We start from the raw sequence: 117,940 nt of genomic DNA, 5'->3' as shown, positions 1-117,940 counted from the left end.
ACTTAAATTGGCGGAATTGTTTGGTACTTCAATACCTAATTTTTGCAACACCTTTTAAACTTTTTCGAATCATATGCAGTGGAAACGAAGCTCATCGGCAATAGGTTGAAAGGCTGAAGGCTGAAGGATATAGTTTATCAAAGAAGTGATTCGGGCTCCATTACAGTCTTAGCTTAAGCAAAAGATTTGACTCAATTCTCACTCTTTAAACCTTAAATAACCAAGAAAATCTGAACGGAATTTACATCTATCAAAAAATGAAAGAGTCAATATCACTTTAATGTCAAATATTGTCAGTGTCGTATAAAGGGAAATCCAAAACATGATTTGTGTCCTAACGTAAAGATTTTAGGGTTTCTAAGAATTTTTGAGTGCTTATACAACTCCTCCATAAAATAGTCATGTGTCATTAAATTAAACAGCAAAAAATTTAAAAAATAGATTTCTAAAAGCAGTTTTAGGTTCAAATCCTAAATTGCTATCACAAACAGTTTAATGTTTTTAACCTAATCCTTTTTGTTAATTTTTTTTCTGTCGATGTTCCGTTGCTACAATTTTAAACAAATTCTGCAAGATTTTGTATGGAAAACAAGCCAGAAGAATACAACGCCTTCCTTGTCAAAATTCGTAAACGTTACGCAAAGAAACGAATTTCTAGACCCACCCCCTTCCCCCCTCGTTACAAAATGTACATCGAAAAATAAAATTTAGTTTAGTCTGTTACAAAATCGTAGACTCCCTAAAAAGCGAACGTAATAAGTGAACGGCCCCAAGGGGGCTTCGAACAAAAATCATAAATATCCTCTAAATTTTTTAGAATTGCATATTTTTAATGATGCCCGAAATAACGACTCTGGTTACCCCTTATATGCTACACAACAGCACAATATCTCTAAAATCACAGCACCACCCCAACTTCCATATGATATTCTACAAATAAACCCTAATAAACCCGCTAACTTTTCATCATCATGAGAAATTTCCTCACCACAAATTAACTCCCGCACCGCATCTCAATAAAATATTCAGAAGAAAAAATTTTAAAACCAAATTCAATAAAAATACATTCAACTTCATCATACAGTATCAATTAAATTAATTCCACACAATAACCATAAATCGATTTTCAGCAATGCCAAAAATTTTCCATGAGTTTTCACACAATTTACACTAAAGATCATTATTCATACACTACTGATGCCTTAAAAAAGAGAAAGAGAGACAGAACGAGACTTGTGAAAATTTAATGAACATGTGACGATAATACATTAACATTATAGATAGTGTGCAAAATTTTCAATATCAATTCACAGCAAGTAGCAAGCAACAACAACAAATAAAAATGCCAGAGTATCTAGAACAAAACAAAAATTGAATTTGGGACGAGGAAAAGACAATGATGATATGGAGAAATCAATGAAATATCAATGCATGACTGGTTGGTTGGTATTGTACTAAATTATACATACTCATACATCCTCAAGCTCATATATCGAGTATGTAGAGTGGAGTTGATTTTTTTTTTAGAAAAAAGCATTCTAATGTGACATGTTTATTGGAATGAACATAATTTAAATTGAAAAAAAATCAAGGAATAGAAAAGAATATTTTTATATTCAACAAGATCACAACAGAACGATTTCCATTTATTAAGGAAGAAGAAGGAAAAAGTCTTAAAAAATGTAAACAAATTTCGCATGCAGTGAGAAAAGGGGAAAGAAAAGTCATTCACAGATACTTTAGTTGAGAACTTTGGTTATTTCTTATTTTCTTGAGTCAATTGTGTGCTAGAGGAAATGCTTGTTGTCTTTAAAATGGTCATTTGTCATTGGATTAAAGAGACAAGAAATTTAGAAGAATAGATTTAATAAAGCAGTTTGAGGTTCAAATCCTAAATTGCTGTGGCTCATTAATGTTTTGTTCAGTATTTTTTTGCTATTTTTTGATATCGCTGTTTCGTTGCTGCAATTTTGAACAAATTTAGCAAGAACTAGTATGAAAGACAGGCCCGAAGGGTACTAAGGGCTTATCCTAGCTGACATGCTACACATTTGACCGTTATCGACAAATTCAAACTGTACAAACTAAGCTAATCTCTCTTCTCTTATATGTGAGGAACTGATTAACACATTTTGATCTTTTTGTTCAGGTCGTCCCTCTTAAGACCAGTGATGTCTAAACTGTGTGCCACGGCACATTACTGTGCTATTGAATTTATTAGGAAATATCATGAATCGTATGTTAAGTACAGTTTCGGATGGGACTTAGTCTAAATATTCCATGAATCATATGCTGTGTGCGATTTTGGTCGAGGCTTATCAAAATATGTCATGGTTTAAAAAATTTTGGACAACACTGCTCCAAGCCAATTTACTTCTATAAGAATCAACTCTCCAACATCAACCAAATGTTACTGCTAACTTGTTTCCAATTTCATTCCCAACTTGTTTCTTTCTTGCTCTCATAGTTCAAAAAGTTGAATAACAGAACTGCATAATGCTTAAAATTAGCAATCTCGAAAAACGATTTCCTCGTTCTGAGAGTTCATTAAATATTCAAGAATATTTTTCCATTGATTTTTTTCTCATCTTTCCCTTCCTTAGTTCCTTTGTCGAGAGCAAAGAAAAATTCTTTTCTTTACTTGTGAAAATCTGTGCATGTTATAGATGTAAATCCCTTAGTAAAAATTATTATACCCAAAAGACCATTGCACATGAAAAATTTTCCTTTATTTCTTTTTCGAGTGAAAAGAATCAAGAAGTTGTAAGTTAAGGGGATGCTGTAAGGGAATGTTTGGTAGTTACGTGATGCTAGTCCCCTCCTCCGTCTCAATGATTTGGACTTGATGTAATAAACTGAAGGTCTGCCCTACAACCCGGGCAGGGCCTGCGGCTCTTGACTGAACCCTACTTAACTCCTCTTCCTCTCTACCTCTTCTCATAAGAGTAACCTCACTTACAAATATCCCCATAGAGTTCCTTCTCACAAATAGAAATATTTTTTGTGCTTTATGCAGTTTGTATGGACGAGGAATTCTTAATGTGTCGAAAGTGGAAACATGAAAATCTCTTGTTATCATGCTGATGAGATTTTTCTAAGCCTTTTAGGCAATTTCTTGTAGTTTTTTGACATCGGTGTTGGGTATTTTAGGAGATTAAATGAGGGGATGTTGAAATATTCATTAACTTATTACATTTTTGTTGGGGATAGTTTGAGGACGAAGAAGATGTTATTGGTGTTGAGTTTGATGATAGGATTTATAATTTTAGGGTAAGTCATCCGGATTCCTTCATTCTCATAGATGCACACTTAAAGAGTCAGTATTAACGTTGTTGCTTATCATATTTCCTATCAAAAGCACAGTCGTGAATGGACAAAATTACGTCATAATTAGTAAGCATGTCAATGTCTAAATCTAAAGGATTTGTGTCCATTCGTTAGTTACTTTAGGAAAGGCAGCAAATTTTGCTTTTAACTAGGCACTATGAACTATGAATTTGGATTAGTCGGTATTTTTGTCCATGCTTAGACACGACTAGGTTTAGGTCAGTGGTAACATTTTCAGTGACACGGCACAGTTTCCCGAAAGAAAAATATGAAGAAGGCTCCACTACAGAGTTTTAAATTCTTCGCTAAAGGCGGCCATAAGGCTGACAAATATAGGCGGTTTTCAATTGGTGTTAATAAGCAAAATTTGGAAGAACATGTAAAACTCCAAAACGGAGCCTCCGGTCGCTCGGGTTTAAATTTTTCTAAACAAATCTGCTAGTTTCAAAAAAACTTCAACTTTTAAATTTATAGAAAAAAAGGTCGTGGCACATCTGGGGTTTTCCAAGCCACATCAGTGTGCCGCAACACACAGGTTGCCCTTGACTGAGTTCAAATGATGCCTTGACACCTTTTTAATAAGCATCAATCTAACAAATCTGTTCAAAATGATCTTATTAATTACAAAAAAATTGAAAATTAATTAAATCTACAGCAATAATCTAATTCTCACTTCAAATTTCTATAACAATCATCCCTAAACCCCCTCAAAGCATCCACAAAAAAGCAAGCAAAGTCCCCACCAATTTTAAAGCAACTTTGTAATGAATTTAATTAATTTTCATGCTGAAATCATGAATTTTTCAAAACCTAGAAAACTCCATTCAGCATTTGCGGCAAAAAAAGAAAGAAAGGCAAGGGCAATGCCGCGGTGAATACTCACAAGAGATTTAATTTTCATGTTCGCAAATCTTTCAGGCGTGAAATTTCCTCCCCGAAAAAACTCTCAAGTCAACCATTATTTTTTAATGTACCACGCTCGGTTGAAGCATAAGAGTGAGACAATGAAACTTTAATTTTTTTAACTTTACAGCATTTTTTTGACTGTGCATTCCTTTTACAGAAAACACTTATCTTTGAGAATATGCTGTGCCAACTTATTGTCATATCGTAAATTTTATATGAGGCTTGAATCGTATCCTCGTGGTGGTGAATGGGATGAAGGCAAGGTTAGCGTAAAATAACAATAACGAGCATCTGTAGCAGATTATTTTTTGTGTCACCTCTTTTTTTTTCAGACCAAACGGTAATGGCTGGATGTGGAAAATTCACACAAACTCCCACACAATCACTACAAATTACTACATCATATGGTTTTATTGTTTCACATTCACTTGAAATGATAAAGTTTTAGTCGTGCTATGGCACAAAAAAAAAAATGTTTTTGTTCATTCCTGTCTGAACTTTTTTATTTCATTTGTTAGTTTTTGACTTTTGTGAAATCTGTCGTACTTTTTGTTGTTTTGTCGAGACAAGTTTGAGCTGATAATTGTTTAGGATAATTTGATGGAATTAACATTCCTTAGGATTATTTTGGGGAATTCTTATGACTTAGTATGTATTGAATAGCCAATATAGGCCAGGCTGATGTGACTATGACTTGGTACCGTATTTGGTTTGAATTTGTCATTATTATGGAGTTCCATAAGGAAGGTGTGGGATTTGGGATCGTTAAACCGACTTGTGCTATTTGGACGAACTCTTTGGACAAATTGGCTGTATTTTTTGAAAGTTAGTTCTATTCACACTGACGACACATTTTATTGAAACTTGATTCTTTCCTAGTTCTTCCCTAAAATATCCCAAAGATTTGAACTTATGCAATAAAATATTGGGATTTCTTTTCAAATTTGGTATAATTCTACCATCTAAAGGATCTAAAGTAAAGTTTTCCTTGACAGTAGCGTGACGACTGTTTTTGGTCCATTTTTATGACGAAAAGAAATTTTACCGAATTATGATTCTCGAGTTTAATAATCCAAAAAAGCCAAGCTTCTCATAATGCAAATTCACTGAGAGTTTCCTATGCCAAGGACAAGACTCTCCGTATTTGGTCTAGAGAATTTGTCGATACTTCAGAAAATTCTAATATGCAAATTAGAAACGTGTAAAGCTCAAAATCGACTCGAAATATATATATAGAGACGAGTCAACTTGACTCGACTTTTCAATACAAAGTTCGAGTCTACTTTGAGATTTGGAAATCGTGCAAGTGAACAATTAATTTCATTGACCACAGCATTGAAAAGATAGTGTCATGTAGTCACTTACTTATCCCATTTAAGTAATTCAATTTTCTATAATGACCGAAAATGTTGTACAATTGCTTCGACAGGCCACCTTACATTAAACCTTTTACTTCTATTATTTAAACCAAAATTGATATAAAAACTCACAATCTGTCATCCTTTCATCCCTATTTCATTAAACGTCTGTCAAATAAATTTTTAAAAATAGTAAAAAAATCACTTTAACAATTTTTGTTCATGAGCTTCAACTTATCTCCTGTCTGTAAAATGCTTTCATTCATACAGCACATAACAATGCGTATTCATGATATTCTCATTCATGTAAAGAAGATAATGCAACAATGATACCAACACAATGCATTTCTTTATTGTTTCACGTGAAAAGGAACGAATGTGGGGATTTTTTTTTTTTTTTTGAACAATAAAGCAAGTCTAGTGGGATCATGATACTAATTTTTTACTGCATTCTACCTAGATTTTGATTGAAAAAAAGAATGGAAGCCTGAATGGGGAAAATTTGTTTTATTGAAAATACAATAATAATCCACATGCATGAGCCGCAATTTATGCAAATAAATAACAAAATGGAACTTTTTAAAACCACAATCTGTCAATTAAAGCTCTATTTTCATTTCATGATTATTTTTATGGCTGTTAATAGGGCATTACAATTGAATTATATCCCAACTACTATGCAGCTAAATACGATGGTTTTTGTATCATTAGCAATAATGGGAATTGATTAAATATTCATGTAATTGAATAGTTGCAGCTTACGAGTAGAATAATTTTCAACAAGTTGCAATTTGTCGATTTTTATTGCAGATTTTCGAGTTGAAAAATTGGTCTTTAATTAAATGATACAGCATATAGCTATTTTTGATATTATTTAGAGCTAGTCACGCATAATTGGAATCGTGCATGTGACAAACATTGAGCTTTTTGAGATATATCACTAAAATGTGAATTGTGAATTTGATTTTGATGAATGAGAAAATTAAAGATTTAAATTTGGAAAATATGAATTGATTTAGGCTGCCTTACTGATGAATTTATGAACTTTACAAATTCACCTACAAATTCAATCTTAAATCGCTTTAAACATCTGAGAATTGACTCTAAATTTGAATCTTAATAATCTCGATGTTACAGTCAGAAATTGGGCATATGATACACAGTTGGCACTTTGGAGAATCAGCTCAGTGATTAACAACCTGTATGCGGCACATCAAAAGAAATCGCATTTGTGTCAAATGGTAGCTAATTGTCAAATTTGGCTGTTTTGCCAAGTGGCTGTCACATTTCAATATGTATCGATTGGGTAAGGATTGATCAGATCTTCAGTATATTTCAATACCCGAATTGCGACACAAATGTAAAAGGTTCCGTCAGGGAGTTTTTAATTCTTGGTCATGAATAAATTCAATTTGTATGGACAGCAAAGTAAGTAACCCATGTAACGCTCTTAAAGAATATCAATGTAATACACATGGACCATTTTGGTTACGTGGGAAGTTTTGAAAACCCTACTCAAAATTGTTTTTCTACATAAATGTCATTCATAGAAATGAAAAATATGAATTGAATGCCCACACGTCACACAAAGCTTTATGTTACCCAAGTTATTAAATCTTAAATTCCAGTCAATTTAATAAACCAATTTTATGCAATATGAATGAGTTACTCACGCAACGACATCGTCAGTCACAGACGAAATTTGACACCAAATCTGTGAATTTATGTCACACAGAAAGTTACTCAATTATATTATTTGATAATTCGATGATTTAATCTCACACATGACAATGAAATTATTTATTAATTATGGGATCAAGTTACGATAATTTGAATTTAATTTTGGATATTACTATTTAGGTATTTACTGGGAATTCACTTCAATAAAATTCACAAAACTGGCAATGAAAAATGAAAATTTCAATGAAAACTAGATTGAAATAATTTAAACAAAATTTGAAAATTCGTTATTATTGCCGATCAGGAAGCTATGCAATTTAATAAAATACCCAAAAACTCAATGCAAATTCATAAATTTTCTAAAAATTTCAACTCTTATCATATCCGAATCTCCATAAAATTAATTTCCTTTTTCAGTCACAAAACAATAAATTAATTCACAAAAATTACCACACACAAAAAAGTATCTAGTCACTAAATAAATTCATCCTAATTCCACTCTAAAGCACTGCAAAAATTCTCATAAATTTTATTTCAACTCGATTTTATGATAATGCAATGACTGCATAGTCTTTCCACTTCATAACATTATAATTGTATCACAATATTGTACAGTGGCATTGAAATCAGACGAGAGAGAAAATCTGAATGCAGAGTGGAAAGGGAAACTGGAAAAACTTTTATCACACTTTTCATTGTTTATGAAAAAACAGAAACAAAAAAAAAATTATTTTTCACACTTTTCATTCCCTACGAATTGCATATTTGCACAATTGTGTACAATTAAATTTTAGAGCTTTATAGTGGTTTTTAAACTGTACATTGTGCATTGTTGGAAAAGATAACAAACCCAATTAATTTTGTTATATATTATTATTTTTTTTGTTGCACACACACAATTATACCTAACAATTTGTACAATGACCATAGGTCATGAAGAGAGAGTAACAATTTGCATAAATTTGTAGGCTATAGAATGACTAGTCGGGGTCATTTCACTTTCGAAGTTAAGGATACATAAAGTATTTAAAAGGAGAGCGTGTAAATGTGCAATAAATTTTTACTTTGCGTCGAAAAGTTTTGTATTACTGCTGTTTCTTTAAGTGCTTGAGATTGCCTTTGTGGAGATTTTGAAAGAATTTGCAGTTAAAAGGAAGATTTGAAGGCTAATGTTGCCTTTTGTCTTAATATTGTCAAGAGGAAACACTTCTCAATGTGTGAACTGCGAGCTACTCAAATGAAGATGGCTTCGCCATGGAGCTTAAGACTCAATGTACTATTAGTAGCCAAAAATAGGCAGCTTCAATTTAGTGTTAATAAAACAGCTTAATCCCATCCTTAAAAGCTCTGTGTCATTTGGGGACTGAGAATTTGTATAAACTATGAGACAGTGAACGAAAAAGAATCAAATGGAAAGTCTTTGGTTGTAATTTAAGCTCTACTAAGAATGCAGTTACAGTAAGTAAGTACTGGAGTCTAAATTGGACAATTTAACAAAAAGATCATGTTAAAAATCTCAATTTAATAAATCGAATTCAAAATGATTTCAAAAATCTAAAAAAGCACATTTAATCAGAATTCAATCACCAAGCATCTAATGCACTCAAAACTTTTCAATAAAATCACTTTTAGATCACAATAATCAGTAAATTTAATTAAATACATACTTTGAAATATTTTTGTTATTCTTTCACACACAAAGTAAACAAAAGGGACTCAAACTACGATTGTTAAGATCAATGAATATGATTTGAATTCTACAAGTCCGTTGTTTTATAAGATTGTAAACTAGTAAGTTTTGGATAGAAAAAAGTTGTTTAAATTGTTTTTATGGATCACGAAATAGCAAGTCTGAATCACAGCAACACTAAGAAGATCAACCAATGAGTAAAAGCCACACTTAATTAAATTTACTTAAACATTCAATCTCCAGGAATGTTCAATCAAAAGAAATTTCCACAAGGAAAAAGTAATTTTACAAAAAAAAAACAAAATATTCCCTCCAACAAAAAGCCACAAAGGCAATTGAAATTTTATGCTCATGCTGTTGCATAATTTAATTCCATAGCATTTAATTTTTCAGCTTTTTCAGTGGTAAACAATTGTGAAAAATAAAAATTCACTCATTTGAGCATAACATTGCATTCAATTTTCATGGATTACGGGGTTGGAGAGCGAGTAAAAAAAGGAATTACAAAAGCAGATGAAATGAATTGAAAGGAACAAAACCATCCATTTGATAGCAACAAACACTTTAAAATTTAAATATTTGATGATATTCATCCACTCATAAACGTGCGAAAACAGCGTTTAATTTTAATGAAAAATTTAATTTTCATCAGGAACATGTGAGCATAATATCATGTATACATATATGGAACCTACATTGCTGAGTAGAGCACACACTAAATAATTTGGTCGAGATTTATGTTAATAACGAATTGTTTGTCCGGCTATGCTTGCTGTTGATTTTAATTAAATATTTTTATATATTTTTTTTTTCACATATTAATCCAAACATACAGCAATTCCTGAATATAATCACACTACAAACACATAATTCAATTCAAATTTATTTTTTTATGTTTTGCGGTTTAAATTTTCCAGCGGCACTATCATCACGATCCGAGATTTGTTATTATTAATTTCATTTCCATTATTTTCATTCTGCTCTTTTTTTCAATTCACACAATTGGAACCTGACAATAATATCAAAAATTATTTTGTAAACACAAGTCAGGCAAGGCTTGATAATTTTTTTTATATTTTTCCTTAATTGTTTTACGATCGTTTATTGAAACAACACACTCCGTAGCTCAATCAATGAACAACTAACAATGCAGTTTTCATTTATTCCGAAAGGCTATATTTTTTTTCCCATCTTCATATCCATCCACAACACAAACTCCATGGCACGAATGAATTTCCGAATTTCCCCTTCGTGTGCTGCTTTTCGAAAATCCTTACTTGCTGTTCACGACCGTACAAGAAGAATGAAAATGAGCAAAAACTTCTTCTTTTTCTTCATACTACGTTCTCGAGAGATGAATCTTTATGGAACTTTTTTTACTGCTTCTTTTGTGAATTGCGAGGAACAGAAACAGAAAAAAACGACGAGAACTGTGAGAAGGCGTTTACATAAAGCATTTTTCAATTTTTTTTTTCTTTCTTCCTCTTATAAGTTATGTTGGTGCTTGAAAAAATTCTCATATTTTAGTGCAAAGGCAAGCTTAACTGCTATGCATTAATCATTCATATTGAGAAGCTTCTCTTTTATGCTTTCTCCATTCAAAAGCAATCAATTGATTTTTCGGGGAAATGGAATGTACACCGAGGGGGTCAGTGGATTGTTGTAGAATATTTTGGGCAAGCTTTATCGGCTTTTAGCATGCATCAATAGTACAAGAAAGAATTATTACTGGGTTTGTGGTACGAAGTTAGGAGAGATCAGTTTTTGGAAGGAATCGAACTTATGTCCTCAATAAAGGGCGTTCAAATGTATATCATGTTCTCATATTAATCATCCGGATATTAAATGGATGCATCCATAGAGCCCATATTATCCTCTGTAATCTTCCTTGTACAGTTTAGTTTCGAATAAAGCAGGTTGTAAGCCTACTATGCCTAACTTGTTTGTGGGGCTGACACCTTATAGGCGAGGAATTTGAATAAGCTTTTAATCTATTCTATATATTGAAAACAGGAAGGACCACGGGAAGGTGAAACACTTGATGTTTGGTCAGCCATCTAATCTGATCGACAGCCTACTCCACTTCCTGATCTGCGTATCCTTTTACCTCGAATCTTCAGACTCTCAGATGCTCCAACGATTTGACAGTGTTGCATACTTTACTTGATGTCTTTGAGTATGATGATGATGCAAACAATTCAATCTTTTGCTAAATCAGCTTTTATTCTAAGTTTCCACCTCAATGTTACACGATGTCAGAATGATGAATAACATGTAGTATCGATAGCGTTGTGCTGAGTTTTCCTTACAGACAATAAATATACTTACTTACTTACTTCGCTGGCCGTGCAGATCAAGTGTGATCCATGACGTCCCTCAATCGGCTCCTGAAGCTGGCTCTATCGCTTGCCAATTAAACACTAAGTACACTCATTTAAATAAGCATGCTCATAAGAATACTCAATCAATAACGTTGAGCATGCTCAATTTTGTGAGTATATTCATCAGCATCTTCCTTGTCTGTTATGGTTTGTATTTTAAACTGGTTCAAACTGACCTTGAAGTGGTCTGACTCAGGGTTCCTTTTCTGTGTTACTTGTCCAGCTACTTTTATAAAGCACATCCACCTCAAGTTACTATTCCCCTATAAAATATTCTCAAAATAATTCCCCAAAAATTCATATCAGCCATCAAGTTTAAATTTTCCAAAAATTCTCAGTTCATCAACTAGGTCATAGATTGAATAAATGTTGAATAGGCAAAAAGCAGCTGTTGTCTTCAAAGCAAATAACAACAACTTTTAATTCCCAAAAGTATTGTGACTACGATAATGCACAGACACACTCACAAGATGTAAAAGGGAACGTAGATGTATGTCAATGTCAAGGAATTATGTAATTTATGGATTATTTACGCTTCCTAGACTCTCTGAGTGACATTAAATTTACAAAACTTTAAAGAGAAGGCGAATGGAAAGTTTTTGTTTTGTTGACTTTATTGGGAAATGAAAATTTTGTGTGTCGTTTTGTTTAAAAAGGAAATAAAATCGATAAGTCAAAGGGAAGAAGATAAAAGCCCAAAATAGATGAGAATCTAACAAAAGCGGGATGTCTGAAGGAAGTTATTGTAGATAAGAGTAAAAGTTTTGTTGAAATAATCGATGATTTGAATAAGAATTGAACGGAATAATTTTGGATTTTATGTATACAAGGCCGCTTGGGGTTTGGATTTCATTTTTGTTAGTTCCTCAGTTATATCCAGAAGAATTTAAGAATCAGAAGAAATAAGAATTTTTTACAGATACGACTCATACAAAATTAATGTCTTTTCTTTGAGCTCTATTCTAGCTTGATCAAAAGACATACAATTGCATTTTTGGCACTAGTTCTAGCCGAAAAAGTACTACATCTGTACTTATATTTTCAGCAGTTATATATCGGGTTAGCTTATTACATGTTCCGGCAAGTTTATAATGATGATGATGATGATAATGATTATACCATTTTAATGCTGCGTGAAATCTAGAGCATTTACTAAACTTCTGAATTAATAGTTAAGTCGCTTTTAATTCGAAAACACGATTATTAAGAAACAGCTGGATTTAGATAATTCTGTTGTCTGACAGAGGTAGAGAAGAATCTGGGGTATTGACTCAAATAATAATAGAGTCAAATCGGAGACAGTAAAGCCTCTGTGGTCGGGTGGTTAAACCAGAGCTTGAAGTCGACTCGAAATTTGAATGGAAAAGTCTACTCAAGTCGACTCGGCTCGGGTTTAACTAAAGATCGTATATCTTTACCACTCTATTGTTAGCACGTGGATTCAATTCTCCTCAGAAACTGACCTCTCAATTCATTTGTAGAGTGGTGTCGATACAACAAGGATTTGCAAAATTCTGCCTTTGATTTTACCTGTGACAATGTTCATTCATACCTTAATTTGACTTAGATACTCTGTCATAGCCACTTATATTAACAGTCCTGCTCAAAAATTAATAATTCCCGAAAAAAAAAAACTTTTCCTACTTGTTCCTTGACTTTAAAGTAAATATTGGCATTCCTTCATACATCCATTAAATTCAAGCATTTAAAACTTTCATGTCTATCAATTTTCAAACTCACACCATTAAAAGAAAATCTATTTCAATTGATAGTGACATAGTTTGTCGATCCACAAATAAAAAAATACTTTTTTTGTCACGATTCCTTCTTTTTGGAAATGAAAAAAAAAAAAAACAGCACAGAAAAAGGAAATTCATACTAAGGACTTTCCAACTTCAAGTGATGTTCTCGTCTCTCTTTTCCTTCTTTTTTTGCTGAATTTAAAAAAAAAATATTCTTTCATCACTTTGTAAACATTTCAACACATAAAGTGGATGGAGCAAGAGATGGTTGAGATCTACAAAAAAAAGGAAAAAAAAAAGTTTTGTTTGAAATAACTTTTCATGATGGAAGTAATTTCTGTAGCACTTTTTCATTTTACATTTAGTGTATAGGAATGAAGGAACGAATCTAATTAATCTAATTTAACAGAAGCAAAATTCAATTAGAAATAGCTCTTTATAGGTAGGTGACATGTACATATAATGGTTATTTTACACAAAATATACTAGTGGGGAAAACCAATAAAAAGGAATAAGATTGAAACTTACTAGATACGATAGAGAATGTTAATTTAATTTACACTTTTTCAGGTTTAGAGAATCAAAAGCACTTATAAAAGAAAAAGTCTAATTATGAAGAGGACATACATACAGAGGAGATTATCTTTTTCGTATTTCTGTAACAAGAAAGGTACGGTCGGTACACGAGCTTATAAAAATATTTGAATATTTATTCTCGGTCTCTTTTCCTTATTTTTTAGCAATTGATTGTAGAAATAGAGGGGGATTTGAAGCATTTTGGGATGAACTGTATTAAATTGATGTACATAATGTGACGAAGTGTGTAAGTAGATGTCGCCTAAAACTAGCTTAAGGCTGGATACCGCTTGGCAATTCCCAATTCCAAGTGCAACACTGTATCTATCAACAGCTTCCTTCCATTAGTTCTTAAGTCTTTTGTGTGACTTTTACCATCCACAATGTCAGATTTAAAGACCATTCTTAAAGGAGCTTTCACAGGTCTTCTAATAACATGCCTTTTGATTGCCATCAAAAGTTGATCAGCAAAACGAACGAAGTCTACTTTTGTCTTTGTTATGTAATACTTAACATCATTGTGGGTCTAGTCGGTTTTAAGAAGTGTTTATCTTGGAACTGGCAACAAGTTGGCATAAAGGTCCTCACACGGATTTGTATTTCATGTAATCTTGTTGTCATTTGAGTAGAGTCGAAAAAAACTCACTAAAATCAACTAAACTGTTAAACTCTAAGTGAAAAATACACATCGATGTCTTTATGCTGACTTCAGCCAAGGTGTACCCTAGTCAAGAATGAACTTCATTCAGTTTCGCATGTTGCAGGTATTTTGCAATACTACTAAGGAACTTAGTATAGCGTTCAATTCATATATTCAACAAAACATCTGCTAAATGTTGGTGTTTGAAACCAGGTCACTCGCTACACCACAAAAAAGGCGCTCCAACCAGCACATTTCCCACAAAATCACCAAACACACATCCTTCCTCGCGATAATAAATTTAAAATTCCACTGAATTTATAAACATCTCTGACTTGATATAAAAAAAAAACTAGAAATAAATACACAGCAAGCGGGGAGGAAAAAGAAGTCAAACCCGAAAAGACTTAAAGCCCGACTGTGTTATTTGTCAAGTTGTCTACAAATATTTCCGCTCTCTGTGTAAAATTTACGTTCCCATGCTTTACTCGAGCGAGAGTAGCAAAAATGAAAAAAAAAAAAGTGGAATTTGAAAGCTTTTTATCAGCACTGTCGCAAAATATAAAAACGAAGAATTTTTACCGCATTAAAGTCGAGCGAATTTGCTGTTGAACTTTTTTATTTTTTAATATTGTTGCAGCAAAAAGTGCGGGTTTTGTAAAGTAATAAATCTATCATTGTACAGTTAATATGCACACAATACTAGATAGTGTGTGGACGATTACTGCAAAATACTTTTCTCTTAACGATACAAAAACCGGAGTGGATTAGGGGGAGAGATGCAGTAGTGGTGGATTTTGAAGGAAAATTACAGGGGGGTTCCATATTGTGGAATTATTGAAATTTAGTTTTCATAGATGAAAATTTGGAAAACTTTACAAAAATTACCACTTATCATTTTTTGTCAAATTTTGATGAAGAAAAATAAATTCCAAAAATTTTAAATATGAGTCCCCCTTCAAAAATTTACAAAATTGTCCAATTCTACCTATCTGAATTGAAATTAAGCTTACTTTGATAAGAATTTTACAATAAAGAATAATTTGAAATTTTGCAAATTTTGATCAAGAAAGAAAAATTTAAAAAAAATCATTATGAGACCCCCCTTAAAAAAAATTCACAAAATTCCTCCAGTTTCACCAACCATACTTACCCCCTTAAAACAAACTATTTAGGTTGAAGCATTCCCCATGTCATTTAATTTAATATGAAAATATGTATGTGTAGTTTTAGTCACCCCAAAAACAACAATAGTGTGTACAGCAACTAGCATGAATACTATACAAAAGGATACAAAATTTGAAGCAATAAGAGAAGCACACAAAAAAAATATTTAAAATGAACTTCAAATTGGGGTTGAATAAATAAATGTCTTGCTTGTTTGTTTATTTAGGCAGAAAAACCGCTTATGGATCTTACACTTTTGTGTCTATGGCATGTAATAAGTCTTTATTTCCTTTCATATAAACTTCAGAATTTTTTTTTATGCTTCATAAGATTTATGTCTTGAGGAAAAAAAATGCTTGAAATTTTCTGTTATTTTAATAAATTTTCTAATTCATCGAGGGAAGCAACGGAAGGGTTGTGAGTGACTTGCTGTTTTTTGATGGATTTTCATTAATTGAAATGTTTCAAGAAGAATTATTGGATGAGGAATTAGTTGTTTATTTAATTTAATCAATGATTGTGGATTATTGTGAGTTGGGAATCAAGGAATGGATTTGGAATGTAGGAATCTAATGATCTGATCCAGAAATACCCGTTCATTTTCCGAACAACACAACGTGTTTTCTTGGACACCACTACATCGCTGTTTTAAGGATAAGACGCAAAGTTCTCCTGACAACATCGTGACTGCTCATTTCTACCCATTCTTACGGCTACAAATGCAGTTCGTCGTATTGTGCAGCTCGGGATTTATCAAAAAGGGATATCAAAACATTACGTACTGTTCTTAGTGAATCCTGACTTCAGTTATACGATTGAGTCAAACTCTTTACCTATACCTATCTCTCTACTGTTAAGCTTTAACTCCTACAACAAATGAACTTATCTTTTAACATTTACGGAATATTAAGCGCTACATATATCACTACAAAACTATTGAAGTTAAACCTTCGAATCGGCAATTTTGTAGGTATCCAATCATTCAGCGAATTTAGCTTCTATTCACACTTTATAAATAGCACCAATATACAAAATATGTAAAACCATAAGAAGTGATTCATAAATAATGTCCAACTTTTAAAGAATGCATCCGATTTGAAAAATGTCGTTCCTTAATGGAAGTGATTTAAGAGTAACATCTAAGAAGCTCTTTTGGGTATGATGCATTATGAAGGGTCTTGGAAAAAGACGAAAAATTCAATTTCAGACTAAGATTACATTGTTCACAATAAAGAGTCACTTTAGCCTGCTTTCAGTAACAGCAAGTGATGACGATGCTAAAGACACATCACTACAAGATCCAAGAAATGATTGTTTAACAAGGAAGGATTCACAAAAACTATGCACTCAATAGACATACAGTTATTAGTGGGATCAAAACTATTCTCTTGATAACATTATTGCTTATAGCTTACAAACGGAATCTAAGAACCATATGCACAAAAATTAGAATCGGCACTTAAATCCAAAAATGGATATAACTCTGTAGTGGAACTTTTTTGAAAAATTTTTTTTTGGCTTATTTTACTGGGTATGGGTTGCACAAAAAACAGCAAAGTTTCAAATTTTTTGGTGCTGTTATGTTGGAGTTACATTTTGACTTCCAGAACGTCAAAAATTGCATCTTTAAATGCTCATATCTCAGTGCAGAAACCTTCACAAAATTTTTAAAAGTTGTTTTCTTGTTTTCACAAATTAGCACAAAAAACCCATATATAGTGTTTCACTAAACTCGTTAGGTCAACGTTCTACTTGATGGACACATCGACCATTAAGTTCTAAGAAAGACTCAAAAATGACCTACTTGCTGATGCTACATAATATCCAATCAACCCCCAATCAGCCATCTATAAGCCATCCATACAGCATACATAGTCACCATTATATAAAGCAGCATTTCCTTCACAACATCCACAGCTGCACTACAAGATTTCTCATTTCATCTTTATTGAACTTTTTAATTAAAATTGAAAATCCAAATAACAGCAGCAACTTTTGATGAGACTTGATTAAATCGCGCACACTTGAGGCTTTGATAATTTTTTTCTGCTTTTCCCGTCCTCATCCCCAACCATTCAAGTTTAATTAAATGTGACTTTTACGTTATTGGCATTTATGACTGTGCAAAAAGATTATAATGAAATTGTCACTTGCGATGATATTGTGAAATTGATCTCGACGAGATGAAAAGTTTCATTTTTGTAGTGTTCAGTCTCTGATTTATTGATACGCTTCCAATTGGAACTTTTGCAAACTATTCATCCTCGGTCTCTCGCTCTCATGAGAAAAGAAACTTAAAAAAAATGTTTAGCTGTTCTTTATTTGTTCGTTCTTTTTTTTTCATCATTGGCAACGGCTTGGTTCTTTGGCTACACATGCTAGACATGTCGAGATACATCACGCTTGAAAAACATCACGTATTAATGTGTACTCAACTATTTTTCTTTCCTATGTGATGAGGAATTGATGCAGGGATTAGAATTACTGAGAATGGCTTACTTTTGAGGTGTTTTACTGGATGTTTGAGGTTATGTGTTGGGAGTTTGTGGACAAACTTGATTGTTTTGAAGAATTTTGTAAACAACCTTTAATGTTTTTGACGATTGTTGCAGGATGTTTTGGACAAAATTGAATGTTTTTGACCACTTTTGCAGGATGTTGTAGACAAAATTGATTGCTTTTGACGATTGTTGCAGGATGTTGTTGACAAATTGATTGTTTTTGACGAATGTTGCATTAAATTGTAAACAAAATTAAATATTTTTGACGATATTGCAGGATGTTGTAGACAAAATTGATTGTTTTTGATGATTGTTGCAGGATGTTGCAAACAAAATTGAATGTTTTTGACGACTTTTGCAGGATATTGCAAACAAAATTGATTGTTTTTGACGATTGTTGCAGGATGTTGTAGACAAAAATGATTGTTTTAGACATAAATATAAAATCCAAAGAACCACGCTGCTTGCTATACCTTAAATAACATTTACTAGCTCTCTCCATCCCTGAGCATTGCCACCTCTTTCACAGCATCCAAATAAAAATTTCTCACATTCAACTTTGTTTAATTTCCTCATTCTCAATACAGTCTTGACACATTCCACAAAACGCAGAAGGATGATACGAGGGAGGCACTTTAGAAAATTGAGTTCTTATCTCCTTCTAAGTGCAACTATGTACATTACCGACCATATAATGAAAATTTGTGAGAAGAAATTGCATTTTTTTTTTTTCATCATCTTTTCATGTATTTTAATTTAACGAGAAAATTAAGCTAGTGAGGAAATGGAAGGAATAAGGCCACGATGGTGCAATAAAATATATATTACACATTGTAGCCTCAGATTTCATAAATCATTTCATTAAGTTCCAGCTGTTGAAAGGGGTAAAAAAGTACTGTAATAAAAATTTAATAATTTTCTTCATTTTATGAGGAATGGATGGCGAAAGCAGCAAGAAAAGAATTGCTATTCAACATCTATGTTGCACTATAATTAAAAAAAATTATTTCACCATGCATACCTTTGGTACTCTCTGTACGTTCATGTAATAAATTAAATTTATATAAAAATAATATTAAAAATTTTAATATTTTATTATTTTTGTAAAGCAGGTCTAATAACTGAAATTAAATATATAGGAATGATTAATGCAATTTTTGAGACTAGTGTTACTGAGATGTTGCATTAATCTGTGTCACATTCTCAGGTACAGGTCTTTATTTCAAATTGTATTGTGGTTTCTTGCTTACTACAATTTGCAGCTTCAATTCCTCAACACGACCTTATATTCTGTTGCGTTTCTGAGCCTACTTAAGACAGTAAGTAAGATTCAGCGTAAGATCTCACTAAAAGTATCAAACGATCATGAAGAATTATGACCAAAACAAGGGGTGCAACTAAAAAGCCCTGAACACGTCCCTGATTAAACTCCATCCAATATTACTTCTTAATGAGGCTTAAACACTTGATCTAAAAATCAAACAATTTTCTATTGATTGTCTAAGGCAGTGATGAACAGCCATCTTTGTGCCACATTACACTTCAGCTCCAGACAAATTTCCAGACATATAATATCAATCAATGTCTCGCGACAAACATGTGGCCCCTACTAATATAAGTGACCTTTATTTTATTACGTAATGTTTGAAGGGGAAAGGGTTGGATTTTAGATTTTTTTGCTACAAATGGTTAAAGGATAGAGACTCAAAAGAGTCTGTTTTAACATTGCATAATAAGTAAGTGGCCTTAAACTTAACATTCCTACCATGCATTCAATAAACATAATTTAAAACAATATTTGTGCATAAAAAGTTCACTCAAAAGCAATTTATAGTCATGTAATATCAAAACATGTAGCCCAAAAAATGACATTTCAATTTAAATTTTAACAAAAATTTTACAAATCGAATTGAAAAGTTCAAACAAAATTCATGTTAAATAATCAAAAATCCCCAAGCATGTAAAAAGTCTTAAATTCTATCAAAAACACAAGTCCTGTAAAGTCTGAGATTTTAAATTGTCGACAATCTCCAATGCATAAAAGGCAGAGAGCATAAATTCCTTTTTAGTAACAACCATTCACAAATAAAATGTCGTCAGACAAAAGCTACAATAAGAATAGCAAATTTATGGATTTTAATTTCAACATATTTTTTTTTTTTTTTGGTTCTCAAGAAAATCTACAAAAAGCCTGCCTGAAAATGGCAATCGACATTGAGCTTCTTTTAACGACTACCACGACTGAATGTAAATTTTTCGGTTTCATTCCATGTGCTTGGTGTGTCGACGACTAAAGTCAAAGACATACACGCTCTTTTTTTATTATTTCTTCTCTTTCCATCTTACTTCCTCCAACTCAAATGACATTTTCATTCGTAAGCAATTGCAATAAAATAACAATAAAACTGTTGAAACTGTTAAATAAAACATAAATTGTTCTTATTCCCCAATTTACATTGTGTCGCTCCAACTCGAAATTGTTTTTTTTTTTGTGCTTCTTTTTCTCCTGCCCTTATGTTACCCAATTCTATAACGAGAGTGAGTGAGGATTTAGTGAGTAAATAAGAAGAGACGAAAAGTTCCAAACAATTACACAGTTACGATCCCAAGTCACTGATACTTGAGCTGATTTTTTTGTGGAGTGTGATGCGGATTTTCCAGTCAAAAATCATTCATCGAGTCTTGAATTCGAATGTCTTTAGATGTAAGCTTTAAATTGTCAGGATTGGATCGATAGATAACATTGAATATTGGTTAGGTTAAAATTGAGGTTAAGGTATCCCTAGCAGGCAAAGAGCGAACTCACAAGAGCTCATCCTTGACTTGAGCAAGCTGTCATGCAGAGGAAGCTCTTGATAGGATCCTCATTGTCTGTAAGGATATGGAATTTTGTTTCAAGTAGGGTCTGGTTGATGTTAAATTATGTCATCTGACTTCACTTTTAATGCCTTCTTTGAACTGTAATGATCTGACTGAAGTTTAATCAATACTTTAATCCTTAGCCACAGTAGAATTGTTCTAATTTATTCAGGTATCAGCCCTTCCAAATGACTACCATTCATAGTCAACAACATGGCAGACATTGCCTGGATAGCACAAATTGATTTAAAGTTCTGCTTCTAAAAGACAAAGAGCATGTTCTCGAGAGCTTTCTCTGCTTAAGTTGAGCATGCTAATAAGCGTTACTCTCAGCTTGCTCTGCTCTTGCTAGGAAGCACCATGTAAGAGTAATAGCGGATAATTACTGGTGTTGGATTTCGAATCAATTTACCAATTTGTGGTTTTATAGCTGAAAGTGCAGTTGAAAACACGGCCAGATGTAGTTAGAGGTGGTAGGGTATGGATATCTCTGTTTGGAATGAATCTGGAATGTAGAGATGATGAAGTTGACGCTAAAAATCCTAAATTTTTGGACAAACTTATTCAATTTACTAAGGTTTTCCGAGTCAAAAATCTCGACCTCTCTACACAATCCACTCCCATTTTAAAATTGCGCTCCAAACCCTTCAAAAACATGCAAAAAATCTTTTTTATCTCGATTTATTTTATTTTCATTTCTCACTCGATATTCTTGTTTCAAGTTGTTATAAAACGATACGTATTGTGTAAAAAAGAAGAATAGCATGAGAATTGGAGAGGAAAAAAAAGAGAAATCGATTTGGGGAAGATAATAAAAACGATTGATATTTACGAATTTCCTGCCATCGCAAACAAATCGCTATGTTACACAATTTCACAATCCACCCTCAATAATCAAAGATGATCATAAATAACTTCCCTACTTATTGTTTTTATTTTCATTCCTCTCCCCCTTTACTTTAAGGCACGACGATTGACATTCGATTGATTGTTAAGCAACTGAATGGCATTCAATAAATCCACGATTTTAGATAAAGTCAGTGGTTTAAAAAAAAATATTTATTATTGATAAGGAAAGTTTTGTGAACTTGAAAAATGATTTCTAATCCATGGCATGAACCAGTTCAGAATTCATCAATTTTCTCGCTTCTTTCCAATCTCATCAATGAGATCAAATGGAATTTTCTTTTCATCAACAATAATTTTATCTTCATATTCCATACACACATTATATCCTGCATTAAATTGTATCACGAATCAATTTCTCGGTTCTCCTTTCATTTCGACAAGCAGCACAGCATATAAGGAAGAAAATATCATAAAAGAAGTTTTGTTTTATTTATGCTTTTCCAAAAAAAAAATCACTTGATTTTTCATTCCACGTATAATTTGAAATGGATATACATGAGAAATGAATCTAGACAATAACTTAAGTGTAGTCAAATAAAAAGGAAGGAAGGAAAGAGGTGAGGAATAACATTTTTGTGAGGTTTTCCTGTGATTTCAATTGAATTCTTAGCCGTTAGAAATCAAAACTTTTCATCAAGTGGAAAATGAAAATGAGAGAATTTTTCACGTAGAATTCTAATTATTTTGTTTCCATGCGACTGACGTTTGATGTTGCAAGACTAGTGAATGGGAAAAGAATGGATAAGTTCTTGCAGAGTTGAAATATTCTTGACTATTCCACAACAAAATTCAGCAAAAATTGAGTTGAAATCACCAAAAATTGAATTAAACTCATCTACAATGGAACTAAATTCAACAAATACCAAGCTTACCAAAACTGAATTAGTATACAAAATTTGAACTTAATTCACAAAATTTAGAATGAACTCACCAAAATTTGAGTTATTCTTACCAAAAATTGAATTAAACTTACCAAAAGTGAACAAAAATTTAACTAAACTTACCCAAACTGAATTAAACTCAACAAAACTTGTATTAAACTCACCAAAACTGAACTAAAATCACCAAAGCTGAAATAAATTCATCAAAAAACTAAATAAACTTACTAAAATTGAATTAAACTCACCAAAACTGAACTAAATTCGCGAAAAACTTAAACTAAACTCACTCTCAAGTAAACTAAACTCACCAAAAATGAACTTATCTCAAAAAAATTGAACTAAACTCACCAAAAATTGAGCACATCTTACCAAAACTGAACTAAACTCACCTAAAATTCAGTTAAACTCACCAAAAATTAATCTAAACTAACTTAAAATTCAGTTAAACTCACCAAAAATGAACTAAATTTGCAAAAAAATGATAAAATCATTTCAAAAACCATCATTTCTTTTGTTTAAAGTCAAATTTAAAGTATTGAACTCATCAATGCATTCAAGATCCTCTCCAGAACATCAACCCTGAGATTCAAAAAAGAGATTTCAAGTTGAAAGGAAAAGGAAAAACTTTTTTCATCATTTTTTATAATATTTAAATTCCATCAAGAAAAGTTTTTCAAGATATTTTGTGCTACTTCATCCCCCCTCCTTAGCTCTACGCAATGAAACAAATCACGAATGAAATTTTTTCTATCCATGAAAATCTTTAAAGTTGATTCAATAGCTGCAAAGAATAGAAAAAAGTTAGACATAGAATATCTTAATCCAATAGTGACTGAAAATTTCATTTCTATTTGATCAACAACAACCTCAATAAATATTACAATAGATTTAATCGAAAACAACTAAGTAAATATTTGAGCAAGGAATTCACAAAGCCAAATAATCGGATATAAAAAAGGCACCTCAATTACCCCGATCTCTATCAAATCAATTATATACGAATCACGGGGGAACACGAAACATAATCATTTATGCGTTTTTGATTAACTTCAAATAACAGAATAGAAGAAGCAGCAAGACATACACAAAATAAAAAAATTGTATTTGGTCGATAAAATGTGAATAGACATTGCTCTTCATTTTTCATGTGAACTTTTATTCATTTCAACATCGATAGATAGATATCAACATATTTGAGGGGTGCTATAATATTTGATAACCTATTGTCTCATCAAAACCTTTTTTTTCCAATATTCAGCCATTTATACATTTTGTTGGTGATTTTATGAATAAACAATTTTTTTATTATATACTGTAAATGTCTCCCCTCATACTTCTCACACTGCACCTACCTACGCCCCGAAAATCAAACAATTTTTATTTTGTTACCTTCCAATGTTCTCTTGTTTACGGTTCATCATGCGTGCATGATAGTAATAAAATTGAGAATTCCTCTAGTTTGTGTGTTGTTTTGTACACGCTTTTATTTACAATACCACTCTAGTCCCATGAAGTGTGCTTCAAACTTTGTTAGCTCGAATTTCTGAAAGTTGCTGTGATTTTATTGCTGCTTTGTTTTGATCAAGGGTCAGACACTCCAAAAGTACAGTACTGTACTTACTGTACTTGTTGAATTTATATGAAAGTACAGTAAGTACAGTACAATACTTACAATACTTACTGTACTTGTATGGAAAGTACAGTAAGTACAGTACTGTACCTACTGTACTTACTGTACTTGTATGAAAAGTACAGTAAGTATTGTACTGTACTTACAATACTTGTATTATTGTTTTTAAAGTAAAAAAGTGATAAAAATTATTAAATTTCACTAATTTTAAAGGAAATTTAATAGAAAATAATGTTTTTCAAAGTTTTTCACCTTTATATACTAATTTACATTTTTAAGAATTTTCCAAATTAAATTCATCAAATTGAGACAAAATTTGGTTTTTTTGAGAGACTTTGCAACCGAAATATGAAAATGGAATCCAAATTCGGCTTTTCCTAGTGATTTTTCATCCCAAATAAGAAAATCGAGGCCAAATTCGGCTTTTCCGAGTGATTTTTCATCCCAAATAAGAAAATCGAAGCCAAATTCGGCTTTTTTGAGTGATTTTTTATCCCAAATATGAAAATCCAGACCAAATTCGGCTTTTCCGAGTGATTTTTCACTCTAAATATAAAATTTGAGGCCAAATCAGGCTTTTCAGAACGATTTTTCATTTCAAATAAGAAAATTCAGGTCAAAATAAGAAGAATTAAATTAAATTCGGATTTGTAGTAGTTATTTTTACATTATTATAAGAAAACTAAGGCAAAAAATTACAATTTTAAGATTTTTAACATTAATTTCACATATTTCACAAGAGAATTTAACAAAATAATCCTTCGAATATTTTCCATATAAGTACAGTAAGTACAGTAAAATATTTACTGTACTTATATAAAAGTACAGTAAGTACAGTACAATACTTACAATACTTACTGTACTTGTATGAAAGTACAGTAAGTACAGTACTGTACCTACTGTACTTACTGTACTTGTATGAAAAGTACAGTAAGTACAGTAAGTACAGTACTGTACATACTGTACTTGTATGAAAAGTACAGTAAGTACAGTAAGTACAGTACTGTACCACTGGAGTGTCTGACCCTTGGTTTTGATTGATGTGATTATTTGTAAATCAGAGTTTAGTGAATGATAGTCCAAAGAAAATTCTAAAGCAAGTTGTTTGGCATGTATACCGCTTCATTAGAGACCTACTTAAGGTAATGCTTGGATAATGCAAATAATTTTGGCTTTTTGATGCCTTTAGAAGACGATTCTAACCTGGCATGTAGAAAGGGGTTACATTTGCATGACCCATGGTATAATATCCAGTTTTCTTTGTATAAGTTGATTTCGGTGGAAATTGTCGGTTGTAAACAATAACATCCCTAGCCTGATTGTGAACAGACCATTCTTCGGATGAGGTGCATTAAATAGGATTTTGCTCTATCCTTTAACGCACTTATCTCTGCACATAGATCGGTTGCCAACGGTAAAATTAGCGGTATCAGAAGATACCCCGTGAAGGTTTGTCATTTAGTCAGCTTTCAGGTACGTCTGATCAGGTCAGACTTCGGCTTCCCCAATCAACCCAGGTATATCAATATTAACCCAGGTACATCAATGGAATGTGTCTAACCACAATTTTTGTGGGCTCGAACCCAAAAATCTAACTAGGTTTTCTCTGAGAAACGAACCCTGGTCGTTATGGAAGATTGGCTAACACTATAATTAATACACTACTTTTGCTTTTTTTACTGCTAAAGTTGGCAGTTGCATTAATAAAAGGTTCTTAAACACTAGTTTAAGGTTTAAAAAGGAGGTATTTTTGTAGCTAATCGTTAATGTCATGACATATGTCATGATGTGTCTTATGAAAGCGATGCGTTTTAAAAGTGGAGACTGTCCTGACCAGTTCATTGTAATCAAATGTTTCCTAAAGCAATATCTTGACAACCTCGTAAATTTTCAATCAAAACACCTAATTCAAGCTTGATTCAAGCTTTCACTCCCAAGTATCCCCCCAAAAATTCAAAATAATGCGCTTAATCTCCAAAAAACCTCAAAAATCTTCAAACTTCCTTTTCTATATCAAAAGCTTGTTCATACCGAAATCGAAAAAAAAAATCTATGAATCGTATCACTTTAGTAGATTTTCGATTCTTATTCAGTATTTACTTTATTTCCGAAATTTATTCTCATTTCCCTCCTCACAGTGAAGGGATCTGTAATAAGTAAATTGAGCCCATGACATGATATCGAAATAAAAAAAGAGAATTACGAAAAAAGGCACTACGTTATAACTTTCATGAAATAAAAAAAAAAGCAGGCAGGAAGAAGAAGAAGTAAATCGGAAAATAAAGTTTTCTACTTAAATTTACTGAATCCGTAAATAGATCCTGTGAAGGGGTTTTTCGAAATGATAAATAGTTTTATTTATTAGCACACTAAAAAGTTTTATCATTTTGTGGGGTCGATAGCTTTTTATTTTGTGTACGAGTTCAAGTATCAGTCGCGACTTGCTGTTGAACTCTCTTTCTGAAGCCTTTCACCGATTCCCATCCACTTTATCGCTTCGATTTTGGAATTTATTTGAAAAAGTTTTATTGCTGCTTCCTTTTCTACTTAACTGTACTATCTGGTTCAATTAAAAAAATATCTCTGTAAAGTGCATGATATCGTGCAAGTAGTGCACTTCTTTTTCAATCCACACGAAATACATTTGAACTTAAAAAATTGTTTTCTACAAAAACTATGAAACAAGTATGATATGTCATTGGAAATGAGGAACTAAGTTAGTCGTCAGGTTCTGAGTGTAATTTTTCACGATTTTTCAAAGTTAGACAGGTAATTAGTAAGATACTGTTAGTTTACGATTGCTCGAAGTCGACTTGGATTTCACATGACGATCACGAAATACGAACAGACTTAACTGCATATATTTCATATGCTCATCAAGCTCTGTAGGTTATAACTTAGCAGTTTTCTGGTCTATTGTACTTCAATGCCTAATCAAGTCAAAAAACTAGGAACAAACTTATTTGGACAATGTTCTGTCTGGTTTTTCTGTCGTCTTGGAAGAAAATTACCATTCCAAGACCGTGTTAGTCATAACTTATATGCCAGGAGCTGATTTATTGGGTAAACCTTAGCCGAAATATAGGTTATGTGTCTTAAATGTCCAAAAAATTTGTTCTAGTCCTAAACGTTAACACTATAGGTTTTTTTGAATCATTTCAGAATTTTTGTGTAGGTGTTAATCTTTAGTATAGCAGTTTGAGTTTAACAGTTTGACCAATTAGTGTATAGTGTTTCTCAAAAACAGTTTAAAGGCTTTAAAAAGACTAGCGTTTTGTAGACAATTCAGGAAGGTTTCTAGAATAAGCACCTCAAAATGATTCTGGGTATGTCGTTGCATATACTAGTGCGTGCATAACAATTATTGATAAAATCCGGCAATAGGCTTGTGTAGACCAGATTTCGACGTAAAACTGGCAATATATAGGCAAGATTAGGCAAGATTCCGCATGGATTAATCCCTGAGCCGCATTTATTTGCTATTTCACAACCAACTACTAATCATAATTATCCATAATAACCAACAGACAAACCAACCTTCATTATCTCTCACAAATTACAGCTCCACAAAAAAAAAAAAATATTCATCATGTATCGAAACCGCTTTAGATGTCGTGTTGAAAAAAAGTACTTCATTTCATGTTTGAACAATTATGTGATGTGGTTGTTATAAAGGAATGAAAAAAAAAAATAGTTCCATTATCATTAACTTTTATCATTTATAGTGGAAGTAAATTTCACAACTTAAAAGTGATTTAGAGGGATTTTTCACGCAATTCACTTTAAGGGATAAAAGTTAATGAGGGTTGAAATTTACAGCACAGCACATAACATGCGTTCTAAGGAATTTCAGTGTGAAATAACATTTTAAAATTTTTTCTATATTGAAAAGCTTATTTTTTTATTCAGTCATAATTACTTAATGAAATGCAAATTATTGTTCGCAAAAAAAACAATCAAACATTTAATTAAGCAGACTTAATTTCAATTATCAGGCAATTATGTGTATAAAATGGTATTAAATAATAAATGGAATGAAAAAAAAATAATTCTTTTTTTTTATTACTTGTTGAATACGACTGTGGCATGAAAATGAATGAAAATATTTCCGGTGCTTTCCACAGCTCCTTTCACTCAATTTTTTTTTTTTTGTTGCTATCGGCAGCAGGAACAAAATTAAAAGCTCATTTAATATTATAAAACGACTATTGTCGACTGAAATGAATGGAATAAAAGAATATAAAAAATTTAAATATTTTTTCTGTACCTAGTCACACAAACAAAAAAAAATATAGGAGAGGAAAGATGACGTGAAGAAGCAGAGAATAAAAATTCATGAGGAAAGCGATGCGCTTAAATATTCACTAAGGGATATTTAGCTGGTTTTTGTTTGTGGTAAGGTGAACATGATGTGCTTCAATAATGGCTGGAATTTATACAGCTATACAGAATAGCTTTATGCAGAATTGTTAACCTCAAAATCTGAATCTTCTGTAGCTGCCTTGGCAGTACACATCATTCAAGCAGACCTGACCTTTGAAACGACATTAGTCATATATTTTGGTATTTTAATCCAAATGTTTCATTTACTAGTGAACTGACTATACTCCTAGATATACTTTTTCTCTGCATTTGTCGAGTGGCACACGTTGAAAAAAGAGTCCAAATGAGGTATTTTAACAGCATCTTATCAACTTGGTACCAATTCCTTTCTCATTCGACAATTCACCAACATGACGCTATTATGGAACTAAATTTCATCACTTGTACTTTCTGCTGATCTAACTCAAGAGCTAAGTATCTAAGATGAGGTCACGTAGGTAAGTGAAGAACTTATGTATGGATAACTGTCCATAGTTATAATATTTGAGCTGTTTGGAACAGATTGTACTAGTGTTGTACTGGAAATTGTCTAGAATTGTAATAGAGCTAACATTAAGCAACTTATATGAGAGTTATTGATCAAGCCAACGGTAGAGCCAGTTTAAGACACTATCTGAAAGAGGTCATTGATTACTGATGATCTTGAAGGCAAGTACTGTAAGTATAACAATTGAGCTACATGGAATATGAGGTATTTCCCAAGTATTTCCAAAAAAACCTACTAAGAACGCATAAAATTCAACTGCGCTTCCACCTCCACCCGCAATCAAAATTCCATTCCACCCTTACTTTTCCTTCTTACTCATTCATTCATAGAGCATGCCACATGTGAAAACATAAAATGTTGAGGTGCTTAAATACAAACATACGAAAATGTTGAATAAAATTTAATTAAATTTCAAATGTCGAAGACAATAACATAAAGAAGGATTTTTTACTTATATTATTCACATATTTTTTTTTCTTCCATCCATGCATGTATGTTCATTGTCGCACAAAATGAGTTGAAGTGGAAAATAAAGAAATTATTTGATAGAATTTACTTTTATATTGCACTAAATTTTGAAATTTTAATTTTCTTACGAAAGAATTTATGGATGGAAAGGAAGGAAAATTACTTAATTGCAATGTTTATGTACTTTTTTGTCTATATTCCGTGGGTGCTTTGGGATTTTATAGTATTCGTTGTTTGTATGCTTGGTATGGAGGGCTTAAGGATTGGCGTGCCTGAAATTTTAGAACAGGAAGTCTCAGCTTTTCTTGATTTAGATCACTCAATTGCTATCATATTATTGTTAATTATTCTATGTGCTTAACATGTGTATTTGTTCAATGAGTATTTTCCCCAAAAAGTACAAATGGATAACTTCCTGCATCAGGACGGCATGACTCTGATTTGATGCCGGATTTGGCTTAAATTGGGTCATGCCGGTCTAATGCTGGTTTTGGATCAATTAGCCGACTTGTGCTGTTTTAGGACAATGCATCAGTAGTATTCGTACTTTCTGGATGTACACATGAAGTCCTGCGGATGTAGACTTTTCCATACGGTTCCATACTAAACTCAAGTTAATTTCAAGCTCTGATTAATAGTTTACGATATGAAGTGGATCAAAGCATCGATCAACAACAGTATTGATGTGGTTAGAGTGCAGGGCAGTCAATCTTAACGATCGAATTCAAATCTCAGGGAAACTCTAGTAATTCTGAATGATTTTAACCAAATCTGACACTATGCTCGAGCCATGCCGGCCTAATGTTAGATTTTAGATTGATTACCCAATGTGTGCTATTCGGATAATCATCACGATCATATCTCTGTGGATTTAACTCTATTCTCCCAAGTAAAATTGCAAAGCAGCACAACACTAACTGCTTGATTATAAAATACCAATAAAAAATTCCTAATGTGCACCCAAGACTAGTTTAAATACAAAAGGTCTCATAGCAAATATTAAAATCAATTGTTGTCTCTGTTTACTTTGCCTTCATTCCTTACAAAAAATATAAAAAAATGTAAAAAAGTAGAAGAAAAAGGAACAGAAAAATCAATAAAAGGAAAAGAAGGAATTTGACTCACTGTAAAATTCATTAAATTATTCCCTTTGAGTTAAGTAAAGAACAAAATTCTTCTGCAGTTCCTCTAAGAAAGAAAGAAAAAGTTTTCATATCTCCTCATCTCGAGTTCACGAGGAGCATTCAAAAACCCAGTCATGACTTGATTAGATTTTCTCAATTTTTATTCTCCTTTTTTTCACTTTCACTTTTTTTTTTATTTTATCGAGCTAAAATTTCCATTTTTTTCATCCACCCTCTTCCTTACATTCATGCCTTGTTGTTTGTAACGAGCATAATTTTGACTGCATGAAGCACATAATTTTCATCTCATTGGCAAGAAGAATGGAGAGAAGAGATGTGTGAACAAGTATAATGTTATCATATTTTTGTTCGACACTTTACAAGTAGAATAATTTTCCTTTTTTTTTTTTCTCTTTCTTCACTTTCCCGCCCTCATCGTGTCTTATTATTATTGTATTTAATGCCAAGATGATTGCAATGTTGAGGTACAATGGTATGAGAAGTAAGTAAAATTGAATGGGATGAAAGTTGAGCAGATATTTAATAATACAAATATTTAATACGACTTTTATATGCTCATACTGTGTGAATGAATTTCTTAAGCGGATTTGTGGATGTTTGTTTGGGTTTTGGATGTTATGTCGGTCTGTCTGTCTGTTAAGTGCCAATATTTTATTAAAAATCATTTGGATTTTATAGATAATTCTCTAATGCAATTCTAAATATTGAAATTTGAGCACTGGGTCAGGAAACGGTTGATCTACATTACTTCTAGAATGGGCATTCTGTAGTATGGCTCCTTGCAATCTCAAGATGAGTTATTTCTGAAATTATTCAGTTTTGGAAACAAAGCTATGTCAGGGCGTATGGAGATATGGAGAAACTTTTTGAAGAGGGATGAGGGATGAGGGGGAAGACGTTTGGTCTCAGAGCTACCTCTTTGTACCTTAATCATCATGGCCCATTTCTTGGTAAAAATCCAAACTTTTTAATATTTGATGTGTCGCTAAACTTGTCCTAATACATTTGAGATCGCGTCAGTAGTAAAAAGCGGATCATAGTTTGAGTAGGACCGTCCTCGATTAAACCTTAAACAAGAGTGAATTATTGGCCACTGGAATAAATTCTGAACCATATTTTCTCAAATACAAAATTGGTGTCGATTTCATGTTTTACTTTGAACCAAATTTCTAGTGGTCCATTTAATAAGAGTCTCTTCCCTCTCTTACGAATGTAAGCATATCGGGGTTAGAAACTTTCTTGAAAATTGCTAAAAAATGCGTTCCAAATCCACAATCAGCATGTTCTCGATACAAAGTCTTCTTTATCCTCGACAATTTAACTTCTTCTTTTCTTATTCATTTACTTAACTTGTATTCATTGTAGAATAAACAGCTTCTAGTACCATCATCAAATAAAATATGAAGAAACAATAAACTTTTTTACGCGCTACTCGACAAGAGCTCTTTATTAAAGCACTTTTCTAGCTGTCTCTCATATTCCTTAATTTATTTATTCTTCTTCTTGTTAAGTCATATAAATTAGTAGATTTTATTATGTAGATGAAGGAAAAGAGAATATTAGAGGTTTCAATCCCGGGATCCCGCATCCCGGGATCCCGGGATCCCGGACGTCTTTCCGGTCCCGAAATCCCGGGATTGGAGAAGCTTCAATCCCGGGATTACGGGATTGAGAATTCATTTGATGTTGATACAAAAACTTCAAGTTTAAAGTCTAAAATTTTAAAAAAATTAAGAACCACACGTTTGAAAATCATGTCTAATAATTTAATATAGTAATTTCATCCACAATTTTTGAAGTTAAAGTTAGAAATGAGGCTTTACAGTATCAAATAACAAAAATTGTTTGAAACTTTTTTTAAAAATTCATATTAAATTTTTAATATTTTGAAAGGTCAGAAATTAAATTTATTTGTTTGTAATTTCTTAAAATTTGTTAAGGCGTACCAAAGATCTCAAAATTTAGCCAAATTCTGTGTTAATTATACCCCCGGGGAATCCCGGAAAATCCCGAGATCCCGAAATTTCTATTCCCGATCCCAAAAATCTATCGAAATTGGGATTTTGAGAAAGCATGATATTGACATCTTGATTTCGGCTTTGAAATCACAAATCTTGGCAATTTTTTGTCATTAATTTGTTTTGTTAACTATTTAGAACACATTTTTGTGTACTGGAAATGATTTTTTTCATCCTCAAAATTTCTAATAAAACTATTAGTATTACATTTGCACTGGAATTCGACTAAAACTTGATATTTTTTTCATCATCCAATCCCGGGATTAATCCCGGGATCCCGGGATTGAGATTTCAAATCCCGTAATCCCGGGATTGAGATTTTGTCCCGGGATTGAAACCCCTAGAGAATATGAAATGTTAAATGGGAGGAAAAAAAAATTGTGTGAAGCATAAAAAAATATCTTTTAAGGAATTGATTAAGATTTTTTATTAAGAATTAAAATGTTGAGGATTTTAATGAATTTTTGTTTGACTTTTGTTGCTATTTGATGGTGGGTGTAAAGATTTATTGAGAATTTTTGAACTGTCTTGCCACAAAATATTAAATTTGACATGAAAATTGGATAGTGGATGCTTAAATTAAGTGCTAAAATCTAAGTATGATCGCAATCCCTTGTAAAGTCGTTGCTTGTTAGCCGTAAAATGTAGATTTTCAATGACATTGAGACATAATTGGTCAATGTGAATATAATGTTCCATGGACTCAGCTTTATGAGCTGCAGGAACTGCGATTAACAATCATTTGTACACACTTTTTAAACTTTCAGTTTATAATAGAATCCGGAACCACTTACAAGATCTAGATATTGCCAGAACACGAGTATATCAAAAGACCTGATGTAAAAGGCAATGCACTGAATTAAAATTTGTGTGTTCAAGATTTCGCAAGGAAAATCATGCAGATAGCAGTATATCGTTGAGGACTTTCTAGGAATGGAAATACATTATGTGCTAAAGACCTCAAAAACTGCACCCAACACATGAACAAGACTTCTTAACTAAAACGATGAAATGGAAAAAGAGTTTCGAAAAAAAGACAAATAATTAATGGATTGGAGATGTATAGAAAAGGACTTAAAGTCCTCAACATTCCGAATTTGCAGCAGAAGTTCACAAAGGATAGAACCGGCGCATTCGCTACATCCAGGACGTTTCGTGATAAAAATCCTGGTTTCGGTACTTAATGAAGTCCTGGAATCCAGGGAATTTTTGTACGTAAGTCCAGCACTCTGCCATTTAGACTACTGATATCATTTCACCGCTTCCAGTCCATCTGTCAAAAATCCCAATAAAAACTATATTCCCATTTTAATCAATCCTAAATTCTAATATTCCAATTCCTAATATTCCAACTTTCACACATAAATATCCTAAACTACCTTTACTTCCTCATAAAAATAAATATATTATAGAAAAGTAATTTAAAACTCCCATTTATAAATTGATGTATGACATTACAGGAATGACTTTTGAGTTCCATTCATAACTAATAATGATATACATGAAGCAGAAATTTATCCTTTACCTTGTTCACTTAATACGACGCTAGTTTAGCAAGAGACATGCACAAAAAAAAAGAACTAACTTAAGGAAAATTACAGAAAATTTTCTTTATTTTTTTCATTCATAAACATAAAGAATTTTGTTATTTAAGTAAAGAAAAAGACAAACAAAGTTTCAATCTACTTCTTATTTTTATTCTACCGTATAATAAATGTCTATATGAAGAAATTTGTCACAACTTAAGTCATTTGACATAAAGTATGGGAATGAAAAAAAAAAAAACAATTTTGTAAAGTAATAAAGAAAAACTTCGTCTTAAGAGCGGAATTTTGCTTATTGATTTTGAAAGTTAATAAAATTACATGAAAATTGTCTTCTTTACCCTCCATAAATCAAGCATACTTTACATCTACCGTACATAATTGATTCCAATAAAAGGAAAATGAAGAGGAACAAAAAAATACAAACTTAAACAGGCAATTTTTCTTACTTCATAAAGTTAAACGACACTTTTTTGTCTCTTCGAAAAAAAAGGAAGGAAAATATGCTACTAAGAAAGGGATTATTAATGCCAGGTTCATAAGGAAAGGAAATTATGTCCTTGTGGTGACTATTCTTCATATTTTTTGTTATTATTCTTCTATTTTCAAGTGTTTAAGGCAGGAATTTCTATGAGGTGACAAGCAAAGTAACAAGTTATGTACTAGATCATGAGATGGAACTAGATGAATGAATATTTAGCAGTAAGAAGTTGGCACCTGTACCAAACAGAAATTGAATTCATTATTTACGACTTTTAGTCACTTGTTCTTATCACTAAACTATTAAAAGTGGGTTCAAAACAGAGTTGCAAAACAGGCAAAAACCGTACAATTTATTGGTAATTTGTATGGTTTTTCTTCCAAAACTGTACAAATAATCATGAATTTGTACGGATTTTGCCTGTCACAGGCACTTGTTTTGCAACTCTGGATCAAAGCTTGACGGAATGCCAACTTAAACTAATAATCTGCTCTAAAAAGCATCTTTGACTTTGTCGATCTTAATGATAAATACCTTAATTATCATGGGAGATCAGGAAAGCCAAAGTCTGATTCCGATTCTGGTCGCAGTCATTTGTAAACCTCTTCGTGATATTCCCTGATTCTGTTAAATATACCACTGGCGTCCAACCTAAGTGCCGGATTAAATACGTTAAAGGATAGAGTAAATGACTCTCCAAAGCACCTAGCCTGAAGGGTGGCAGCCCATAATCAATCAAAAAAGTCAACTAACATTTGCTTCTCCATACAAACTACAAATCGGGTGATAACTCTTCAATCTAAAGCCAAACCTATTCCTTACTCACTTGATTACAACACTACCTGCACAGATCAATTGTGATCCAAGTCTTCCCTCAGATGTCGCCTGAAACTGAACCTATCGTTAACTACCGTTTGACAATTTCCTTTTCCGTAATGTTCCTCATGCCCATCAATAAAAACCCCCCAAAATCTCCACAAGAACTCCAATTTTGATTCATTTATGAGAAAAAAAAAGAAATTTCCCAAGCACCTTTCCATCTACACACACCATGTTTTTTATGGATGATGATATAATTCCAAGTTGGCAATCAATAATTTATATCCATGCTGCTTAATCTACTGTATAAGTGTTCATGAATCATTTACAGATAAAATATATAGCTACAGTAAGCAGGAAAAGGAAAAAAATATGATTATTATCATTGTGATACTTTTGTGTATTTTTTCGCACAATATTTTAATCTAAAATTAATTTTTATGGGCTACAATATCTTCAGCCGAATGAATTTCACTTGTTTTTATTACACGATATAAATAACCGACTGTCTTCTTTTGAAAATTCATCTCTTTTGTTTTTTTTGTTGCTATTGTGTTGTGTAGGAGGTGTGGAACGATTACTATAGGACCCATCGACAAAAAGAATCGCTATACATCTTTAGGCATACATGCAGCTACAACAACAAAAAAAAGGAAAAAATATGTGCGGCAACATAATTTAAAATTAAAAATTTATTGTATGCCATTCTCGCTTTGCATTCCTTTTCGATTATCTTTTTTTTTTTTTTTTGTTGTTGCTGTATACTTTTTGGCCTTCTCAAAAAATACCATAATGTCAACATTCCATGAGATGGAATTTGGATGAAGCCAAGTTAGACAATTTATGGAGAAAAAAATGCTGTACGTACGTCAAATGACCAGGTTGGGTCGTATGCTGTACTGGAGGTTTTTTGTTTCTTTGGAAAATGAGATTTGATGAATTTTTATAGGCATTTTTTTGTAAATTGTTATGTAATGGACATTATTAGTTGGATGTAGAGTGGAATTTTTACTATAAGAAGCTCTTAAGGATTGTTTAGGAATGATTTCTCAAGTAAAGAAGTGCTTTTAGACACAATCATTGGAGGTCTTTCCAATTTTTGAACGTTTTGAATAGAACTCCTGCATGGTCACTCATTTAAAGATAAATATCTAGACTAGATCCCCTAACATGCAAAAAATATTATCTCAAGAGCTTGCTCACCTTATATGGACGTTACTCTTCTTTTGACAGCATGCTCTTTACCTGCTACATGATCCGCTATACATCTGTCATGAACCCGAGTATACAAAGAGCGTGCTCAGTTTTGTGAGCACGCTTCTGAGCATGCTCAAATTCATCGTTTTACGTGCTCACCATAGCATGCTCAACTGAGCACGCTCATGAGCACACTCTGAATGTGCTCTCGAAAAATAAAAATTTTTTTTGAGCGTGCTCAGGTGAGCACGTTCACCTGAGCATGCTCATGAGCATACTCAAAATCAAAATTTTGATGTGCTCACCTGAGCACACTATTGAGCATGCTCTTGAGCACATCTTAAGCATGCTCATGCAAAATGACATTTTAAATATTAGCATGCTCATCTGAGCATACTCTTGAGCATGCTCCTGAGCATATCTTGAGCATGCTCGTGTATTATGCCACATTTTATTTTAACATGCTCACCTGAGCACATCGATGAGCATGCTCTTGAGCACATTCTGAGCACAACGTGGAATTGCGGTTTGTGAAATTTCAGCATGCTCACCTGAGCACGTCGTTGAGCATGCTCAAGAGCACATCCTGAGCACAACGAGAAAATGTGGTTTATGAAAATTCAGCAAGCTCACCTGAGCACATCGTTGAGCATGCTCAAGAGCACACTCTGAGCACAACGAGGAAATGTGATTTATGAAATTTCAGCGTGCTCACCTGAGCACATCGTTGAGCATGCTCAAGAGCACACTCTGAGCACAACGAGGAAATGTGATTTATGAAATTTCAGCGTGCTCACCTGAGCACATCGTTGAGCATGCTCAAGAGCACACTCTGAGCACAACAAGAAAATGTTGTTTATGAAAATTCAGCATGCTCACCTGAGCACATCGTTGAGCATGCTCAAGAGCACACTCTGAGCACAACGAGGAAATGTGATTTATGAAATTTCAGCGTGCTCACCTGAGCACATCGTTGAGCATGCTCAAGAGCACACTGAGCACAACAAGAAAATGTGGTTTATGAAATTTCAGCATGCTCACCTGAGCACATCGTTGAGAATGCTCAAGAGCACACTCTGAGCACAACGTGGAAATGTGGAAAATCTTGGAAAAATCTATGAAAATTATTCACCTGAAAATACAGTGAAACACCGAAAAAAATAACCAAAAAACTCTTAAAATTAATCAGTAAAAAACATAACATTTATATATGGTTTTTGCCATACATAAATTATTAGGTAAAATACAGCGGTGGCGTAATGGTTAAGGCGATGGTCTCATATAGCAACGAAGCGGTCTCAGGTTCGAATCCAGGTGAAAGCGAAATTTTCTAACTTTGGTTTTTTCAGATTATTAATTAAAATAGGATTTATTACAATAACATTTTCTAATAGTACTAATATTATAGGATTAAAAAAGTGCATTCTCTCTCTCTCTCCCCTAAGTGAAATTAATTAATTTTTTTTAAATTTTGCATATTTATGCATGCTTAGTGAGCACGCTCTAGAGCATACTCTTGAGTATGCTCATTGAGCATGCTCCTAAGTATGCTCTGAGCATGCTCAACTTTATGTCACATGACACTTTTCAAAAAATGTCTCATGTCACACCACATTCTAGAGCATGCTCAGAAGCGTAAAGTAGTGACATCAGGTTTTGTATGAAAGAGCATGCTCACACTAGCGTGCTCAGCGAAAATTTGAGCATGCTCTTAGCGTGCTCTTTGTACACTCGGGGAATTCATTAAGAACAAGTATATTCAGAAACATTGTAGGCACTTAATACTTTTCCTGTGCCACTGCTAAAATAATCCAGTATGAGCAAAGCTTGAAATAAAGGTGCTCGCTAAAAGCCTGTCGTTGAAAAAGAATCATATTTGCATTCACGGATTTGATAGGATTTGAACCTATAGTTTCACAGAAATGTATTCTTTTGATTTAATTCCATAGCAGCTTAGTCATTAATTAGATACAATTAATACAAACTAACCTATCAGTCAATTAGCATACTCATCAAAATGAAACACAGTCAATATCAAAGAGCATGCATACTTTGTGAGTATACTCATGAGCATATCACTTTTCTGTTCGGGCTAGCTGAATTTCGATAATTTTAACATTTGCTCAAAATCTACAAAATACAGTCTAATTCAACAAGACAGATATTTACACCCTCTAAACCCCAATTTCTCAAACATAACTGAGTTAGACATCCAGCAACAAAACATTCCCTCCTTGAGAACATGCACTCAAGTCAAAGAACTTCCCAAGTTTTAAAACTTACAAAATAAACATTAAATTTAATTATTGATTATTCAACTTCTCCAAAATTCAACCTTTAACAAGACATTAATGCTATTTGACATGACTTCTAAATAAAATCATCCTTTTTTTCATATCCCCACTCTTCTTTTATTACTAACCGTTCTTCTAGACAGTACCCTTAACAAAAAATATAATATTAAATTTTATAGGATTTGAATGTAAAAAAAAAATATATTTCATAAAAGTATTTTTTTCAAATGAATGAAATTCGACATACATCAAATATCAAAACTTTTTTTTCTCTATACTTCTTATCGCTCCTTTCTTTGCATGAAAAATTACTTTTAGATATTTTTTTCTCATTCTTATATTATATTTATCAAAAAGAGAAAGAGATGTAAAAAGGAGCATAGAAAGGTAAATGCCTTTATGAGTAATATTCTAAAGCTAATATTTTTGGCATTCATATATCAAAGGGAAACAAAAGTGATATGTGTACTGTAAATGTATAGATTTCTTATCCATTTCTTAAAAGTTTCTTTTTTTTTTACTTGTATAAAACACATTTAAATATGAGCTCGAAAGTTTACGTTTATCAATACATGAATGTATGTTGTTTTATCAATTTTGTCAAATTAAAGAATGCTGTGCTGGAAGTCGACACGAATTTTGTAAGGAAAAGTCGGCTAAAGCCAGGACTCATGTCAATATTAAATGAGAGTCGAATTCGAGGTCTGAATTAAAACTTATTATTAAAGAAGTTTCTTAGTGATTTTTGACTCAATTTAAAGCTTTTTAATCAATTTTGTCTTAAACAATCTTAAAATTTCTTTACTTCTAATCTGAATTCTTGTTAATGATCCGATTTTTTCGAAATAACATAAAATTGTTTTAAAACAATCAAATTCGACCAAAAACATTGAAATTTGGCCAAAAGCATCCATTTAATTTGAAACAAAAAACATTCAAACTTGCTTAAAGAACATCTTAATTAATTTATGAACATTAAATTTCTTCCAAGAAACAATCAAAGTTGACCAAAAAAGCATCTGAATTTATGCTAAGCATGCAAATTAGTTTAAAAATCAATCAAATTTGTCTCAAAACATCTAAATTAATTTTAAAGCCTTAAATTTCTCATAAAAACAATGAAAGTTACTCAAAAAGCATTGAGTTTATATATTAAACATTCAAATTAAATCAAAATACAATGAAATTTGTCCAAAAACATTCAAATTATTGTAAAATCATTCAAATTAGTCCAAAAACATTCAAAATCTTTTAAAAGAGTCAAAAAGCATTCGAAATTGTTGTAAAATCATCCAAATTGATCAAAAAACAATCAATTTTGTCAAAAAACATTAAACATTTGAATTCGAGTGTAAGCATCAGAAACAATTCTAAAACATCACTTTTTGTCCATAAGCATTCGAAATCACCCAAAAATCTAATTCTCCCAAAAGACTTCAAATTTCTCCCAAATCTTTAAATTCATTCATGCATCTCTTGACTAACATCTCACATCGCAATCAAAATAAACACTTAATATCTATTTTATATCCCACTAGCTTAACATCATAACGAAGAACTTCAACAAGAAGTTTTATGACAAAATTATTATAAGAATGTCAAAAAAAATTCTTTTTTTTAGCTCCCCAAACTATCGCATGTGACAATAAATTAATGAGTTCTCAAAAAAGATAGCAAACATCAACTTATAATTTCTTCACGAGATGACATTTCTTCGTTCATTCAATTTTCTCAGTACCCCCCAAAAAAAGAAGCTGGGAATGAGAGATGAATGAGATTAATTGCTTTTCATACGAAAATTTCTCATTTTGAGACACTCCACACATCATCTAGTGTGTGTAATTATGTGCTTCTATTTATCTAAGCATCACTCTATATGCTATAAAAATAAGAAGAAATGAGAATGGAAAAAGAGGGAAAAAATGATTTTCTGACTTTTGCCTGCGGGCTGTGAGAAATAACAATAAATTTTGTAGAAAAAAATAGAAGGGATGATGAGTTTGTTTTGTATGGAGTGCAAAGGCAGCCGAAAAAGAGCATGTATGGCAATTTTTATGAGTGTTCTTGGGTTGTTTTTAGAGGATAATGAGCATTAATTGATACTTTGTCTAGTTGGATGACTGATGAGTTTTGGATACGTTTAACTAAATCGAGATATGTAACTGCGTGTTTAAACAGCACAGCGTGTTCACTAGGGAACTATTACGTCATAATATTAGCAATACCTCGCAAAGTTGCCATGAAGTCATCATCATTACTGATTTCGATTCACTTCTACAGCGAACAATGTAGATCACCGCATTGAACTACTGGAGGTTATACAATTAAACAATTGAATGACCTGGTCTATTAATTAGGATGGCAGTTCTTCAGGCTCTTCGATTAGTGTAGGCACACATTTCGTCACTGTAAACTTTCTTCATTGTCGTTGTTATTATTAAACTGAATTATTGATCTTCTATGTAATTTTGCGAACAATTTGATTAAATATTATAATTTATTCAATAAAACCCATGGTTACTTTGATAGAAATTTAATGATCTGGAGATGATTTGGTAAAAAATTCGGAAAAAATTTGTAAAACTCTAAGGACACATAATTCAAAACTGATTAACCAAACTCATTGGAGGACCACCTGTGTACTGCGGCACACAAGTGTGTCACCAAATGTTAGAAATGCCATGAACTATATGTCGCGTGTGGTTTTAGTCTAGGTGTGCCACGAAGAATAAAAGATTGCCCACTATTGACCCTAACCTTCAGATTTTGCCTCTGTTTTAATAGCCCTTCCACTTTAATTGTTCAATGTCACTTCACAATGACCTAATACTAAAAAAAATACTTTAAATACCCAAAAAAGCGCTTTATACCCCAAAAATCTACTCAAACTTCCCTAAATCCTTAATGTTCCCCCCTTATCTCCACATATAAATGACTGACAATAGGAATGTGACAAAATGAAGAAACAAAGAACAATTAACGTTACCTAAATGATGACAATTAATTGACATTTAACATAACTATTACACAAACCATTTTGTTTTAATATTTCTTTGTTGACAAAAGACAATAAATCTTTATGAGCGTCAGTCTACGTGCTGGATGGAGGGAATTTATTGTACTACAAAACGACGACATTCATCACACAGACGTCAAACCGTCTTCAATTTCAATTTGAATTTTGATTGATGAAAAATTTTCTCATAAAAATTTAGTTCCATTTTTCCACCTCCACATTTGAAGGTGGAGTTAATGGATATTTTATGCATATAAAACCACGCTCACTCAATTAACCCCTTAAATACAATTAATAATTTTTATCGCTATTTCCATTACACATTTTATAGCGAAACGTTTTATGATGTTTTTAAAAAAAAAGAAGCTTAATTCAATTGGAAGTATGTTAATGGAAAACAATTAAAATTGATTTAAGCTTTGTAATGCTGAATTTATTCAATTTAAGGAGGGAATTTTGTGATTGTGTGTCGAGCTTATTTAAGCGCATTTACTTGGATTATTGAGCTTTTGAGTATTGATTGTGCTTGAGATTATGGTGTCATAGTAACATGGGATCTGATGTATCGAGCTATACGTCCGAACAGACAAGGAGCATGATTAGGCATGAATAGGTACGTTGTATTGATATACCCTGGGTCCAGATGCAACGTGCAGAGTTGGGGAAAGCAACACGTCCATTGGAAAAAAACACTCATCACGCTTATTGCCTATAAGTCATGTAGGCGAATCTGCAATTGCAAGAGTTAACTTCTGTGGACAAGTGGTTAGACAGCAGAAAGGATATCTGAAACACTCTCTTTTATAAGAAAGTGAATTCGATTACGACCAGAGCTCGAGTGGACAACAATACGTTATAACTAGTTGATAGCAGTCTAATGTCCAGTTGATGACTAGTTCTAGCGTATTTTAGTTCACTCGGGGATTTGAATGCCTCAATCAGTAAAAGGGTGTTGTGGATATGACCAGGATATGACAATAATCTACATTTGCACAATAAATACGACATTATAGAGATACCAGTTGCTTACTTGCTGGTCGAACAGATCAATTGTTATCCATAAGATCCTTTGAATTTCGTCTGAATCTGGCTCTGTTGCTAGCTTCCACTGGCCAATTTACAATGCCAAGTGCAACACTATCATTATTAACAGCATTCTTTGGCCGTCCAAAAGCTCTTTAACCATCTAGAAGAAGAAATGTAACCGATAATGCCTTTTTTTGTGCGAGATATTCAACACGATTCATCTCCTCATCCAAAATCATTAACAAGTACCATGAAAATTTATGCTACAAATTTAAATATAGCACAATTCATGTAAAGTAAATGTTCATAATGAGAAACTATTTAAAATATTTTTTTTTTTTACATCAAGTTTAAATGGCTGATGGGTTTAGAAATTGCCTCCCTCACCTCATCCACACGACATTGCCTGCTTTTATTATCTCATCCAGTCAAGCTAACCAGCACTATGTTATTCCGTCTCTCACACACATTAACATTCAATATGTATATAGTGTATGTTGCGGTTTTTTCAAAGGGCTGAAAAAAAAATTAATTACAAATAACATTTTAATGGCTTGGCTTGGTGAGCATGAAAATTTATTTTATGGCAGCAAAAAAAAATTTTTTTTTTCATTTGAGATAAAAAAAAATTACAAAAGTCCTCGTATTATTGATCGAGGGACTTAAGCGCATTTTTGTCCCAGCGATCAGTAATTGATTAATAAGTCACTTCTAGATCTATGAAACGAGATCGAGTAGGATCCAGGTCACTTCCAAACCCACAAAACAAGATCCAGTAGGATCCAGGTCACTTCCAGATCAACAAAGCAAGATCCAGTAGGATCCATGTCACTTCCATATAATTTAACGGATTTTTATAATTTATAAAACCACATAACCGTTATGACAAATTTAAATTTTGTATACTGTTAAAAATTTTTGGAACATTGAAAAACACTGTAAAACAACGAAAAAACGTGTTTTTGTTGTTATGAAAATGAAAAATTGTTAATTATAGTATTTATGCTTTGATTTGAAACTTTTAAATGCCCGGCGCCGCAATAACTTTATGGAACTGATCTTTTAAAACCATTCCGAGCTCTCTACGATGTCTAGTTAAAAAGTTTTTAGCGTCAGCCGAACGAACGAACGAACGAACGAACGAACGAACGAACGAACGAACATAGTGTCTTATTAAGCTACCTTTTTGAAAAAAATTTCAAAAATGCGCTAAAAAGGGATGAAAAGCGGAAGAAGAGAGGGAAAAAGAGCTTTTATAATTTTTTTATTGTTTCATATAGAAACTTTATGTTAATTTAAATTTTTCTTATGTAGCATAAAAGCATTTTTAGCGTCTTTTTGCGAAGATAAATTCACTTTTATGGTGACCTTTGAGATTGGCTGACTGAGTGGAAAATTAATTCTGTTAGAAGTTTGATATTAGACTGATTTGGATAGCTGGAATAGCTTTATCTTATTTTTGCCACTTTTTTGAAGCTGTTGACATGTTTTTTGTGCTTATAAACTGTTTAATCAATACAAAGAGTGCAATTAAGATTTCAGGTGAGAAGTCGTTCAGTAAGAATTCAGTTTATTTCATTCCAGTTTATTGTATTATGGATAATAGAATTTAAATATCAAAATGCTTCATAAAAGGTGATTTGGATCGCTGAAATAGTTTTATCTTATTTATGCCACTTTTTTGATGCTGTTAGCATGCTTTTTGTGCTTAGAAACTCTTTAATCAATGGAAAAAATGCAATTAAAGACTTGGGGTGAGAAGTCGTTCAGTGAGAATTCAGTTCATTTCATTCCAGTTCAATTTTTAGTGAATAATAATTTTCAAATATCAAAAAACCGTTGGAATAATATTAACTGAATGCGTGAAAACTTAATTCTGTGAAACGTGTTAGACTGAATTGGATAGCTGTAACAGTTTTATTATATTTTTGCTACTTTTTTGATACTGTAAGCAAGGTTTTTGTGCTTATTAACTCTTTATTCGTTGCAAAAAATTCAATTAAAAATATGAAGTGAGAAGTTCTTCAGTAAAAATTGAGTTCATTTCATTTCAGTTCAGTTTTTTATGAATAGTAATTTTCAAATATCAAAAAGCCGTTAAAATAATATTTATGAATTTAAAGTACTAACTAAATTCAAAACCTTACTTTAATTACCCCTTCTAGAGCCATTTTCTGTTCATCACCCAATTGAAGAGGATATGAACATCCAAAATTGATTCTAATGAACCCTCATTGCAGTAATTTTTCGATTCGATAGACTAATAAAATTAGACTTCTATGTGTATATCTCATACATAGCATAGAATCTACTCCTACTATACATTAAATGATGTGTCGAAAATCCGATTTATTTCTGTGTTTCGTTTCTAAAAAAAAAGTAGAAAAAGGAAAGCAAGGAACAAAAAAAATTCAAATGAAGCAAGCATATCGCAATGAAAAACGGAAATCAATCGCAAATCAACATATAAAAAAAGTGCTCTTTGATATACAAAGCAAATCCATGTACATATATGTGTACATATGATGTTTGAGTATCATGATTTATAAACTCAACAACGCATATAGACAAAATCGATAAGCATCCCGATATATGTTTGTGTATTTATTTGGCAATGAGTACTTCAGCATGTGTATAAATATTGCGGATTTTTATTTATCATCGTTGGAGGTTACACACATCCGTCACTCATTAAGCTTTTGATGAATTTTAGGGTAAATATTGAAAAATGTGTCAAAAATAATAAGTTGAATTTTTAACGGTCAAAATAAATTTGAATTGGTTTTGTCAATTTGAGTTAATATTTCAAACTTATAAAAACCGTTAAATTATTTGTACAATCGAACCTTCAATTCTCTATGAATTTTTAACGGTCAAAATAAATTTTAATTGGTTTTGTAAATTTGAATTCTTAATTTAAATTTATAAAAACCGTTAAAATTGAACCGCCAATCCACTATGTATTCAATTTTAATCAATAATAAAAATAGTATAAATAAAATCAGTGGTAGTATATTAAATGATTAAATAAATTCATATTAAGCGATATTATTCATCACCAAAAATAAAATTACATAAATATAGATCACGTAAAGGTTATGCATCCTTTTAACACAGTTTTACATAGCGTTTTTTGTGCAGCATGCTGCATTATGTTGATGAAAAACTCATGATATATATATTTTTTTATGAATTTTTTTAACCCCCCTTTACCCTGCAATATTCCCATGAATAGATGGATCCGTATTATTCCTAATATGCAAATCCACTCCTATGGCAATCGTGAAGCAAATACTTTTTTTATTTTGTAAAGCAAACATTTTTTTTTGTTGTTGTATATGCCAGACTTTTACATTATGTGTGTGCCGTATCGTTATTGTGAGTTTTATGCTGGCATGCATTCATATGCTATATGGATACACCGATTTTTTTTTTCACCGCCACGCACTCGACTCGTTTTCATTTACTTTCTCTCTTCATCATTGAAATTTTTTTATTCTGCTATGAATTTTTTTGTTTGTTGGTTAAGTTAAGTGCTGTTGGCGTCACTTTGGGAAGTCAAAGTAAAATTCGGATATTTTGTAACGGATTTCAATTATTTGAATTCTAAAATTTAGTAAATTTTTGAAAATAATCATTTTGAAGTCCATAATTTTGCAAACAGTTGAAAATTAAATTTTTGAAAACTTTTCAAATTCAAAATTTTTGAAAATTGTTGAAATTCAAATTTTTGAAAACTGTTGAAATTCAAATTTTTGAAAATTGTTGAAATTCAAATTTTTGAAGAATGTCAAAATTCAAATTTTTGAAAACTGTTGAAATTCAAATTTTTGAAGAATGTCAAAATTCAAATTTTTGAAAACGGTTGAAATTCAAATTTTTGAAAACCGTTAAAATTCTAGTTTTTGACTACCGTTGAAATTCAAAATTTTGAAAACCCATTTTAATTCAAAATTTTAGAAACTTGAAATTCAATTTTTTTGAAAGCCGTTATTGAATGCGCCTTAAAATGTCATCATCTCCCTTTACTTCTCGAGCATTATCCTCTGTAATCAACTCGCTGATACCGTGTGTACATTTTTATTTATTTGACTTTAGAATGATGGTTTGTTTGTCCTGTGGCCTTGTACAGTTGTCATGAAAAATTAGAGTTAAAAAAAAAAAAAAAAAAAAAAACATTTTCCGTGTTCCTGAATTTCATCATGCTTTAAATTTACAAATTGTTGCAAATTTATTCATAGATTGAAACTCGATCGAATGTTAAAAAATTTCAATTTTGATTGCCTGAAAACAATTTTGTTAATTTTATTGAACGGATATTGAATGTTAATTTCTAATAAATGTCTGTTATTGTAAATTACTCAACATTACAGCATAAATTTGAATATTTTGAATAATTGTAAAGAAGATACGAGGAATGGAATTCATGAAAAATATTTTCTTTTGCACTATTCATCATTCTGGGTTGATTCTCACAGCACAACATTTTAAAATAGCGCCAAAAATTACATTTAACATTGCTGACACTTACTGCAGGCAGTTGATGTCGGGAGATACTTCACAATATAATAGAACTAGCATTGTTGCCTTACAATCATGACAGACATTTTTTCAGAAACATAACCTCAAAATTATTAACATAACCTCAAAATTCTCAACTTAACCTCAAAAAAATAATTTTTAACAACACAAGCACCCTAACAGACAAATATCCATAATTATACAACCAACATAATAAAATGAAAAAGAAGAAGAAGGGAAAAAGTATTAAATAACTTGCTGTCATGATGGGAAGCACAAACTCTCCCTCCGCCAACATAACAAAAGCATATTTTCTATGTTTAAAACAATAAAAGAGTCTGAACAGCAGCATAAACAATTTTCATGCGATGCAATTAAATTTGTCACCATACGCTAAAGCTTTGCTTACTAAATTTCTCCCTAGACGGACACAAAAAATCACATTTTTATAGCTGGGATGTAATTGTGTAATGTAAATCGCAAGGAATTCATGTTTTAAACTTGAAAAATTCTTCTTTGAGAGTTATTTTTGGCGGATGAGAAATTTAATTAAAGAACAAAGACGAGTTTGAAAGTTTGTTGAGTGACACGATCGTAGAATGCTTTGAATTTTGATCAATTTTTTGTTAAAATTAGTTTTGAAAATTTTGAATAATTTAACGGATATCTGAAATTTAAATTGTCAGTGAGCCAAAATTTTCAAAAAATTTGAATTTTCCGTTAAAAGTCAGTTGCTGAAAACTATGAACAAACCTAAAATCATCCAGTTATTAAGAATCTAATCAAAAATAACAAAAAAACTCCATCAAAAACTGCAAAAGTACGTTTTACCCCCAAAAAAACAACACAACCAACTTGTATGCTCATACGCAGCTTCCTCAAAAAGACACAAAAACAGAGAGATGAGAATCGTTTATTAAAAATTCTTGACTCGGTAAGTTAGAAAAGTTACAAAATATCATAAAAGTCACGTTCATGAGTAAATATATAAACAAAAAAGTTATAGTACAATGGCATACTGCTATCTGTAAAGAGGAAAACACAAAAGTGTCAAAAAGGATGAAACGAAGAGCTTCATTAAAGCTTTAGTGCTTTTAGAATTGAGTACAACCAACAATTAAAGCTCTTTATTTTGTCCAGACAATTGTGCCTTTTCTTTCTTCTTCTCCTTACAATACATTTATTCCATTAACCCCATCACCTGACCTTTCTTCATTATTTTTTATACAGACACTCTTGGTCTTCTTCCACATGCTGAGACAATTGTCAACATTATATAGCATTGACTTAATGACTCGAATGGCCATTTTGGAATTTAAAGAGAAAATTGCTTTTTATTGTGAGTGACTGGAAGCTTTTACTTGCCCAGGTTGTGGAAATGGTTTTATTTTTAGTAGAGATGTGACAAAAATTAATTAAGCAATCTTTGAACTATCATTTTTGTGTGATTTTGCATGATTTAATGATGAGATTTGGACGATTGAGATTGGAATTGATTTGCTCAGTGATAAATTGTAGTTTAGCATGCGGTTTGGTCAATAAATCAGTGAATTAAGCTCAATTTTTAGTGTTGAACTTTCCAGGTGGACAAAAATAATCGCAATTTTAGTAGAAATATGAAAAAAAAAACTATTTTTGTGTGATTTTGCATGATTTAATGATAAGATTTGGATAATTGACATTGGAAATGCTTTGCTCATTGATAAACTATAGTTTAACATGCGGTTTGGTCAATAAATTAGTGAATTAAACTTAATTTTAATTGTTGAACTTTCCAGGTGGACAAAAAAATTTGTAAAAATTCTGTTTTCTGTGGAATTTCAAAAATATCCTAAACCCTGAACATTTCAAATCTTAAGTTTTAATTCCTAAAAATTAACATTTTGATGCATCTGCAAATGATTTTACCTTTTAATTTTCATCAAGTTTATCAACAAAACTTTCTCTTCTTACTTATATCCAACTCCAGGAAAAACTTCATCATTTGTACATATTCATTTTCATCAGTTACAATTGCCTTGATTTCATTTCATTTCTCCCATTCTATCAACAATTACGGGTATACAATCAGAAGATAATATGAATAAACTTCCACTTTCCTGTGCTGATGTTTTGAAAGTTTTCATAGCATCTTGTGTAAATTTTGATGAAATAAATAATAAAATGGAAAATGCATGCATGAAGTTGATCTTGAAGTGCTGTAACGACTATGATGATGATGATGATGATGATGTGGATGAATTGAATTGAGGAAATGTGTCTTTTCATTTATGGATTATGTCACTTGCCATTAAATTGCATACAAATATAGAAAAGACAAGAGCAGAATTGACTTGAGGGCATTTTGTCAAGTTTTATTAATTGGAGAAGTTTTTGATGGGAAATTAAAAGATGGAACTGGATCTTGATTTAATTACACCTGACAATCCTAACCTACAAAATCCAGCATGCCAAAGAACATCCACAGCTCTCAAAAATGACAATGAGTTACTTGAAATGACAAATTTTCTAAAGTTCTGAAGTGATCCTCAAGTCAAGTGCTCTCATGATTCTCAAATGAATAATCTCACTCCCTTGATTCCAGTTCCATTTATGAGAAATTTACGTAAATATTCAGAATATTCTAGGACAATAATTTTCCATCCTCCCTATATGCCTTACCATTTGATACTAATGTCGAACAATCTAAAATCAAAAGTTCTTCTTATTCGAAAATGCTGTTCCTTTATCGCGCACACTCGTGTCAAGCTTATCATCAATTCGTTGATTTTTCTATCCCCACTCATGTGATAATTGATTTCGAAAATTGAGTGAGATGTGAGTAGGGATAGATAAGAAAAAGGGAGGAAAGATGATGCATGTGAGGACGTTTAAGATATGTGTGAAGATCTTGCTACTCGTAGTATTGTAAACTATTAAGTTTGAGGTCAAAAAACGCTCGATGAACTTTTAGCCTTCAAAATCGAACTTTTTTTGAGATTTTGAAACATTTTAGAGGTTATGTTACAAAATCAAATAACATGTTCTTATTTGATATACCAAGATGGTCTTAGTTGTTAGTTAAACCAGATATCAGACCTAATATAATAGATTAGTCTAGTTCCGTCTAGTTTTGTGTCAAATTGCGTAAACATTAATTTTAATTATTTTTTCAAAATTTTAATTTTTTAAAGTATCAAATTTAATTTAATCACTAAAACACTAAATTTTATCTAATTTTAATCCCATTTAATTAAATGAATTCAAATCAAGAACTTATTCTTCAAAAAGCAACGCTTTATTTCCAACGGTTTTTTAAAATTCAAATCCACAATTCAAAACTGTTCAGAAAATCAAAACAAGTTCATTTCAGTTCAGTTCTCTAACATTTTTAATGAATAAAAGTTACATTAAGTGATTTATTAAGCCAAACGCACAATAAATTAGATAAATATTTAGTGCCTAACTTTAGCAAGCTATCAGATTGCTAAAATAATTTAAATTTTGCACAAGTCTCAACGAAAACGTGGAAATTTTCGGAAAATTCAACATTCTTATAAGAAAATTGCTTAAAATTATAATTATCAATATCAAAGCATAAATATCAACATAGGAAATGTCTAGTTTCGTTAAGCTGAAGAAGGAAAACGTACCAGAAATCGCTGGCATAAAAACATCCATAAGAAATTATCAAATATGCTCATCTGGAAGTGATTCCTTTGATTTTGTGATTGGCGGAGGAATTGAGTTGAACTCATTAATTCTGATAGGTAGGATATGAATTAATACATGTGTTTTCTCAGATTTAATATGTTTATTTCATAGGAGAGGACAAATTTGGAAGATACTCTGATGTTCTCTTGAAACTGTTTCTTGCTGACGGTTTTCATCATAAGCACCAAATTTATTTAGTAGCGCTAGATGAGGATCCCATGAAAATCGTAAGTCTGACTTATTTTAATACTTCCAGCAGCAATTGATATAATTTTTGCATGCAAAAATGTGAATTTGAAGATTCTGCAACTGCATTGCATGCTTGCACTAAACCTGCAATGAAGAAACTGATTGTAATCAATATCAAATCATTTTAGATGAAGGACATCCCAATGCCACATGAGAATCAGAGACAAGCTCAAGCAGAGACATCAAGTAATGATTTAAGAATAGCATTTAGGTATCAAGACCTTCCAAAAATCGATTCCGTTCAGAGAGGACATCAAATTGGAGTGACTTATGATTTAAACAAGAAATATCCGAAGGAAGTAATAGAAAATTATGAAAATATCAAATTTTTCACATTTAAAGATCTTCAACAACAATTTCCAAGAAGTGCTTTTGAATGCGTGATTGAGGACCTACACAAAGTTGTTCAAGAAAATCCAAGCAATTTACTCAGAATTTGCATAAGTTCTGTCGGATCTCCATTGTGGTATTCAGATGATTTTAGTACACAATTGCTCAAATTTCTCGCACAACTTAAGTCCATCACTCGATACAATAATGTTGTTTGTTACATGACGATGCCTTTACACCTTATCAATCAAATTGATGAAACATTAATCTTTAGAATAAGAAGACTCGTTGATTTAAACATAAATCTAGAATCATTCAATAATATTGAGAAGCAAACAAATGCCGTGTTTAAGCAATATCATGGATTATTGCATATTAAGAAGCTCCAAACAATAGCCGCCTTACAGTCTCACAAGCCTGAAGCATTTGATTTAGCATTCAAACTTAAATCGCATCGATTTGTCATTGAGAAGCTTCATTTACCACCCGAATTACAGGAAAATGAGTCAAATGAAATTTCTATGAGCTGTTCTTCAAGCAGCGGAAATAAATCATTGGATTTTTGAGATGAAAGTAAAAATATAAATAAAGAAGAAATTGTTTTGTACACAATTGGAAGTCAACATCTGATTTTTTTCGGTACTGTGCATGTCTGTTATGTCTGTGCTTTTATGTTGAGGTATTTATGTTGTATGCAGACATCCAGAACAGTTATTCAAGTCGGTTACCAATGGGATTCATGAAGATTGAGGATATAACTTAAGGACTAGAATGTCACATGGAATCATTAAGGATTAACATCAATTTAAACAAATCTGCGCTCATTTCCAATAAGAATCAAGTAATTTTCGCCCGGACAGACATGCTCAATTGGAAAGCTTCCACATCACTTCCAATAAGTTTTTCAATCGGAGACTTTTTATTTTCAATGAAGTCTCATAAGAAAACAGAAGTATCATTTGAAAAAATTTAATTAAAAAAAGTTGACGGAAGTTATTGTGTAAAAATTTTATTCCATGTTAGACATTAATAGATATTAGATAGATTCATGTATATAAAAAAGTGTAACAATCACAATTAGTTGTATTAAAAAGTGACAAGAAATTTTTTTCTCATTGGAAAAAAAAAGTCAAAAAAAAAAAAGAATCAAGTTATATATGTGAGATATAAGCAGTAGAGGAAAAAGATGGCAAATCCTCGAAAATTTTCGGAAAAAATAGCGCTATTAAATCAAAAGGAAGCGGAAGGAAATGCCGAATTTGAGCGTATTATGCGTGAAGTATCAGAAGTGTCATCAAAGGTAGAACCTTCATTATCTAATTTTTGTGCTATTTTAAATTAAGGAACAGAAGAAAAAAAAAAGTATGAAAAAAAATCCCTCGAATTTCTAATCCAGAAATATATACGAAGAATGAAGAGAGGAGAAAAAAAAAAATATAAATTCCCATCTGAGATCCGAGAATTTGCGTTGTAGCGAAACTGACATTTGTGTATGAAAACAAATTCTCGTCTTTTGTGTATATGAACATGCAGCTATAATCAATATTATTTATTAAATCAGCTAATATGCGTGAAGAATTAATGCAGAACAAGATAGGATTGAGGCACACAAAAAAAAAAAAAAAGAACTGAATTTTCTTACTGTATGAAAAATTTCTCTCGTGTATGAGAGGCAGGCAGGCACACACAAAAAAAAGAAAGAAATGCAATTCGGAAAGCTTGTGTATTTTAATTTTAAGCGCAGCAGCAACAGTAGCACAAAAAAATTTTCATTTTCCTATTAAAATTCCAATTGGAAATGGAAATTGTGCTGTGTGCTGTGCTGTATATACTGTGTGTGACATAAAAATGAGGACAATAATTATTCTAATCAGGAGGATTTTGAGAGATGAGAAATAAAAGTGACGCTATTAAAATACGTAATTTTTTAATCACTGCGGCTCGCATACTTCCATATCGTTTTTTTTTTTTGTGCTTGCTAAGTTGTCTTGATAACATACATACACGTATAAATGCGAGCGAAAAAAGAAAATGTCTTATCAATATCACCAAAAAAAAATAATGTATATGTGCTCCCTTTCGTTGAATTGCAACAATTATATCCAAAAGGTATATCCACATATATAAAAAAAAAATGTGCGGAACAGCAACAAGTAAAAAGAATCTCGTTCTGTTTACTTTCTAACGTTTCTATACAATTCATATTATTATTATTCGGGAGAGAAGAAAATAAAGAATAAGAACTTATTTCTTCTTTCCTTCCAACTTATTTATACACGCGCCTTAGGTTGTGTACATTTATAAATTTTTGAAATGTGTACAAAATATTTATTTTATTTTTTTTTTCGGTATTGGAAACGCGCTAGCAATTTTTGTTTTTTGTCAACTTTATTAGAATTTTCGAGAACTTTTTTTAAAGTGGATTCGCGGGAATTTTTCATATGGTGGGTGGTAGTGCGGAGGACATACTTAACTATTCTGATCTAATAAGACAGTGTTGAGCAAACTTTGTGCCGCGACATGAATATCTTGAAGTTCAGTGCTCGAAGTCAACTTTTCTATACAAAATCGGAGTCAACTTTGAGCTCTGATGAACAGCATGTCGTATGCGGTTTCGGTCGCGACTCACTTCTATCGGTATCTCATGGCTTGGTCGGAGCACAAAATAATTTGGACAATACTGTAAACAAAACAGGTAGTAACACCATGCTATCCTAATACAGAATGACTAGACTTTCGTGATACTTGCTTACTTACTTCGCTGGTCTTAAAGATCTGTCGTGATTCATGACCTCTGATAGGAGTCACCTGAAGCTGGCTCTATCGCTGGCAATTTTTGATACCATCCACAGTAGCATCTCTATCGACTTTCGTGATACGGCACATAAAAGCGGGTTCCCTTTTCTGTTATGGAAATAAGAAGTACGGGATGTAGCTTATAGAAATCAATTTCAATAGATTTTGAAAGGGTCAGACCGCTGGCCACATCAGTGTCCGAAGAAGTGCATTTAGTTATGTCTAGCAAAAAACATAAGAATCACTACACTTTACGGTTAGAAGTTTACAATTCTTCATACCAACATGCCACTGACAAATTAAGTAACGGATTAGCTAACCAACTACTCTCAAAATCTTCAAGATATCCAAAAATAAGGTAGACTCATGATAACACTAGAATTACTGACATATACTTCAGCTGCGATACAAATGGATTCATTTTTACGCGTAAGGAACGTCTGGAGCTTTCGAAACCTTCTGTAAATATAAGTTCCAATGAGTTCACATATACAGCGAGAAGAATAAAAAGTCAAACAAGTTCATTCTAAAAAGGCTTTTATGACGTTACAAATGACGTTCTTTTGAAGATGATTAAGAAGTAAAAGGTTCTGGCAAGTGAAAGTCTTTGATATTATACGAAAAAGAGGAGTAACTAATGTTCTCACTTACGTACTTCGCTGGTCATTAAGATAAATTGTTATCTACGACTTCCTTCAGATGGCGGCTAAAGTTGGTTATGTCGCTGGCTTCCTTCAGCTAATTACAACAGTGCTTGATTTACTTGGTGCATATTAAGACCTTAAATGTTCTTTTCTAGCACATGGATGCTTCAAATTGATATGGTAAATGACATGATAATGATAATAACATGACATGATAATCAGGCATAATTATGGACTGAGTACTCGACTGAACAATCCCTCCGATTGAACCAAGAAACCTTATAAGAGTCCATATCGTTGACCATTCTGCCACTGCTTCAAAATCTTCAAACCCTCACATCCAATTCTAAGCAGCAAATCCAAATCTTACATAACACCATAAAAACCATATCCTCATGCCCTTGCCCAGACTAAAACTGTCACGGAATTAAACCATTTAAACATTAAATTTTCTAATAAAACCTTATCTTATCGATCAATCTTGCATTGCAATCAGTTCGTGTGCATTAAATGTGAAAGTTTAATTTTATTACCAACTGCACCGTCCACTTTCATTAGTTTAACATTATGGGCAATAAATCTTTTCAAGAAGTCGATAGAAGGTTTAAAACCGGACAAATTTGCATTAATAATTTGTTTCTAATGGTCATATGCGTTGGTCAGATGACGTTCTTGTTGTGTGAGGGGATTTTATGCTGTTTTGGTTCAAGAACCTTAATTAAGTATCTTAAAGCAATATAAGCGATTGAAGCGGCGCATTTCCCTAACAGACAACGAGCAAGTCTTCATATTACAGAAATACCACTCAGGTTCCTAAAAGCGGTATCCTGGCCTGTTAGAGCTTCTATGCAAGCACATGTATTTCGGTCAAAAGACTATTGTTGATGCTTGAGTTCAGCTACATACCTTGCATTATTTACTTCCTCGGTACATGCTCGGTACAGACCATAGAAAGCATTTTATGAGTCACGACATCCCTAAAAACAACATTAAATCCCTTCCTATTCAAATCCCAACAATTAGCTAAGTTTAGACCCAAAATAAGCCTCAAAAGTCTTTAATATAGAGCACACTATCAACATCTTCATGAGTACTTAACCGACACAGCTAGATAAGCAAAAGAACAATGATTATGGCAGTTAATCTAGGCTCAACTATCATCAATTATAAGCTTGCAAAAATAAAGCTTCCACAAATTCTCTTTGATGAGTTCAGGTAGATATTTTATCTCTGGAGTGACTCATACTCCACACTTATGAGTTTGCAACTTTTTGTGAATGACATCCACGCGATAATTTTTTTGAGGATGTCCATTTGATGTCAATAAGTTATTATGATAAAAATTCTTTCATTTCTGGGATTTTTCAGTCTTAGTCACAAATGTCATTTACAATTAATTACAGGACGTTAGCATCAACTTCATTTATAGTATCCAAACTCCCCAAAATTACTTTCTTTCTGGAAAATCCAACGACAATGCGTCTACATCTTCTCTATATCTTTAAAAAAACAAGAAATGAAATGCGGATAAAAAAAGAAGCAACAACTTCGCGCGCTTAGGAACATCATTACATCTTCATATTCTCTTTTTTGTGTGTTTGAGGAACACAACTCACACATCCATTTTGATGTAGAACGTATCAGCTCCGACAAAAAAGACACAACACAACGTAAAAAAAAATTGATAAATAATTAATGAGAGAAGTAAGTAAATAGAGGCAGCATTGCAGAATAATTAAACGTCATGCTTAATTGTTAACTTTTTATTTCATTTTGTTCTCACTGTCCTTTACGGATGAGACTTACTTACATTCAACATTCTGAGACAAAAAGGTATAACACATAAATCACGTCCGAGAATGAAATTTTAATGAAGTTTTTGTGGCACAAGAATTTTATTGTAAGGACTTCATTCGTTTCTTTTGTGTCCTATTAATGAATAAAAAGCTTGAGAAAGAAAAGTCTAGAAAAAAAAAGATGATGATCTGACTTGACACCAATGGCACATCAATTTTTCATCATTTAATAACAATTTTAATGACTAAGTTGAGAAGCTTTCAACATTATGTAATTATTAGGACGTAACTTATAGTTTTCATTAAGTGTCCATTCTGTGTAGTATTAGATATTCTTACAAACTGGACTAGAATTGATTAATGCAGATCACGGAGATTCATATCATATTCCTTGATACTCTCTATAAGCCAAATGTCTTCAAGCTGTTGAGTGTCTCTGTGGATTAATCGACAAGACGTTTGACTCATATTGAGTTTGATAACTCGAAAGTCTTCGGTTCGAATCCTGCCATTTCCAAGTTGAATTTTTTCAAAAGTTTAGAAATTTCAACTGCTTAATGTACAAAAGCAAGACAAAACTGGATCATTAGCCAACTTTGAATTAAGGAACGGGTCAGAACTTGAAGTACAGCATAAAAAATCGAATTCAAATCTACTAGATTACCGTACGAAGGCAGTCAATGTTGACAGAACTTAGCTGAAAGTATCACGGAATACCAGTTGAAGATCCAAATGAGAGCCTAAATTTACACTCATAAATTGATAAGCATTGAACTACCTTAACATCAAACTACATACACATGTTCGGCTATCATTAGCAAGATTCGAATCTAAGGGCGTCCGTACCTAAAAATTGAAAATGTATGCGACATTACTCTTGAACTCCTAATTTAAAAGTTTGATAACCCGCGTTAATGCTAGATAAGATTCCAACTACACACCTGCATTTAGCTGCTGCCATACTTAACGAGCCACTATTCTAGTCCAGATGTATAAGAAATGAAATATTTACACAGCCCACCATTACATTGTATTTAATACAAAATATTTCATTAGAAAGGATCATTTGTATTAACAAGTAAAGACGATTGAAGTACACACAACACACCGTGTGTCGATTGTACTGAGTCATTCTCATATTCTTTGGAACAAAATGAACAACAAAGAACAGCACAGAGTCGAGAAGAATTAAAAATTCTTATTGATTCTCATAATTTTCTAGCACTTAAATGCCACACATTTATAATTAAGCAACTAACAACATTCATCATATTAAGGAGAATACGATTGTGGTAGTCTCGAGTATATATCTGTTTGAAGTTGTGCTTTGTTCAGGTGTTATAAACAGTTCCTCAATAAGCACAATTCGCGTTCTGGCTGTAGCATGTCTCATCTTCATTGCCTTTAAGATTCTTTTTGTGTTTTTGTTAGTTCCACAAAGAATCGAACACAAAATATTGAGAGAAGCAATCAATATCAATTATTAGGCTTTTTTATGTCTCTACGATGTTGCTCATAGCAAGCAGCACACATTTATGCGGAATGTGTGGAGAGAAAAAAAATGAGAAGACCTTGAAACTGTATCAATATATGTTAGAGTACCCAAAAACAGAATAATAATAATTATACATGAAATTTTTTTTATCGCTATTGTCTGTATATTATTCACGTGTTTGTTATTAGCTAGAATTATTGTGCCAGAGGAGTGAAAATTTCATTAGTTGACTGCGCATGTTTTGACATATTTACTTAAAATTCCACAATTTAAACAGTCGATGTTAAATGAAAAAATTTCAAAAGCTTCCGATTGTTTAGTGTCGGAAATTTTTCAATTAATTTTCGTGATATGATTTTTTTTTGTGACTAATTACCAGTGCCTTTTCTAATGACTTTTTTTGGTTGATTTCACGAAACTTTATACTGCCTTGTCTTATAGTCATGAACAATTTCAATAAGACAATATATTATTCTAAAAGCTATGAAAGCTCGACTTCTTGATCCTGCACCTGACATTTATGAGATATAGAAGCTTAAACATGATCTTACCCGAGCAGCACACTCAGCTGGCAAAATTAACACTGTGTTGCCATTTTAACGATAAGATACAAAGCTGCTATATTATCACAATAACAGCTGATTTCAGCCCAATTTCTATGACTAAAAAATGCAGTTCGTCGTCCTGTGCTGCTCGGGTTAGCTTCTTAAATGTTTCGTCGATCATTAACATGTCTTAAAATCAATTCGAATACTGCTCTAGGCATCATATTGTACAACTCAAATTTGAACATGAGGTTGCAAAAGGTCAGATGATACATGTTCGTTAAAGGAAGAACTTAATGTCTAAAAATTGTAAACTTCTGAATATATTAGTCAATTCTTGGAGATATTAAAACATACAGTTTTAATAATTCACAATATGTTAATCTATCGACAGTTCTTAACATCCTCAACGGCTATATAATCTTATTAGTAGTCAAACGGAAACTCAAGAAGATTCGTACGTATCGTAGCTCCTGGCTAACAGCTAACCTTTCAAAAAACTACTCATCTGTTACAATTCTCTGAATTATCCATCAATCTACCAAATTACTGATTGCTTCCTAGAATTACACAATAGCAGACATACTTGAAGATATAAAATTTTTCACTCAAAGCAGTCGCATCCAGTTTGCAATACTCAAAGATATAAACAATTGAAGTCGTAAAAAAATCCACAATTTTTCGCGAGGGAATTTCTTAAGACGTATCGATTCCATGAAAAAACAGAACTGCCAATACAATCATCCATCGTAGAAAAAGAACATTGACAGTCGAAAAATATCATTTTTCATCCATTGTGTCAGGACGTTTATCGATTATTTTATTTTTTTTCATGAGTCTACTTTAAGATTCGTAACATGAAATTTGTTGAGGTTGGTTAAGCGTCATTTAAGTCCAAATGGAACTAGACCTTTCTTATGGGATCAGAATAGTTGAATTATGTGAAATCCATTGTTCTGCACGAAAGGATTATAACGCAAAAATTAAGAAAATTAATGAAACCGGTTTCGTGACAAGAACCTGCGAATTATGTTCCGAGCAGCATATAACCTCAAAAGTGATGTTTGGTTGTTTACTGTTTTGAGGTTAAGGAATGGATTGTTGATCAATAAATCATTATGAGTCGGTCTTTCAGGGTGAATGAGTGCACATACCCTTTCGATATGCAGGGTAGAGTTCAATCTAAGGTGCTAATTGACACTCTAATGCAGTGGTGAACAACCTGTGTGCCGCGACACTATAGTTAAAAATTGTTGGTAATGTCATGAATCGTATCCCGTGTGATATTTTGGTCATGGCTTACCACCAAGGTGTGCCATGAAAAATAAAGTTTGTCCACAACTACTCTAATGTATACTTAAGTAAACCCTATGTATATTGAGCCAGATTGATCCAAAAGCACCATGGACATCCTGAGAAACCGACCACCATTCACAGCTCGGGAACATGCTCTTCTCTCAAATTATTATAGTATTTTATTCCGTCTTTAACTGCTCATTGGATGAGACAATAATTCTCACAAGTGTGTTGTTCTTTAGAAGCAATATGTTTGACTGTATGTACGTTAAAAAAAACAACAAAAATGTATATCTTTTTATAGGTGTCACAAGCGCCGCGTAACACGAATTTGATAGCAACAACTTCTGCATTTATTTCGCGATCATTGCCAAATGTTAATGCGCCAATTAATAACGCAAACAATTCAAACAATATTGATAATAAGGTTAATATACTCAGTAGATATATATATACTTTTTTGCAATAGTTTCAATATTTTTTTTTTTACATTTTCTTTATTCCTAATCCATTTGCATTAGTTAACCCCAAAAAAGCATATATTCTTTATTGACGGAGATAATTTACTCTATTTTATTGCGTTTTGTTTATGTCTGTGTGTTTGTAGTTCTTTTTCTCACTTAATGATTCCTATTAAAACAGTCTTTAAATGCAACATATACATCATCGACTTGTGATTTATTCTTGCTTACTTATATCCTTCAGCATGATTTAAATTAATTGTAATTACTTCTTCATTTAATATTATTGATGTTGGGCTGGAATGGGAAATGAATTTTTACTTCTGGTCTTCAGTCTCAATGACATGCAGAATGGCTGTTGTTTATGACTGTAGCCAATTGACATATGTGTCGAATTCTGTTTTAAATATATATACTAATTCTCACTTCTGTTCCTCTAATTCTGATTTTAAAATTTCTTACCGATGACAACATCAAGTCACCGATAGTAAATTTTCGCATCTTTAATTGGAAGTTCCAACAATTTATTACGGAATTTCAAAGCATATCCACTGCAATAATCTTTGATATTCGATGACTAATATTGCATCATCGGATAGAACATTTCCAAAAGTATTGGAATATTCAGACCAGTTTTATGTATATTTTATTTAAAAACATCTTCAAGACCTCTTAATATTCAAGGTTGAAGCATCTAAAGCTCAAATGAATATCAACAAAGATAAAATTAACATCAAATCTAGCTGTAAATATCACATTATTTTTGTAGGTGAAGTATCCATAGATACCTTAATACATAAATATCTGCAGTTAAGTCTTCTTTTACTGTTACTAATGCTTCCTTGTTAGGTAAATTATGGCAAATAAAGGCTATGGTACTTGATCATTATTTACTGAATATTCAATTGCCTTTAAACTACTGTTTTTACTGACCTAACCTGTTTAAAGCAGGTATAACGTAAAATGAATTGGGATCAATATCGTGAAATTAAGTTTTGTCATCTACATGATTTTCAAGCTGATTCTATATAAGGTTTCTTGAGACCGAGACAAAAACATCGGGAAATCCTCTGTAGTCTGAGTTCCCGACTCGATCATTGAAGAATTAGTCCGAGCCGAGACTTCGGGAAGCCCAAATTATGTCACGATTGTTGAATAATCCAGTACATACCCCTAACCTATAGGGTTTCCGAAGTCGACAAATTCTCGAGACCAAGACTACCCGGGAATTCGGCATCGGTGACCCTTACTTACCACAAAGGATATACTTAATAGAATATTGCATATGCATATTGGGTTTGCCTAGAGCAAATCAAAACTGCGATTGATGATCTGTTGTACCATTTCAACACCTCTATAGAGTATCTATGTCCTTGATGAAACCAATGATTTCCTATCCTAGCAGGAACAGATACTGCTTTTAAAGCATATTCTAGCCATGAAGCAAATTCTTTGCGTGTTAGGACTAATACCCACCAAGAAACTGTACTAAGGTCTAGACAAGTATCGAACTCAGATAAAGATTACATTATGCATCCCCAAGTAGCACAATATTTTTGTTAGAACCCTCGTATATCCCTAGTGTTAATTGCATAATATCAAAATACGTGAGTTGCACTTGATAGAATCTCGTCTATCTATTTGCAAGCAATTTGTAAGTCACACGGTAACAAATCTTTGCATTCAAAATTTGCTACTTTTGAATATTTTTGTTAACTAATTCTCACATTAACACGTTCTGCTTTAAATATTAAATTAATTCAAACTAAAAAAAGAAAACATTCTTGAGGAACCGTGCATTCTAACGAGATTAAAATCTTCCATTGAAGCATGAATATTTTATCATATTTTTGAAAACGAGCTAGCGATAGCTGCGAACGTGCAATTTGAATTTATCAGAACCTACCTCAAGTGCTGAAAAGTTTTGAATAAGGTGTTTCGTAAAGACATCTGTGGGTGTTAAAGATACAATGTCGGTGTAATATTTCATCAGTAGATGATATTTTGCGATGTGTAAATCAGAATCTAAAAGTTTCGGTGCTCATTCAAGAAGATAAAGCACAAATCTTTGTGGATTAGTTTGAGTATTAAAAGTTGATGATCCTTTTGATGAATATTAGTTCTGTTTATGTTCCGATTAAGTCCATTTGTTGAATAAACAGAATGAAAAAGTAGAGGAAGAAGAATAAATCACAGTCATTAGAATGTAGTTATGGATATATATATAACCCGAATGACACAAATCGGTTAATCGACCCATAATCTTGTTCCAGGACGACGTGACTCTGACTTAATGTCGAATTTGACTTCAATCCGTCAAGACACCATGTCAGAGTGATTCCGGCTTGATATATGATTTTGATCCATAATCCAACACCCAACCAGCATGAGTCTGGCATGGTGCCGGATTCTATTTAAATACGACACCTTGCCAGAGTTACGGAGGCTTGGATTTGGACTTCGATACAAAATTTAACCAAAATTCAATACCAAGTCGGCATGACTGACTTGATGCTGGTTTTGATTTACTTTTGGCGCACTGACAGAGCCTTACCGGTTTGGTACTGCGATCGAAGGATATTTCTATCCAAAATTCAAGCACTGTCTCTAGTATGGTGCTGGATTTAAATTGAATTATTTGTCTAGTCTTAGCATTCAATGTGCCTTCTCATGACCATACTCAATGTATATAATTGAGCATGCTCCTTGTCTGTTCGGGAAGTCAAAGTCACGTCAACCTGTGACCGGATTTTCGATCAATTAACAGATTTGTACTATTCGGGTAACCCCACACATTAATGGACTTGAAATAAATACAACAAAAAAAAACACCGAAACACAATAAAATGTCGATTATCATGCGGCACGTGCAAAGAGTGAGATTTGCGAATAGAGCAATAAAAGCGAAATGAAAAAAGAAAATAATTCTTTTTTTTGTAAGGAGAAATGCACACTATTAGCACAAATTATTTCCAAAGATAACAAAAGAGACATATTTTCATTCTCAGATGTGTAAGCATCAATGAGAGAATGGCGCATAATGTGTACACATTATTGCACGGTCGCAAAAAAAAAAGTATATAACTAGAGTTGATGTTTTGTTGTACTTTTTTTTGTCTATTTATAAGTCCATACTTAACATCGAAAGTAGTGTGATGCCGCCCAAAAAAATATAAATAGACAGTAACACAACTCACCCATTGCGCGCCTCTTTTTTTCTCTCTTAATAATTATCATTTTGAAAATTTGTTGTTTTTCACACACATTTTTACATTAAACATTAAACTTTATGTTTCTAATGATGATGTAGGCTATTTACAACGCATTCTGGTACTATGCCTGAGTGACACAAATGAAGAAGGCTCTGTCACGGAGCTTTAAAGGCTCCCTTAAACCTTTCTTATTAATTCCAAGTGGAAGTCGCCACCGTTTAACGTCCATATGCGTAGTTACTTACTTCGCTGGTCGTACAGATCCACTGTGATCCATGGCCTCCCTCAGTTCAGCTTCATAATTAGCTGAATTTTAAACATTTTTAAATGATCCAAATGCGTCAATTTTTTTACTAGACACAATGAGAGAGATAAGATTAGTTTTGCGGTCTATTTAGACTGTATATTGTTCTCTGCTTTTATGACTCTTTCTATGTGACATTTTATTCCACAAAAATATATATCCAGTGAGTCATAAGTCTTTATTTGCACACGAACTTCTTATCAAAAATCCTAAGATAATTGCTGAATTTTTTGTTATCTTAATTATTAAGATTACAGCTGGTGACATCTGGTTCGTGTATTACTTCAAAATACTGATGTACCTACACAGCAGAGAAAATATAAAATCATGACCTTGAAACAAAAAAACAGAGAAAAAATCTTAACAAAGATTACAGAACATAATGGCTTCATTGTGATGTTTTCTTGTAATCATTTCCATTTGTTTGATTGAATTCTGTTGGAATTGACAATGAGATCTGAAATTGTTATGAATTTCTCACTTTAGATTTGATTTCTGTTGTAATTTGTAGAATATGAAAGCTTTTCTAAGTTCTGAATTGAGGTTTCGATATAAATTGCCACAATTCCTTCGCGAGGGTTCATTTCGGCATTTCCAAAAACTCTATTTTAAGGGATCTTCTGTCAGTTTCTTGTGTCTGATCCCTTTGCATCCTTTCTGACTTAACTGTTCTATAAGTTCATGACAATTCATAAATTTAACTGACTGATTTCAAGAGTAATTGATTCATGACATAGCATAAATCCAGAGATGTGTCAAAAAATATTCCAGACAATATACCTTAACCTTTAGGTAGAGATGAGGCTTTCGTTCCTTATGTTCTTAATGAAGCAATCAGAGCTCGAAATCGAAGTCTTGATCTTGGCAAATTCTTGAAACCTAAACTCCAAAGGAATTTCTGATCTCTTGATAAATCCCGAGATCAAGAAATCTCGACCATTAAAGGAGCATGGACCTCCAAGTTCTTGAGTGACTAGAAACAACGAAAAAGCACTCGAGTATTCGACCAGACTTGTTTGACCCTGGGATCGAACCCGGGACGTTAGAGTCAGTTAGCCGACACTCTAACCACAACGCCATTGAAGCCTTTTTCGCTGCCTATGTCTCTCCCTAGAATTAACCTTAAAAAGAGTCCATTTAGATAAAATGCAAGCCACGTTTCAATGCAATAGAAGCTATATCTTATTCCTCGAAAACAACAAGTTAAGGTAAATTCCTAAACCAAATCAAGTCAATAAACTACAATTATGCGTATTGATTCTCAAAACAAAACTAGATCCAGTAGCAATTTGAACTCAATCTTAATCAATCAGTATAAAGCTATATCAAAATCATCATCATCAACATTGTTCTTCAATGAGAATCACACATCCACAAAAACATGTTGAGTCATTGGTTAATGATGACTTGCTATACTTACATAATACTAATCATAAACGTACATCCAATAAAACAAGAAAAATAAAACTTTATTTATTGCGAGCATTTTAAGTCAAAATTTCCATGAATTAATGAATCGTCATCCCTAGCTGAGTAAAGTAAGCAAGCAATTCTCGTTGTAAGAATTGAAAAAATATTTATTCTTCAATATGTGCTTCACTTATATACTAACAAAACGTGAACTGATAAGAAAAACAACGACCTATGTTTGTGTCAATTCTGTTTTCTTTTCTTTTTTTTTCGTGAATAAATAAATGAGTAAGGGAGATGAGAAAAACAAACGACTTTGCCCACATTTCATTGAAAGTATGAGGGCACACTAAAAATGACAAAAACAATTAAATGATCAATTTTTGTGTTGTTCTTCTTTCTGATTTTATTTCTCTATTTGTCCCTTTCCCCGATCGGCGCATGGTATTCATGGCATTCTATTGACTTCCTTATGGCGTCCAATTGGGAATTTTAATATTAAATGTCATAAAAATTGCCAATTGGATTGCAAGTAGCCCCATCTGGCTGCCAAGTAGCCACTATCTGGCTGTCAAATAGCCACAATCTGGCTGCCAATTAGCCGTTATATGGTTGCCAAGTAACCGTCATATGGCTGTCAATTAGCCACTATTTGGCTGCCAAATATCCGCCATATGGCTGACAAGTAGCCATAATCTGGCTGACATATGGCTGCCAAATAGTCGCCATTAGGCTGCCTAGTAGTCACAATCTGACTGCCAAATAGCCGCAATCTGGCTGCCAAATGGTCGTCATCCGGATGCCGAATAGCCGTCATCTGGTTGTCAAATAGCCACCATCTGGCATCCAAGTAGCCGCCAAGTAGCTGTCATCTGGCTGCCAAACTGCGACCATATGGCTTAAAAGTAATCGCAATCTGGCTACTAAGTAGTCGCCATCTGGTTTCAATCTGGCTGCCAAGTAGCCGTCATTTGGTTGCTAAATAGTCGTCATCTGGCTGTCAAGTAGTCGCCATTTGATTGTGATCAGGCTATCAAATATCCGCTATCTGGCTGTCAATTAGCCATAATCTGACTGAAATATGGCTGTTAAATAGCCACCATCTGGCTGACATATATCAAAAATCTAGTTGACATATGGCTGTCATGTAGCAAAAATCTGGCTGACATATGGCTGCCAAGTAGCTACCATCTGGCAGCCAAAGAGCCGCCATCTGGTTGCCAAAGATAACATGTGTTGATCGGGAATTCCACTAAAATTCATTCGTAAAATAGTTTCTTTTTGTGGACGTTTTAATTAAGTAGAATAATAATAAGTAGAGGAATGCAAATTAATTATTTTGATTTTTTTGTTTTCTGCATCAAACTTAATAAATATTTTCATACTTATTTTGTATTTGGTAGACATAGACTATATAGTATAAAAACTCGTGTGTATGTATTAATTCAGTAAACATTGAAGTAGGAACGAAATATGTGTCTTAATTTACACCTGCAATTTTTTTGGAATTTAATTATTTAACGCTATTATTTTGGGGATTCCCAAAATCTGATAACTTTTGACTGAATGGCTATTAATCTCAATTTAGTCGCATTGCTAGTCTTGATAACTAAATAATGTTGCGTAGCTAACTAACTTGTGTGAGATAAGAACTTAAGGTTTATGAACAATCTACTCGAGAGGCACAAATGAGGTCAAGCAGATTTTAAGGCTCGACTAAAGCTCTACTTCTCTCTATTTGGAAGAGCTTTGGTGGAGCCTTCTTCATTTGTGTCGCTCAGACTCTTTATATGCAACTGAACTCGATGTAGACTCAATTCCAAAACTTGAGTCAACTTCGAGCTCTGCTTACTATAAAAATATCAATTATTGACTACTATTTAGTTCAAGAAGACAAAATTCCTTGACATTAGGCTGATAATTTATTGTGCCTTGATACGAGCTAAAACTTGACGAAGGTTATAGAATTTAGTCGGTATATCAAGGTCATACTTCTCTGATAATCAAGAAAACACAATATATATGTCGACAATAATGATTTTATGTACACAAAGCTGAATCAGCAGTCGCCAATATATTCCCGAGCGGCACAGATGAAGGAGGGTTTGTCATGAAGGTTTTATAGATTTTCGTCAAACTACTTTTGTTATCAACAAATGTAACAGACAATGAGCATGTTATCGGAATCTTGGTAGTCCTATATACACTAGATCAACATGCTCACGAACGTCTCTCTGTTCTTTAAACCACGCTCTTTGCCTGCTAAGAAATTTCAGTGTGGCTTCCATATGGCTACCAAATTTGTGTCGCACGTGATTCTCTAGAACAAAGGACTTCATGCTGTTTTATTATTAGAACTGTTGTGAAAAATCAGCTATGATTCCTGCATAGCTTCCTAAGGCTTGTCGATGTGTTTACGGCAAGAAGTAAGGTATCCTCATCCTCAACTGTTTGCTCAAAATTGTTATTGTACAAGTATTTTATGGAAACGAAGCTTTAGCTATTTCAAACTTAGACCGACGTACTTCACAAATTCCTGTTTACCATTACAGCAACTTCAACCAAAAATTCATTAGAAATCCAACAAACCAGAACTAAAAGTCGATTCTAGTAAACTCAAACAGTGTCAACTGTTCTACATAAATTGATATCAATCTCTTCCAAATAGATTACTTAAAGTATATTTCTAATCACTTAATGACTTTATGTATTTCCTGTGAAATTCTTCCTTCGGGCTTTTGCCTCATAAATCAGTAAGCTTTTAAAATTCAAGACATGTCCAAATGACAAATATAGAATTTTTTTCCACGAATCAATTACCTTCATGGATATCAAGTGCTTACGGTATAATGACTAATTTTTACTTTTTGCGTTTCCTATATACCCGAATATTCATCCAAACGTAATTTATTGACCTTAAAAAGGAACACAAAAATTCATATATGAATGATTACTTGTGAGGACTGTAAACAGCGAATCAATTAAGCTTCATTATGGATGAAGGAATATTGTAGCTTCATTAGTGCTCAGCATAGAATTTTAAATGTCATAGCTGATTCATTTTAAAGCTTTATTGGAAATTCCCCAAAAATGTCAACTTTCACTTCCCCAATTTCACTGTCAAAACCAGAATGTAAATACTCTGGAAATTTCCATATTTAAAAAAAAAATGTCAATCCAACAGACATGTTCAAATTTTCTAAATCATTGATAAATTTCACAGTAAGCAATACTACGAAGTAAACCTGAATTAGTAAACAGTCTTACATTCACAGCTTTAAAACGCGCCAAAATGAATCACAGACCGTAATATTATTTATTTTTATATTGTAGACTTTTTTTTGTAGACTTTACGTCCACGAGCTTTTTATAGAACGAATCACTTAATTATTCATGTTATTTCCTTGAGACCTAATGTGTAACAAATCATGAGAACAAAATGTCAAACTTAAAAAGCAACAACAAAAAAATTTTTTCACTGCCAATCCCACATCATTTCACATTTGAATGAACACGGCAAAGAAGCTTTCACGCAGTTGGAAGAGGAAGAAGCTCAAACACATGTAAATCATATGGGCAAACAAAATCCATTGAGAAGTTGTTTTATTTACACATTTAATTGTGTACTTGAAATCTAGAAGAAGTCGCCTGTTCATGACAAATTACAATATTTCGTTTCGCTTACATGTATTGGAACTGACTCATGGTTTTTCTTCATGTAATCCATTAAGTGCTCTAGCTATTCTTTTGTTGTACTGATGTGATAATTGATTTTTTTTTCTTTCTTTTTTGGGTAATTAGTAATTTGTCATACAAACTATGGGGCACTGTGGCATGTCCAACAGCAATAATTATCAAGTTCTGTTGATTCCTTTCAACTTTCGAGTCTAAGATTTCCTCACAACTTCCCTATGTATCAAAGTCCTTCAGGCACACACGTGATACATTTCCAAATAAACTTTATAAGCACAACGTTTTGGGAATGTTTGTTGCCGCCAAAACTTTGAAGTTGCAAACCCAAAAAGTTTGTCTGCCTACATAGCGCATTAAAATTGAACTTTACGAACTAAAATAAGTTTTTATTTCCATTCTTTTAAAAATGTCAATTTTATGAAACTTCCTTTCTACATTTAAGCTTCATAATTTGAGTGGACTTTAATGCTTACTGTTGTCTAATTCTGTTTAGAGTTTGCTTTTTCTGAACTTACAGAAATAAATCTGATTTCTTTTTTGGAAGGATGATTATGGATGCATTAATCGGCTACCCCGATCGGCACATATTGAAATGTTGGCACCACGTCGATTAGGTAGCATCGTACACACTAAGAATCAAGGGACAGGCAATTGTTAAATTTGGTTGTTTCCGTCTAGTGGCTACCACTTGATGATAACTAAGAGTACTTCCGCTTCGTCCTGAAATAGTAAAACTTCAATAATTGCCGATCTGATCTATTCCCGAAAGGGATAGGACGTGGACAAGGAGAGAAATCGTGTCTTCAGGCAGACGCGACTCTGTAATGAATTCGGATTAGGAAAACAGACCTTAGATCACTGTCATTCGTCCTTGCCACGCCATGTGTCTTTCTAGGTTGTACAAATCAGTCTACAATATTCCTATTCTTCTGATGCTAACAATGCCCAATCAGCCTACCTAACATGCAGCCTTAAAGCACCTAAAATTACCGCTTTTCTTTTTTCTCCACGAACACAACATGTCTGGATTAATATCCTCTTCACTAAAAACTACCTATTCGTGTCTTTATCTTATAACCTATCTAATATCCATGACATTATATCCAATTGTGAAGGTTAAAGTGCAAAATGATGGAAGATAACAAAGGATGAAATCAAAAGGATATGCCAAAGAGCACGAATGGATGATTAAGCTCTTCATTAGATTTGAATTAAGATTGATTTAATGGATATAAAGAGCTAATTAACTAGACTTTCACAGACTTACCTTAATGTGCAGACCTTGCAAGTGGTTCGGATCCCACAATAAACTGTAGGTCTAAAGGATATGATACAACGGATTGTTAATAGCAGTGCATCCAGCTCATAAGGCTGAGCCCTTAAAGCAATCCTCAATTTCAATACATCAAAAGTACGACAATAATTAAGGTTGATCTAAAAGTCAATATGGATGTCCTTGAATAATACTATAAACTTTACCTTAAAACTGTTTGGATGATTAGGTTAATTTTATGATAATTCTATGCTTTTTGACATTAAGTGGGTGTGAATACTTTTCATTAATGAAGTATATCCCATCACTGCTTATAATACGTGGATTCCAATTCCACCTGGAGCCATTTTATGACTTTTTAATCCATTCATGCATGAATGGAAGAGTCTAGACATGAATATTAAGTTATTCTGGGATGAAAACTAATTCTCAAATGCAGCAACATTTAAGGCTTAAAATCTATATTAATGCATGCTTAATAATAAATTCGTTCCTTTTGATGTTTTTGTCTTTCTTTCTCGCAACATTTCCTCTGAACCCAATTTTTTATACTTTTTTTTGTCAATTAAAGAAAATTGCAAAGCTGAATAGAACATAACGTTATCTAAAAAAAAGGCACTAAGCTAATTAATAGGTTGAAGCAATGCGACATGACTTTATTTCTTCTTGTAGATATTTTTATATATATTTTCTTGTAATTTAATTATCTGAGTAGAAAAATGAAAAAATAGACATAAGAAGAGATTGAGAGACGTAAAGGATCATAAAATAAAGTATAGAAATTTGATTATTCCTTCCAATTTTTTTAAAGAATGACGAACCAAATACAACAACTTTGGCCGGATTGCTGTCGTCAGGATATTCAAGCGATATTACCAAAAATGCTAATGCTGAAAATAAAGTGACGAGAGAATCGAGGGGTAAAATTAAGTCTTTGTTGGATAATTTATGCTCATCAACAATGTATCGAATGTCTTTTTTTAGGACGAAGTGTAGGCGGCGGACCAATGAGATCGCGAAGAAATATTGACACATCACCTTATGGTAGTAACAATAATGCTTACTTAAGTCCACCACAAGAGTCGAGTTGGAGGAGAACATCATCAGATTCAGCCATTCATCAGAGCTTAACACAAGCTCAAGTATGTGCCTTCACATTAATTTTTGTCATACTATGTCCTCACATCCTCAATCTTTATAGGAAATTCACAATAATGTTCAATCATTAATGTTAAGTCCGCGCGCTCAGAAACGACTATCAAGTAGTCAAAGTAACAGCATGAAGAATCTTCATCATCAGCATCAAAATAATTCAATGAACCAGCAACATAGTCATAGTCAGCAAAACATGCAACAGACAACATTATTAGCGCAACAGACACTTATGCAACAACAACAAAATATTCCCCAACAGCATTTGGTGATGAATAATTTACAACAGGACATGAAGTCAAGATCAGTCTCAAGATTACCTGGGATTCCGTAAGTTTATGACCACTTATTTTTAGTTCCACTTTACTAGATTGATATGGGAATTTGTTATTCTCAGAATATATCCATCACAAAATGATGAGTTACTCCAGATACCTGTTGGAAGTTCGACAGGGTCTCTTCCGGATCTTACGTTAGTGCATTTTCAACAATCACCTCTCTCAAATCCACTTGATCCACATGAACTGATAGCTGTAACAGTAAGCATTTAATTTAATTAAATCACATCCAGAATTAGCATTAATTTATTAATCCATTAGAATCAATCGTACTCAATGGGGAGCACAAATCAAACGACCACGAATCATTTACCAAGTATGACACATCATCATCAGCAGCAGCAGCAACAACAACAACAGCAACAACATCAAATGTACTCACAACAAATGGGAAATAATCTCGATCAATTCAGCCCGAAGCATTTTAGTAACAATAAGGGCTCAACTAGTCAGGTACGGATTCCAGCTTACTGATTGGTAAAGATACTGATTTGATATTCTGTCTTGAAAATAGGGTTTACTAATCCAGCAACAACAAGGAGCCAATAATAACCAAAATTTTGCTCAACAGCAACAACAGCAATCAAGTCCAATACCAATAGATAATACCAGTCAGCAACAGCAATCACCGTTACATTATTACACAAATTCAATACCCCAAGAGAAAATGATGAGTTATCGTAACAATGCCGCGTCGCCGGGTAACTTGTCGTTATCACAAGGGAATTTATCGAAGGTATGCGTAGTTGAGGTAGTTTTGTTGCTTAGTTCCCTGTCCATGCTCACTTAACTAATTGATTATATTCTCCAAAAAGCAGCAAAATAGTTACCGAAGTAGTCCAAACAGTCGACCAAGTCCGGGAAGTAGTCCCATCAACCATATACCTGACTTATCAAATTCAAGTGCACCATGTAGTCCGTCGCCACAAATGACCGGAAATAATGGGTAAGAACATGATGGGTAGTGATTGTCAAATTTTAATTGTTTGATATCCCAAAAATTACGATTGCTCAACAGACAATTTGACAGTTTTTCAACAGCTGACACATTTTATCTTAATCCAACAATTCAGCAACATTTTGAACAGTTCTCATTAGTAAGTATACAATGCCGACCTTACCTACGTGTGCTAAATGTGTCCAAACTTAACATAAAACAAGTAATAACCACAAAAAGTATACAGAATTTTTTATAATAGAATTCGCAAATTACAAAATATCATTCCATTAATTCCTTTATATTTTTTATTATCATCAGTCATTAATTATCAAAAATCGCAAAGTTAATTATATCGATATAATTATTGTGTATAGCCCACCAATACGTCTGCGAATTAAAGTATAATTATGTTGTCCAAAAAACATAACATTTTTTGTGCTATTCATACATATATTATTATCTTTTATCTTTTCTGTGCATTATTAGTGCCTTATGAAGGTGGAAACATCGATCATCGTACATATTTTATGTTGTATAAATGTAAATTCTCACTTCATTGCGTTTATTGTGTTGACTGTATCCGCGAGTAGATTTATTTCCTCTCGTTATTTTTGCACCCCATCATAATACAATTTTTTAATATAAATATATTAAACCATCGGTTTCGCGTACGCAGATTATATCCTTTTTACATTTTTAAAGTTCAGCGGCGAACCGCGTAAACTGTTTATTCCTCCTTGATTCTCTCTTTTTCTCGCTATCGAAACGTGAAATTGTATTTTTCTTCTCTTCTTTTTTTTCAATTTTCCTGATGCTCACAATAAAGGATTGGACGTCGCTTGTACAAAGTTTGGTCGATTCGGGTTGTACAATATCCGCAGAAGTAAAGGTTCGCCATCTTTTACAAACAAAAAACTCAAAAAAAGAATTTCTTGCATTTTTTTTCTTCTACTTTTTTTATGAACATATTTTTTTTGTAAAAACAATATTTCCTTTATTCTTGTTCTTTGATATGCGAGTCTTTAGTTTTGCTCTTAGTTGGTAGATATTTTTGACTCTTTTTATGGTTTTTTTGATAATTTCAAAATTATGGGAAAATTTGATACGGCAAAAAGCTTTTCTGAGTGTGCTTTTGAACTTTCAAAATGGTATTCCGGTGAAGTTACCTTTGTTTTTCTTAATTTTCAACTTTAAATCAGCCTTTTGGCTATTTTAACCAATTTTTATCAATATTTTATCTAAAAGCAATTGACATTGGAATTCAATGTAAACAAAACTGTCAAAAACTGTAAAAAAAATCATTTCTTAAATTTTTAAAAACCAGTAAAAGTTCAAAATGTCAAAAACCGTTAAAAATCATTTTGAAAGTTCAAAACATCAAAATTCAATGGAAACCAATTGTTTAATAAGTTTACAATGTTTTAAGACAAAAAAGAATTGACTAAAAACTAAGAATTGATATTTTCTAGCTTTTATCTACGCTGGTGATCGGTAAAATAATTAAAAAAACATGAATGCTATGTCACAAAAATAAAAAAAAATCCAATATAAATTTTTATGTAGCTTTTTTCTCGTTTAGTGCACATTTCTCAGTTTCATTTCATTTAGTGCTCATTATTATTTGTTTTTTTGTTTTATTCCTTGTTTGCTTTTGGACTTGATTTGCAATTTTCTATCCTTTATTGCCAATAAAATTCAATTCTCATTTTTAAGCAAGCTTTGACTATTTTCATTTTTATTCTCTCATTTATTCCATATATTTGGTGTTATTTTGCTTCCGTTTGAATGTATTGTCAACAACAGATGTATGTGCTTAAGAAACAGAAGAGAATTCACTTTCATTGAGAAGCCAAGCATGCATCTGTTGTTGACAGGTTTTTAAGAAGAATAAAAAAATATTCCAAGCGACAAACAATTTTTATGTCTGTAAAGAGAAAAAAAAGCGACTAATTAATGTGAATCACGTGTTTATAACACGTGCACCTTCTCTTCTCTTTTCCTACTTTCTTCCATGCACGCACACTTGTTTACTATGTGATTTTTTTCGCAAACTGAAGGTCGATAGCCCGCTGAATGATTACAACAACTCTACAAATGATCAAACTTATACCCAGGTATGTAATTTATGCTTTTATCACTATTATTGTGGATAGCAGTGGATAGAATGTTGGATTAAAATGATTTTCTACTTATGGATTGTTTACAATTTGGTTTTGGCGCCAAATATTGAATAATAAATTGTAATTCACTTTATACTCTGAATAACTATTATTTAATTACTCTAAATTTAATTAAGAGTCAGACAATAGTCAGCTTCAAACACAGTAACACTTAAGGATTAATTAATTTACCTAAAATTTAAATAAATCTTAAAAAATCAATGAATAAATGAGAATTTCTAAAAACACGGGGTGAAAAACTGAGAAAGGGTAAATCAACTGTGAAAGGGGAAATCAACTAGCTTAACTTGCTCAAATAACTAATTCAAATATAAAAAATTCGTTGATATTTCATATAATAATGCATGATTGAGAGAATTAATAATAAAGAGCATATTAAGCCATTCACTCTCGAGAAAGAAAATCAGACAAATTACATTCTATCCATTCACAAATCACTTCCTACCTTTTTCAATAACATTACTAATGAGCTCTTATTATCGTAATTTCCTTACAGTTAAATGATAGCTATAATGGAATTATCAACGATAGCCCGAATCGGACCAATCAATCGCCAACGAATGCATCTCGACCGAATTCACGACCAAACAATATGAATCAACAGACATCAAATAACAATAGCAATCGACAGTCAAGTAATAATGGTGGATCAAGTCCTCATAGTCCATTAGGAAGTGACACAATGCTATCTGGTAACAATTATGATACATTAAGAGGAATTATATTAGGATCATCATCACCATTAGATGGTGGATTATCAAATGGAATCAATAATAATAGTGGTGTCAATGATATTATGTTAGGTGGTCTAGGTAGTGATTCAAGTTCAAAATTAATATCGTCAAGTAGTCCAGCCCTCCAAAATTCTCTCATGATGACATCGTCACCATCACATCAAATCACACAAACAACGACTGCCATACCAGAAATTGTTTTCTCAGGTATGAAATTAAATTTTTTTTATATATATTTAGACATAAATTAGAGTCTATTCCATCATCTGATGTATGAAATTACTTTTACTAATTAGATTATTCATCCGGATCTGTATGCGATTTGCTGAATGTAGACAATTTTTTGGAATTGGGTATGAATACAACAGAGTTACAGATGTTTGAGAATGCCAATATTATAGATCCAACGATAGAAGAAAACTTCAGACGTGATTTGTATTAAGTGTGTATAAAAAAAAAACCAAGTTTTACAGTAAGACGAATGGAAGTGAGTCATAATGTGTATAATGAAGACGTTAATAAGGTGATCCTTATAAAACAAAAAATCTACATAAAATTTACAAGGATTCTTATGTGCAACAAACTTAATGGTTCAAAAACAAAATGATAAATTTTTTTAGAATTCTTAGATAAAAAAATCCGACCGAGTGGACAGACACAATTGTGCGTTAATTAAAACAAAAAAAATGAATATTTGCAAATATTTTTGTAAGTTGAGGAAAAATTGCATTTATTTCACATGAAATTCGAAGATTTTTTATTACAAAAAAAAGTATATATGAATTATAATTATGAACATTTCGGGTCAATTACAGAGGCCAAAAAATTCCGGCATTAAAAAATAAATCGAAATTTACTATGACACAAGAAAGAAACAAGGAAAGGATAAAAATGTTCTCGTAAATGAACTTTTGGAGTGTATTTTTTGGATTGGAAGCTTAAGTGAGGTTATGTTGTGATATTTTTTAGGATTTTAAACTACCTTAAAAGTAAAGCTTGAAGTTGACTCGTATTTTGTATGGAAAAGGGGACATAGACGACTCGACTCCATTTAAAATTTGAGTCGACTTGGAGCTCTGATTGAAAGTAGGCTATGCTTCTCTTTTACCTAAAAGTCGGAACATGTGACAGCCAAATGACTTCTATTTGATTGTATCTTCAAGTTAAATCAGAACTTAAAGATCTAGTCTTATTGACCAATTATTTTCCTTCCCTGTCTTCAAAGTAATAACCTTTACCTATTCAGGCCTGACAGTTCTAGAGGGATTCAAAGCTTTTACACTATATGCTTCTAAGGTCTAATGACAGTTTAACTGGTTATTTAAGGGTTCGTAAAACCAAGAACTCAAACCTGCAGACCTACAAGTTTATAGTGGGATCCGAGTCACTCCTTTGATGACATTGCATAGTAAAACTGTGAGCCATGTTTCCAGTGCACATGATTTGAAAAAGCACAAGAGAAGAATTTCCCTTGCCGCGTCGCGAACTCATGATCGCTGATTCGGCTGATTCGGAATACAGTGATTCAGTACCGAAACCCGAAACTATTACTAATGCACCGAGCCATTGCGACTCATGAAATGTAACTTAGTCTACTACAAAATCAGTAAATGAACCAATTCTAACCCACCAATTTCTTAGTTTAGAAACCTTAAACAGGGGATAGTCAAAAATATTTTGAGGGAAGTTTGGGATTTTTCATGAAAAACCCAAGAATATTCAAGATTACTTTCCTAAATGGGGGATAGAGAAGTTTGTTTAATTCCAATGCTTACTCCATGTGCTTTAATATTCCCTAAAGACAAGACTATTATTACGACTATTTTCGGCTCTTTTTAAAGAAATTAATATTGCGATATCGTGCTATTAAAGATGGAACTACAAAAACTATTTACAATTCACAGTCTAAATACAAGCATAACCTCAAATTCAATTTCCAACCAAAATGCATTTCAAAACTTCCAAAAAAACAGCTCATAACGTGACATAAAAAGTAACAATTTAAAATACAAAACAAAAAATCCACCGGTGTGCACACTCAATATCATTTAAATTAATAATCAAAACGCTTTTTTGTTAATTCAATTTACATTTTGTTTTTTCCCTTACTTTGAGTTAGTTTTCTGTGTGGAAAACTGAAACTTCAGAACCGTATGCTGTACCACATCATTTAAAAAACAAAAACTAGCTTCATGATCTATATTAAGTTCTAAAGTTGTGAAGATTTACTAAAAATCGTGTGCTGTACACTACTCTGGGAATTATGTTAATTAACTTCCTAGATTGTAGTCAATCCTGCCTCCTTATTTACAAAACAAAATATATAAATGATAATGTTAATGATTACGACGAGAATGAAAGAGTATTTGATGTCTTTTTTTATATAAATGATAGAGATTTTAATAATTGTTTTTTGTTCTCTAATTTTTTGAGGAATTGAGAGGTTTTAGAGGTTGGCTGTTGTGATGTTTTGTAAGAATTTATGGAATTTGAAGGGTTTTAGAAGCAAAAATGTTTGAATTTTAGACTAGAACTTTATAAATGTTTTCAGATTTTGACAAACATTTGAAAGGTTTTCGAACAAAAAATTGAATTATTTTGACAAAAACCTTACAAATGCTTTCAAATTTTGACAAACATTTATAAGGTTTTCAAAAATTCAAGCATTTTGCAAGATTTGTAGACCAAACACATTGTTGATTTGTGACACAGTCAATCAAGTTTATCAAAATATTTATCAATGTTTATTACCTGAAATTTTCTAAAAAAATATATATATATCAATCATTGAATTTTTAAATTTTATTCGACCGTTAAAATTTTGAATTTAAATCAAAATCCAATCAGCCTCAATGCTCTCAATTCTTTGTTTCAAAAACCATCAATTTAATTAGATATAGGTAAATAATGATAATGAAAAGTTACCACGATTTAAAATCGAAAACTTTTTAAATGGTTATAAAACTTTAATGAAGAGAAATTTAAATTGAAATCAGATTTCAGGACTTTTTAGGAAGTATTTTTTTTATTATTTTCAATTTTTTCATTGTGCCGGGGAACTTATGAACGTAAATTAAATTTTACAATTTGTACATAAATTAAGGATGAAAAATAAATTAAACTTAAAAACAAAACAAAAAACGAGAAAAAAAAATTAAAATATTGAAAAAAGAAAAAAGTTAAAAAAAAAAGATTTTATGAAATCGCCGCGTTCAGTTTAACCAGCGAAAATATTTACCAATCAATGTGATGATGCTTTAACATATTCTTGCCACAAGAGATTTTTAACTTAATGAACATATTAAGGAATTTATTTCTACCTTTTTCCTCTCTCTATCTCTCTCTTTCTCGAAAGATTGTCTTTTTGATATGAAAATATATTTAAAAAGAAAAAATAAAACATTAAGTGTGGGATTGGGGATTGATGTGGAATGAGATGACTGATTTTGATGACATTTTCGAACTTTTTTTGAGGTTAAAATCCTTTTTTGTGAATGTGATAATCAGGTTTTGTTTTGAAAACTCTACAAATGTTTCTGAAAACATTCAAATTGAAATAAAACATTGCAATTGTTATCAAAAATCCATATAAATGCAACAATCTTGAAAATTTTTGTCAAAACCATACAATTGTTTTCAAAGATGTACAAAAAACCATACAACAGTTTGATTTTTCAAAAAGTTTATAGAATGTCTCTGAAATTTCAAGCAAATCTTAAAGACTATCCAGATCTGCACAAAATCCTGAATGTACATGCTGTGATTAGTTCTGCTTTCTTATGAGCTCATAGAGAAAAATCTTTACTTTAAAACCTTACAATTTTTTTTGAACAATTTGTAATTGTATGGTTCTGAAAAGTCAGCCTTGATTCCAGAGTTGCAATGAATGTACCTGACACAGGCAAAAACCGTACAATTTCTTGATAATTTGTATGGTTTTGTTATACAGATTATTTAGGAATTGTACGGTTTTTGTCTATGACATTTGCCTGATTTGCATCTCTGCCTTGATTCCACACCAATCCTCAAAGTCTCATACTTTACAAAACAATTAATGATGAGCTGGTGAGAAGACGAAAAAATAACAACAACAAAATGAAAAATGACATGAAAATCCAATTTATTTCAAATTACAAATAACAATACATACATAAATTAATAATATTTATCATCAATTTCCATCGTTTTTTTTTTCCTAAAGGTTTTCCATTTTACAAACGAAAATACCTTAAAGAAAAAGAAGAAAATTTTCAAATCCGATTTCTGAAAAATTTAATAAAAAATAATGGAATTTAAGATTTTTTGTCATTTTAAAGATTTACGGGAATGATGATGATATGGATAAGAAAAAAAAAACATTGAATGGATATAAAGCACAAAGTCAAATTTTTTTCTGTAAAAAATCTGATACCTAAAAAAAAAATAAAGAAAAAAAATCATAATTAAAAAAATCAATCTTAGTTGCCTTTGATTTTTCACAATTTTCCAACCAATTTTCATTTCACTTTCGGCCTTCACGTGACAAACACCTGTTGCTCTAAATTCTCCGTAACCAAGCAAATACACAAAAAAATAAGAAGCACAATGGACGAATTCGATAAAATGTTCAAGAATGACAAAGAAGACATCGGATACTATCAAGACGCAGCCATGCAATATTTACACGAAATTGAGGAACTTAAGGAACAACTTGACGACTGTTTCGATAGAATCAAGGAGAACAGGCAAATGATGATCGCTCAACAGGAACGAACAGCATTTTATGAGCAAAAAGTTGCAGAATTAACAGCTCAACTTGTTAGGCAGGGAGGTCAACCGTCACAAACTTTCAACCCTGCTGAAATGGAACGTCGAGTTAGAGCTTTTACTGAATTAATTAAAAGAGACATCGAAACATTCCAGAGGACACGACAATTTGCAGACATTGATAATTCCATCAATGAAATTCGAGAATTATTTAACATCTTTTTGGCTGAATTGAACAATCTTAATGCACAAAATCGTGATGTTATCGGTACTCTAGAGACTCTCGTGCTGCTTGATGTAAGGAACTTCTTTTATTCTTCTGTTTATGCTGTCTTATTCGTTGGAATTGTCTTAAACCAGTCGGATTTATTTTTAATCTGTCGGATTTATTTTTTAATCCGTCGGGTTAAACTTGGAATCTATTGCCCGCAGATCTATAGAAACCTGACACTTAAATTAAATATCTTATGCTTTATTCTTCCTTAAAATTACTTTTATTCCATTTCAGAAATGTGAAAAGTTGCTGAGAAACACGAAACGTGAATTAAAACGACCTCAGGTTCCAGATATCATCATTACTACTTCTTGAATCCCATTGCGTTCATTGAATTCTCAGCTGGCACCCGAACAACGAGAGTGCTGTAAATAAAATAAAAAGAGAAATAAAGTTGAAAATTTTCTTGTTCCTTAATAAAAAAAAAGTATCAATTTGAATGTCATGTACTCAAAATTGACATTGACTTACTTCTTTGGCCCTAATGTATTCCATAAGACTCCATTCTCATCGATAATATTAGCATCAAGTGTAACTTGCCATTGCTTTCCTTCATTCGTAACTGGCTGATTTAGTGACAGCAGGAAATTGGCACTCAAAAATTCTCTCTTAGGCTTAGTGATCTGCACTAATGTATTGACATCATTAATTGGCTTCACATCGACAGGTCTTGGTGTCAATAATTGAGACGTTAATGTCAATTGAACGGAATCGATTGATCTATATAGGCATGGCTTAGCTCCAGCATTTTGTATAACTCCTTCAACTTTTACCACTAAATTATGTCCATTTGGAACTAAAATTGCTTCACCGGCAACACGTTGGTACGGAGACATAGAAAGTTTAATGGATGTATTTTGTTGGACTTGGAAGAAGAATCGTGGAATACAAATTGGTGCCTTTATAGCCATTTCGATTTGTTTAAGCATCGAGTCTGTATGGACATTCGTAATTGTCTTTATCTGTTCCACAGGAAGCTTCTCAAACTCTCTGGATATCTTCCTACAGATTGACATCGTAAATGCCGTTTCTGGATAATTTCCTTGTGTCGGAACATTCAGATTCTCCTGATCCTGTGATGTATTGAAGCATATGTTCTCCAAAGAGTATTCAAGTAATGCACACATGTATTGCATGATCTCTAATTGTTCCAACGAGCACGGATCAGCATCAAATGCTGATTTATATAACATCGAGTAGCTATCCTCACATACTTTAAGAGACTTTACACACTTCCTAAATTGATTTGTTACATGTCCAAATTTCTGTAATGGATCGCGTGTATTTTGTGCGAATGTTGAAGCTATAGCTGGAGGTGGAGTGATATATTGTGTATTTCTTGCAATCACGACCGACAATAATGCTTCCAAAAATGATGCACGAAGCCATACATACTCCGTTTGAAATGATAAAGAATGAATGTGTGAAGATGCAGCTTTAAGATTAGCAAGTGCTTTCCAGTATAAAGCAACAGACTTTTCAAGTCGCTGGATTAAGTTCATTTGATTCTCATCATGCTCAATCTCATTAAACTTTACTTCCAGTTCATCAAATTCATATCCATAAATGAGAATACATTCAGCAGTTGACATTTGTGATAAGCCTGACAAGTAGAAGTGATATCGTTCCTGTGACACATCCTTTGATAATTTCTGATAGATTTTTGTAGCTATAAATGGATGTCCAAAACGTGATGCTGATCTAGCAATACGATATTGACTCCAATTGTGTACAGTTCCAAGAACTTTCTTAAATACATCATGCATGTCCTTTGTTATATGAACACCCATCATCGATTGTAAGCATACAGCAGCAAGTATCTCAATTATATGTGAATCATTTGGATTAAATTTTGGACATACGAGATTCTCCAATCTCTTCAATAAGCTCGGCAATAGGTCATAAAATGGATTTAATGTCACTTCATCTACATCCATTGAATCATTCGATGTCTTTTTTGCAACGTGCTGAAACTTGTCTTTCATAAAATGACTACATAATGCACCCAAAGTCTCGCAAATAAGTTCCGACTGTTTTTGACTCAATTGCTGTTCATCTGTCAAAATTTTACCGACCAATTTTGTGAAATCCATCGCAAACAGCTCATTCTTCTCTGCCAATTGTACGCCACACTTGATATACATTGTCAATTCACGAATATGGTCTTCGTCTTTCAAACTTGACATTATCAGCTGTTCATGATGTGTGTTGATTTCCTTCAAGTAGGATTGAGGCGGTGAGATTTTCTCATTGTAGCAGTAAGTTACAACACTTGTTAGTATCTCAATAGCCAGGCTACTTGTTTTGTGATTTACTGTCTTAAAGCATACAGTACAAAGTTCCAGAATTCTGCCTTCTTCTTTCTTTGATCCAGCAATTAATGGACATTTAGTTAATGTCAATATAATCTTTAGCATCATGCTGTTTTCCTGTCCATTTCCTCTCATTGTTTGTGCAACAGATATTAAGTTATTGACGGAATTAATTTGCCATAAATGTGGTCCTTTTTCAGCCATAGTTTGCAATGAGCGTAAGACATGAATCCTCACATTAAGTCGTGGATCTTGTAAATAATCAATGAGCAAATTGACTTGATCAGGAATATCAACTAAAGTTGCACAACTTAGTTCCGTTAAAGACTGTAAAGTCACGCATATAAAATTTTCTGATGGATATTTTGGAAGCAAATTTATGCACAATGTCTTAACTAATGCAGCTGTATTTGCATCATGATACATGTACTTTAATACAGGAATCAATTGTAATTTCATGTTAATTGGCGTTTGAAGTGACTCGATCATTGACGCGACTTTTGAGCACATACTTATTGCGAAGGTTTTTGACTGTTCCGCAAATTGCGCACTTGCATAAATTGCAGCTTCTACTTCAACCGTATCATGACTATCTAAAGCACGACGAATTGCATGATGAACCTGTTGCTTTTCGGGAATTATGCATGCAACAGAACCCAAAATTCTTAAAGTTAATGACCGTGCAATGGGATCATTCGAATGAATTACCATAAATATTCTCTTTACAAACTCATCAACATTTGTTATTTTCTCGAGGTGTTTCTCACTTTGTTCGCATACTCTCAAAACCCATAGTCTGAATAAATTAGATCCAACACGAAAGAATTCGGCTAATTTTAGGAAATTCGAGTTGATGACTATCGGAAATGGATATTTTTCGAAGAGTTTCGGGAATCTAACTAGTGCTTCACATTGTTCACCAATATTTGGAGATCTTAAGCCTGTAAAAAAAATATTTTTATGCTTAATATTTTGATATTTACTGGATCTTTAAAAAATCTTACCTTTATCTAAATCAGTGATTATAGTGCTTGCATCTTGATATGATTCACTTAGAAATGCTTCATTGAATGAGTTTGATCGAGTTGCAGCATTGGTTGTTGCCATAATTCAGTCAGAGCCGGCAATGTTTATGTTTTTATTTTAAATCTAATAAAAATCTCACTTTTCTTCCAGATATCTTTATGATTTTTCTCAATCTTTCACTACTTGGTGACTTTAACTAACACTTTACATGCAAAAGCTGTAGATTAATGTCCTGGATTAGTAAAAATACTTAATTAAATGATTTTCACGAATTTACAAGTAGAAATCGGAGTTTTTTTGTTTACAAAAATTATGTTGAAATTAGAGAGGTGCTGCATTTTTAAGCAGGTTTGACTGTAGAGTAAAAGTACACGAACGCAAAATTTAATTTTTTTAGTGAGAATAACTCATTGGATTTTAGTGTAATTTAATGTAGTTTAGTAAAAATATAAGGTTGTGACTATGGCAATACACAGTGAGTCAAAATTGGATGTCCTTATTGCCGGCATCTTGATAACTTATTGATTAATTTGTTTTTTACAGGAATGAATCCAAGTAACTTAAAATACATTTCCTTGCTGACCTTAACAGTCCAGAATTCTATGGTCAGTTTATCAATGCGATATGCTACAACAAGAGATGGACCAATATTCTTCAGTTCGACGGGTAGGCATCCAACATTTCTGTCATAAAATTTAATTCCTTATTAAATTTTATCAATTTTAGCTGTTTTTATGGCCGAAATAACAAAGCTCTTGACATGCCTGGTATTAGTTTTTATGGAAGAAGGAACAATGCTTCGATTTAAAGCCAGTTTGCATAATGCCATTGTTAAAAACAAAACTGATACGGTAAGTGCTGTAAATTCCTTATCAATGTTATTATTTTGATGATTTGACCTTGATAAACACGGACAATAATACAAAATTCAACGCTTAATAGCAACTCTGGATCAAATCACTATCTAATAATTCACTTCCTTTCCCTTATTTCTCATATCTTCTAGCTCAAAATGACTGTTCCGTCGTTAATATATGTTTTACAAAATAACTTACTTTATATATCAGCAGCAAATCTCGACGCAGCAACATATCAAGTGACGTACCAATTGAAAATTCTGACGACAGCAATATTTGCTGTCTTCATGCTGAGAAAGAAACTGTTTTCAACTCAATGGGGATCATTATTCATATTAGTTTGCGGTGTGGCAATGGTTCAATTGTCAGCAGGTGGAGAAAATCGAGTCGTTTCTGTTGAGCAGAATCGTACACTTGGATTTGCTGCTGCTCTTGGTGCTTGTGTGTTAAGTGGATTTGCAGGAATTTTCTTTGAGAAAATGTTAAAAACTTCCGATTTATCCGTATGGATGAGAAACATCCAGTTGAGTTTGTTGAGTCTTCCCTTATCCCTCATTACATCATATGCTAATGATGGAGCTAAGATATCTGACAAAGGATTCTTTTATGGATATGATTATTTCGTTTACTTCCTCGTGCTGTTGCAAGCATGTGGTGGATTGATTGTTGCCGTTGTCGTCAAATATGCTGACAATATTCTCAAAGGTTTTGCCACATCACTTGCCATTGTCTTGTCGTGCATCGTGTCCATTTATTTATTCAATTTCGAATTGACAACACAATTTGCTTTTGGAACTGTTTTAGTAATTGTTTCTATATTCTTATATGGCCACGATCCAACAAAGAGTAAAAATGCTAAAAAGGTCAGTACACTGAAGGACGATGAGGAAAAGTTACTAGGTGGCGATCCTGAGGACGTGTAAAAATGTATAATTGGAACTACTAAAAACAATCTCACTGTCATACGAGTAGACTAACTTTGCTGCATGTCATACCTCACGAAATTTTTAATTGGGATATAAGTCATATTTAAGTATTATTTTCGTAATCTATAGAAAATAATCATGTACATGCTACTTTTATTCTTGGGATTATTATGTTTTATTGGACTATCCAACAACTTGAATTTTGTGATTTTCATTGACTAGACCATCTTATTAGTTTTACAAAATTAACACTTCATGTTTTTCATAAATTGGATTGGACCTTGAAATGACTCAAATGCCATGAACTCTTATTTTTTTGTTATATCCAACACAATTTCAATTCAATTCAATTATCAAAGAAAACTTGATTTTCAACTTTGAAGTATGTTTGATCTGGATAAAAAAAGAAGAGGAACTGCTCAAGTATGTATAATAAGATGCTAAGGTATCTGCATGCTGTAAAAAATGCTTGGAATGTATGAATAAGATTTTAGTTATTTCGGTGATATGGCATGTACATTGATGCTTAACAGACGGTAAGCGTACTCACCTAGATGAGCATGCTAAGGAGTATATCTTGATCATTATCCCGAGCAGCAAATTGCTGCAATACGGTGGCCTATCGAAACCGTTGTGTTGTTCGGGCATTTTCAATTTTGAGACCATACTCATGAACGTGTTCCTTGTTTGTTGGCGGATCAGTGAGATTTTGGATGTCTCCACTTAATCCATGGCACAATCCAACTAAATTTGCACAAATTGGACCTAATTTGAATGTAAATAGAATGTTGAAGCTTCAGACTAACAAACTTGCAAGCATAAATTCAATTTTGGGTATCAAAACCTATAAAACAATCCAGAATAAATCACACTTAAAAAATTCCAGACCCAAACCTCATGATATACCTAAAGAATAGAAGTAACATAGTTGAATCACCATAACATGCAGCAATAATATCCGTAAGAATGAAAGTTATCGAAATATCCTGTACGAATTGGTATTAATAGAATTATTTTAATCTCTTCATATTATATTATTTAGCATCTTAAGGACACACTGTACACGTGTTGCAATTCAAAAATTTTAATTTTAGTTCCCTAAGTGCGAATGTATTGGGCCAGTAAAGTTCTAAAACTATAGTTATCATAAGAAATTTTATGAAAAAAGTACTTAGTTAAGGATTATAATGTAAATGACTTCACTTGAAGTGAATGAAATAAAGTCAAAATTTTTTAAGCTAAAGGGAGGTTGGATTACGATTTTATTTAAAATGGTAAGTTAACAACTTTGTTGAGATGTTGAGAATATGTCGTTTAATATTCAAATTATATTTGCAACTACAATTCGTTGATTCTCCCCTATTATGGTTGTTAAACCGTATCATGTAAATATTTTAGTTTGTTTTCTAACTTCAAACAATAAACATAATCCTTATTTAAATCCGTAATGAAGCTCTTTAGGTATACTTACACATTTGCAAATTTAACAAACATCCATAACACTGCCACAAAAACAGAAAATTGCACGCTTTTAGTGACAATGAAAATTTTCTAACCTTGAGCTTGATAATGATGGAGACGTCACTCAACTTTATGTCATCAAAATTATTGTCATGTTTTTGTTTGTGCCTAACGATGCTTACTGGTAAATTGTTTCAATGTCTTTGGAAAAATTAATTTGTGATGAATAAGTTCCTATTTATGTTGATTTATAACCCGAGCGGCATTCTACTGCAAAATTTTAGTCAAACAGTTGTCATGGTGTCATCAAGCCCCACTCTTTCCTATGCGACGGTTTCCAGCTATCACAGTCACTTGGATTACTTTGCTAATTTTCTAAATCAAAGCAATCTTGCGAATAATTTAATTTTTAATTTGAATTTGATTTAAAAAACTACAATCACAGGAGTCCACAGAACGAGGTTAAAAACCAGCAATAATTTTTGGATTATCAAAAAGCTTTAAAACGAAGAATTTCTATCAAAGGAATCAGAAAAGTTCAAACTCATTTCATAAGATTATGCTTGAGTAAGTTTATAGCTTTTGATGAATAAAACAATCCAAAGCCATCTTTGATAACCCAATAATCTATAAAAATTTGGAATTGTAAAACAGATTTCAAGTTCAAAGTAACAGACTCTCATCTTCGGGACTTGGAATAGCCATCATTTCACTATGGGCCAGAATTAAAAATTCTTTCAAAAATTATTTCTGTTGCTTTTATGATAGTCCCTATATTACCCTATATAATGGTAGTCAAAATAGTTTCCAACTCAACAGCATGTAGGAGAAATAGCACTTTGAAGTTAGTAAGTCGCCCATTTTCAAGTATCATTCAAATTGATCTCACCGATTACTGTATTGATGAATCTTTTTGAAACTTTTTTTGTTTATTAGTTTAATATAGATACTTAATTTTGAGATATAAAAAATTTTCCCAAGTATCGGAAAATTATGTGAAAAACTTAATTTTTCTTGAAAACCACGTTGTCACAATACTTCCGTTTGTCTAGCTCATTCCTAGTAGAATTTTATATTCTTAATTGTTCTTTATATTAAAGATATTATAATGATCTACAACTTTTGTGAACATATTGTGTAGTTATGTCCAAGTTCTGATAGTGAAAAAATAGATTTTTCCTAAAAAAACTTCAATTTTTTGACAAAAATTGATCTAGCGCTTCAGGAGTATAAATGGTAGTGAAATTTTTTTTCGGATTTTGAAAGCTCTCTGTTACTACTATAAAACAATGCAATAAAATAAGAATGCGTTCTCTTGGCAAAAGGCACTTTTTTGGCTCTGAAAGTCACATGTCACGCACTCCTCATATAGAAAAAAATTCATAAAAATTTTGGATTCAAATTAAATTTAATAATTATAGTCTAGATTGATAGATCTATTCAAGGCGCATATTTTGAGTATAAATATGTCATGTTTTGGTCCAGTTTTATGGTCAAAATTTCAAAATTTCGTTTTTTACTAAAATTTTTGAGAAAAAAATAACTTTTTTTCTCGAACTCAATGAAACTTGTTCAAATTTTTTTTTTTAAAGTTGTATTTTTATGTGTATAACAACTTTTGTTCTGCATGTTCTCATAAATATTTGATATTCGGCCTGAAATTATGAAAAAACTTAAAAAAATCCTATTTTTTGGGTATTTTTTGAGCAAATATTACGAAATCTTATCAAATATCAATTTTTAATATGACATAATTGACTAACTTTATGTTTTCGAGGATGATATTTCATTTTCCGATGAGAAACTTATAGGTTTTCATATAAAAATGTTCAAAAAAATGACTTTAAGTAGTTCGAGCAAGGAGATCAAAGTATTCAAATTCACTTTTCCATAGCTAAAACTATTCAGATGACTTTAAAACTTTCTGAATTCATTTATTATTGTAATATTGACTAATTTATGGCTAGTTTTGGTAGTAATAATAGTTATATGATCGGATTTTAGAGACTGAACAAACGGAAATTTCCAAAACATTTAGGAAAATATAAATCACGTCCAAATTTAGTTTCCATTATTATTTTGCTTATATTTAGTGTCTGTTATCTGTCTGGTTGGGCAAAGATTGTTGAAAAAGTTTAAATATTTGAACAAAGTCAAGATTTAGTAGTCATACAAAGCTCAAAATGAACTAACAGTTGACCATGCTTTTTAATGCTTTTTGAAGCATTTTTGTGGTAACACTTTTATGCAACTGGGTCAAAATTTAGTCAAAAATGATCTTTCAGTCAGAAATTTGAGAAATTTAGTGATCTTGTGTAATATAAGAATTATTAAATAAAAAAATTATTTGTTGAATTTTAATTGCTAAAATTACTAAAATCTGATCAAATAGCTATTATTACTACCAAAACTAGCCATAAATTAGTCAATATTACAATAATAAATGAATTCAGAAAGTTTTAAAGTCATCTGAATAGTTTTAGCTATGGAAAAGTGAATTTGAATACTTTGATCTCCTTGCTCGAACTACTTAAAGTCATTTTTTTGAACATTTTTATATGAAAACCTATAAGTTTCTCATCGGAAAATGAAATATCATCCTCGAAAACATAAAGTTAGTCAATTATGTCATATTAAAAATTGATATTTGATAAGATTTCGTAATATTTGCTCAAAAAATACCCAAAAAATAGGATTTTTTTAAGTTTTTTCATAATTTCAGGCCGAATATCAAATATTTATGAGAACAAGCAGAACAAAAGTTGTTATACACATAAAAATACAACTTTTAAAAAAAATTTGAACAAGTTTCATTGAGTTCGAGAAAAAAAGTTATTTTTTTCTCAAAAATTTTAGTAAAAAACGAAATTTTGAAATTTTGACCATAAAACTGGACCAAAACATGACATTTTTATACTCAAAATATGCGCCTTGAATAGATCTATCAATCTAGACTATAATTATTAAATTTAATTTGAATCCAAAATTTTTATGAATTTTTTTCTATATGAGGAGTGCGTGACATGTGACTTTCAGAGCCAAAAAAGTGCCTTTTGCCAAGAGAACGCACTCTTATTTTATTGCTTTGTTTGATAGTAGTAACAGAGAGCTTTCAAAATCTGAAATAAAATTCCACTACCATCTATAGCCCTGAAGCGCTAGAGCGATTTTTGTCGAAAAATTGAAGTTTTTTTGGGAAAAAGTTATTTTTTCACTATCAGAACTTGGACATAACTACACAATATGTTCACAAAAGTTGTAGATCATTATAATATCTTTAATATAAAGAACAATTAAGAATATAAAATTCTACTAGGAATGAGCTAGACAAACGGAAGTATTGTGACAACGTGGTTTTCAAGAAAAATTAAGTTTTTCACATAATTTTCCGATACTTGGGAAAATTTTTATATCTCAAAATTAAGTATCTATATTAAACTAATAAACAAAAAAAGTTTCAAAAAGATTCATCAATACAGTAATCGGTGAGATCAATTTGAATGATACTTGAAAATGGGCGACTTACTAACTTCAAAGTGCTATTTCTCCTACATGCTGTTGAGTTGGAAACTATTTTGACTACCATTATATAGGGTAATATAGGGACTATCATAAAAGCAACAGAAATAATTTTTGAAAGAATTTTTAATTCTGGCCCATAGTGCATTTATCTATACAAATAGAAGTAACAGTTCAAATGAAGCCATGAATGCAGTAGAAAGTATGGAATCAACACTTAACCAAGAAATTATCATTTAAGGATCAACAACCAATGTAAGTACCATGTATTCTTGTCCTTCCTTAAAGCCTGTAAATCTGATATTATACAACATTTCAATTCACAATCCAATCTTATTGTCGAACCTGAAACAATTGTAATTTACCAACAAATCAACAACATCCAATTTTTAAGTTTAAAGAAAAATTTAAAATTTTATTACAAAATAACTCTTTCATAACTTTTGACCGTCCAATATTAAACAGTGTAAATTGTGCGCAAAAAGGAGTGCTTAGATCTAATTTTTTGAATACAAAATTTCTTTTTAAAAATAAGTATTAATAGGTTATGTTACATGAACTTTTTATACAAAAATACAATAAATGTCGGAAGCAACAACCAGAAGCTGCTCACTATTTTCTTCGATCCATTACATAAATGTCCATCGCAAATCTCACATACAGCTAGATCAACAGCATTTCGTCTTTCGAAGCATGGGTCTGTGGAACAGAAAATAAGATTAATATCGGAAGTAAAGGGCTACTTGTTATGGATTGGGTAATATCCAAAAAAAAATTATATCTGTGCTAGAAATTTAAGAAACTCCGATCTAGATCTAGGATTTTCACTGGACGTTACTTAGAAATGTCCCCAAATTTACATACCTTTTCTGGGTCCAAATCGAGCACAACTTCGGATTGTCTTACGATTCCCATATTCTATAATTAAAGATGTAAAGATCAATTAAATTTCATTTTATATCCATGTCAATTACATCCATCTATATATGTCATGTTCTTACCAAAACTAACTGTCTTCAAACACACAGGCCGTTGATATCCAATCATTCTCGTCTCATCGCAATGCTGCAACATAACATATGAATCGAATCATAATTAGTTTAGTAAGAATTGAAAAACAAATATTGAGGGAATTAGCGATGAAGTATCATGTTCTTATGTCGTTATGAAACTCGATTCAATTTATGAGACATTTGTTAATTCCAATTAATGTTACTGTCTTTTTGTTATATGAAATTATACTCTGTTTTTTGGTGACCTATTCATGAGAAAGGTTAATCGGAAGCGAGAAAGATCAACTTGAACCAATATTCAAATTAATTCATTTAAATAAATAGCAAGTTTGTTGATTTTGTGGGCCAATACTAAAGAATTGAGTTTGAAAAATTTAATTAAAATTGGAATATGAGTCATAGATTTGGGGCATTGGCTTGGCTATTGCAACTTTTGAGTTTTTGATAGCAAACATTTGAGATTTCTGTGGTAAAAATGTAAATTTTGAACAAAAATTTGATTTTTCTTGAATTTGTCTTAATCAACAAAAGATTGACAGAAATCAAGCTAGACCATCATTGTGTATCATTTAATGGAGGTCACGGATCACAACTAATCTGTCAGAAGTTGGCATGAAAGAGTTTTTATAACAAAACCCCTCTTCCTGACTACTGTGATTCTATCACTAGACAAATTACAAATTATTGTTGTATACATGACGCTTAGCTACCTAAAAGCGTTGAAAATGCAACTTTTTGATGTATACGCATGCTTTACAATCCAGCCTACACAATTTACTTATGCTAATTTATTCTAATTCCAATGCCTGGATGATAATTTATAGAATTTGCAAATTTATGAAACTATTTTAATTATCAATCTTTAAATTAAATGTCGTAAGAATTTGATTATTTTATGAATTTTTTTGTGAGGAATTAAACTTGGGGCTTATGCTGCTGAAGTTTTTCAAATTGAGTTTAAGCCATCAATTACTTTTTTAATTCGCCATTTCGAATCTTTTGTTTTGGGAATCTAAAGTCATGTAACAGTTTGAATAAGATGTCTTTAAATTAATTATTTATCCGTGCAGCACAATGAGGTGCCGACGGAACAAATTTGCATCTTATCGTTGATATGCTAGGGCGACTACTTTATCGCTAGAGATACATTAAATTTACGGCATCTTGCTGCCTGAGTATTAAAAAACTTCTTTGCAGATCCTTCAGAAATTTTAGAAAATATTATGTTCACAACTCTAAAGAACTTCCTATCCCGCACTACGCAACAAATGAAACATCCACTATCTGACGCGTATTCAAATATTTTATTTTCAAATATCTCACATAAAAACAACATCTTAATTGACTTCGCATCAAAACAGTAAGCACCAAAACTGTTATAATTGTCTAAATGCAATAATAATTTAATAACTTCGCTTTTGTTCAATGATTGTTTCCTGTCTATTAATTCTAATGATTTATAGTACTTTCAATTAGTAACTTAGTTTTCATTGAAAATTCTGTAAAAATTTTGACATTGCTGACACTTTGTGTAACATGATTGTTTATCTACATTTTGGATGTGATGATGATGAGAGATTAGTGATGCGAGTCATAATCGGTAATGTTTGTTGGGCTATACTGAGTCTAATGTTTAATTGCTATTTAACAGCACTCAGCTTTATAGTGAAATCCAAACAGCACAATCGCATTTTTTCACATTAAAAATGAGTGAAAATATTGCAATAAGAGCAACTTTGCTTCCTGGCATTAATACAGCGACATAATGATGCCCTAGCGAACACGATGTGCTGCTCGGAAAATTTAGAGTATGGACATCAATTTGGCACAATCTCATTAGAAATATCTCATAAACTGATCAATTTTCATCAAAATTTCATTAATTGACACTTGCATCCACCCACAATAAAAAAAAGTCCATACCTCCGTTCGCATGTTTCGATCGTACATATTATGACAATTTTGGTCGAAATCACTATCGCATATATAGCATTCTAGTGCAAATCCATCTTCAAATAAAGAAAATGATTAAATTTTTTTTTTGGTTTTTCAAATTTTAGCACAAAATTTTTTTCATACTTTTTATGGCAAAAAGTGCCAAAACAGTCAATAGCACCACAAATTTCATTATTATTTTTATTATTTAATTCCACAAACTTTTTTTTCTCTCGAGCTTAACTCAACGATGTCTAGTAAGTGACTGAGTGATCGATCAAGACGAGTCTCTAGAGTATCATACTGGTTGTGTGATAGAATTGTTATAAGCAATAAGCATACACATAACGCGTTAATTTTGAAAATTTCTGTTGTCTTTCGGGGAACGTCGAAGCTGAAATTTGCTTATGCGGCAATCAAATGCTTTGGTGGGTCATATAATTTGTGACATTAAATAACAACTATTGTAACAGCTGAAAATATCTGTTGCTGTATGTGAGAATGATGGATCATAGACATGCTTGATTATTTGCTTCTTCGTTAGCTGCTTTCGATAAACTCTCGTGTATGTAAATTAATTAATTAATGAAATGAATAATTTTTAATTGAATTTACGCTTTTTATTCTTATGAAATTAAGTCTGAATGAAGAATTTCCGATAGGAATTTAGTCACTAAGAATATTGACTTACATGTATGGAAATATCTTGTTACTTTTCTCATTTAAAGTTTTCGATGGAAAATTTATATTTTTTGGAGGGGATTTTTTGACAAATTTCTCAGTATTAAGGCTTATCAAGCACAATATTGAGGTACGATGATTAAGAAAATGTGATTCCACTTGAGAATTGTCCATTTAATTATTAATTTTATTATTCTGTCGTCAATGTCTCGTGCATCGTATTTTAATGACTTAAGTACTTCGATTAAAAATAGGATATACCTCAATACAATTTAATTTGATTCAGTCCTATGACTGCGAAATTTATGACTGAAATTCCCCAGAAGTTGTAAACTCTTGTGCTGTGGTTGTAGTCATTGTTGCATTCATCCTCAGAACACACTCGACATCTTCCAAACATGTTTGGACTTGTTTTTCCCAAACACGGATCTGATGATCCACTGATGATCAAACAGCTTCGGTCAGTTTCAATTAAATTGTTTACTAAAATATTGAAATTTTTGAGATAAATTAATTAAATGCAGTATATAAGCCGATATGTTTACTACGTAGTTGTATGAATAGGATTGTTGAATGTATACTAAGGATGACGTGGATCAAAAACATCATAAATCTAGTTCTAAAGACCAGTAAATTCGCTGTATTTCACTTGACGTTCTTAGAACTAGACATACATACAAATTGTTTAATAGAAGCCTATCCACTCGATATACAATTTAATATTTACCCATGCTAGAATTTACGAAGCATGCAAACATTTCATTCCACCTTAGATTACCAGTGCAATCCTGAAAGAACAGATTCGGAATTAATTTATTAGCTTCAAATATAATCGCGCTGTAGATTATCATGTTCAACATATTTTGAATCCGGAGATTCCAGGCTTCAGGTCTAACACATCATTGACTCAAAATGGAATCTGTCTCCATGCGCTTCCAAACGATAGTCACACTGAGACGGATTGCATTTGGCATCAATGAATACAGCTAATTTAGTAGTTCTGGAACTTTTTCTATTTGTGTTGCTCTTAATAGGTTAATTGATTAGAATAGCGAATAGATAGGCATTAAGATTGACGTGGTATCGACAGATTTACACTCAAATCTTCAACCCGGATTGTTGATCATAATGTCTTTCGGATGATGAGAAACTAGCATCAGAATTGCATTTTAACTTTAACCGAATAACAAATTGGTCGATATTCAGATCCTAGACTCCATTAAGTGTCAAAATCCACAATCAAACCATTCACCTGTGCCTTGATGTACGTATCCCTTAAGTCATGACATTCTGCATTCTCCTTTGTTTTACAAACATAACATTTTAAGGCGACGGAATCTAAAACAGAAATAATCAATAACTAGCTGTTGATGTGCGTCTTTACTATACATTTTTTTATTGAGGCTACAAATCGTATTGGATATAATAAAACGACTTACTTGTCAAAATTAAACTGAATATCACGATTGACAGTAGAATCGCCCACTTATTCATGCTGATTTTTAATGTTAAAAAGTTAATAATATGTTTTAAACAACTAGTAAGGAACACAGAAGGGTTGGAAAAATGTTGACTTTCAAACACATTTGAAACTAATTGAAATTTTCTCTGTTTAATGCTCTCTCATTTTATGTCCATAATACAATGTCAATGGTGAGTTAAACACAAGGAAACTCTCTTCTTGTTGCTCTTACACGGCGCCAAAAGTCTACCCTTATTCAGTATTTTTCTTCATCTTTAGTCTCTCGCGAGACATAAAACATGTCATGAATATTGCAAAAAATAAAAACCCGGCGACATTCGCATGTGTTTTGATTTGTTTTTCCAATTTATTATGAAAATTAATTTTTGAATGTGTTGGTGACAATTTTAGTGCTTCATATTATTGAGCATGTGGGGGTTCGCAGTAAAATTGAATTTATGCACATTAGAGAAATTTTTGGGCATAATTTAGTTGATTAGAATTTTGACGAATAATTGGAAAGTGAAAGACTGAAATCCGCAGCTTTAGGTTGGCTTTAGGCGTCACCTCATCATGGATCGCAGTTGATCTGTATGGTCAGCGATGTTTAAGTTTCAAGATGTTTAAATCAGTGGATATGTGTGATATGGAGTGTCATATGGATTTGTCATTGACAAAAACATTGCCTTAACTTTAAGTTCCAAACCATTAGACCATTTGCAAACGCTTCCTAGTAGACAGGAAATTGAATTAGTATCCATACGGTGTCCTTATGTTCTCCATATTCTCTGTGATTTCCAATAAGTGATAACCGACTTGAGCAGCCATTACAAATCGAAAAATATGCCTGAAACTTTAAGTTGACATTTGAAAACTTGATTTTCAATTTTTTAAATTCACAAATTTTATTCAATAATTTAACAATTCTGTATAACTATACATTATCTAAATTTACAAGTTTCAACAAAATCTCCATAAAGTAATTTATACAATCTCATCACAAAGCATATTTCATAAAAATTGTCATCAAAATTGGAATGAAAACAGCTAATCGAAGTACAATACTTGAAGCACTATTGCACAAATCTGTATCACATTCACAAACTGTTCCTGTAGTATCACCTTCCTTTAATTCATTACATGTGTTGTTAAACATCAATGTAGTTGATCCACAACTTCTGATTAATATTTCCTCTGATGGAGCTTTAACATTAAAATCAAAATTCAATAAAGAATTAAGAACTGAAGACTTAAAGACTTACATTTATATGTAGATGTAATGCAGGAAACTGATTCAGTACAGTTTTGAATCATGTCATCGTTCACTTTTCCACACTCACCGCCTAATGCGTTTGTGCATACATAGCACCTAATTGCACTCACGTTGTTTGGAATTGCAAGAATTGTGGCCAAAACTGCTATAAATGCTACAATAAATTTCATCTTTGAATTAATTTAAACTGAACTCTTGGATGTTAACTCTTGAAGTTTAATTAGTTGACTGAACTTAGGAAGTAATATTTGACAATCCTTTATTTATACTAATCGTAAATAGGAGGGTCGATAAAAATTTTATATTGATAATAAAGTTATGCCTTATCAAATTTATTGTGAAATTCCGTTAAGTATACGTGTGAATATTTGACTGCAAATTATCTTATGACTATTCATAGAACAACTTCAAATTAATGTTGTTGTACAACGAATTTCGATTTACATCGACTTAACGCCAACCTTTTGAAAAATTTAATTCCACTTGTGCTTAAAAAAAAAAAAAAAAAAAAAACAAAAGAAACATGGTGCACAGTGATTTACTCCCAACAAACGTTAGAACTTGACGTCAACTGGACATTGACTTGTCAATAGCTGATTAAAATTTTTAAAAAACTTAAAAAATTTTGAACTTTCAATATCCTCCCTCAATTAATGCAGAAACTACTCAACCAAGCAGCTAAGGGGAAAACGGAACAAAGATGGTAATGTAGGTAAGAATCTATCCCATGACCTCTTAGTTACTCGCCTGCTATTCTTTCTACTATGCCACTGAACCATCAATTTAAACCGGACAAACATGATTTAGCATTATTAAGGAATTTGTCATCTGAAATTTTCCATTATATTTGCTCAGCACAAATAAGAGCTCCGAAAATGTTTTTTTCTTTTTTTATTGAAAATAAATTTATACGTTATCAAATTTATTCTGCCAAATTTTTATGTAACCAGTCGACTGCAATGTATTCCATGATTGTTTATTGTGCTAGCTTCGTGTTAGATCTAATCCGAATCTCGACTTTACACCGACTTTAAGAAGATCTGATACATTATTGTATTTAGTGCCGCTTCTGATAAAGTTTAAGCCGATTTGTAAATATGATGCGCATGAACTCATCCAATCTAAATCCTTTAGATAAATTATTCATAATTAAAGGAAACTGCAGAAGTTATTAAAGAAATCCAAATTTTATACAATTTTCATTTAAATTCAAATTTTTATTCTATACTTAAAAAGTCATATATTTTACATTAAAATATCAAACTTCTTCAAAACAATTAGTTATGTTCTTTAAATTTCTACCACGCACACTTCATGATCACAGCTAATAAAATCGGAACCATAACCACAAAACGAGCAACAATACTGGATGCACTATTACATAAATCTGTACTGCATTCACAAACTGTTGCTACTATATTTCCATCTGTAACATCTTGACACTCATTGTTATATGCTAGTGCGCTTGCTCCACAGGATCTTGATAATATATTCATGCTGGAAGCTAAAGATAATTAAAGTTACTAATCTTTAAAATTAAAAAAATTAAAATTGTTTGAGTCTCACATTTCAAACGGGATTTATAACACGTAACCATCCCAGGGCAATCTAGAATCATATCATCATTATATTTTTCACATTCATCACCGAGGAAATCGGTACACCCGTAGCACTTAATAGCATTTACATTATATTGACTGGCAAGGATTGTGAGGAAAAGAATCGAAAATGCCAAAATTAATTTCATCTTAATTTATTTATTTTTATTTATTGATTCACACTTTAAGACTTTAACTTTATTAATGAATTAAGGTACAGAAATCATCTGGAATTTATAATATTCTTGAGAGAAGTTAATGAAGATAACAACTTAGCTAATCAATAAATATGACCAAATTCTTAGTATTTATGTTTTATCATGACGAAGGAAACGTGATGTCTCATTAAAATCGACATTTTAATTGCTGTAATGCATTATAAACACTTGATATATAATAATTAGAAGGAAATGAAAACATTTAATCAAAAACATTTCATTTCATTTCATTTCATTTCAATATCCTCATACCTCAAATGCAGGTATAGGATTATCTTTATTTACCATAACGGTTGTTTGATATTACATATTATAGATAATAAGTACAAATAATTGGCATTGATACGTGTAAGATAGTTCATCGTAATTAGTATAATTATAAGGTAGCATTTACATCAGCATAAGAGGAACAACTGTTAGTTCAATAATGGTCGAACTATGACACTTTTTATTTTATTAATTTTAGGCGGTTTATTGATTTTCGGTCGTTTTGATATTTCCACTTCATCACTACCACGTGATGAGCTTGGATAAGCAATTTTAGCTTCTTTTTGTTTACTTACTGGCTTACCCAGTCTCTCGAAAATGCTTTTTTTATTAACTCTCAACGACTTACTCATTTTACTGTCACGGATTTCATTTTTTTTCTCTACATTTTTTTTCCCCTTTGCAAGTATTTCAATTTCACTGCATGTGCACGAGATTAAGTCATTCTTAATCACAATTCGTGTCAAAGAAGCACTCTCATTTCTATTGACTACTGCAGCCTCGAATCCCAGTGCCAGGAGTTTTGGAACGATGTGAATAGTTGAGGAACAGTAAGTGATATCTCGATAAGCCTTATTCAGTCTCTTAACCAGAGCGTCACTCAGATCGAACTTAGAAATTACAAACCGTAAGGCAAAATGATTGACACAATTCGGATCAGGTTCAACACGAATCCCAGATAGCTTTCCAGTAGGTAGTAATTGATTGTTTATTTGAGAATCTAAAAATTTTTTGATAATAATGAACGGAGAATCAGCAAGCTTACCGGCTAAAATGTTGATAATGTCACCATTTCCAACTCCATAAGGAGGAAACGAAGATCCGCAAGGGACTTTTATACAAGAAATACCAGATAATACGACTAAAGAGATCACAGTATTGTTAATTGCGAGTTTGAACTTTCCGATACAAATATCTAGAATTTTGTTTCTAGCCATTGATGAAATAATCGGTCCGTTGTTGCGTTCCTCGAACAGCCGCACTAACCAGCTCTTTAACGAGCTGGAAAGAACTGCTTCGATTGAAACACTCATCGAACCTTTCCAGTACATTCCTAATATATCAATGTTGTTTAAGCGCAGTAAGGAATTGATTTCAGCCGTGATGGAGGTTAACTCAATAGATGATGATTTAGGCACTAGGAATTTGAGGATTATTGTTTCAAGAGAATCATATGACGCAGTTTGAAGGTCATATTCATTTAACAACGCTTCATCATCACTGTCGAAAATATTTAGTATATCGTCGTGATCCATTTTTATCGAAACACTAATTATATTCACTTTATATATGTGTATAGACTCGCGATCTTATTTTCACAGATCTTTTTTACGGTTCTTGTAATTAACGGATAATTTCAAGTTGAAATTAGTTCTACTTAAGAGTCATGTAACAAAGGGCTTTCAACTAAGTGAGGTAGATCTAATTTAAAAATAATTATAAACACATTTGAAAAATTTTACTTATTTTGTTTTTTTACGTTTTTAGATACCATAGAGGCATAAATAATGAATCTACTCAAAAAAATGAGCAACAAGGGGTAATCAGGTGAGCGTGGTAGATCTAATTAAAACATAAATATAAACAAAGTGGAAAATTTAATTGAGTTGCTTTTTTTCTCATTTTAGATTACTTAAAGTCAAATTTTGTCTAGTAGGATGCTTTTATCTATAACATAAGATTCCTACTTGTGAATTGACCAGCCTTGACTAGTGATTCATTACGTTCCAGTAGAAAAGTTTTCGTCATCTTTTTGAATTGATCGAAATTCATCGTTGATTTCACTTTATGCGGTAATTGATTAAATATAAACACACCTGAATGTGTGATGTCATTAATCATACTTTTCTTTTTAGCTTTGGCTGGAATCAGACTGGAATTTCTGTTACTTCTGGTCTTCTGGATTTTTGGTAGTGAACAGTCTCCACAAATACTGGATTTCTTTACCATACAGATAGCTGAGTAGTAAATTATTCCAGTTATTGGTAATATTTTTTTTGCTTCAGTAGTAAACAAACTATGTGTTGGATATAGATCCGGAAGTTGGAAAATTATTTTTAAAGCTTGATTTTGCAGTCTTTGTAGTCTTTCGATGTCAGACTGTCTAGTTCTTAATAATGTGAAGCTGCAATAACTAATGTGAGCCTGAATGTGTGCATAGTAGAAATTTAATAATGATCTACAAGGAAGATTTTTTTTTAGAAATTTAAGAGCATTAATTCCTTGTGATACTGCTTTGGCTACTTGATCAATTCTGTTGATCATTTTAAGTTCATTATCAATTATAATTCCTAAATATCGTAACTGATCACACCTTATTATTAGTTTACTTTCTATCAGTTCTTCGAGCGATTTATCAATTTTTCCTATAACTAAATAGTTTGATTTAGAGAGATTTACATTGAGTGCATTGTCTTTGTAGTAGTTAAGGATCAGATTTATATCATTTTCTAGTTTTTCATCAGATGATTTCTTGTCGACTTCAAATACCATTATTAGATCATCAGCATATTTGTAAAGTCTCGAATGAGTTTTTAAATGACAAACATCATTTATCATGATGTTGAAAAGGAGCGGACCTAAGTTTGAGCCTTGTGGAACCCCATCCTCAACGTAACCCATGTAGCTATAAACTAAGTTGTATTTAACAACTTGTTCACGTTTTTCTAGGAAGCTGCTTAATAGATCATATGCCGCACCTCGAATTCCTAGAAAATTCAGCTTTCTTAGTAGAATTTTATGATTTACCTTATCAAAAGCCTTCATAATATCAAATGATAAGAGTATCACACTACTTCCTTTGTCAATCAGATTGCTAACATCACTCATAATCATACAGATCGCGTCCATACAGCCTCTGTTACTTTTAAAACCGTACTGGTGAGGGTCGGATTTCAACACTTCATGATGTTCTAAAAATTGTTGCAATTGGGAGTAGATAATACTCTCAAATATTTTATCGATTTGTGGTAATATGCTAATTGGTCTGTAGTTAGCAGTATTCATTAGGTCACCACTTTTGAAAACTGGAATTATTTCCGCACATTTTAGTCTATCAATATAGGTTCCTGTATCAATCATTTTGTTAAAGATATTAGCTAGATGAATACAAATAATTTCATTTACTCCTTTAAGTATATTTGCAGTGATTCCATCAGACCCAGCAGCCTTATTATTCTTTAAGGAACCAATTTCAACAAAGACCGTGAATGGAGTAATAGTCTCAAATGAGAAGCTATCTTTCACTAATTTTCCGATATATTTATGTGTGCTAATATCCAACACAGGATTTCCAACGATAGAGAGGAATCTTTTTTGAAAGAGATTGGCGATTGCAGTTGGTTCATGTATTAGTTCGTTTTCATTTTTGAGAACGAGATCATTTCTTTCTATGGATCTTCCTAAAAGATTATTTATGATTCTCCAAGCATCACCCAAATTGTCAATCTCAGCTTTATAATAGTAAATTTTCGATATTAGTTCCTCATAGTTTTCTCTTATTACATTATAATCATTTAATTTTCTCATTAATAATGTACTCGATAGTTGTTTTAATTCCCGTATTCTAATTTTTTCTTCTAGATTATGCATAGAGTGCAGCATTTCAATGTATCGATCATCCGCCCAAACTGGAAGCACTGAGATGTTTTTTGGAAGCTTAACGGAGAACTTTCTTGTGTTTCGATCATTAGCACTAACGATGATGTCATGAATTATATTGAAATACTGATTTGCGTCTAGCTTTCTGTAGTCTATCATCCAATCAGCTAGGTCCTTCTTTATATCACGAATTGCTGCATGCAAGTTTATTCTCTTTCTAATAATCTTCTTTTTTTCAGGAACAACACTACTCATCAGCAAAGAGGATACAATAAAATTGTGATCAGAGATGGTTTGGATTTTCATTGCCGTCAACGACAAATAGCTTTCCATCTGCTTGTTAACTATTACATGATCAATTAGGGAGCCACCGGAGGATATTAAGCTATGCCGAGAGATGGCCTTATTAATTATTTTTAAGTTGAGAGTATCGAGGAGATCTATATATTTCATAGTATTAATATCACATGTATTTATTGTATTAATATTAATATCACCAGTAAGAATGGTGTTATGTAGATCCAGTTCTGTTGACAGGTTGTCTAGTTCCATTAGGAATTGATTTACTGATCCGGTAGGTGGTCTGTAGATTGTCAGTAGATTCCAGGTCTCTTTTTGCATTAATAATTGGATCAACATATACTCAATGTGATCATTGATTTCACTTTTTACTTCCATTGCTATAAAGCTTTTGTGTATAAAAACTAATATGCCACCACCTTTTTTATTGTCGTTTCTGTTAGCATGAAACCTGTTGTAATATTTCATATTAAATATTTTAAATTTGTCTTCCTTTGACCAAGTTTCGGTGAGGGCTATTATGTCAATGAAGTAATTCTTAGGCGAGCCTGCACAGTTTAATTCTTTTGATAATGTTGTTCCAATTTCCATTGGTGGTTTACATCTCGTCCATTCATCAAGATAGTGAAGAAGTACATTAAATTTTTTATTTGTCAAACAACGCATATTCCACGACAATAAGTTTAGAATCGGTTGATGAAATGAGTTGGTTAAGTATAAATTCCTGAAAATTTCTTTAAATTTATTTAGCTTTAGATTCGATTCGCAATAGTTATTATGGGTATCTCGATAAAAATTTACGACTTCATTCAAATTTAAAGATTTATTTAAGGCATGATGACTTCTTTTTATTTTGTTTGATTCTACATTCAGGTTGCATGAAGTAGAGCACAAGTTAGATCTTATTGGACTGTTGATGATGGACGAGCTCAGATGTCATTCTTGATTCAATGTAGGAACCTCAATTATGTTCCCACTGTATACCAAAGAGCTCCTATATGCATTTCTTTCATCAAAGTTTTTTTTGAAATAATCCCCATTATAAACTTGGAAAGTTGGGACGTCCGCACAGATATCACCGATATCGTTACGCAGCTCATCAAGATCAGATTCCGTTCTTATAATTGTTTTTGTTACTGGAGATTCATTTGAGGGTTCAGCATTGGTTTTAATATAGACTAATATTCCAGCATCGCTTACATGCGCACCATCAATTATTTTTAAACGAGAGAGTTCAAAGCATACTCTTAGTAGTTTCCATATGTCGCTAGTCCAATTGTCCCGAGCAACATATCGAATATTATCTAGATTATTAAGCAAGAATTGTTCTTTGGCATATTTGGTAACAAAACGTTTAACATCACGTGCTATATTCGAGTTCAAGAATCGTATTCCCATAATTAATTCATTTTCAAATCCTTTGCTTGTTTTAATTGCAATTTTATGGATGTAAACATCCACCAGCATTCTTAAAGGAGATTCAATGCGTACTTGCATTCTCTTAAGTATATTTTTTGCTTCATTTATAAGTTCAGCTTTTGTTTTTAGTCGAAGGTTTTCAGCTTCCTGTGGATCAGTGAAGCTAATCCATAGTACACTATTTTCATTTTTACATTTTTCAGCAATTTCTATAGATTTAAACCTATTTTCATTTTTTTCATTGACACTATTAATTTTGGCTATCATGTCATTTTCAAGCAGCACCATTTGGGAATTGCAAGATTAAATTGTGAAATTATTATATTTTATTGAATTACTCAGCAAATTTGCAGCAAAGTTTATATAAGCGATATCTTATCTGATATACACACATTTAAATGTTTTCGGCTTGACATCCAGACGGTCAATCTAATTTGAACCAAATGACGTTTTCTTTGGAGTAGCAATGGAATTAATACTAAGTATTACAATAATATTCATCGAGATTTATTACAATTTATTAAACTTTTAAATTTGAAAATAATTCTAAGTGGAGTCATCATGTGGATGTAATATACTATGTCGCTCGGGCAATTCCGGGCAATTATTTAAAATTAAAATAGATGAATATGATTTAAATAAACGAATTCTTCGTAAATTCTAAAATTGAAATCGCGAATAAATAGAACAATGAAAAACTAAATTTGGAAGCGCTGTTGCATAGATCAGTACTGCATTCGCATATTATTCCAGTTGAATGTTGACGACTATGTTGTTTACATTCATTATTGTAGGCTAAAATAGATTCTCCACAGGTTCTTGTTGTCATATTCAGTTGATATGCTGTAAAAAAATTATTTAAATCTTTTTATTCTAGTCCTGAATTTCCTTCTCACTTTTTATCACTGTTTTGTGACAAGAAACAACTTCAGGACAATCTAAGATCATACTTTCGTCAAAATCTTCACATTCGTCACCCAATACATTTGTGCATGTGTAGCACTTAATAGCATTTGTATTATTTTGACTAGCAATTATTGTCAACAACAAAGTAACTAATGTTATCCCGAGTGGACACAGCTAGTTAATGTCTACTATTAGACACCATTCGACTAGCCATTTATTTTGCCAAAAATATACACGACAACGTAACAAGACATTAACGAGACTTTAACTTGACACATGGAAAGTTGATTTCTAAAGAAATTTGTGTGAAACCATATACTTCACAAGTGTAATCAGAAATTACAAATAGAAATCTGTGTGAAACCATATACTTCACAAGAGCAATCAGAAATCACTTTTATATGAGCAATTATTTTTCTGAAAATTTTTTTAATACATTTATAAACAATGAATGGTGTGCACTTAACGACTTTTGCCAAAGTGCAATAGTTAGTAACTATGTGACTTGCTAAAATGTTTTTATGCCAGCTACGAACGTGTAATTCTGATTTTTCCAAAATAATTAAATTAACAAATGTCTTCATATCCACATATAAATTTATTAAGCAAATTTCGATTTTTTCATGTACGTTAAATGGTTATGGTTAACTAGACATTAACTATACATATGTTCTGTACATATGTCTAGTTAAATGGAACGTTCCAAAAATGTCATTAGTCTCAGATACGGTTAGTTACATAGGCTAGTTTATTGGAAAGTAACCAGCCATTGATAGGCAAGTAAATGGCAAGTCTTTAACTAGATGCCTGTCCACTCGGGTATGCTTATCTTCATGTTTATATCTCTTATGGACAGTTTAAAAAATAAATGTTACACAGTTTAATTGATGATCTTAGCTGATTGACTGAACTAAGGAAACTAAGAAGAACTGAATCATTTATTGACATTTTACTATCAAAACTGATAAACGGCTTATCGAAATTCCTGCGATATTATTTTTTCTTTGCTGACTAAGCAGGTGCATTGCTCTTATCAAGAGCTTTTAATTGCCTTAATTTCACATGTTTTTGTAATCAATGTCCACACAAGCGTGGAGTTGTTCACTATTGACGTAACTTCTATTCAAATAGATTTTAATAAGTCAGATATAATTTTTATAACGGTCATTAAAGATTTGAATAATATATATTGCACATAGTTAAAAACCCCTTTTTCTACAAAAGTTCAGTCTATTTTTGAACTCCAAAGAGTAAACATCATTAGAAATTTATAAATCCATAAAGAAGTCATTTTAATTAATCAACATTAATACAGTTACGAAACAATTAAAAAATTCACAATAGATTTCTGATAATCTGTGCTATACTTATAAACATAAACAATAATAAAATGAGGTAATTAGAACTAAGTTTGGAAGTATTGTTGCACAAATCTGTCGTACATTCGCAATAATTTGAAAACGTGGAATCGCCAAATGTTATTCTGGTGCACTGATTAGTCTTTGATTTCATCTGTTGACGAAAGCCACAAGATCTTGTTAGTCGTACATCTCCACTGAATGCTGAAAAGAATTATTTATATTTTGTCATATACAACGTGATAAAATGATGATAAAGATAATGAACTGGATGTTATTTCTGAGTAATTAGATAAGTGAATTTTTCGAAGAAGCTTGTCAATCAATTGTAATACTTTAATCCAATGGTGGACAACCGTCTATTTTTCGTGAAAAACTTTGACTAATAAACTCGGCCGCTGACACCATACGGTTCATTGCATTTTCAAAAATGTTTGGCTGCACACTAATATGAAGATTTGATAAAAATTTGAAGTTGCACTTGAACATTATTACAGTTTAAACTTTTTAAATCAAAGCTCCTAAAGCTTTTTATTTTTGATACGTGAAACTCGAAAGTAAAAGTCTGGATTGAAATGACCAAAGTTCTCAAATGAATTAAATTGTGAAGTTTGGAATTTGTAATGAACTCTCAAAGAGACCGTAACTCGAGTATGGTCGAGAAACCAGACTCACAATTTTATAGAAATGAATAGATATGAAGGGAGAGTAGGTTCTGACCATGCATTTAACAGAAGTTTACAACTATTCCCAAACAATTGCAATTCGGGACAGAGAAATTTAACAATGGCATTCGAATAGTTGGGTTCAGGAATCTGAGAAAGTATCAATCTTAAACTTAATCAATCTTGAACTTAATTTTGAAAATTTTATGCATTTAAACTGTTACATTTATATTTTGGTGTATTTTCTTTAACATAAGGTGAATAGCGATGAACAATCGGAAAATTTGATAAGACATTAACTTGAAATATTTTGAGAACCACTGGTGAACTATAAGTAACAAAATACTTAATGAAAATTTCTATTTCAAAACTTCAGCTTGAAATTTCAATAAATTCTAATTTTCATTTGTCATGGGCAGTTTTAAACTTTAAGTCCTTTAATATGTAAATCTATTGAGCACATTAGCCTAACTTTTCATATTATTTATTTGACATCAAATTGTCACTAAAAGCCACTCCCACATTTTAGTCAAATTTTATCAAATTTATATTTACGCAGGAGAATACGCAGTTATTCACTTTGGGTAGAATTTAATCAATTAGACAAAACAAATTTGGAAATTATGAACAGCAATGAATTCAAAAAAGTCACGTCTCAAAACTCACATTTTTGATAAACACTCCGACAAAAAGTAGACGTTAAATTATTACTTTGCATTTTGTCACAATCCATAATTAATTTATGAACACGGTCAGATTTGAGTGATCTACAGTCTTGATCATAAACACTATTGCACTGATAACACTTGATTGCATTAACATCAGTAGCTATAAATACTAAAACTATGAGAATTCTTGTCAATAATTCAATTACTAATTTCATGCTGTGCCTTATTTCATCATACTGAAACGAACGAATGTATCTTGATGAATGAATTTTTTGTCAGTCAATTATATTTTTTTTAAAGTTTATTTCCACTTCTCACACTCACAAGACATTTCCTTATCAGTTAAGCATTTTTGATTCCAAAACAACTCGTGAATTAAACGTGATCTTAAATCCAAAGCACTTGTCATAATGTATTTTTTGTAATTACTGCAAACAGTGATAATGTACTGATTAATGTACTTATCAGCAATAGTAAATAATTATTGATTGTCACGCTTCTTTTGCCTCCATTGCATAATTCCCCATAACAATCGCAATATTCTGACGATGTTGCATGAGTCAATGATGATGTTTTGCAACTATTGGTGCTATTTGACGGTATAAATCCACACGATCTTGTTACCCTCACGTGGTCGTAGACTGAAATAAATTTGATAAGCTTTATTTGGAATCAAATACTTATTTGAAGATGGCACTTACTTTTCTGCTTAATCTTACGACAAAATGTTGCATTGAAGTTTAATTCCAATGGGTTGGGAACTAAGTCACAATCAACTACTAAGTCTGAATCAGGCGAATTGAAAGGATCGCTGCATCTATCGTCGTAGACACTTTTACATGAATAGCATTTTATAGCTATGCTCTTTTCAACTGTCACAAGGCATAAAAAACAAATAAGCAACAAATGTTTCATGACTGAAATAAGTTTATCAACTAAAATGTTGAGTCAATATTAAATCTAATTATATTTGAGAACGTATTTAAATTTTTATTTTATTAATTCTAGTGATAAGACTGTCCAATGATGAGGAAGTAACGCGGAGATTTCAATGAATAAATGTTTACGCTTATTTATTGTTTACTCGCACATAGTTCAGGGATTAGAAAGATTGTGTCTGAGAAATTGTCAAGGGAACTGAAATTGAACTTAATTTTTGCTGAATACCGGTTGATGTAAATGGATAGATTGCAACAAATTGTTTCATGACTATGCTTATAGGAATTTCAAGTTCTAGTTAACTAGATGATTAGCCATAGCGTGTCTGGCTTCTGAATTGATAGACAAATTAGATGCATCAATGACTATGGCGTATTAATATGTCTGTAAAGCTTACTTACTTCTTTGGCCGAGGCGCATGTGGTCTCATTGATGCGCGGAGAGAACGTCAAAAACTAACACGAAATTCTGTCAGCTCAGAATGTTAAGGACTTTAGCGTCCTTTTTTACACATCCAATCCAGAAATTCTTTGGTCTTCCTCGAGATCTCTTAAAGCTTTTGTGAGCTGAAGTAGCTTAAGTAGCAAAGTACCTAATCCAGTATAGACTTAACATTTTGATAAAGATACGGCTCTCAGGCTGTTTTTTGATTGATGTGTTTTTAACGCGAAGCTCACTGATTTCTTTTTCGTGCGTCAGTCAGGAATGAAGAGTTTTGAGCACCTGTGCAAAGTTAAATGTAGCTAGAATGTGCCACCGTGATGAGTATTATTGCTACAAGCGGTTACATTTTGATACCGATACTAAACAGTTTACATATGAGTCATCAAAAAGAAGCTTTACAATCTAAAGATCAAGGTTTTAGTAGAATAGCATAGGCTTTAGTCGTGCAGTTTTGGATCAGATTTGATTTTAATATGTTTAATAAATCCTCAAGTTAAATGGAATGTTATCTGATTTGTAAAACAACCTTTAGATCAAGGACTTGCTTAGATCAAGCTGAAATATTCAAGCCTATTCAAAGCAGAGCTCGAAGTCGACTCGAATTTTAAACTGAGTCGAGCCGACATTTTCATAAAAAATCTGTGTCAACTTCGAGCTCTGATTCAAAGTCATTGAATAATTCAAGCACTTAAATCGCAAACCACCGTTAACTTTCTAAAAACATCCAATAAATCACATAAATCACACTACTTCAAAGTATCGGAAATCCCATAAAATCATTAACTTATACTTAATAGCACAATTAATGCAATAAATCAAAAATACGATAAGATTTGCTAGAAAAAAAGAGACGAAAGAAGAAATTACAGTCAATCAAAGTTTTATCGCCAAAATATCAGCAAAGGTAAAAATTGGTGGCTGAGATTAAAAATTAAAAAAAAATTCAATGTCAACATTTTCTTCTCACGCGACTGTTGCTTATCATTAGAGCACCAATTTATTAAATGAAATTATTACAAGAAGTATGGAAGTATGAGTAATAATGCGAAAAACAAGCAAGATTGATTTTATAGTAATACATTCGACTTGATTACATTCATTCACAAGAAAGGCTTAAAGCTACACAAAAATATAGTTTGTTGAACTGCAACTTTACATCAAGTAATTTCTGCTGACCATAAAAATTCCAATAATTAATGCAATGGACAGCATATTTGTTTGTACTTTGGAACTTCCATTGCATAAATCTCCAAAACATTCACATGACAATATTTCAACTCCTTTTGATGGAACGCTCTTCCTGCATCCACCAGTTCTCTCCGTATCACTGATGTATCCACATGATCTGATTATTCTCACTTCCTCATTAACTAAAAAAATATATATATATATATATATATAGGAACAATCACTTTATATAAATAATTTGTCATTTCCACTGCACCTTTCTGATATACTTTTCGACAAAATGATGCCTTTACGTCACTTGTATTTGAATGCATTGGCTTATTATCACAATTTAATTTTAACAATCCATTATCTCGTTCGGCAAATGGATCTGAACATAAATTTTCAAATTTACTGTTGCAGTCATAACAATGTATAGCAACAGCATATGCGATTGATAACGATAAAATTAAGAGTTTAAACGTGAACACTTGCATGATTGAGATCTCGATAATAACTGCACAGTATGAAAAGTTTGTGTGCAATGAAGTGTGCAATACAATCAAGGCACTGACTAGCAATTTGAGGTAATACTACTTAAACTAGTTCGTCGTACAATCCCATATATAAAAAACAATATATTTACAAAAATTACAAACTCATTATAAATTGCATTATTGACATTGAGATTATGAAATTGCAATTTTAGCGCGTTTTGCAGTCTATAGTGCATGCATGCATGCATGCATTGAATTCTGAAAATGTGTATAGTTGAGCACGGACTAAGGAATATTTGTTGCATTCGTCACTATCCTTGAGAGTCACTTTTGTTTACAGAATCGTAGTCGACTTCGAATTCTGACCCGAGTAGCACAAGTCAACTAATTGATTCAAAATTTGACACCAGACTGGGCTGACTTTGGTATGATTTCGGATTTACATAAATCGAATCCAGTATCAATTTGCGCCGACTCATTGTCGAATTTTTGTTCGATTGGTCGATTTGAGTTACTCAGGAGACATGCGGTACTGTAAAGTAGCTGTCTTTAAGGCAAAACGACAATTTGAAGTGGATGTGGCCTGACGCCTAAAGGCTCGTGAGACCGACATTAAGATTTCCCAGTCTTCGAATGTTTGCCTTGCACCATCGGTCTTGTCTTCGAGAAGTCCTACAGGCATCAGTGGACTGCTCGGATGTATGGACGTAGAACCATATTATGATACACATTGTTTATGGACGTCACCTCAAATCACATAATCACATGCTAAAAATGATTGTTAGAGGACATAAACACAGTTTACACTTGATAGCATGCATTTTAGCCATAATCATCTATGGAACTTTTTCAAGGCATCAACAAAAAATTCTTTTGGCATAAAACCGACTAATTTACAAACCAGACTCTCCCAATATAGTCAAAATGAACTAAAACAGTAAATACAGTGACTTGATTTAAACTTGTAGTGAATATTACAACTTGCACCTCTCTCTTTCATTTGCTCGTAAGTTTACACGAATGTGTGCAAGCTAGTGTGACTTGGCGAGCATTCAAATTGCTCACCGACAGCTAATCTATAGACTATGATATTTTTCAAGTAAATTATTTCTGTATAAATCAAATCTAAAATCAACATTCATGCTTCATTTCAGTCTGGCTTGACGGCTATTTATTGTTAATTGCGAAATTGTGGCTATTAAATCGAAAGTCATTTGTTGGATTTAAGAATGTCTTTTTGTGATAAATGAAGGTTGATAAAGGAATATTCTAATCCATTAATCTTCAAGGTCACTTACTGGGTTTCCTCCGTCGTGACACTTGGAAATTCGTTGAGTATTTTTATTGCTGTAAATTCAATTGATTTTATATTATGGCACCTTAAGTCAGTGGTGTGCATCCTGTGTGTCGCGGTACATCAATGTGATGGCATGTATCATATGCCGTGTACGGTTTAAGTCGAGGCTAACCCCAATGAGTCCCGCGAAAATCAAAAGGTTGCTCACAACTGCCTTAGTTGGTAGTTATGGTCGTTAAGTTCCATATTTTTATGGCACTTAATGCTTTCGATTCAAACAGACTGATAAGAAAATTTATGTTGGCAGCAGGGATGTCATAAAAGGTGTGTCAGCAGAATTTTCTATTTTTTCGGGTGTCAAATTTTGAAGGTCATTGTTGGTGTTGTGAATGAGAAATGAGCAGTTTAATACAATTACGGTGGCAGTTAAGGATTGGCTTCTTATTAGGGGAGATTTAGTTTAGCATATTAACAGCCTTGGTTTGATTACTAGTGATGTTGTTGACAGAAGTAATTGCAATTGATATTAATAATTGTCAGGGATTGGCCAGCATGAGAATGCCATCTAAAATGCCTTAGATCATTATTAATCTTTACTGACAGAATATAGAATGAGGCAGGCTGTGACTTGTCGACTGGATGACACAATAAACTTGAAATTTGTGTAACTTACCTTGAAATGCTGATTAAAATTGTTCTGATTGTTAATTTTTGATGATTATTGTGCGTTCAACATGCAGTTGAAGCTAGTTAAAAATCAAGCTATTAAAGCAAATTTGCTTCAAATTATGGAAAATTGCATGGCTAATGATATCAGAAAACAATGTTTCTAGTCACAATTTGTGAGTCGAGAATGGCAATAAATGAGTTATGAGGTCAGAACCATGAAAACAGTCCAAACCCGACCAGTTGTTCCTCAGAATTCGACAAAGGATATTTTGGATCCATTTTCTATGCTTCACATAGAACTATCGAGTCATACCCGAGTAGCAAAAATCAGTTAGTCGATCGAAAATCTAGTTTCAAGCCGGTTTCAGGCTAACTAAGTACCGAATGCGCTTTTGAATCTGGAACCATGCCAAAGCCAAGTAGGTCTGGTACCAGATTATCAATCGATTCATCGACTTATGCTATTAAAGATCCTGAAATCATGACTTTAAAATTGTCATTCTCAGATTAAATCATTTCTGTCTGTGATTCTATGAATCAAATTGAGCATGCACATGATTTTATGAATTATTTATAAAACAATTCAGATTTAATTTTAGTCTCACAATAATCTAAACAATTCAAACTATATTAGCCTCAGATGCTTATTGGCATAGAAATTTTGCAAATTTACTGTCGATAATTCAACAAATAAAATTTAAATAAATCTGCCAAAATTGAAGTCTTAGTCAAATATCTAGGCTAACAATAACAAGACATTGAGTCATCAATAATATGAGTCATCGGAAGTTTCTGTTTAACCTTTGCCTGACATCTTTCATAAGAAAATATTATTTTTGTCTATTTAATTTCATCTTTTGTTTACTTATTGCTGATGACGATGAGAATAGTGAACGGAAATAGCCGAACATGTCATTATGATTGTGACTTTACATCCAATTATATTCGATAGAAAAAATTACATTTTGACAGTTTCTTATCGATCGATAATCCATTCAATGTCCATTAATATTTTGAGAATTCATTGAACTTTCCATTCGCATGACTTGTCCCTATAATTTAACGACATGGAAAGGAATACATTAAAGAACAAACATTACATACATTATTTTGTATCCATGCAATGGAAGTGGAGGAAATACTTTGTACACCCTCAACTAAAGTTTCGAGTTAACCCCAAAAAAAAATCGATCTTGCCGGCGCCGTCTTTTATGTTTGTCGTTTTGGATGTGGCAAAAAAAAAAATCCCCTCGTTGCTGTTTTTGCCACTCTAATGCTTCAAATGAAAATGAAATCGATGAAAAGAAGAATGTCGGTGGATTTAATGATGAAGTATTGTTGAAAAATATACTTTTTATGTCTGTTCTGTGAATAAGTAAACACAAGAATTTTGCGGAAGCAATAAATAAATTTGAAAAACTTGAAGGCACTGACTGAAAGAATGACGAATAAGGTGTAATTTAATGTATGAAAATTTCATTTAAATGTGAAGTAATTTTGTTAAGAATTCTTGCATTAGCATGTGCTGTATTGCTCAGGGTTGAAGTAACTGCTGCTGAAAATTGTATAATGTTTTATGCCAATTACTTATGGTCTTAAGGATGGTTTATCATCAAGTCGAGTAATCATAGCCAATCTTTGAATTTAATTTATGGAAACTTTTTTGCTTGGAAAATTTTGCAATTCTTTTCCATTATTTTCAAGCTTAATGGACGTAGTATACAACATAACACGATTTGTCCTGAATAAAAGGAATTGGAATGAAACAACATGAATGAAACACGGAGTAGACGATCTTATCAAACCTTTTAATTCACTTCCAGACATGTAATTAACATTGCTAGGAATTTTTGCTTTACTCTAGTTTCATTGTGAAAATTGTGAAAATTTCAATGGATTTCCGCAGTGTTTCGTGCTTAAAAAACTTTATGTAAGTTCACACAGCTTTGGCATACTTTAGCTAACACACAGCTTGATTCATGCTTAAAATTTGAGCAACTTTCCATCTCAGATCTTGACCTCTCAGGAATCGTATCTAGAGACATATCTTGAGGATCATGGAAGGAGATTTATATAGGAATACAGGATTCATGGAGACATTAATCTCTCTAAAAAGGCTTAAGTCCAAATTGGGTTCATTCTATTGATACAGGGAATCCTTAATGAGTTCTGAAATTTGAATATTTATCTAAAACATACATTCAACAAACATTGGTGAACAATCCACCTTCAATATTGATTTGAACTCATCAAAAAGGTCAATTACCTTTTATCATTCTATACTTTTATTAGCAAATTATATCTCTAATTGTAATTAATCAATTCCTTTATAAAGTAACAATTTTATTATTAATAATTTACATGAAAATGATAACTTTCACTGATGGAGCGTGCTTAATGGAGGTGGATATAGAATATTAAATGATTAATTAACGCGCCTATAAAATTACAACATACTACATGACATTATTGTATGCAGTCAGAATAATATTAAATAAATAATGAAGTCACATTGTTTGCAGTTTGTTAACATTCGAAGCGGCTGCTTATGAGGTCTTTCGGCATGAAATGACAATTGATGATTGATAGAATATGATCACGATAACTAAGAAATATTTGGTGCTTATATGCTGTTAACAACTATGATATGAATGATTATTGACTAGTGATTAGTTCTTTTATATTCCTAGCTGGAATATACATACTTTTTTGGGTTTTATTACTTTAAAGGAGCAGCTCATGGATGGCATTAATGTGAACGACCCCGAATAGCACAAATTGGGTTATTTATCAAGTATGTTCGGTGCCAGACCGAAGTGACTCTTCTATGGTACCGGTTATTAATAAAATTCGACACCAAGCAAGAGTCACGTCGTCCTGGTGCCAGATTTTGGCTTGATTCCCCAATTAGTGCTGTTCGGGAATTCCAAATGTGTTGCGATTGACTTTCTTACAAAAAATGTGCAATTATGAGTTAATAACTTCTTGTTTTGATTGAGGATTTCCCCTGAAATTAGCTTTAATACTGTAATAGCTTTCTAAGCATGCATAATCATTAAGCACATTCGGTTGTGAATTTTCCCACCCATTAAAATTTAGGTCATAATCTCATTATAATTTAGGTCAATTGTCCTTAAAATAATCACAAATCTTTAACGCCCATGGAAGTACCATTCATACACGCGTGCATGCTCATTATAACAATATATCATGAATAAGTAATTTGCTATAAATATTCCCCCAAAGTCAAAATTAATAACAAATGATTATTCATGCTCAAGTGAATATCCTACAATATTCTATGAAGAACATGAAGACAATTGCCTAGTACAGCAATAAGTATGAAGAAGGAATTGATGAAAAAGTTGGAAGATTTATTACACAAATTTGTATCACAAGTCGAACAATGTTCTGCTGATAAATGTTGCTTGCATGGATCTAACAGACTTCCACTAAACGTGCACGATTTTGTGACATGGTCGAAGCCCCTGACTGTTTTGAAAATAGAAAATGAGAAGCAACAACAAAACAAAAAAAAAATTTGAGAGAATGAGAGAAAAATGAGAATAGAATTGAAATTAATTGCTACTCAACTGTCTTTTACGACTTTCAAACACACTGGTTGTGCGTGAAGGGAACTACTAGCACTTGCTGATATTTCACACTCCTATAAAATAATATTGATTCGATGACATCAGAACTGAATATAATTATTAAATAGTATTCTCACTTTTACTTGCATTTGGGCTGTGTCTTCACAATTTCCACCGTCGCTGCTCATGCAATTGTAACATTTAAGAGAGACGGCTTAAAAACAAGCAATTATTAGTGTCTTAACATACAGCACAGACTTAAAAATACTTACATGATGAAACTAAACTAACAAAGATGACTAATACTAACAATTTATACATTTTTGACAGCAAGAAAGTCAGTAAGGATCGAATTGTTTTTATATCCACACAAAGCACGTCAAACACCACCTAAAATCCAACTCAAAATACAGTAATGTTTGAGAAATTCGAGCACACTAAGAAGATGTGAGAATAAAAAAATAAAGTTACGTCATCGTTAGACTATAGACATGTCTTTCCTCGCAAATGCAAGATATACGCAGCATGTTGAACAATTTTTGAATATCTAAAATTAGGTGAGAACGAAGACATTTTATGGAAATTGTTATGAAAACTCCTCAAACCGCACGACTTGTCGGTAAAAAATGAAAGTATTTCTCGGAAAAAAATGGAACTGAAAAT

At 32.2% G+C, this 117,940-nt stretch overlaps 6 protein-coding genes and 3 long non-coding RNA genes across 17 annotated transcripts; 4 read left to right on the top strand and 5 right to left on the bottom strand.

The window, feature by feature from the left end:
• Positions 1-51,015: 51,015 nt before the first annotated feature.
• LOC139099994 (elongator complex protein 4-like) lies at positions 51,016-52,536 on the top strand. The gene is made up of 3 exons (XM_070652569.1): positions 51,016-51,395; positions 51,451-51,566; positions 51,717-52,536. The coding sequence occupies exons 1-3, from the start codon at positions 51,242-51,244 to the stop codon at positions 52,482-52,484; spliced, it is 1,038 nt and encodes a 345-aa protein (XP_070508670.1). The 5' UTR covers positions 51,016-51,241; the 3' UTR covers positions 52,485-52,536.
• A 325-nt stretch (positions 52,537-52,861) lies between these two features.
• Positions 52,862-76,943, top strand: LOC139099993 (CREB-regulated transcription coactivator 1-like). Of its 7 annotated transcripts, none has more exons than XM_070652565.1 (14): positions 52,862-53,218; positions 60,795-60,917; positions 71,655-71,763; positions 71,828-71,985; positions 72,045-72,325; positions 72,393-72,534; positions 72,595-72,786; positions 72,848-73,084; positions 73,149-73,279; positions 73,352-73,430; positions 74,100-74,162; positions 75,331-75,387; positions 75,950-76,394; positions 76,484-76,943. In XM_070652565.1, the coding sequence occupies exons 1-14, from the start codon at positions 53,105-53,107 to the stop codon at positions 76,627-76,629; spliced, it is 2,277 nt and encodes a 758-aa protein (XP_070508666.1). In that variant the 5' UTR covers positions 52,862-53,104; the 3' UTR covers positions 76,630-76,943. The 7 variants fall into 7 exon arrangements, with proteins under 7 accessions (XP_070508666.1, XP_070508663.1, XP_070508665.1 ...); XM_070652562.1 differs by having other exon boundaries at positions 74,085-74,162; XM_070652564.1 differs by having other exon boundaries at positions 52,863-53,218; positions 72,848-73,069; positions 74,085-74,162.
• Positions 76,944-81,389: 4,446 nt separating this feature from the next.
• On the bottom strand, positions 81,390-82,269 carry LOC139099997 (integrator complex subunit 7-like). Its single transcript, XM_070652572.1, has 2 exons — positions 81,679-82,269; positions 81,390-81,572 (listed from the first exon to the last, which is right to left on the bottom strand). The coding sequence occupies exons 1-2, from the start codon at positions 82,221-82,223 to the stop codon at positions 81,512-81,514; spliced, it is 606 nt and encodes a 201-aa protein (XP_070508673.1). The 5' UTR covers positions 82,224-82,269; the 3' UTR covers positions 81,390-81,511.
• Positions 82,269-84,659, bottom strand: LOC139099479 (integrator complex subunit 7-like; the record flags this gene model as incomplete). The annotated part of the gene is made up of 2 exons (XM_070651954.1): positions 84,524-84,659; positions 82,269-84,460 (listed from the first exon to the last, which is right to left on the bottom strand). Coding segments are annotated over exons 1-2 (2,295 nt in total), but the record flags the coding sequence as incomplete, so codon positions are not given.
• A 240-nt stretch (positions 84,660-84,899) lies between these two features.
• LOC139099996 (UDP-galactose translocator-like) lies at positions 84,900-87,571 on the top strand. Of its 3 annotated transcripts, XR_011545388.1 has the most exons (6): positions 84,900-85,020; positions 85,089-85,211; positions 85,272-85,396; positions 85,552-86,265; positions 87,215-87,288; positions 87,371-87,571. XR_011545388.1 is itself a non-coding variant. In XM_070652571.1 (5 exons), the coding sequence occupies exons 1-5, from the start codon at positions 85,008-85,010 to the stop codon at positions 87,227-87,229; spliced, it is 990 nt and encodes a 329-aa protein (XP_070508672.1). In that variant the 5' UTR covers positions 84,900-85,007; the 3' UTR covers positions 87,230-87,571. The 3 variants fall into 3 exon arrangements, 2 of the variants coding, with proteins under 2 accessions (XP_070508672.1, XP_070508671.1); XM_070652571.1 differs by having other exon boundaries at positions 87,215-87,571; XM_070652570.1 differs by lacking the exons at positions 87,215-87,288; positions 87,371-87,571 and having other exon boundaries at positions 85,552-86,834.
• Positions 87,572-91,694: 4,123 nt separating this feature from the next.
• Positions 91,695-94,451, bottom strand: LOC139099978 (uncharacterized). The gene is made up of 5 exons (XM_070652535.1): positions 94,401-94,451; positions 94,245-94,330; positions 92,310-92,373; positions 92,173-92,226; positions 91,695-92,007 (listed from the first exon to the last, which is right to left on the bottom strand). The coding sequence occupies exons 1-5, from the start codon at positions 94,447-94,449 to the stop codon at positions 91,859-91,861; spliced, it is 402 nt and encodes a 133-aa protein (XP_070508636.1). The 5' UTR covers positions 94,450-94,451; the 3' UTR covers positions 91,695-91,858.
• Positions 94,452-99,782: 5,331 nt separating this feature from the next.
• Positions 99,783-101,789, top strand: LOC139099933 (uncharacterized). Its single transcript, XR_011545378.1, has 3 exons — positions 99,783-101,303; positions 101,384-101,548; positions 101,612-101,789. It is a non-coding gene; the product is annotated as an uncharacterized lncRNA (long non-coding RNA).
• Positions 101,790-107,370: 5,581 nt separating this feature from the next.
• On the bottom strand, positions 107,371-109,631 carry LOC139099930 (uncharacterized). Its single transcript, XR_011545377.1, has 3 exons — positions 109,373-109,631; positions 108,670-109,312; positions 107,371-107,542 (listed from the first exon to the last, which is right to left on the bottom strand). It is a non-coding gene; the product is annotated as an uncharacterized lncRNA (long non-coding RNA).
• Positions 109,632-117,037: 7,406 nt separating this feature from the next.
• LOC139099941 (uncharacterized) lies at positions 117,038-117,679 on the bottom strand. The gene is made up of 4 exons (XR_011545383.1): positions 117,550-117,679; positions 117,415-117,491; positions 117,279-117,351; positions 117,038-117,176 (listed from the first exon to the last, which is right to left on the bottom strand). It is a non-coding gene; the product is annotated as an uncharacterized lncRNA (long non-coding RNA).
• Between the last annotated feature and the right edge of the window lie 261 nt (positions 117,680-117,940).

The sequence above is a fragment of the Chironomus tepperi genome, unplaced genomic scaffold (assembly GCF_022539635.2).
Source record: "Chironomus tepperi strain 1889 unplaced genomic scaffold, CSIRO-AGI_Ctep_v1 contig_48, whole genome shotgun sequence".
Classification (NCBI taxonomy): Eukaryota; Metazoa; Arthropoda; class Insecta; order Diptera; family Chironomidae; genus Chironomus; species Chironomus tepperi.
This window is presented reverse-complemented; position numbering and strand designations above follow the sequence as displayed.

Excerpts from the sequence above, each read along its gene's own strand:
- LOC139099994 (XM_070652569.1), top strand. The coding sequence starts at position 51,242 with ATGTCTAGTTTCGTTAAGCTGAAGAAGGAAAACGTACCAGAAATCGCT. Across the intron at positions 51,396-51,450 it reads GAACTCATTAATTCTGATAG|GAGAGGACAAATTTGGAAGA; the intron begins GTAGGATATGAA and ends TTTATTTCATAG. Across the intron at positions 51,567-51,716 it reads ATGAGGATCCCATGAAAATC|ATGAAGGACATCCCAATGCC; the intron begins GTAAGTCTGACT and ends AAATCATTTTAG.
- LOC139099993 (XM_070652562.1), top strand. The coding sequence starts at position 53,105 with ATGGCAAATCCTCGAAAATTTTCGGAAAAAATAGCGCTATTAAATCAA. Across the intron at positions 75,388-75,949 it reads ATGATCAAACTTATACCCAG|TTAAATGATAGCTATAATGG; the intron begins GTATGTAATTTA and ends ATTTCCTTACAG. Across the intron at positions 76,395-76,483 it reads ACCAGAAATTGTTTTCTCAG|ATTATTCATCCGGATCTGTA; the intron begins GTATGAAATTAA and ends TTTACTAATTAG.
- LOC139099997 (XM_070652572.1), bottom strand. The coding sequence starts at position 82,223 with ATGTCAATCTGTAGGAAGATATCCAGAGAGTTTGAGAAGCTTCCTGTG. Across the intron at positions 81,573-81,678 it reads AATACATTAGGGCCAAAGAA|CACTCTCGTTGTTCGGGTGC; the intron begins GTAAGTCAATGT and ends TTTTATTTACAG.
- LOC139099996 (XM_070652570.1), top strand. Across the intron at positions 85,212-85,271 it reads AATATTCTTCAGTTCGACGG|CTGTTTTTATGGCCGAAATA; the intron begins GTAGGCATCCAA and ends TATCAATTTTAG. Across the intron at positions 85,397-85,551 it reads TTAAAAACAAAACTGATACG|CTCAAAATGACTGTTCCGTC; the intron begins GTAAGTGCTGTA and ends CATATCTTCTAG.
- LOC139099978 (XM_070652535.1), bottom strand. The coding sequence starts at position 94,449 with ATGAAATTTGTGGTGCTATTGACTGTTTTGGCACTTTTTGCCATAAAA. Across the intron at positions 94,331-94,400 it reads GGCACTTTTTGCCATAAAAA|ATGGATTTGCACTAGAATGC; the intron begins GTATGAAAAAAA and ends CTTTATTTGAAG. Across the intron at positions 92,008-92,172 it reads TCGATTTGGACCCAGAAAAG|ACCCATGCTTCGAAAGACGA; the intron begins GTATGTAAATTT and ends TCTGTTCCACAG.